This window comes from Pristis pectinata, chromosome 8, assembly GCF_009764475.1.
Source record: "Pristis pectinata isolate sPriPec2 chromosome 8, sPriPec2.1.pri, whole genome shotgun sequence".
In the NCBI taxonomy this organism is placed as follows: Eukaryota; Metazoa; Chordata; class Chondrichthyes; order Rhinopristiformes; family Pristidae; genus Pristis; species Pristis pectinata.
The window spans coordinates 92,423,252-92,567,430 of record NC_067412.1 but is presented as its reverse complement, the minus strand read 5'-3'; the positions used below and the strand labels follow the sequence as shown (position 1 = coordinate 92,567,430).

The 144,179-nt window shown below is 42.2% G+C and overlaps 1 protein-coding gene across 1 annotated transcript; it reads right to left on the bottom strand.

Annotated features, from left to right (window-relative positions):
* Window positions 1–33,073: 33,073 nt before the first annotated feature.
* On the bottom strand, window positions 33,074–143,973 carry LOC127573823 (melatonin receptor type 1B-like). Its single transcript, XM_052022332.1, has 2 exons — window positions 143,793–143,973; window positions 33,074–33,936 (listed from the first exon to the last, which is right to left on the bottom strand). Exons 1-2 carry the CDS (start codon window positions 143,971–143,973, stop codon window positions 33,074–33,076), a joined length of 1,044 nt encoding a protein of 347 aa, XP_051878292.1.
* Between the last annotated feature and the right edge of the window lie 206 nt (window positions 143,974–144,179).

Below are 144,179 nucleotides of genomic sequence, written 5' to 3'. Positions count from 1 at the left end.
TTGGAAGCACATTCTCTCTACACCTCAGTAACAAAAAGGTTCATAAACCAGTCTTCAAAAAGGGCCAATGTCACCAAACCATTTTGTTGGACTTCCAGATGACTGGAAGAGATGCCTTCCAAATTTCTCTAAGAGTCCAATCTGCCTTGGACAGATAAATTAGCAATAGTTTAAGCTTGCAATCTCCCACAGCATTTCCACCAAGCAATAGAGTCAATCTCTCTTTTGCTGGTTTATACCCTGGAGCAGTCTTTTCCTCCCTTGCAATATAAGTACATTCAGGCAAACGTTTCCAATATAATTCAGTCTCATCCACATTGGCATAATAAACCCCTCCTCCCCAATTATCTGAACCAAAGCTTCAGCAAATACACCCACTGCATGGTCAGCACCTGCTGCTTCCCCTTGTATTTTAATGTGACATAAATTAGCCCTTGCTTTAAACCTGTTAAATCACCCTATACTAACAACAAATCTCTCACTTTCATTACCATGCCTTTTCTTCAGATCTTTGAACAACCATATCACCAACAGTTTTTCCATCTCAATCGTCAAACCACTTTGCTCTGGGAGCCTGCATTGGGGCCAATCCTTTAATTTGCTCAAGAATAACCACTTCACTGCTCTGTAATGATGGTAGCCTACAGTGGGACTGATCTAACGTGCTCAAGAATGCACACTTTGTCCTTTCTGACAGCACTGACTGTTGAATGACCAAAACCCAACAATCTGCCAATTTTTTATGGCATTTCTCCCTTTGCTTAATTATATCCATTTTAACTCCCATTGCGATGGTTTTCATTTTCTTAGATGCACTGTCATCACAGGTATCCTTTTTGCTTTTGGGAGAATAATGTAAGATTTATACAGCAGTGTTTATAAAGAATCGCTGCTATCCAGTATGGTGCTCTAAAGGTATTCGTGTGGGAGACTCAAGCTGCATTGCCATCCTGGGTTATCATTCACCCAGCGTGTGAAGGAACCTGGTTCGTAGGAGCGAATGTATGTACATACATAGGACTTCTAAATTTATGGGAGGTCGTTCATTTGTGCGGGTATCCATTGGTCGGCCATTCATAACCCGTGGATGGCCTGTATTCACAATTAATCATTGTTCTCTATCCCTTAGACATTTTTTTTGTCCCTGTAATCACATAGATATATTTTGCCCAGAGTTTTCTGAAATAAAATCTGTAAAGGTCACAGTTTAATAGTAAAGCATATGGCCCAGGGTGTAATTCATGGTAAATCCTTTTATTGATTATTGTTCTTCTAAGGCAGAGCTATATTTAATCTAGTTTCATTCCATAAGAGAATGAAAGGTGGAGGAATAACAAAGCCAAAATTTAATGCTCTTTCTTACTTGCTCCTGAGAAAGTGGTGCTGGCTGCCTTCTCAAACCACTGCACTCTCCCAGGATACAGTCCTAGTGACTTTGAAGGAGCTTTGCTGCATTTCGAAGCAAAGAAATGAGTAATGTAAAATGGTAAATTGGTGAATTGGTTTATTATTGTCACATGTACCAAGGTACAGTGAAAACCTTTGTTTTGCATGCAGTCCATGCAGATCATTCTATCACATCAAGGCATTGAGGTAGTACAAGAGAAAACAATAACAGAATGCAGGATAAAGTGTTACAGTTACAGGGAAAGTGCAGTGCAGGTAGACAATGAGGTGCAAGCCAATAACAAGGTGGATTGTGAGGTTAAGAGTCCATTTTATCGTACTAGGGGACCATTCAATAATCTTATAACAATGGGATAGAAGCTGTCCTTGAGCCTGGTGGTGTGTGCTTTCAGGCTTTTGTATCTTCTGCCTGATGGGAGGGGGGAGAAGAGAGAATGTCCGGGGTTGGTGGCATCTCTGATTATGTTGGCTGCTTTACTGAGGCAGCGGGAAGTGTAGACAGAGTCCATGGAGGGGAGGCTCTGGGTGAGTCCATTCACATCTGATTATTTGCTGGAAGGGTTTCCATTGTGGTGGTCCATCATCAACACCCTTCATAATAGGGATAGATAAAGAATGAAGAAGGCACTATCACAGAGGCCAAGCGATTCAGATGCTCCACAAAAAAGCAAAGTGTTCATATTCTTCAACCAGAGTTTATAGGGTCTGGTGTTTAATTTCCAATAGTTCATCAGAGCCAGGACCCAGGAGGCTTTATGTCACCTGTTGAGTCCTGGGGTAGAATTGAACTGACTTTCAGTGTAGATTTCAGCCAACAGAAGGAATATTAATAGCACTCAAATGGAAATGAACGTAAATATTTATTTATCCCGGCTTCATTCCAAGAGCTGCTGGTAAGTTCTGCCAAGCTGGGCAACGTGCAGCGTACTGCTACATTAAGCAGATGACAGCTGTGAACGAGTGGGCGATCAATATGTCAGAAGGAAAATCCTGCTGGCTGAATGGGTTCGATAGCTCTTTGCATAGTTGTATAGTTCTCTACAGTACTGCTCCAGCAAAAGACCCAGAGAGGATAGAGAGTCCGAGCCTACTCCTTTGAGGCTTCTCAAGCTTACCAACTGTCAAACTTATCAGGACAATTGAATGTTATATTTAAATTTCCAACATTCAAACACTAATGTTAAAGATGCATCTTTTTTGAATTATCAAATAAATGCTGAAGAAAACCTGAAAAAAATTAAGAACAATGAGATACATTTAAATTAACTCAATTAAATTTGAAGGAAAGAAACCAAGTTGTAACGTTCATGGCTTCTGCCTCTTCTAATAAAATGAATGGACAACTGTATTTTCTTCAGGCTCAACAGTCAGTTCTCGTAGCCTAACCCCTGTAGCCCACTGCTCCACTGTACTCCACTAGGAGTCCCAAGATTGTTGATCTGTTGTGTGGAAGCTTGTGATTATCCTAACATCCACTATCAGCTCATCCTTCATTTCTGACACGCCAGCGGCTCTACTTCATTGGGAGTTTGAGGAGATTCGGTACGTCACTAAATACTCTTACAAATTTCTACAGATGTATGGTGGCGAGCATTCTGACTGGTTGCATCACAGTTTAGTATGGATCCTCCAGTGTACAGGATTGCAAGAGGCTACGGAGGGTTGTAGACTCAGCCAGCTCCATCAAGGGTACAACCCACCCCACCACTGAGGACGTTTTCAAGATGTGGTGTCTCAAGAAAGCGGTATCCATTATTAAGGACCCTCACCACCCGGGACATGCCCTCTTCTCGTTACTACCATCTGGGAGGAGGTACAGGAGCCTGAAGACCCACACTCAACGATTCAGGAACAGCTTCTTCCCCTCCACCCTCAGATTTCTGAACAATCCATGAACCCAAGAACACTACCTCATTATTCCTTTCTTTTGTGAGCTATTTGTTAACTTCTGTTATTTGTAGATTTTTATGTACTGCTGCCGCAAAACAACAAATTTCGTACATATATCAGTGACAATAAATCTGATTCTGATTGTGATACATGTAGAATCCCACCTGCTCATATTTATATGTCTTTATTTTCTCTCTATTCTTGTATCATCTTTGTGAATCTGCCTTGCACATTCTTCGGTTTCTCTGTACACTTTATATAATGTGGAGAGCAGAATCGTGCACAGGACTGCAAGCATAGTCATCAAAGTTAGCCAAAAACAAACTGCTGGAGGAAATCAGTGGGTCGAACAGCATCTGTTGGGGGGAGAGGAATTGGTGACATTTCTGGTTGAGAACCTTCGTCAGGACTGAGAGGAGGGAGGGGAAATAGCAAGTATAAAGAGGAGATGGGGTGGGTGATACAGGGGCTAGTAGGTGACAGGTGAACTGAGGAGGGGTGAAGGATAATGGACAGATGGAGACATGTGAGGGTCAAGTGAGGAGTGGAGTTGGGAGACAGGGGCAAGTGGGTAATTGGTGGAAGCAAAGAAAAAGGTGGGAGAAGGGGAGGGTGAAGGTGGAGACAGAGGCTGGAAGGTGATAGGCAGGGAAACAAAAGCTATCAGTGCTGGAAACGCCAATGAAACATTGACAATTCCTTTCACCACCACAGATGCTGCCTGACCTGCTGAGTTCCTCCAGCAGTTTCTTTGTTGCTCCAGATTACGGCATCTGTAGTCTCTTGTGTCTCTGGTAATAAAAGTTGACTGTTTCTCTGTTTTTCAAAACCATCCCTCTACATCAAACCCAAATGATTGGTTTACTTTTTAATGATCATAATATCCCTCATTTTAATCATGTGTATTCCTGAACTCCTAAATTTCTTGCTCCTTTACATTATGTTATTGAGTGCTTTTTGAAAATCCGGATATATTAAATCTACAACATTATTATTTTTGGTGCATCTTCTCGAAATTCATTATGCACTCTGGTTTTGGACTCCCCTATCATGGGGAAAAGACTATGGGTATACACCTTATCTATGCCAGAGCTGTACAAAAATGTAATATTTTGATTGTTCTATATAAATCTTTATAAATTTAATGCCTGCCATAATCGGAAGCCATGCAAACATTATTTAAAGCACACTTCAGTCATTTTAGTTTATTGCTGATGAAGCTAATTAAGATTATAGCCTTTCAACTGAATCTTAAATGTTGAATACCAGATAGTCCTTGTATAATGGAAGTAGCTTAATAATCTTGAAAGGTGAGTTGAACTATCTTATCTATCTATTAAGTATCTTGTAGATACAATTAAAAAAGACAGGATAAGATGCAAGAGTGTTAAAAAAGTAGGTAAGAACGTTGTATATAGCCTGATTGTGGTCTTCCAAAATCCTGTTGACTTGGGATCATTTCCTTAGACTGGAAAAATGTGCGTGGTATTTCTGAAAGGTGAAAGAGGGAAACCGGGGTATTCTGTGTGATTAAGCCTAATTTATAGAACATAGAACATAGAACATTACAGTACAGTACAGGCCCTTTGGCCCACAATGTTGTGCCGACATTTTATCCTGCTCTAAGATCTAGCTAACCCTTCCCTCCCACATAGTCCCATTTCTCTATCATTCATGTGTCTATCTAAGAGTCTCTTAAATGTCCCGAATGTATCTGCGCCCACAACATCTGCCGGCAGCGCGTTCCACGCACCCACCGCTCTCTGTGTAAAAAACTTACCCCTGACATCCCCCTTATATCTTCCTCCAATTATGTCCCCTCGTGTTAGCCATTGTCGCCCTGGGAAAAAGTCTCTGACTGTCCACTCGATCTAGGCCTCTTATCATCTTGTACACCTCTATCAAGTCACCTCTCATCCTCCTTCTCTCCAAAGAGAAAAGCCCCAGCTCACTCAACCTATCCTCATAAGATATGCTCTCCAATCCAAGCAGCATCCTGATAAATATCCTCTGCACCCTCTTTAAAGCTTCCAGATCCTTCCTATAATGAGGTGACCAGAACTGAACACAATACTCCAAGTGTGGCCTAACCAGAGTTCTATAGAGCTGCAACATTACCATGCGGCTCTTGAACTCAACACCCTGACTAATGAAGGCCAACACTGCATACACCTTCTTAACAACCCTATCGACCTGCACGACAACCTTGAGGGATCTATGGACGTGCATCCCAAGATCCCTCTGTTCCTCCATACTGCTGAGTCCTGCCATTAACCTTGTAGTCTGCCTACAGATTTGATCTCCCAAAGTGTATCTCTTCACACTTTTGTTGAACTCCATCTGCCACTTCTCAGCCCACCTCTGTGTTCTATCAATATCCTGTCATAATCTACAGCAACCTTCTACACTATCCACAACACCACCAACCTTTGTATCATCAGCAGACTTACTAACTCACCCTTCCACATCCTCATCCAAGTCATTTATAAAAATCACAAAGAGCAGGGGTCCCAGAACAGACCCCTGCGGAACACCACTGGTCACTGATATGTTATCATATATTATCAGTAATATATTACTGATATTATTGATATATTACTGATATATTATCAGTAAGTCACTTGTGTTCCATTATGTAACTAAACACCTTGAAAATGTTCAGCTGTTCAGAAGAAGCCTCATAGATTTCTGATGGGTCAGTTATCCCCAATGAATACGGTTTAATTTTTTAAAAGGGTGGCTGTGTAAAGGCACTGTAGTGTAGCGGTTAGTATAACGTTTTACAGCACTAGCGACCTGGGTTCAATTCCCACCCCTGTCTGTAAGGAGTTTGTACGTTCTCTCTGTGCCTGCGTGGGTTTCCTCTGGGTACTCCGGTTTCCTCCCACGTACAGGTTAGGAAGTTGTGGGCATGCTATGTTGGCACCGGAAGTGTGGCAAAAGATGTATTTCACTGTGTGTTTCGATGTACATGTGACTAATAAAGATATCTTATCTAAGCAGTTGACAGGGAAATGTTTATAGATGTTACATAAATGGCTTCTCACAAGGTACCTAATAAATGTTCTCACTGGGGACTATTAGTTAAAAGATTCTAAGGTTTGCCAGTAATGAGAGGTTCCGAACAAAGTTCATCTTCTAACCCCATATCTCTGAGATTATCACCTTTTGAAAGGTATTTATATGCAGTGTCTGTTGATTCTATTGTGGTGCTGCTTGCCTGAGTAAATTACAGAGCTGGAGCTATAAACAGAATGTCTTTTACTGCAGGTAGTTACTCAACTGACAGCAGTATCTGGTACAAGTCACTCTGTTCTTAAAAGTATAATTACATTTATTTACACCACAATGTAAAAGTACTTTTTGCAAACTATGTATAATGTATTAGCTTCTACAAAAATAATGACATTATTCTAAAATATGTATTTATATCTGATAGGAAGTCAGCGGCATCACATGAAAAGAATCACATCAGTAGATACAATGCCAGGCATGAAAATGACACCAAAACATGACACATAACAAAACTAATCCTATGCAAATGTGCTTAATTTAAGCTTTAGGACAGAGAGTGGCTGAAATTTCTTCACTCAGAGGATAGAGAATCTTTAGAATTTTCTTATCTGTATAACTCTGGATGCTCAGTGGTTAAGTATATTCAAAACAAAAACCAATAGATTTTTGGGCCCTATGTATCAGAAGATTTGGTCAAAGTCAAAGTCCAAAAGTCAAAGTAGAGTGTATTGTCACATGCAAGTCCATGTGTGCACAGGTGCAATGAAAAACTTACTTGCAGCAACATCACAGGCACATAGCATCAGATACACAACATTCACAAGGAAAACATAAAGTATACATAAATTATACAAAAATTATAAAGAAGGAATACGATTTGAAGAAAAAAAAGTCCATTGTAGTGCAAACTGGTAAAAGTGGGCATAGTGTTGTGATACTGAGGTAGTGATTAGTGTTGTGCCGGTTGGTTCAAGAACTGAATGATTGACGGGAAGTAACTGTTCTTGAACCTGGTGGTGTGGGACTTCAGGCTTCTGTACCTCCTGCCCAATGGTAGCTGCGAGAAGATGGCATGGCCCGGATGGTGGGGATCTTTGATGATAGATGTTGCCTTCTTGAGGCAGTACCTCCTGTCGATACTACCGATGGTGGGGAGGGATGTTCCCGTGATGTATTGGTCTGAGTTCACTGCTCTCTTCAGCTTCTTACATTCCTGCGGATTTGAATTGCCGTACCAGACCATGATGCAGTCAGTCAGGATACTTTCAACAGTACATCTGCAGAAGTTTGTTAGAGTGTTCGGTGACAAGCCGAACCTTCTTAACCTTCTAAGAAAGTAAAGATGCTAACGCACCTTCCTTGTAATGGAACAGGAAAGTGGATTTGAGGCATAAGATCTATTGAATAATGGTGTGAGCTTGAAGGGGGTTCTATAGCCCATACCTGCTCCTATAATTCCTATTATTATGTTCTTAACAAATTATACTCTGCATTAAATGTTCGGAGAGTAATGGATACTGGTTGTTATTAGTACTACAACCAATTGGACATCAAGATAATATCCAATTCTGTGATAATCTATGTGTGGGAAGCACAACCAAAATGTTTTCTTCTCCTTTGTGGAATGATTTTGAGAAGTAATTGATGTGGCAAGTCAGCCCACTATTCATTTCAGACCCGTGGGGAGAAGTTCACCACTGCCCTTAACAATCCAGTTAACATTGACATTCAATAGTTTTATTTTAGTGTTTGTTTGGCTCAGTTGTTAGTATCTTTAAGTCACTAGGTTTCAAGCCCTACTATTGCCTAAATCATTCAACATACGCGATCATTATTGGCAGAATACTGTGTTTGGATAAGTTACCAAAACAATGCCTCATCGTCTAGCTCAAGAAATAGATCCAACATCATGACCTGAAGTAGAGCAGAGAGTTTTGTTTGCCAACATTTCTATCTTTGGTTGTCAGTACCAATCGTATGTACAAATATTAGTTTCCACTTATACCCAACTCCAAATATGTTTCTTCTCTTTAACCTCTCCTTCATTTGGCATCTTCTCACAACTGGGTCTGTTGCCTTGACATATGCAGTCAGAACACCATATTTCTCCAGAAATTCCTCCAATTAGCCACTGTAACTTCTGCAGGAAATTGGAGGAATGATGCTAATTAAGAAACCCCTGTGGAGTTTAAATATAACTGGCCACACATCAGAGTAACCCATGGGCTTTGGTAAGTGCCAGGAATCTGAAGAGGTGCAATGAAAGGCTTCTGATTTCCTTCTCTGTGCATCATTCATAGCTCTAGTTAGCTGTAATTGGCATTAATTGACATCCAGTTTCCCTCTGAAGGAATGTAAAGTTGGTATATAGAAAATGGAAACCTTTTGTTCTTCCAGGAATGGCACTGGGATTCTTTGCCAGAATTAAAGGAATGTTACTGTGGGTCTGTTGTTAACACGGGCTTTGATAATCAGAACAGCAATGTAGTTGCAGCATGGAAGGAGGCCCATTGGTTTATATTAGCTCCATGTAAGAGCAATCTAGCTCATCCCACTCCCCTTCCCTCTCTGTGTGCAAAAATTCTTTCAGATCCTTATGCAGCTCCCTTTTGAGTGCTATGATTGAATCAGCCTCCAGTCCTGGCAGTGCATTCTGGACCCTCACCACATGCCGCATAAAGAAGTTTTCTCAGGTCACTTCTGTTTTATTTTTGCCAACTGCCTTCATTCCATCACATACAAAATGCTGGAGGGACTCAGCAGGTCAGGCAGCATTTATAGAGGGAAATAAACAGTCGACATTTCAGGTCAAGATCCTTCATCAGGACTGAAAGGAAGAGGGCAGAGTTCCTCCAGCATTTTGTGTGTGTTGCTCCAGATTCCAGCATCTGCAGAATCTCTTGTGCCTTCATTCCATGGTCCTCTTCCTGTTTCTGTTCTTGTTCTGTTCCTGTTTAACAGGTTAAAGATTGATTTGTACTGGTATTGGTATTGGTTTATTATTGTCACTTGTACCAAGGTACAGTGAAAAGCTTGTCTTACAAACCGACCGTACAGGTCAATTCATTATACAGTGCAGTTACATTGAGTTAGTACACAGTGCATTGATGTAGTACAGGTATAAACAATAACAGTACAGAGTAAAGTGTCACAGCTACAGAGAAAGTGCAGTGCAATAAGGTGCAAGGTCACAGCAAGTTAGATCGTGAGGTCATAGTGCATCTCACAGTGGAGTAGAAGCTGTCCTTAAGTCTGGTGGTAGGTACCCTCAGGCTCCTGTATCTTCTACCTGATGGAAGAGGAGAGAAGAGAGAATGTCCCAGGTGGGTCGCGTCTTTGATTATGCTGGCTGCTACACCATGACAATGAAAGGTAAAAACAGAGTCCAAGGAGGGGAGGCTGGTGTCCATAATGCGCTGGGCTGTGTCCACAACTCTCTGCAGTTTCATGACAATTGTTATCATGACAGAGGTAGAGCAGTTGGATATGAAGTAAAATTCCTGTGTTTTGTTAATTGGTCTGTTCCATTTGTGACAGAATGTTTGTCTCACCACTGTACAATGTGGATTTATATTATGGTGATCCAAGGACTCAGCAACAGACTCACAACACATTTAGCTGGATATTAATTTGGAACTCAATCTTAACACGAGGAATTTATCTTTGTTTATTGATAGAAGCAGAGCAGCAGAAAGCTAATTAAAACAAAAATCTATTTGAGTACTAGTGTGGTAAAAGAAAGCTCCAGTTCAAGTAAGTTGTTCAACTTCTCTATGTGTATAGTTTTCCGACAGCCACTCAAATGATCAGGAATATCAGTGTCCTTTTCTTTTCACTGAGGGAAGAATTTGAACCTGTGCAGTGGGATAAGTGTTGGTCAAACAATTTATTGCCCTAAATCCTACACTCAGTTGAATGCCCTGGGTGTGAACCTCAGTCTTTTAATATAAAACAAGTGATAGCAAATTAGTTACTCATGAATCCACTCAGTTTTTGTATTTTTGAAATCAAGAAGTATGAAATCAGACCCTGATTCAATCTCTACAATCCCACAACATTATGGTTTAAGGTAAAATATTACAGATGGTGGAAATCTGAAATAAAACAAAAGAAAGTGCTGGTGATCATTACAAGTCAAGCAGCACCTGTGGAGAAAGAACTGGAAAGTTAATTTCAGTGGCAGTCAATGGAATTTGTGAAAAGTAGTTTGCAGTTGATGGATTACCTGATTCCCACACTCAATGGGGTCCTCATGCTGTTACATTCAAAGCAACTATATGTCATAAAGGATCATTTGTCACTGATGGTGTGGGCAACATATTTAACAAATCTTCTATCCGTGCCAATACATTATCCCCAAACCCAATGTTCCCTTAGAAAGAAAGAAATGCAAACTTTTTGCAGATGGAAAAATGCCTCAATGAACCATTTGTTCCATAAAATAGCTGTAAGCTGCTGCACATGAATATATCATGTGCTTGAGTCATCAAGAGAAAAACATCTTACTTCTTCGAACAGTCAAAATGGATTACATGCATACAATGTGAATTGACTAGATGGTATGTGATGAGCAATGCCTTACGGAACCTGACTGATCCATTGCATCATGAAGAAGAATGTGTTTTTTAAATATACACAAGGCAAAATGTAAGGGGTTCTTTCATTGAAAATTGAATGAAAGTGCAGGTTCATGCCAATTAGCCAATCTTCCATAAAATATTATTGAAACTAACAAACTATATCAGCCCCTTGTTGTTGCTCTTGGATGACGTGCTGTCAATTCACTCCACAACAGTGGATCCACTGGGTGTGGATAATTCTTGCTGGGACCAAGATTCATGTGACTGCTGAGACTCTGCTTCTGGTCTTCCCAACCTTCTCCACCTCAGGCAATTCCTGCTCTTCCAATTCAGAGAATTGACTGGGCTCATAGGTCTGCCACTCATAATCCATGGGAATAGGTTGGTAGCTGGACAGGACCAATTCAATTTGATAAACTAAGGAACACGAGATGAGCGAGAATAGGCAGGGTTGAAGAATTGAGGCTATAATCAGAACCGTGATGATTTTATTGAGTGATGGAGCAGGTTCAAAGGACTGAATATCCCACCCCTGCTCCTAATTTACATATTTCTATTGTTTGTATGAGCCAGTCAAGGTAAGGATGACTGATTTCATAGAACATAGAACATAGAACACTACAGCACAGTACAAGCCCTTCGGCCCACAATGTTGTGCCGACATTTTATCCTGCTCTAAGACCTATCTAACCCTTCCCTCCCACATAGCCTCCTATTTTTCTATCATTCATGTGTCTATCTAAGAGTCTCTTAAATGTCCCTAATATACCTGACCCCACAACCTCTGCCGGCAGTGTGTTTCACGCACCCACCACTCTCTGTGTAAAAACTTACCCCTGACATCCCCCGTATACCTTCCTCCAATCACCTTAAAAGTATGTCCCCTTGTGTTAGCCATTGTCACCCTGGGAAAAAGTCTCTGACTGTCCACTCGATCTATGCCTCTAATCATCTTGTACACCTCTATCAAGTCACCTCTCATCCTCCTTCTTTCCAAAGAGAAAAGCCCCAGCTCGCTCAACCTATTTCATAAGACATTCTCTCCAATCCGGGCAACATCCTGGTAAATCTCCTCTGCACCCTCTCTAAAGCTTCCACATCCTTTCTATAATGAGGCGACCAGAACGGAACACAATACTCCACAATTTCCTTCCCTAAAGGGCATTAGTGAACATAGAACATCAAACAGTATAGCACAGGGACAAGCCCTGTGACCCATTATGTCTGTGCCAACCTAATGCCAAATTAAACATAGAACATAGAACAGTACAGCACAGGAACAGGCCCCTTGGCCCACAATGTTATGCCAAACTAATTAAGCTTTTGATGCCTAATAATTAAACTAATCACTTCTGCCTACTCAATGTCCATATCCCTTCATTTCCTGCACATTCATGTACCTATCTAAGAGCCTCTTGAACACCTCTATCGTACCTGCCTCCACCACCACCCCTGGTAGCACATTCCAGGCACCCACCTCTCTGTGTGTAAAAAAACTTGCCCTGCACATCTCCTTTGAACTTTCCCCCTCTCACCTTAAATGCATGCCCTCTAGTATTAGACATTTTGACCCGAGATAAAGGTACCAGCTGTCTATCTATGCTTCTCATAAATTTAAAAACTTCTATCAAGTCTTCTCTCAACCAGTTAGTCAGGGGTCTTACCAGTTAGTCAGGGGTCTACCAGTTGGTCAGGGGTCTCACGGAATGGAACTGAGTTCAGTTAAGATTACTAGAGAGAAGGTGCTAGGAAAACTAAATGGGCTAAAGACTGATAAGTCTCCTGGACCTGATGAGGTGTATCCCCGGGTTCTGAAGGAGGTGGCTTTAGAGATAGCGGAGGCATTGGTGATAATTTTTCAGGAAGCGATAGACTCCGGCATGGTTCCAGAGGACTGGAGGGTCGCAAATGTAGTTCCGCTGTATAAGAAAGGTGGGAGGCAGCATAAAGGAAATTACAGACCTATTAGTCTGATGTCAGTGGTGGGAAAGTTATTGGAATTGATCCTCAAGGATGAGGTTATGGAATACCTAGAGGTGCAAGGCAAGATAGGTCCTAGCCAACATGGTTTTGTAAAGGGAAGATCCTGCCTGACCAACCTATTAGAGTTTTTTGAAGAAATCACAAGTAGGGTGGATAAGGGAGAGGCGGTAGATGTTGTGTATTTAGACTTTCAAAAGGCCTTCGACAATGTACCACATAAGAGACTGATTAATAAGGTGAGAGGTCATGGAAGTACAGGTAGGATAATAGAATGGGTGGAGCATTGGCTGGTTGGCAGAAAGCAAAGGGTGGGAATAAAAGGATCTCGTTTTGGTTGGCTACCAGTTACTAGTGGTGTTCCGCAGGGGTCGGTGTTGGGGCCGCTTCTTTTTACCTTGTACATTAATGATTTGGATGATGGAGTAAATGGTTTTGTGACTAAGTTTGCGGATGACACTAAGATAGGTGGAGGAGTAAGAGAGTATTGACGAGATGGGAAGGTTGCAGAGAGACCTAGATAGTTTAGGAGAATGGACAAGGAAATGACAGATGAGATTCAAGGTTGAGAAATGTGCAGTTGTACAGTTTGGAAACAGAAATAAACGGGCAGGTTATTATCTGGAAGGAGAGAAAATTCAAAGTACAGAAGTACAAAGGGACTTGGGGGTACTCGTGCAGGATACCTTAAAGGTTAACCACCAGGTCGGATCGGTGGTAAAGAAAGCGAATGCTATGTTGGCATTCATTTCGAGAGGTATAGTGTATAAAAGTAAGGAAGTGTTGATGAGGCTCTACGGGGCACTAGTGAGGCCTCATTTCGAATACTGTGCACAGTTTTGGGCCCCATATCTTAGGAAAGATGTGCTGATGTTGGAGAGGGTTCAGAGGAGATTTACAAGGATGATTCCCGGAATGAAAGGGCTTACGTATGATGAGCATTTGTCGGCTCTTGGACTGTACTCACTGGAGTACAGAAGAATGAGAGGGAACCTCATAGAGACATTTTAAATGTTGAAAGGACTGGACAGAGTAGATGTGGCTAGGCTGTTTCCCTTGGTGGGTGAGTCCAGGACCAGAGGGCACAATCTTAGAATTAGAGGGTACAGGTTTAAAACAGAGATGAGGAGAAATTTCTTTAGCCAGAGGGTGGTGAATTTGTGGAATTCCTTGCCAGGTACAGCAGTGGAGGCCAGATCATTGGAGGCATTTAAGGAAGAGATAGATAGATATCTAAATAGTCGGGGTATCAAGGGATGTGGGGATAAGGCCAGAAATTGGGGTTAGAATAGTGTGTTTTTTGTTGCCCCCCCGCAACTTCTCATTTCTTTTTCTTTTTTCCCTTTTCTTTGGAGCAGACTTGACGGGCCGAATGGCCTACTTCTGCTCCCTTGTCTTGTGATCTTGTGATCCTCCACCACTCCAGAGAAAATAACCCTAGTTTGCTCAACCTTTCCTTATTGCACATGCCCTCTAATCCAGGCAGCATCCTGGTAAACCTCTTCTGCACCCTCTCCAAAGCCTTCACATCCTTCCTATAATGGGGTGACCAGAATAGAATGCAATACTCTAGATGTGGGCTAAGCAGGGTTTTGTAAACTGCAACGTAACTTCCTGACTCTTGAACTCAGAGCCTCAACAAATAAAGGCAAGCATGCCATACACTTTCTTTACAACCCTATCAACTTGTGCTGCCACTTTAGGACAGCTATGGACTTGGACTCCAATCTTGGACCCCAAACTAATCCCATCTGTCTGCACATGGTCTATAACTATCCAGCTGTGACCAGCATAGGAACTAACTGACCTGTCCCACAGTGTAACCTGCAAGCCTTAGGGTGGGGGGAGGGGGGAAGTGGGTGGTTGTTAAACATATATTCAACTGGGCAAGTAAATGAAATGGCACTAGAGGTTTTAAAAGAACAATTACCTCATTGTATAGAGCAGTTCAGATATAATTTTCAACCCATAACAAAACACCTGGTACCATTGATAAAATGAATTATTCACCGACAAAGGCATTATTACATCCTAACGTGAGATAAAAATAGAAACTAAGGAGGAGATCACTCAAGTGATTCAGCCTGGTGGGATTTCAGGATGAATATTGAAATCCAACCATGAATTAGAACCCAGTCACATATTCTGTTCACGGCACCACTGCTCATTACTTGTGGGTCATTTATTGAAGCCTATTTCTGGTGTTGAAAATACAGATGGAGAAATCTGGGCAAAAAGGAAGGCTGGAGATCAAAAGAAGCGTTATAATCAGAATCAGAATCAGAATCAGGTTTATGATCACTGACTTGTATGTCATGAAATTTGTCGTTTTGCGGCAGCAGTACACTGCAAGACATAAAGGCATAAAAATTACTATAAGTTACAAAAATAAATAAATAGAGCAAAAGAGGAATAACGAGGTAGAGTTCATGGGTTCATGGACCGTTCAGAAATCTGATGGCAGAGGGGAAGAAGCTGTTCCTGCAACGTTGAATGTGGGTCTTCAGGCTCCTGTACCTCCTCCCCAATGGTAGCAACATGAAGAGGGCATGTCCCGGGTGGTGAGTGTCCTTAGTGATGGATGTCACCTTCATGAGGCACTGCCTCTTGAAGGTGTCATTGATGGTGGGGAGGGTTATGCCTGTGATGGAGCTGGCTGAGTCTACAACCTTCTGCAGTCTCTTTTGTCCTGCGCATTGGAGCCTCCATACCAGGCAGTGATACAACCAGTCAGAATGTCCTCTACTGGACATCTGTAGAAATTTGCAAGAGTCTTTGGTGTCATACCAAATTTCCTCACTGTCATGCCTTCTTCATGATTGCATCATTGTGTTGGGGCCAAGATAGATCATCTAAGATGTTGACACCCAGGGACTTGAATCTGCTCACCCTTTCCACTGCTGACCCCTCAATAAGGACTGGTGTGTGTTCTCCTGACTTCCCTGTCCTGAAGTCCACGATCAGTTCCTTGGTCTTGCTGATGTTGAGTGTGAGGTTGTTGTTGCGACACCACTCAACCAGCCGATCTATCTCACTCCTGTACGCCTCCTCGTTGCCATCTGAGATTCTGCCAACAACAGTGGTATCATTGGCAAATTTATAGTTGGCATTTGAGCTGTGCCTAGCCACACAGTCATGTGTGTAGAGAGAGTAGAGCAGTGGGCTAAGCCCACATCCTTGAGGTGCACCTGTGTTGATTGTCAGTGAGGAGACGTTCCTACCGATCAGCACTGACTGTGGTCTCCCGATAAAGAAGTCAAAGATCCAGTTGCAGAGGGTGGTACAGAGGCCCAGGTTTTGAAGCTTGTTGATTAGTACTGAGGGAATGATCATGTTGAATACTGAGCTGTAATTGATAAACAGCAGAGAAACAAAGGACTGCAGATGCTGGAATCTAGACGAAAAACACAATGATGCTGGAGGAACTCAGCAGGCCAGGCAGCATCCATGAAGAAAAGTAGTCGGTCAACGTTTCGGGTCAACAGCCTGATGCATGTTTTGCTGTTGTCTAGGTGCTCCAAAGCCGAGTGGAAACCAGTGAGTGGTTTGCTGAGACTCAAGAAGGAAGGTTAGACCATGAGGTATTGGCTGAACAAGAGAAGGAGAAGGTAGATTAAAAGTGACTAGTTCTCTGAGATTGGGACTCGAGTCACTGAAGGCTGGAGTCCTATAGCCAAATCTGTGGAAAGTATATGTTTAACAAGCCAAGATTAAAGGGCCAGGCAGGTATACAGTAAGGAAGTTTTGTGGCCCACACACACGCAGGGATCGACCAACCTATGTAGTGACAAAATGAGGGGTTCAGCAATGAACTTCTAAAAGACAAGTCAAGAGCTGAAGGAAATGTGGGGGTATGTTGTTACTTACACATATAGCTGACCTGCGGAGTGTTTCCAGCATTTTCTGTTTGTATTGCGTATCAGTTGAAGATTAGCTATCTATTTTCCAGTCTGAACCCCTGTGGTTTGGTTATCTCTGAGATTCAAAAATTCATAGAAATATAACAGCTTTAGCTCCAGTAAGTCTGGCTTCATCCTCAAAGGCCTTTCAAAATGTTACCGCTGAGGTTGTTGCTGGAATGAAAACTATTCATCAACCTTTCAAAATACTGATAAATCCATGTTTGTACCAGCCATATTATCTGTAGCCAATCTTCTTACAGAATGGTATTTCCTTTATTAAGATTATATTATTATAACTGTAAGAATGGTATAGCTCTATGACTCTATAATATTAGAGCTATACTCTATAATGAAGAGTATAGCTCTATAACTCTATAATATTATAATCTTTATTAATATACAGCATGGAAACAGGCCCTTCGGCCTAACTCATCCATGCTGACCAAGTTACTTAACTGAGCTAGTCCCATTTGACGCATATCTCTCTAAACCTTTCCTAGCTATGAACCTATCCAATTGCTTTTTAAATACTGTAATTGTACCCACCTCTACCACTTCCTCTGGCAGCTCGTTCCATATACCCATTGCCCTCTGTGTGAAAAAAAGTTGCCCCTCAGGTCCCTTTTAAATTTTTCCACCCTCACATTAAATCTATGCCCTCTAGTTTTGGAATCCCCTACCCTGGGAAAAAGACTTTGGCTATTCACCTTATCTATGCTGCTCATGATTTTATAAACCTCTATAAGGTCACCGCTTGGTCTCCAGTGCTCCAGGGAAAAAAATACTAGCCTCTCCAGCCTCTCATAGCTCAAACCCTCTAGTCCTAGTAACATCCTTGTAAACCTTTTTGTACCCTCTCCAGTCAGATGTGATATAGTTTAAGCTGAATTCTTGCATGCCCAAGGCCGGGTGGTCTGCTACGGAGATACAAAAAATTCTGCAGACGTTGGAATCTGGAGCAATACACAAAAAGTGCTGGAGGAACTCAGCAGGTCAGGCAGCATCCATGGAGGGAAATAAATAGTCGACGTTTCGGGCCAAGACCCTTCATCAGGACTGAATGAGATTAGCAACCTACAGCCTAAAGGCAGGGTGAGGTCATGCAAAGTTTAGCTGAAGAACAAGGGGGAAGCACAGAGATGTCTAGTAACAGCCAGCAGGGTTTGGCCTTAAAAGAACAGCCACTCAAATAGGAAAGCACTGTAATCAGGGAGGGTTGACCAGGTCAGTTGCCAGATGTCGGCAGGTTGTCCGGGGAGACAGAAACTGCAGTCAGGAAGGAATGATTTAGTCAGTCACCAGAAGACATAGATCACCAGATCATTGGCAGATTGGCCTCTAACATGGTGTTGAGTATGCAGGGTTAGTCTGGTATCTCAGCGACAGAGGGCATTGGAGGTTGTAGACATATGTTATTGTTATCTCTCAGCTCAAATATAGGTAAATCATTGCAGAATATGAAATTCTGACTTGCTGCTGTTAATTAAATCCTTGGGTTGGACTGTTGAACAGCTGGTTGTAGGTCTGATCCTCCCCATCATACATGCAGATAGGCTTAGTGTTAACAATTCTGCTGCACACTACCTGACTCAGTCCTTGCCTTATCACATCCAACGCTGAAACTTCTATTTGTTTCAAATGCCCAACAACTCCATCCTGCTTCCCCTTCCACCCACCAACCCTGGGTGAAGTTTACCAGTAACCAATTAACCGACCAACCAATTAAGAGTTGCCTTTGTCATTAAAGGTATATGCCTTAATTCTGTCACTTAGTAGTTCATTTTATCTGAAATTTCCCCATAGAACAACCAGGAATGGATGGATTCATCTTGTGGTCTAAAGGGAGCAATGGAGAAAACAGTTTAGGCACCAAGAACAGTTGTTCTGTGGTTGAATAGATTTGTAAGCAATCTTATCTCCAGAGAGCTATCACTTTCTCTATTAATGAACTGATATTATTGCATGGGCTGTACTGAATTACTAAGAAGAATACAAGCAAAATGTTGTTTCTATCTGAAACATTATTCACAAGCAATATCCTCAAAACAAATGCTACACTTATCCACAAAGAAATGGATCAACTTGTAGCAAAGGCAATGCAGGTTGGCTTTACATTGTGAGCTGCTTGTCACAAAAGCATGTGAAACAATTGTGAATGGACTTTCACTGTTGCAATTGAACAACCTCTTATTTGGCAGCTTTGGAACAGATGGCATTCACCATGATAATAACCAAGAGTCAGATTAGTAAAAGAGTGTTTTAGTTACATCTGAATTTACTGGAGACATAGATATCAAGTAGATATAAAACTCTCCTGTCCATTCTTCCTATCAATTCAAAAGACATTAGTTCAGAGCATCTCTGAACTCTCAGCGTGTTCTGGAACACTGCACATAAGCACCCAATCAAATTATATTTGTGCATACCAGCTTTAGTTCTGTTGGTTGCACTCTGAGTCTGAATGTTCAAGACAGATTTCAGAGGACTGAGGACAGGAACTCCCAGAGGGAATACTGCACTGTCAGAGATGTTGTCTTTCTCATGAAAATTTGTACTGAGGCCCTCAGGTGGAGGTGAGAGATTCTATTTTTCAAAGAAAAGGCAGGGAAACTCTTATACCAAACTGTCCAATCATCCTTTAATCCCTGAACTCACCTCAGTAAAATCTGCACGGTGCAGATATCATCACATTGCTGTCTATTGCAAAAAATGTAAAATAAATGTAAATCTGCCTCTCTTTTCTTTGTGATTGTAAAATAGTTATTATTTTGTAAAATATAAATTATTTCATAAAATATAAATTATTTCATCTTTGCAATTTCTTTCATAAGTTTCCGTACATCTCCACCTCCTTCTCCTCTTGCTACAACCTCTCCAACTTTCTGACGAAAATACTGAAAATACTCAGCAGGTCAGACAGCATCTGTGCAGAGAGAAACTGAGTTTCTTCAAGCCACTAAACCTTCATCAGAACTGGAACGGTGAAAGAAACAAGCATGTTTTAAGTTGCAGAGACAGGGAGCAGGGAAGAGAACAGAGGGAGCATCTATAATAGGGCAGAGACCAAGGTTATCCAGGTGATACAATGCTTTTGGAGCCATCTAGTTAATAGATGAGAAACAAAGGACTGCAAATGTTCTGTCCCTGGTCAAGAAGGAAGTGGAGGGCGGTGAGGCCGTCGTGATGGGGAACGGGGTATATAGGTGGGCAGGCACGGTAGTGTAGCGGTTAGCATAACGCTTTACAGCGCCAGTGACCCGGGTTCAATTCCCGCCGCTGTTAGTAAGGAGTTTGTACGTTCTCCCCATGTGTCTGCGTGGGTTTCCTCCGGGCGCTCCGGTTTCCTCCCACATTCCAAAGACGTCCAAGTTAGGAAGTTGTGGGCATGCTATATTGGCGCCGGAAGCGTGGCGACACCTGCAGGCTGCCCCCAGAACACTATGCAAAAAAGATGCATTTCACTGTGTGTTTCGATGTACATGTGACTAATAAAGATAGCTTACCTTATATCTTATTATAGAGACTGGACGTCCATGGTGAAGATGAGGTTGTGCGTGCCAGAGAACTTAAAGCTATGGAAGAGTTGGAGAGCATGTGATGTGTCATGGACGTAGGTGGGAAGGGATTGGACCAGGGTGGACAGGATAGTGTCCAGGTACAAGGATATGAGCTCCGTGGGGCAAGACCATGCGGAGACAATAGATGCATGAGGGCAGTTAAAAAGCAAGGAAAAAAGAAGAGATGAAGAATGGAGATGAAGAATGGAGGAATTTGCTGGAAATCCAGAATGAAAGAGAATGATAGAAATACTTAGTAGATAGTACAGCACTGGACAGGCCATTTGGCCCATGATGTTGTTCTGACCTAGATGCCAATTTATACTAAATATCCTCATATTTATCATCCACATCCCTCCATTCCTTTCATATTCATGTGTCCATCTAAAAGATATAAGATATCTTTTATTTGTCACATGTACATCGAAACACACAGTGAAATACATCTTTTTGCGTAGAATGTTCTGGGGGCAGCCCACAATTACACTTAAACTCCACCAAACTGCCTGCTTCCACTACTACCCCTGGTAACCCTTTCCAGGCATCTACCACTCTCTGCATAAAGCACTTGCCCATCACGTCACCTTTAAAATTCCTGCCTCTCACCTTTAAAGTATGCCCTCTGGTGTTTGACATTTCGACCCTGGGGAACAGATTCTGACTGTCTACCCTATCTATGCTTCTCATAATTTTAAAATCAGGTTTCCCCTCAGCCTCTGACACTCTAGGGAGAACAACCTAAGTTTTTCCAACCTTTCCTTACAGCTCATACCCTCAAGCAGATCAGGCAACATCTATGGAGAGATAGAAAGAGAATTAAGGTTACAGTCAAATGACCCTACAACAAAACTGGCCAGTTCTGATGCAAATGGGAAAAGCTATTTATCTGAAATCATGGAATTCAGTATTCAGTACAGGTAGTTCTGTTGCAACATGCATTTCCATATCGCAAATTTGATGGATGGATTAGGGATGGAACACCATTTGCAATACGTGGGCTGCATCGATTATGGCGTGATCCTGATTGCGAAAATCTGTTTAAATCTGTGCTTTGAAGGCAACTACTTCTGCTATAACATGACTTTCTATAATGTGTGGTTTCTTAGGAATGTAACCGTTGCGTTACAGCAGAACTACCTGTACATAAGGTTGCAATGGGCAGATGATCAATTTCTGTTCCTCGTGCTGTCTTCGGACAGTGAAGAAGGTCAAAGGCAGAAAGTGGGAGTGGAATAGAGAATTAAAGTGACAGGTTACTAGAAGCTGAGGGTGATCTTTGCAGACTGAACCAATATGCATTTGGGTGCTCCAGTGTAGGCAAGCTGACATCGTGAGCATCAAATCCAAGACTAAACTGGAAGAAGGACAATTGGATTTCTGCTTCTGTTTGGGTCCCTGAGTTGTGCAAAGGGAAAAGATACAAGAGCATCTCCTGTGGTTGAAAAGGTGCTGTGAGAAAGAGAGTGGATGGTGGGGATGATAGAGTACACCAGGGAGTCACAAAGGGAATGGTCCCTTCAGGGTGCTGAAGGGGGAGGAGAGGGGAAGATATCACAGATTTCACATCCTCCACTCCCTCCCCATTCTCCATTCCAAAGAGACCGTGCCCTTTGTGACTTCCTGGGTTACCCTACCATATCCACTGCCTTCCTCCAACTCAAGATGCTTTCCTATGCACCCAACAATAAATTACTGCACCTAAATAGGTGCAAAATTCTGTAAAATCTTTTGACATCTTAGCGTGAAAGGCACGACAAATGGAAATATTACAATTTCTAATTTTGGTAAAATTGACAGAAACCCAAACGATGGTCTGAAATCTATTTTGGGGATTTATTTATCAATTTATTTCTAGGAGAACAAGGAACTAAAATGGAAAGCAATTCAGCTGGTCCATGTTTCACCTTTTTTCACAGGGCTCACCATGCATTATTGCATTAAAGAGCCTTTAACAAATTGAAATGTGAATTTGGTATGACCACAGACTATCAGACATTTCAGCATGAACGCTGTGATGTTAAATTCAGTGAACAAGAAATAGAATAGCATCTGTTTAGATGCATTAATGACTTAATGCAGGGTGGGCCAATGAACTAAGTTTGAATATTCACCATTTCAAAATCCAAGGCATTGAGTGCGGCTGAGTTGACCATGTTCTCTGAAAGGTCTTTTCATTGCCAAGTGCAGAGTGGTAAACAGCTGAGTTCAAATCCACATTGGGTTGAAGAGGTGTTGGGGAGGAGCAAATGGCTTCATGAGTGAGAACGTTGTTAGAGTGATGTGTCACGTCAGAGTCGGGCTGGAAGGTTGGTTGGATGGTTGTGTCAAGGGCTGCTGCCGTCATCGTGTAGTGAAGGTTTTTGAATGTTTAAGATGGCAGGAGGCATGCCCAATCCAAAAGCAGCTTTATCCTGAACACTGGCAACATTCCGCAGTCTTGCTGGAGCTGCACTTATCCAGAAAACTAGGTATTATTGCATCCCACTACTGATTCAATTTCAAAACGGTAATCAGCCTCTGATCTGCTCTTGTAGCCACGTTATTTATGTGTTTGGTCTGGTTAAGTTTCTAGTGAATGGTATCGGCTGACAAGTGATGCTGAGGGATTTGGTGATTGTAATGCTGTGTAAAAGTTAGTTTTTCTGTTCTAGGAGAATGTCCTCGCTTGTCACAAGTGTGTCGTAGATGTCATTTCCCACTTATTAATCTAAGCCTGATCATTGCCCAGGTCTAGTCCAAACTGGCCATGGACTGCCTCATTATCAGAGGCATTGCAAATTGAACTGAATATCAGAAGGCATGGTAGTGTAGCGGTTAGCGTAACGCTTTACAGCACCAGCGACCCGGGTTCAAATCTGGCTGCTGTCTGTAAGGAGTTTGTACGTTCTCCCCGTGTCTGCGTGGGTTTCCTCTGGGTGCTCCGGTTTCCTCCCACATTCCAAAGACATATGGGTAAGGAAGCTGTGGGCATGCTATGTTGGCACCAGAAGCGTGGCGACACTTGCGGGCTGCCCCCAGAACACTCTACGCAAAAGATGCATTTCACTGTGTGTTTCAATGTACATGTGACTAATAAAGAAATCTTATATCTTATAAAAAGACATTCTTCAACAAATATCCCCGCCTCTGAGTGGTGAAGCAGTGAAAATGGTTCTGCCTAGTTCATTGCTCTGAGATCCTACTGCAGCAAAGCCCTAGGGCTAAAGTTGTGCCTCTTACATCAGCCATCTTCTCTTGTACCAGGTATGACCAGCCAATGGAGAGCTTTTCACTTGATTCCCAGCCTTACTTGGATTCTTTGATTCCATGTTTGGCCAAGTGCTGCTTTGATATCAAGGGCAGTCACTTCTGTCTTACCTCTGAGAGTCAACTCAGCTGTCCATGTTTGCACCACCAAGGCTGTGATGAAATCTGGAGTCAAGTGGTCCTTGTACTCATCAGTGGGCAGGTTAATGATGAGGGAGAGCTGCCTGATAACACCATCGATAACATTTTCCCTGACTTTGCTGATAAGTAAGTATGGACCATAAGACCATAAGACATAGGAGCAGAATTAGGCCATTCAGCCCATCGAGTCTGCTCCATCATTCAATCATGGCTAATTTATTTTTCACTCTCAATTCCATTCTCCTGCCTTCTCCCTGTAATCTTTGACACCCTTACTAATCATGAACTTATCAACTTATGTCCCCTTTGACACTCACCACCTTTTATCGATGCACCATAGAAAGCATCCTATCTGGATGCATCACAGCTTGGTAGGCAACTGTTCTGCCCAGGACTGCAAGAAACTGCAGAGAGTTGTGGACACAGCCCAGCATGTCACGGAAACCAGCCTCCCCTCCTTGGACTCTTGCTGCCTTGGTGAAGCAGCCAGCATAATCAAAGACCCCACCCACCTGGGTCATTCTCTCTTCTGTCCACTGCCATCAGGCAGAAGATACAGGAGCCTGAGGGCACATACCGCCAGGCTTAAGGACAGCTTCTATCCCACTGTGATAAGACTATTGAACGGTTCCCTTATACAATGAGATGGATTCTGACCTCACAATCTACCTTGTTGTGACCTTGCACTTTATTGCACTGCACTTTCTCTGTAGCTGTGACAATTTACTCTGTACTGGTATGCCAGACAAGTTTTTCACTGTACCTTGGTACAAGTGACAATAGTAAACCAATACCAATACCAATATAAACATTTTTTTCAAACTTTATTTATACAGCACGGTAACAGGCCCAACGAGCCAACGCCGCCCAATTACACCCATGTTAACCTACTGACCCATACATCTTTGGAATGTGGGAGGAAACCGGAGCACCCGGAGTAAACTCACGCAGTCACGGGCAGAACGTATGAACTCCTTACAGACAGTGGTGGGAGTTGAACCCTGATGGCTGGCGCTGTAATAGTGTTACACGAACCGCTACACTACCGTGCCGCCCAATGACTTGGCCTCCACAGCTCTCTGTGGCAATGAATTCTACAGATTCACTGCCCTCTGGCTGAAGAAATTCCTCCTCATCTCTGTTCTAAAGGGACATCCTTTGATTCTGAGGCTGCGCCCTCTGCTCCCAGACTCCCACTGCTGGAACCATCCTCTCCAATTCCACTCTATCCAGGCCTTTCAATACTCGGTCGGTAAAAAGTCAGTATGAACTAATGGAGCAGAAATAGGATAAGATTGGTTTTGTTCTGTTTTTTACATACCTAGCTTATCTGATCAATTTTCCACTCTGCCTGGTAGATGGCAGTCTTAAAGATTGGCTAGAGATATGGTTAGTTCCAGATCCTGAGTCTTCAGCAGTACTGCCAGGATATTTCTTGATATCATGGGCAGTGAATCAAATTAGCTGAAGAGTGGTTTCTACAATCGTTTGGATCTCAGGAGAGGCTGAGATGGACTATTTACTTCTGGCTGAGCATAGTTGTGAATGTTTCAGCCTTGTCTAATGCACTCATATACTGGGCTCCACAGTTGTTGAGAATGGTATTGTTCTTGGATCCTGACCCCTGTCAGTTGTTTAATTGACCACCATCATTCTCTGTTACATATGGCAGGATTACAGAACTGGTGATGCATTGGCTGTGGAATTATTTACCTTTGCCTGTGCTTCTACTGTTCTGTAGGTGTATTTAGCTTGGCCAGATTGGGCATCCTGGATGATGATGAAAGAGTCAATAATGATGACTGAAAGGTATGATTGTTTGAATATCAAATGTTACTTGACTCCCTATGGAGTCCCAATTTTAGCAAATTCTTGCATGTTAATAAGATGACTTTGTAGGAATGACAGGGTGTGCATTCTTAGATCAATGTCAGGTGGGTTTTACCTTAATATTGCTTCATGTCACAGTACGATACAGCAGAGTAACCCTGATAAGCCATTTGCAGCTGCCCACACTTTAGTTAAGCAACGTTGAGTCAAACTGAGCACAGCTTGGCCTGCTGCCCAGACTTGGCTCCTACGCACTCCCCATACTAGGACTAACCTGGTACAGATGTTTAGGTTGACCCTTTCTTGACCTTCCAATCCCAGAACTAGGGAGTTAGGCTGTATCGAGGCCTCAGTGATGACTCACTTCAGAGAGTGTTCTTTTGAGGCTTCACCTCAGGCAGCTGTCAAAGACAGTTAACTATTTTTTTAAATGTCTCCAGACAGGTAGAACCATCGAGACACAATTCAAATTGATTTAAATAATTTTTTTAAAAACAATATTCAGGAAAATAGATAAATGTCATTGAAATGCATTAAAATGTGTGATTTAGAATAGGAAAGTAACTAGGCACTTATCTGCATTTAACAAGCGTCAGTGACTCCATTCAAGTGAACTACAGTCAAGCAGCCCTCCCAGGCACGAAGCTGAGGGGCTGCACAATCTGCACCTGGATCCTCTCTCCAGCACACTGATGCTCTGCCGCTGAGCTCAATGGTGAGTCCAGTGGTGGAGCAGATGGTTAGAGGTCCCAGCATCTGACTTCCAGCTCTTCTTGGACTTCTGTGTTTCAATGCACTCGCTCTGAACTGTTGCACACTGTGTGGCTGACAACCAGCCTCCCCCTGTGGAGCTGCCAGCTGGCCTTAAAGATGACTTAGCCAATGGTTATTTTCAAAGAGTCAGCCAGCTTTCCAGGCACCTCCATCAGCATTCAAACACAACTAGAAGTGAAGTACCAACCTTGGGAAACTACAATATGGATTCAAATGTAAAGGGAAAGTACACCGTTAATGACAGGACCCTTAACACGTTGATGTACAAAGGGACCTTGGAGTCCAAGTCCATAGCTCCCTGGAAGTGGCCACACAAGTTGATAGGTTGGTAAAGAAGGCATTTGGCATGTTTGCTTTTATTAGTCAAGGAAATGAGTTCAAGAGTCAGGAAGTTATGCTGTAGCTTTATAAAACTAGTTAGGCCACATTAGGAATATTGCATTCAATTCTGGTTGCCCCATTATAGGAAGGATGTGGAGGGTTAGGAGAGGGTGCAGAGGAGGTTACCAGGATGCTACCTGGATTAGAGGGCATGTGCTATAAGGAGAGGTTGGACAAACTTTGGTTGTTTTCTCTGGAGCGGCAGAGGCTGAGGGGAGACCTGACAGAAGTTTATAAAATTTGAAGAGGCATAGGTTGAGGGGACAGCCTGTTTCTTTTTCCCAGGATCAAAATGTTTAATACCAGAAGGCATGCATTTAAGGTGAGAGGGGGTAAGTTCAAAGGAGATGTGCAGGACATGTTTTGTACACAGAGAGTGGTGGGTGCCTGGAATGCGCTACCAGGGGTGGTGGTGGAGGCAGATATGATAGAGTCATTTAAGATGCTCTTAGATGGGAATGTGGATGTGTAGAAAACGGAGGGATATGGACCACATTCAGGCAGAAGGTGTCATTGGCTTAATTAGTTCAGCACAACATCGTGGGCCGAAGGGCCTGTTCCTGTGCTGCACTGTTCTGTGTTATATGTTCTATGCTAAGCAACAAAAGCATCATGGTGGTATTGTTTGAAGTCACTTGGAAGGCAGATTTCCTTTCCGAAAGGAGAATAATGAGCCAGAATTTTTATTAGATGACCATCAGGCAGTTTGTTCATCATGACAATACTAGCCCTTTATTGCAGGTTTACTTAATTAATGTTAACTAAATATCCAGTTGCCACAGTGAGATTTCATTTTTCATTTTCCCAGGCCTGTGTCTAGCCCTTTCACAGAACCATTGTGCCTGAACTCACAAGCCATGGAAGCCCCCATTTCTTTCCTTTCTTACCCCTTAATTTGATCATATCAGTCCTTCCTGGCTGGTCTCACACCATGCACTCTCTGTACCTTGAGCCCAGCCAAATTTTTACCAACTTTAACTGAAAACAAAAACCAGCAGATGTTGGAACTTTGAAATAAAAACAAAAAGTGCTTGAAATATTCAATAGATCGGGTAAGTTCTTAGAGAGAGAAAAACAATCTTTTAAATAAATGATCCTTCATCATAAATGAATCATTGACCTGAAGCATTGTCCCGTTTCTCTCTCCACAGAAACTGCCTGACCTGCTGAGTGTCTCCAGCATTTGGTTTTCATCCTGACCACCGGCATCCTGTTTCCTGTGTTTTGGCTGTCACCAAGTGGCCTGACCCATGACCTATGACCCACACTAGCTTCTGCTGCATTCTCATCCATGGCTTGAAGTAGCCCTTTGCCTTGCCCTTTCCTACCTCTGGAACCTCTTCCAGCTCAGCAACCGTCTATGACCCTGCTAAACTCTTGCAGCTCCCAACTTTAATTCATAACTAGCGACCACCTCTTCAGCTGGGATTTCCCTTCTTAAAACATTATCTCTCTTTCCACCTTTAAGACTCTCGCTAAAACTTACTTCTTTGAGCAAGCTTTCAATTTATTAACATGGTTCAGTGTCAGATTTTGCTTCATAAAACTCCTGTAAAGTACCTAGATATATTCAGCAGGATTAAAGAGATTCTTGCCCTTGATAGTCCAGATTTGTATTTTAACTCCAGAGCAACACATCAGATTAAAAAGAAACATGCTTTGTTTTACCAACAATATTTTAAGAGGTACTAATTTTGAAAAGGAAAATGCAAAGCCAATAAATTGAGCAAACACTTCAGACAAGAAAAATTAGTGGGCGTTGGTTTCTTTGACATTTATTGATATTTAAAAAAAAATTCTACATGCTGTTGTGGTTATAATCATTCATCATGGTATTAATGCAGTTCCTGCTTCAGACTGAATTCATTTCTGTAAACACAAGCTTAGATTAAATATTGAGGCAATAAATGCTGTAATTATGAAAGATTTTGGTATTTTACAATCCAAGCATAGAAATCAATGTGAGTACTCATGTGAGATTTAAGGAATGACAAGGCCATATATAGCCTTAGCCATGGAGGAGAGCCTAAATAGATCTAAATAGAGCCTTTCACTGAAACTGGCTGTTACTCCAATTTGTGGTTATTTCAACGCTGTGGTCAGGAGCCAGCTGAAACTTGGCACTTGCTTGCAGTCAGAAAGTAGGGATTTGTGTGGTCAGTTTGAAGTGGCAGCAAGGGAGGCTGATGGAATCTAAGCCAAACTGGAACCCCATCCCCAGAAACACCCATCCCATTTTACAAAGCACCTGGGAGAATACTGATTCTCTGGTACATACTGAGAGGTGGGAAGTGGGATTAGGCTCAATGGTTCTTTTCTCACCAGCAATGGTACAGTGGGCAATGGTTCCATAAAGCTTATCGGTGGTTTAAGGGTAACAATCCAAGGTCATTCTTTCAACAACAGCTAACCTTCTGCCTCTGTCCTGAAGTGCACCACCCTGAGGCACCAAAGGTTTGCACCTGGGTTTATCCTCCCCACACATCATGACCTCCCAGTAGAAACACACCACCTGCTCCTTCAGAGGAGCCTTCAATCCCAAACACCACCCAAGCAATTGCTGAACTCCACTTTCAGTAGACAATTCTTATACCAGGCGGCCACTCCAAAACTGGCTGGGGATAGGGATTGGGGGACTGTTCATACATTGTTCCTGTTTCGCTTGATTTAGATTTGTTAGCTTCCATTTATTCCAGCTGGAGACTCCCCATTCACTTCTAATCCAGCCCAGGGAAAGAGCCATCTACTGCAAATGGGATAGGTTATTGGAAGACGTGGTAATTTGAACCTCCGCCTTGCTAACAGTACAAAATACCCAGGAACTGTTGAACACAGGGCAAGTTGGCCTCTCTTTAACCTTGAACAGAGAAGGTTGCAGGGAATTCACACTAGTTTCCTTTACAATTTAATTTCTGATTTTAAAAGCATTTGTTAACTCGTGCAGCTGCATGGCATTTAATTTGAAAACATCCTTATCCCCATATAATTTAATTGTCAACTTGTAACTCAGAACAGAGCTCCGTTTTGAAATGGGCAACAGTCTCCCTATGTCAAAACCAAAAAGAAACAAAAATACCATCAGCTTTTATTTATTCCAACTACAGTAAAAGGTGGCCAACTGTGACACAGATTCCAATTGTTTACTTTGTTTAGAGATAGCAATGTCAATGTTATTTATGACAGCTGGCAAACCTCCCTTTTATTACACAGTACTGATAGTCACTTGCATAGCTATGACACTTCTCATAAATGCATCTTATAGGTCAACAGAATTCAATGAGCATGAAAACAATGCAAGATCAAGTCAGGCAATGGGTTCCCAACAAACAGGAGCAGGAAAGGAAGAAACATCTGTAAATGTCTGTTCCATCATACAGTGAGATTATAGCTCGACCGATACTTAGCTGCATTTACTTACTTTGTCCTAGTTTTCCTAAATAATATTGAACGTCGAACCGATATATCTCACATTTTAGGATGTGGCAAACAAAATAAATTTGTGAGCAAATAATGTGGATGGAAATCATGGAGGAAGCCACATACTCTGCCTCAACACACAAAAAGCTGGAGGAACTCAGCGGGTCAGGCAGCGTCTATGGAGGGAAATGGACTGTCAACATTTCGGGTCGAGACCCTGTCTCTGGACTGTTGAAGGGGACTCCGGATGAAGGGTCACAACCTGAATTGCCGGCTGTCCATCTCCCTCCACAGATGCTGCCTGACTTGCTGAGTTCCTCCAGCTTTTTGTGTGTTGCTTCAGATTCCAGCATCTGCAGTCTCTTGTATCTCCATCCTCCATCTGCCTGCCAGGGCAAGGGAAAACAGAAGGGCATAAGAAAATAAAAGCAAGAGGAGACCACTTGACCCCTCATGCCCAGTCTATCATCCAATACGATTGTAGCTAATGCTTTTCTTCAACATTTTATCTGGGCACCAACTGCAAATCCCTTGATTTCCTAAATATTTAAACATTTTCCAATTTCTGTGTTAAACATACTAAATGACTAAAGCTCCACAACCCTCTTACCCAGTAAATTCCAAAGATTCACTATCCTCTCAGTAAAGACATTTCTTCTTATCTCTGTCCTGAATGGACACCCCTTATTTTAGACAATGAACCTTGGTCATAGATATGACTCTGCATCTTCCCTGTCAAGCCCCTTACGAATTTTGTATGTTTCAGTGAGATCACGTCTTATTCTTCTAATCTTTAGATGCTACAGGCTTAATCTCTTAATCTGCTTCATCCCTCCTCATATGACACACTTGGGATCCCAGGACTGAGGACTTGCTTCTATTCCAGTTCTGTAGGCTCTGTGGTGGGATATATGTGGGACCTGTAGACTCTGCCACAGATGGTTCAGAAGTGCTTGCTCGGGCAGGTATGTGGGTTGTTCACCGTCTACCATTTTCTCTTAGCTTCCACATGCACTCAACAAAGAAACTCACAATCCTCAGGGCCTTCCTGGAGATGCATCTCTTCCATTTTGAGCAGTTATGGGCCAGGGATTCTCATGAATCAGTGAAGATATTATATTTTATCTTTGAAAGAGGCTTTAAGGCATCCTTGGAATGTTACCTCTGCCCTATTGGAAGCCCAGAGTGGAGTGACTGGATGAAAAACACTATGATGCTGGAGGAACTCAGCAGGCCAGGTAGCATCCGTGGGGAACAGCAGGCGGTCAATGTTTTGGGTCAGGACCCTTCTTCAGGACTGAAGATAGGAAAACAGGAAGCCCAATACATAGGAGGGAAAAGCAGAGCAGTGATCAGTGGACAAAAGAGGGGAGGCAGGGTGGGCACAAGGTGGTGATAGGTAGATGCAGGTAAGAGATAGTGATAGGCAGGTGCGGGGGAGGAGAAGAGTCTACTGTTGAATATTTTGAAAATGTAGTCCACTGATCACACCCGATAAAGTGTACTTAGAAGCTCAATGCTTGAGATGATGGCCAGAGGGAGCACATTGATGGTGGATTGCCTTTCCTGTCAGTAGACGTGGAGGACTTTGTGGAGAGTGGAACGAAACGAGAGATTAGCCTGGATGAGATGGCTGGTCCTTTAGTCTAATCTTTTTTCTTCTTTCATCTCATTACCACATTCTTCCATTATCACCTCTTTTGAAATTTAACCTTTAATCGGACAGATTTCAGGCCGTTGCTTTTTAAGCAGCAATAGCCAGGATTAATCCATTTAAAATAAATGAATTTCACTCTGAAATGATAATCATCGCTAAACATAGAATCAGAATCATTTTGGTAAAGAAGGAGGCTGTTCAGCCCATTGACTACATGCTGGCCCCTTGCAGACAAATCAATCTCATTCCCCCACCCTTTCTTCGTGGTCCTGTGAAGTAAGTCCATACCCAACTCCCTCTCTAAACTGATTTTTACATCGCTCTATTAGACAATGAGTTCCAGATCGGAATCACCCTCTGCCTAAAAAGACTTATCCTCTTAAAGTCTATCTCATAATAGTCATATCCCAGCAAATAAGCATGATGGGATACTTTTGGCACTCAACATACAGGTCTTTCAATTTAGGAGGTGGATTTAACCCCCATCTATATAAACGGAATTCAGAGACACAAGAGACTGCAGATGCTGGAGTCTAGAGCAACAAACAAAATGCTGGAGGAACTCAGTGGGTCAGGCAGCATCTGTGGAGGGAAATGGACAGTCGACGTTTTGGGTTGAGATGCTTCATCTGGACTGAAAGGTAGTGGGGAGATAGCCGGTATAAAAATGTGGAGGGAAGGGGTGGAGCAAGAGCTGGCAAGCAATTGGAAAAGAAATTCACTTAAGGTCACTTCAGTTCAGTTACTTGAAATCCTCGTATACAGTTCTTACACTAATTCCTAAAATATATATCTCATTTATCCAGTTTGTATGGATATCCTCTAATTTGACATTTAAGAAATGGCTATAGTATAGCTGATATCTTTAACCAGTTTTGGAGAGGCAGTTATGTTGCATTTGGACTCACATATGCAGAATCTGGGTTCTGAATAAACAACATGCCGGGGTTTGACATCTTTGTGGATTTGAGGTAAAATGAAACAAGACAGAATTGTGATAAAGTTATTCCTTTACCATAAAAGCACACTTGAGTGGACAAGAAAAGATCTAAGCTGTCATTCATGAAGAGCATCATGCAGGTATGTTTGGAATGTCATACATCAAGCCAAACATTTTTACAGAAACATTTCCAATTATTTCTTATATACGATTAAAATTTGGAACATTTGAGATTATAGGCATATGGTAAGTAAAGTAAATGATATTGCTTTAATAGATCAAGCAAAATATGCATGGCACATTGACAATCTCATGATATAGATCAAAATGAGCAGACAGTACTTTCAAATGTTATCTTACACATTTACTTCTGCTACATTGTTATTGGTTGGTGCTGGAGAAGGCTTGCTCTTCATTGCCTCTGTTCCAATTTTTGACAGATCACTAAAGAACATCCTCGGAGACCACAGTGACAGCAGTATTCTCTTGTATTCATTTCTAAAGTTCTGATTGAGAAGTCCATAGATGACAGCATTAAGGCAGCTGTTGAAGTATGCCATGAAGTAGCTCGTGATGAACAGCCATTCTGGGATTTTGTGCGCGACTGCTGGAGGGTTAATGGCCACGGCTAAGCCGATGAAGTTCAGAGGCCCCCAGCAAACTGCGAACAACACGAAGACCACAAACATGGTGAGGAAATTTCTGAAGTCGCTGGACTTCAACTTTGGTTCATCGGGTCTGACTCGTCGTTTTACCTGGATGACCAAGACCCAGATTCTCAGATAGCAGTAGGTCACCACACCGATAGGGACTAGGAAGTGAACAACCACCACAGCGATTGTATAATAAGAGCTTACTGTTTGTGTAAACGTGCACGAGAACACTCGAGGGTCGTACTTCAAAGATCCCACAAAAAAGTTTGGTACGATCGCGACAACTGTTAAGACCCAAGTCAGACATAGGTAGCAGATCGTGTTCTTGTAGCTGTAGAGCTTATCGTATTTGAAGCTGTGGCAGATGTAACAATACCTGTTGATCGCGATTGCTGTAATGTTGAAAACCGATCCGATTACACTTAAACCCATCAGGAATCCACTAACCTGGCAGTGAATATCACCCAGTGTCCATCCATGTTGGAAGATGGCAAATAAAATCAGAGGGTAGGGATAAACTGCCACAATCAAGTCAGCAACTGAAAGGCTGATGACAAAGATGTTACCTGCAAAGAAAAATGGGCAATTTACAGAAACAATTTAAATCATCAACTTAATTCATCACTCTAACTATATATTTTCCATCTAGGAGTAGTTAAAGATAATTGTTGCTTCTAATGGGCTTTGCTGATGTCTAAATACTGAGCGATAGGAAGCTTCCATTGTTTCAGTGCCTGGAGGCAAAAGGATTTTGACTACTATTATCATTTCTTGTTGTAAATTTTGCTTCTGTGTGTTTTTGGAACAATCACAATAGGTCACTTTCTCGCATCAGCCTATGTCCTCAAAATACAAAGGCATTTATTCAATGGAAGTGTTTGAATAACACAAAGGTGGCAAAACTTCCAACAACAAAATAATAATCTTTTTGATCCTTTCACCTCCGTGACCAGATTGAACCAGCAGAAGCCTCCAAACTCTTTGCTTTCTCTCAGTGCTCTGTGCTAAATTGGTTTGCCTCTCACCAGCTACAATGGTTACAGAACCACCACTTACTCAAGGATAACTAGACATGGACATAAATAGTGACAGTGATGCCAACATACCCAGACATCGAAAGTCTACTGTCACACTCAGAGAACCATGAGGGCACTGATGGTAGAAACACTAGTACTCACATTGATGCAATGAGATGCTTCTCTGCAGGTGGGACTTAGAAAAGAACATTAGCAGAACAAAGAATTTTACTCTCTAACACTCTTAATACCTGATAAGTGCAAATTAATAAATATCAAATCACAGTCGCTTGTAACTTACAGATAGTATTCTGCACTGGAGATGCCTTGAGTAGTTCCCCCCACTCACCTTAAATGCATCCCTCTGGTATTAGGGTTGAAATGTCTAATGCCAGAGGGCATGCATTTAAGGTGAGAGGGGGTAAGTTCAAAGGAGATGCGCAGGGCAAGTTTTTTACACAGAGAGTGGTGGGTGCCTGGAATGCGCTGCCGGGGTGGTGGAGGAGGCAAATACAATAGAGGCATTCAAGGGGCTCTTAGATAGGCACATGGATGTGCAGAGAATGGAGGGATATGGACATTGAGTAGGCTGAAAGGATTAGTTTAGTTGGACACTTGATTACTAATTTAATTAGTTCAGCACAACATCATGGGCTGAAGGACCTGTTCCTGTGCTGTACTGTTCTTTCTTTCTTTCCTTTTTCAATCTTTTTATTAGTTTTCAAATTAATACAGATTAATATATAGCATCAATGTTTGTACATGTAATACAAAGAGATCAGGAGAACAAACATGGCATAGATAATCATAAAGGACAATAAGATTAAAAAATCTGTAGATCCAACGATCTCTTAGTAAATGAATATAATATAAAAGAAAGGAAAGAAAAGAAAAAGATTTATTATATAAATTTTAAAAAGAAAGAGAAAAAAACAACCAAATCAATAAGAAAAATTATAAACAATATAAACTAAACTAAACAGAAAAATTTCAAAAAAAAACAAACAAAAAAAAAGAAAAAGAAAGACTGGACTAAAATTTCTCAGTAGAAACAGAGCAATATTATGTTGTCAACTCCGTTCCTCCAAGTTGGAAAGTTATTGAAAGGGGATCTACATCATGTGAAAATATTGAATAAATGGACTCCAAATATCTTCAAATTTAAGCGAAGGATCAACAGTACCACACCTAATTTTTTCCAAGTTTAAACATGATATAGTTTGAGAGAACCATTGAAGAGTAGTAGGGGGTATTGGATCCTTCCATTTAAGCAAAATGGATCTTTTGGCCATTAATGTAACAAAAGCAATCATACGATTAGAGGAAGCAGATAAATGGTGTGTACTGTTCTATGTTGTATGTTGTATGTTCTACGTTCCCTTCATTCACAGACATTTCACATTCATTCACTTCCGATGAATGATTTAAGAATCTATTGATTAAATGCAGTTACTGTCACAGGCACCAAATGATACCTGGAAGTCTGGCCAACTGATAGAAAAGAAATAAGGATAATAAAGGGGAAAAAAATTTGGAAAATTACAAAGGTAAGCAAAATCCATACAGTAGTAATAAAGGGGGACTTCAAACATCCAAATATGGACAGGTATAGCAAAGATGAGGAACGAGTTTCTTAAGTATATTCAGGAGAACTTTCTTGACCAACACAATTTTGGCTCAATGAGGAAGGCAACACTGCTAGACATAGTTCTAATAAATGAACCAGGCAGGTGGAGCAGGTATTCATGGGGGGGAGTTATTATTGATGGGGACAAAGGTCTGTATGGACGTAGTGGGCCAAACAGGCTGTTTCTGTACTCTGTTGGTCTATGACTCTATAACTTCTGGGAAACAGTGATCATTGTACAGCAAAATTTATTATAGCCTTGGAAAAGAATATAAATCATTCTAAGGTAAAAAAAAGTCAGTTGTGGAAGGGCCAGTTCCAATGGGATGAGAACAAGTCTAGGTTGGGTAAATTGGAATCAAAGTTTGGATGGTAAAACTGTAATTGAACATGAGAAGGCTTTCAGGGGTAGTCCAGATAATTCTTTAACAAAGGCTTTAGGATGCAGGAGATATCTATTTAATGATCCCTGGGATGGGGAGCGTTAGTTACGCAGATAGGCTGAAGAAGCTGGGGTTGTTCTTAGAACTGAGGAGTTTGCTAGGAGATCTGAAAGAGGTATTTAAAATCATCAAGGATATAAATAGACAGAGACAAATTGTTCCCATTGGTAGAAGTGACAAGAAGCAGGGGCATAGAATGAAGGTGACTGGTAAAACCAAGAGGGATGCAAGAAAATTATGTTCTCCGCAACAAGTGTTAGGGACCTGGAATGCACTGCCAGGAGTAGTAACAGAGACAGATTCAATTAAAGCATTTGAAAGGGAGCTGGTTATGTGTCTGAGAGGGAAGAAAATGGCAGGGCTATGGAGAGAGGGCATGAGAATGGGACTAGTTGGAATGCTGGTACAGATTCAATGGGCCAAATGGCTTCATTCTATGTTGTAATCATTCTGTGATTGTGCGTCGATTGGAGCTGATTTATTTGGAACTGGTTACTGGATGTCTCGGAAATGTTCCAAAGTGCTCAACACAATGACACAATGAATTGCTTTTAAGCTCAGTCCAGTTGTTATGCAAACCAACTGGTTTTATACTGCCTCTTCCATGCTACCATTTCCACCATTAATGCCCTGCCTCTGGCATACATCCATAAAGAAAGACTTGTACTTAATTGCTGCTTGTTATCACCACAGCAAATCACACACAGCTTCACACCAATGAAGTATTGTTGAAGTACAGTCACTGCTGTACAGTATTAAACACGGGGACTTTATGTGGAGTCTTAAAAAAGAGAGTGAGTGTAAGTGTCTACAGAGAGGAGAGGTGAGGTCTCATAGCTGTGTTTTATGCTACACTGATCAGAGTAACTGTTTTTATTTAAAGTGAACCTGGATAATGGCCTGGATGCTAAGGATAACTCCTCTGCTCGTTTTCAAGGAGTGGCATGAAATCTCTTACATCTGCCTGAGAGAGAAGATGGGCCTTCAGTTTGAAGTTCACCCAAAAGACACATTCAATAACGTCGTGCTCCCTTGGTATTGCACTGAGATTGACAGCTTTGGTTGTGCACACTCATCACTGGCCTGAGATTTTGAATCCATGACCTTCTCCCACTGCTTCTATGGTTTTGAGGCGACCAATGAATCAGGCTGAAAAGAAGATCCAAGCACAGAACACAAGCAGGTTAGCTTAAGATCTGTGTGAGGGGAAGAGTTAATTCAAGATGAAAATAAGTATGGGGATGATGAAGAAATAATTGGAAGCTGACAAGACATTCAAAAATAGTGACAAAGTTGACGATGTTCTTTGAGAAACGATTAGATTGCTGACTGCATCCCATCAGTGAACACCTAATTTTAATCACAGATCAAGGTCCATTAGCTAGAAGGTGTGTCAGAGAGTTACATTTCTCTTGTATCTTCATCCATCCTTCTTCACTGGATAATTGTTCATCAGTGGGTGTTACCCACTGTCACTGGCAAGTCAGGAATGTGACTACTGCTGAGAACATCTCCTAAAATCAAAGAGTGGGTGTTAACATAACATATACCAGGTGTGAAACTCAATCCTCAGGAGTGCAAATATCAGAAATATAGCTTTTTGAATGAAACATCAGGAGGAATTTCACAATTTAGTGATGATGTGCAGCATGACCTGAGAAGTAATATTCAATAAAACTTTCCTCATAAACACACTGATCCTCATCATATTATAATTGGCTGCATTGAAGGATAAATTGTGATGAGAAAATTGAACCTGAGTGTAATATTTCATTCCTAGCAGAAGCAAGGAAGCAACAACTAAAGCATCATTGAAGCAAAATGAGGAATGAAATTTGAATTTGAAAGTGGCCTTTTGAAATGCTGTTTTCACAAAGCCCACTATATTTTAAAGATGAACTTCCTTGAGTCTGCTGGGCATCTCGGTTCTGCAGACAGAGGCCTGGTGAAACCTCAGTGTTTTCTTTATAATTGATCAATTGTTTAGCAGCCATCAATTTCCAACTTCTTCCCAATCATATTCTCAAAAAAACTATTTACCCTCCCCATCGTTTAAAAGAATTATATCAGTATACAAACAATTACAATTCAGAAATGGGCCATCAGCTAACCAAACCACACAGGTGTTTATATTTCACATGGAAAAATAATCTTAGTAATCTTAATGGTCTATAATTTATGTTTAATTTATGTTTTACTTGTGAATGCTGCTTCTCTGATGTTATGTGCTTGTGATGCTGCTGCAAGTAAGTTTTTCATTGCACCTATGCACACATGGACTTGTGCATGTGATAGTAAACACAACTTTAAGACCTTAGAAATAGTGGTTAAGGTGGGCACATGAGCAACATTTAAAAGCCATCTAGATAAGTATATGGATAGGAGAGGTTCAGAGGGCTATGGGCCAAATGCAGGCACATAGGACTAGCTCGCTGGGCAACACAGTTGGCATGTTTGAGTTGGGCTGAAGGAATCAGAATCAAAATGATAGAGGTATATAAAATACTGAGAGGAATAGAGTAGACAGTCAGCGCCTCCTTCCCAGGGCACCAATGCTCAAGACGAGAGGGCATGGCTTTAAGTTTATGGGTGGGAGGTTCAGGGGAGATGTCAGGGGGAGGTTTTTCACCCAGAGAGTGGTTGGTGCATGGAATGCCCTGCCTGGGGTGGTGGTGGAGGCAGATACATTGAACAGGTTCAAGAGCTTGTTGGATAGGCATATGGAGGAGTGTGGGATGGGGGGGATATGCGGGAGGAAGGGGTTAGGTAGTGTGAGGGTGGTTTGATAGACGGCACAACATGGTGGGCCGAAGGGCCTGTTTTGTGCTCTATGGTTCTATGGTTCAAAATCAGGTTTATTATCTCTGACATATGTTGTGAAATTTGTTGTTTTGCAGCAGCAGTACACTGCAAGACATAAAGACATAAAAATTACTATAAGTTACAAAAATAAATAAATAGTGCAAAAGAGGAATAACGAGGCAGTGTTCATGGGTTCATGGACCGTTCAGAAAACTGATGTCGGAGGGGAAGAAGCTGTTCCTGAAACATTGAGTGTGGGTCTTCGGCTCCTGTACCTCCTCCCCGATGGTAGTAACGAGAAGAGGGCATGTCCCGGACAATGACGGCCCTTAATGATGGATGCCGCCTTCTTGAGGCATCACTTCTTGAAGACGTCCTCGATGGTGGGGAGGGTTGTGAACGTGATGAAGCTAGCTGAGTCTATAACCTTCTTGCGATCCTGCGCACTGGAGCCTCCATACCAGGCAGTGATGCAACCAGTCAGAATGCTCTCCACTGTACATCTGTAGAAATTTGCAAGAATCTTTGGTGACGTAACAAATCTCCTCAAACGCTTAATGAAGTAGAGCCACTGGTGTGCCTTCTTCATGATTGCATCAATGTATTGGACCCAAGGTAGATCCTCTGAGATGTTGACGCCCAGGAACTTGAAGCTGCTCAACCTTTCCACCGCTGACCCCTCAATAAATACTGGTGCGAGTTCTCCCAACTTCCCCTTCCTGGTCCACAATCAATTCCTTGGTCTTGCTGGTGTTGAGTGCAAGGTTGTTGTTGTGACACCACTCAACCAGCCGATCCATCTCACTCCTGTACACCTCCTCATTGCCATCTGAGATTCTGCCAACAACAGTAGTGTCATGGGTGAATTTATAGATGGCGGTTAAGCTGTGCCCAGCCACACAGTCATTAGCGTAGAGAAAGCAGAACAGTGTGCTAAGCACGCATCCTTGAGGTGCGCCTGTGTTGATTGTCAGTGAGGAGGAGACGTTACTACCAATCCGCACTGACTGTGGTCTCCCAATAAGGAAGCTGAGGATCCATTTACAGAGGCCCAGGTTTTGAAGCTTATTGATTAGTACTGAGGGGATGATGGCATTGAATGCCGGGCTGTAATCGATAAACAGCTGCCCGACATATGTTTTGTTGTTGTCTCAGTGCTCCAAAGCCAGCTGGAGAGCCAGTGAGATTGTGTCTGCTGCAGACCTGTTGAGGTGGTAGGCAAATTGCAGCCTGTTTCCATGCTCTATGACTCTATGACTTCAAGACTTTAATCAAATTTAATTTAATTTTGTTCCACCTCCAATCTTTCTTCACCTTTGAACATTGAATTCTCCCACTTTGAGTAATCCCCACAAATTTTACTGCAGCACAGAACAAGGCCATTCAGCTCACACTGTTGCTATCAGCACCATTCCTCTTCCTTGTACCCCTGTAATTTATTCCTTTTGACATACCCATGAAGTCCCCTTTCACTCCTTTTGCCACTAACCTATACTGTCAGATAATTTACAGTAACCAATTAACTTTGGGAGGAGACCAGAGCATCCAGTGAAACCCACACAGTCGCAGGGAGAATGAGCACCTGAAGTCAGGATTGAACCTGGGACTCTGGAGCTGTGAGGCAGCAGTGTTACCTGCTGCACTGTCTTCTTCCACTGAACAGTGGACCTTTTCTCTAGTCTTCAGAATTTCCGATCCAGCTGTGTGCTCTCCCCTAGCATCTTACCCTGTCTGGGTCTTTTTATCACAAGCCATCAGCGTGACATTCACTGTCTCAATTTTTCACTCCACTCATTCACTCCAGTCCAGCCCTCTCTGAAACTGCAGCACTCTGCTCATTAGGGACCAACCCCAATATTGTCATTAAATCTGCTGATAAAGGGGTGCTGAAAACAAACTACTGGAGGAACTCAAACGGGAGGGTAAGGGGATGCTGTTGTTTGCCTACCCAATCTCTACTTTGAAAAGCAGGAGCAACAGAAATGTACAGCACTGCAATCTGTAAACTCATGGCTTCACATATCCCTCACTCCACTATCACAATCAAGGACAACATCGACGCTGGTTGCAGAATACACAAAAACATGCTGGGTGCAGAAACAGGTGTATCTGAAAATGAGGTGCCAACCTGGTGAAGTTGTAATGCAGGACTCTGTGCATGCTAAGCAGCAAAATAGACAGAGCTAATGAGTCTCCCAACTGACTGACCAGATCAAAGCTCTGTTGTCCCCACATATCCACTTGTGAAAAGTGGTGTACAAGTTAACATCTTGCTCCAAGAAGCTCCAAAAACATCCACAACTATAATAGGAGCATGACAATCACTCCAGCCCCAGGACCATCACTGCAGGAGTTCCTCAGGAAAGTGTCCTTCGCCCAACCATCTTCTGCTGATTCATCAATGACCTTCTTCCCAACGTGCGATCAGAAGTGACGAAGTTTGTGGTGATTGCACAATGTTCAGTTCCATTCACAACTCCTCTGTGCCTGCATACAGCTAGTCAACATTCAGGCATGGGCTCTTAAGTGATGAGTTATATTTACACCACAGAGGTACCAGGCAATGATCATCTACAAGAAGGAGCCACTAGCTTTGACATTCATGACAATAACTATTGCTTGTGCATTACCAATGGCCAGAAACTCATCTGGTCCAGCCACATAAATTCAGTGGTTCCTTGTTCAGATCAGAAGCTGGGTGACCTTTAGCAAGTCATCGATTCATACAGCCTGGAAAGAGACCCATTGGCCTAACCCGTCCATGCCAACCAAGATACCCATCTAAGCTAGTCCAATTTGCTCATATTTGGCCCATATCCCTCTGAACTTTTCCTATCCATGTACCTGTCCAAACGTCTTTTCAATGATATTTATGAGATAAGATATTTATTTATTAGTCTCATGTACATCGAAACACACAGTATTTGCGTCTTTCTTTGCATTACTGAGGATGTTCTGGGGGCAGCCCGCAAGTGTCACCACGCTTCTGGCACCAACATAGCATGCCCACAACTTCCTAACCTGTACATCTTTGGAATGTGGGAGGAAACCGGAGCACCCAGAGGAAACCCACGCAGACACACAGGGAGAAGGTGTACAAACTCCTTACAGACAGCAGCGGGAATTGAACCTGGGTCGCTGGCACTGTAATAGCGTTACACTAACCGCTACACTACCGTGCCACCAATGTTGTTATTGTATCTGCTTTATCCACTTCCTCTGGCAGTTCATTCCATATATGCACCACCCTCTGCGTGAAGTAGTTGCTTCTCAGGTCCCTTTTAAATCTTTCCCCTCTCACCTTAAACCTATGCCTAGTTTCTGATTCCTTTTCCCTGGGAAAAGGTCTGTGTGCATTCCCCCTATCCATGCCCCTCCCTAAGGTCACCCCTCCATCTCTTACATTCCAAGGAATAAATTCTTAGCCTGCCCAACCTCTCCCTATAAATCAGGTCCTCAAGTCCTGGCAACATTCTCAGAAATCTTCTTTGCACTCTTTCCAGTTTAATGACATCTTTCCTATAACGGGGTAACCAAAACTATACTCAATACTTTAGGTGCAGCCTCACTACTGTCTTGTACAACTGCAACATAACATCCCATCTCCTATACTGAATGTCCTAAATGACAAAGGCCAGTCTACCAAATGCCTTCTTCACCACCTTGTCTACCGGTGATGACAGGCAGTTCTATAAAACTCTGGTTAGACCACACTTGGAGTATTGTGTTCAGTTCTGGTTGCCTCATTATAGAAAGGATATGGAAGCTTCAGAGAGGATGGAGAGGAGATTTACCAGGATGCTGCCTGGATTGGAGAGCTGTCTTATGAGGATAGGTTGAGCGAGCTCGGCCTTTTCTCTTTGGAGAGAAGGAGGATGAGACGTGACTTGATAGAGGTGTACAAGACGATAAGAATCACAGATCGAGTGGACAGTCAGAGACTTTTTCCCAGGGCAAAAATGGCTGACAGGAGGGGGCATAATTTTAAGGTGAATGGAGGAAGGTAAAGGGGGGAATTTCAGAGGTAATTTTTTTGCACAGAAGAGTGGTGGGTGCTTGGAATTCACTGCCAGCAGAGGTGGTGGAGGCAGATACATTAGGGACATTTAAGAGACTCTTAGCCACATGAATAGAGGGTTATGTGGGAGGGAAAGGTTAGATAGGTCTTAGAGCAGGATAAAATGTCAGCACAACATTGTGGGCCGAAGGGCCTGTACTGTGCTGTAATGTTCTATGTTCACACCAGTGCCTTTTCACCATTCTCATGTCATGTCAGGGATATGGTAGAATACTCTCCACTTGCACAGATGAATGTAGCTCCGACAACATTCAAGAAGCTTCACAACATAAAAGACATAGCAACCCACTTCATGAGCATCCTATTTGCAACCCCAAACAATCATTTCAATGGAAAATGTGCCAGTAATAAGCACGTTGAGAAAACATTGTAAAGGAAAGGCCACTGTAAATGAGATTCTTCACATTAAAATAGTTTTATTGAAAGAGACTTCAGTGTTGAAATGAATACAGTTTAAATTAAATGGGTCATCATCACTTGCAAGGTTTCAGTTTCACAAAGTCACAAATAACACAGACCATGCCAAATTTATTTATTAGTCACATGTACATCGAAACACACAGTGAAATGTGTCTTTTTGCATTACTGAGAATGCGCTGGGGGCAGCCCGCAAGTGTTGCCACTCTTCCGGCCCACCATATCATGCCCACAGCTCCTAACCTGTACATCTTTGGAATGTGAGAGGAAACCAGAGCACCCAGAGGAAACCCACGCAGACACGGGGAGAACATACAAACTCCTTACAGATGGTGGCGGGAATTGAACCTGGGTCACTGGCGCAGTTAGTAAGAACAGCGATCAGTGCAATGGTGAGAAATGATCTTGATTGAGCACATCAGGATGTAGAATTAGAATCAATTTGTGTCCCAATACAAAGAGCAAAGAGCAGAAAATATCAGTAGCAATTATTTGTAGACCAACCGAAGTTATAATAATGGGCATGGCATAAATGAGGAAATCACAGATATATGTAATAGGTAATACCGTAACTATAAGATAAGATAAGATTATTAGTCACACGTACATCGAAACACACAGTGAAATGCAACTATTGGGGGAATTAACCAATAAATAGACTGGACATTCAAATTAGCAGTATTAAGGAGGCGGACAGATTCACAGAATGTTTCTGAGGTGACCATCTAGATCAATATGTTGAGGAGCCAACTAAAGACTAGACTATTTTAAATCTCATTTTGTGCAGTGGGAAAGGATTAATTAAGGATATTGTTGTGCAGGGTCCTTTTGGGAAGAGTGACCATAATGTGACTGAATTCTTCATTAAGATGCAAACTAAATTAGTTCAGTCTACAACTAAGGAATGAGGAATAAGTTAACTCAGATAGAATGGGGAGCTTCACTGAAATGTAGGACAGTGGAGCGGCAGTAGGTAATACTTAAGGTATGAATGCAGGAACTGCAATAGTAATACAAAAGCACAATAGGAAAGTGATCCAGGGCACTGCCATTAATTTCCAACTGCGTGGACTGAGGTTGATGCCACAGTTCATAATTAAGGATAGTAGTAGATACCAATTAGAGATCGTATGGTTGCCAGGAAAAAACAGTTAAGACTGAGGATTGGGCATAATTTAGAAGTTAGCAAAAAGATAACTTATTTATTTATTCGTCGCATGTACATCGAAAGACACAGTGAAATGCATCTTTTGCGTACAGTGTTCTGGGGGGCAGCCCGCAAGTGTCACCACGCTTCCGGCGCCAACATAGCACGCCCACAACTTCCTAACCCGTACGTCTTTGGAATGTGGTAGGAAACTTGGAGCACCCGGAGAAAATCCACGCAGAACAGGGAGAACGTACAAACTCCTTACAGACAGCGGCGGGAACTGAACCCAGGGTCACTGGCGCTGTAACAGCGTTTTGCCAACCGCTACGCCACCAGCCTGCCTAAGGACCAAGTAATTACTTAAAGAGCAAATATAGTGCATGAGAGTAACTTTCAGGGAACATAAGAATGGACTGTAAAGTTTCTCCAGCTGCATAAGTAGAAAAGACGTGTAGACTTCTCTTGGTGTCAAAAACTGGAGAATTTCAAAATGGGGAACAAAATGACAGCAGAGCATTTAAAACAGATACGTTGTCTGTCTTCTCAGAAGAGAACACAAATGGCTCATGCCAAAGAACAAAAGAATCTGGTGAAAAAGGGAATTAGTATATTTTTAAAAATTATGCTGGAGAAATTAATGGGACTGAAAGCTGATAAATCACCAGGACCTGATAATCTGCATCCAGAGTATTAAAAGAGATAGCTCTGTCAGTGATTGGTCCCCAGCTTTTTACAATATATATCAATGACTGGAATGAAGAATCTGAATGTAGCAGTTAGTGTAACACTATTACAGCGTCAGTAACCTGGGTTCATTTCCGGTCGCTATCTGTAAGGAGCTTGTACGTTCTCCCCGTGTCTGCATGGGTTTCCTCCGGGTGCTCCGGTTTCCTCCCACATTCCAAAGATGTACGGGTTAGGAAGTTGTGGGCATGCTACGTTGGTGCCAGAAGCGTGGCAGCACTTGACGGCTGCCCCCAGAACACTGTACGCAAAAGATGCATTTCACTGTGTGTTTCGATGTACATGTGACTAATAAAGAAATCTTATCTTATTTTAATATTTCTAAATTTGCCAATGACACAAAACTGGGTGGGATTGTGAGTTGTGAAAAGGTGCAAGGAGGCTTCAAGGCAACTGAAACAATTTGAGTGAGGGGCCCTATTAACATTAATAACCATGTTGGGTTATTAATAATCCACTTTGCTAGGAGAAACAGAAAGCTAGAGCATTGGGAAAAATGTTGATGTACACAGGTCACCGAAGGCAAAGAAGAATTATGAAGATAAATGGTATTTTGGCCTACAATGCAAGATATTTTGGGTACAGGGGTTTATTTTGGTAATGCAGAACCTTGATAAGACCACATCTGCTGTATTGTGTTCATTTTATGTCTCTTTTCCCCAAGGAAAGAGAAGCTTGCCATAGAAGGAATGCAAAGTTCACTGGACTGATTCATGAGATAGTGGGACAGTCACATGGGGAGAGACTGGAGTGACAGGCCAGCATTCACTAAAGTTTGAATGGCTGAGAGGAAATCTCACTGAAACACACAAACTTCTCACAGGACTCGGCAGGCTGGATGCAGGAAGGAAGGGTCCCCTGACTGTGGGTTTGAAGGGAAGGTGGTCTGGAACCAGGGGTCGTAATCTCAGGATGGAGTAAACATTTGGGGCTGCAATGAGAAGAATTCCCTTCACTCAGAAGTAAACTTGTGGAATTCCCTACCACAGAGTGGTGTGGAGGACAAATCACTGTGTACATATTTAAAAGACGGATAGATTTCGAGACACAAAAGGCACCAAGGGGTATGGGAAGAGATATCAGCCATGATGGTACTGTAAGACAGAGCAGATCTGAAGGATGGAATGGTTTACTCCTGCTTCTGTGTTTCTAAGAAAGCAACACTCATTTCACACCTGTTGTGACTGCCAAACTGGAATAGGTGTTTTCTGAATTTATCGCCATAATATTTACTGATTGGTTAACAGTTGTACTGATCAGAACCCAGATCACTGCAAAAGCCAAGCTTGTCAAACAAACTTTCAGTTCATCCTTACTTTGGACAGGACATCTACATCAGCAATGTGTTTGCCTTTCACTTAGAAATCCTCTGGTTAATACTTCCAACGGGTACCTATCTGCTTTTTATTTTCTTCCACTTTCATTCTAGTATTTCCAATATGATTGATATTCATGTGTTAAAGTTAGTTATAAGATTGGCTGTCAAAGTAACAGTTCACTGCAGGAGCTATTCATTAAACCTGCCTGTTTATCTGCCCACTGGGACTGACAGCAGGAATAAATTCTATTTTCCAGTGCTGATGGTTTACAAGATTAAATAATCATTTTCCAGTTTCAATTTTACTATTCTGGTGCAAGTTTACTGAAAACTTTATTTAACACGGAGTCTGTGAGATAACTACGTGGAAAGGAATTTTGAAAGGTTTACTCTAAAGTTCTAAAACTGGCATTGCATGGAATATTTTTACTAACTCACTTATGGTGATCATTGTGGAATTCTTTGAAAACACTTTAGTTCTATCATGAACAATAAATATTTTTCTTTCATATGTATGTCTTCTTTTAATTTACAACCAGAACACTAGCACACAGCTTCATACCTAAACCAGAGTTTGAACTGAGAACTAATCAACGTCACAGTGGACTCCATGCAGAGATAGGGGTGGAATAAAGAGAGCCTGCAGTCTCCTCAAACAGATGGCTTGACACAAGGTCCGATTATGTTTTTTGAGGCTGGGGCATTCCAGTCAATCAGGTAAGGAAATTAAATGTTATGTCATCCAGGGGCACTAAGTCTATGAAGTAATATAGAATAATTCTTTCTATTAAAGGGGGAAACAACCATGGTATTCAGGAACTATATAAAGTCTGCAGCACAGGGACTAGTTCCAAAAATAATGATTAGCTCCTTAAGAAAAAGCAAGGAAATCTCTTTTGCTGGAGGTTACACATAGGTTTGACATTGCAAGCCTTTAACTCTCAGCACCGAATTCTGTTGAATTTTAGCAGTAGCCTTTGAAGGTTGGGGACACAGCCAGATTATCTTTACTCAGTCGACAAGGAACTTGCATCTATACAGCATTTTTATTGATCACAGAATGTTCCAAAGTAATGAAAGATGCTGTTGGAAGTGCAATCAATATGACCACTGAAAATGACCATGAACTGCAATGTGATAAAGTCTGGTCAGTCTGTTTTACTGTTCTCTTAAAAGAAAAAAGTGTTGTCTTGATCACAGAAAAACTTTTCTGTTCCTCATCCGAATATTATCCAGAGAGGGCAGACAGGACTTTGGTATAAAATCGCATCTACCATGATGTCAACCCAATTTTAAAGTTTATTTCTCACCCATTCTCTGATTGAGGTGTGCTTTTAAAGGAGTCATAATGGATTGAGAGAGTTTTATTTATGAGTCAGTGGACTGTGTGACAAGATTCCCTGAAAGTGTTCTGTTGGGCTAACAATATACTGCATCTAAGAACATGGCTTTGGCTTCAGTGGAAATACATATTCTCCTCAGCTGGTCTGCCAAAGGATATCCTTATGGGTCAAGGCAAGCCAGTTCTGGAAATGTCAGAGGGATTTGAGTTATATATGAGTAGGATAAATGATGCACACTGTTGTTTGTCAGCTGCAGATAGTTTAATCAAGCAATTCAATAAAACTTTAAAGCAAATAATTGGAATGTTTGCACAACAGGGCAGTAGACACTAGGATAACCTGTTACTGTGCTTGTATAAATTATGAGAGTGCACTAATTTATTTGCTTCTAAATGACTGAACAGTCATTGGTCCATAAATAAGTTTAGGGTATAAAATAGCTTACATGTAAATTATTGGAAAGTAGAGATTTATCTGTAAATTAAAGATGACTTTTGGGACCTTGCTCCATGCAAATCTGCAGCTGCATTTTCCTTCATTACAACACAACAGTAATTCATTGGTACACCCAAATACAGGAAGTCCAAAATTAATTGCTATGATTAATTCTCATAATTATTACCCATTTTTAACTGAATAAACAGCAACACAAAGAGCAACTTGCTCCTTTCAACCATCCCTGGCATTTCACGAGAACGTAATTGGAAATTACTTGACCCAGAGACAAGGAGCCAAAGAACTGGTGACTGTGCCATACCAGTTTATAGTTATGTAAATAAGTCATGGTCAGAGGATACAGTAATATAATCACAAGTCTGTATGATACAAGCACTGTATTCCTTAAGAGTTAGAATAAACACAGAAGAAAAGAGCTGGTCATTGACTTCAGGAAGGGGGTGGTGCACATACACCAGTCTACATCAATGGTGCTGAGGTCAAGAGGGTTGAGAACTTCAAGTTCCTAGCAATGAAAATCACCATTAGCCTGTCCTGGTCCAACCACGTAGATGCCACGGCCAAGAAAGCTCACCAGTGCCTCCACTTCCTCGGGAGGCTAAAGAAATTCGGCATGTCCCCATTAACCCTCACCAGTTTTTATAGATGCATCATAGAAAGCCATATGAGTGGCAATGGTGCTATGGTTTTAAAAAAATAAGTTAACACTATTGAATGTAATGATCATGAAAGTAAAACTGTTGCTCTGTTTCTTCTTTAGTATATATTTTTCATTATGAATAAAGTTTATTTTTGAAATATATGAAAAAACATCGAAAGTATCCTATCCAAATGCATCATGGCTTGGTATGACAAATGCAACAAGATGAAGTCAGGCTGCATAGCTAACAACAGCGCATCCCTTCCAGATGAACTTAATGCATTCTATGCACGTTTTGAACAGAAGGGAAGTGGATTGTCGCCATCCACCCTGACAGCCACCAATGCATTTGAACCTGTGATCACAATGGAGAACGTAAGAGCAGTCTTCCAGAGAGTGAACATGAGGAAAGCACCTGGCCCAGATGGTGTCCCTGGCCATGTGCTCAGATCTCGTGCTGATCAGCTGGCAGAAGTATTTGCGGACATACCCAACCTCACCCTGCTTCAATCTCAGGTTCCCACCTGTTTTAAGAAGACCACTATCATCCCGGTTCCGAAGAAAAGCAAGGTAACATGCCTCAATGACTACCGACCAGTGGCTCTGACATCCACCATCATGAAGTGCTTTGAGAGGTTGGTCATGGCACGCATCAACTCCAGGCTACCAGACAACCTGGACCCAATGCAATTCACCTATCGCCAAAACAGGTCTAAAGCAGATGCCATCTCCCTGGCCCTACACTCAGCTCTGGAGCATCTGGACAGTAAAGACACTTACGTTAGACTATTGTTTATTGACTACGGGTCTGCCTTCAATACAGTAATCCCAAGTAAGCTTGTTACCAAGCTCTGAGAACTAGGACTCAACATCTCCCTCTGTAACTGGATCCCTGACTTTCTAACAAACAGCCTTGCAGTTGCTGAAGGATGTGAACCAGCATGTCACCTCCCACTACCCACCTTGATTGAGACAGTCAAGTCAATGTTATTTATTAAATATTTATTCATCAGTTTTTTCATGATCAAACATCAGCTGTGTATCTTGGAGACTGGCCCATTTTTATTAGGGCCATACTGTGCTTATATCAATTGGAACAGATTTTCTAGTGGACGTGAAGAGTTTGTGCAGAAGGATCACAGGTTATCACAGAATCGGTAAACTTTCAGAATACTGATTGTGTAGATTTTCTGCATAAAATCTATTCTTCTGAATTTAATGTTCTCCTGTGTAGATTCAATTGATAACAAAATGTACCTTGTGATAAAAACACAAATAGACTTAAGGGTTGAACCATAGAACCATAGAACAAAACAGCACAATACAGGTCCTTCAGCCCACCATGTTGTGCTGACCTTCAAACCACACCTAAGACTATTTAACCCCTTCCTCCCACATATCCCTCTATCATAAATTCCTCCATATGCTTATCTAACACCCTCTTGAACTTGACCAACGTATCAGCCTCTACCACCACCCCAGGCAGTGCATTCCATGCACCAACCACTCTCTGGGTGAAAAACCTCCCTCCGACATCTCCCTTGAACTTCCCACCCATTACCTTAAAGTCATGCCCTCTTGTAATGAGCATTGGTGCCCTGGGAAAGAGGCGCTGGCTGTCCACTCTATCTATTCCTCTTAATATTTTGTATACGTCTATCATGTCTCCCCTCATCTTCCTTCTCTCCAATGAGTAAAGCCCTAGCTCCTTTAGTCTCTCCTCATAATCCATACTCTCTAATCCAGGCAGCATCCTGGTAAATCTCCTCTGCACCCTTTCCAATGCCTCCACATCCTTCCTATAATAAGGAGACCAGAACTGGACACAATACTCTAAGTGTGGTCTAACCAGAGATTAGTAAAGCTGCATCATTACTTCGTGGCTCTTAAACTCGATCCCATGACTTATAAAAGCTAACATCCATTCTTAACTATCCTATCCACCTGTGAGGCAACTTTCAGTGATCTGTGGATATGAACCCCCAGATCCCTCTGCTCCTCCACACTGCCCAGAATCCTGCCATTTACCTTGTACTCCGCCTTGGAGTTTGTCCTTTGAAAAGTTTGTCCTTGAGTAGTTCGTTTATTATAGATCTGGACTACCAATAGATTGTCTATAGCAAGCTTGTCACCAAACTCCGAGAACAAGGATTCAACACGTCCCTCCGTAAATGGATCCTTGACTTTCTAACAAACAGACCGCAATCAGTGAGGATAGGCAGCAATACCTCCGGCACAATTATTCTCAACGCTGGTGCCCCACAAGGCTGTGTCCTCAGTCCTCTACTCCCCATACACCCATGACTGTGTGTCTAGATTCTGCTCTAACTCCATCTACAAGTTTACAGATGATACCACCATTGTAAACAGCGATGAGTCGGAGTACAGGAAGGAGATAGGGAGCTTAGTGGAATGGTGTCATGACAACAACCTTTCCCTCAATGTCAACAAAACAAAAGAGCTGGTCATTGACTTCACAAGATCACAAGATAAGGGAGCAGAAGCAGGCCATTCGGCCCATCGAGTCTGCTCCAAGGAAAAGGGAAAAAATGGGGTGGGAAAAAAAAGAAGAAAAAAAAAACTATTCTAATCCCATTTGCCAGCCTTATCCCCATATCCCTTGATACCCTGACTATTTAGATATCTGTCTATCTCCTCCTTGAATACCCCCACTGATCTGGCCTCCACTGCTGTGCGTGGCAAGGAGTTCCACAATTTCACCACCCTCTGGGTAAAGAAACTTCTCCTCATCTCTGTCTTGAAACTGTACCCTCTAATTCTAAGATTGTGCCCTCTGGTCCTGGACACGCCCACCAAGGGAAACAGCCTAGCCACATCTACTCTATCCTTACCTGTCAACATTTTAAATGTCGCTACGAGGTCCCCTCTCATCCTTCTGTACTCCAGCGAGTACAGTCCAAGAGCCGACAAACGCTCATCATACTTAAGCCCTTTCATTCCTGGAATCATTCTCGTAAATCTCCTCTGAACCCTCTCCAACGTCAGCACATCCTTCCTAAGATGTGGGGCCCAAAACTGTGCACAGTATTCGAACCATAGCACTCTAATGGCAATATGGTCTTCCCAATGCAGCATTGCAATTGGATAGCTACCTAATTGTGTGCCCAAAAACATTTCTTTCTCAAACAATAACAGAAAATAGTAGAAACATTCAGCAGGTCAGACACCATCTGTGGAAGGAGAAACAGTTAGTGTTTCTAGTCGAGGACTCTTCAGCAGAACAGTTTGACAAAGGGGTCCCAGACTCAAAATGTTAACTGCATTGATACTGGTTTATTACTGTCACTTGTACCAAGGTACTGTGAAAAACTTGTCTTGCATACCGATCGTACAGGTCAATTCATTACACAGTGCAATTACATTGAGTTAGTACAGAGTGCATTGAGGTAGTACGGGTAAAAACAATAACAGTACAGAGTAAAGTGTCACAGCTACAGAGAAAGTGCAGTGCAGATAGACATTCCAAATACTCTTTGCATGAAGAAGGGTTAGGGTTGTGCAGGTTGTGTGGTGTTGTGTTGTTAGGACTATGATTAGGATTAGGAATAGGTTGTGATCACACCCTAATCACAACCTGAGAATAAACATGAAAACTCGTATCAGAAGATGCAATACACAGTACCCTGTGAAATAGAATACAAGATGATAAACTGAAGTGTAGCCTGAAATGTGACATCAGTACAGTAAAAATGACCTTCTCGCAGGATGTCACTGAAGGGAAACTGACACAGAAATTAACTTGTACAGCATCCATAGTACAAACAACTGTGGTGTGATACAACAAGACTATAAAGTCATGGCCCTGATTGACTAAGAGATGCAGATTGACACAATGTCAGACTGTTCCACCAATGGAAGATCATATACCACAGGCAATTTAACCATCTATCCTTAGCCAAAAACAAAGTCAGTCAAGACTTACTCAGGACAAATTGGGAACTCCCTGAAAACAGGCAATAACCAGCTTTGTTTCTTGAAGCCTTAGGTCCCACTTTCAGTAGCTGGTGGCTTAAAGGGAGCTAGGTGCCTGTTTCAGACTTTTTTTTTGTATCTTAACCTCCGACGTGACCCCAGTGCAGCCACTTACCTTAAGATTCAACCTTAAGTGCTTACATCCTTTCCTGCAATGTCATTCTGATTAGTACAAATCACCATCATCCCTCCTTCCTTCACTGTTTTTCACACAGGATAACTTGCAATAGACAATTACGAAGCCAAGAGAAACAAAGGGCTGCAGATGCTGGAATCTATATGAAAAACACGATCATGCTCTGTACTTTGAACTCAATTCAATATTGAGTCCAGGAGGCTGCAACATTCCCATTGATGGGGAGCTGTTCCTCAAGCTTGTGATAGCCACTTCAGCAACAACAGTACAAAGGCAGTCCTGTAGAAGGGTCCTGACCCAAAACGTGGACCACCTGCTTTTCTCCACGGTTGCTGCCTGGCCTGCTGAGTTTCTCCAGCATCATAGTGTTTTTCAATTACCTATCCAACCTTGGTTGCAGCTTAATTTCCATAATCTCTGTGTTTCCTCATTTCTGGACCCTGCCTTCAACTCCCATGTTCAGTTACAATCACATAAGCAGCTCACGCTACTCACAGTGTTCACTGTGCATCAGCCTCAGTTACACACCTGGAAATCAATAGCCAATGTCCTGGGACATTGGTTTGAAGTACTGGTGATAGAAGCACTGAATGCCCACTCCTGAATACACCATAACCTAATTGCCAAAGAATTAAGCTACATTAAAGATATTCAAACAAATATTCATATATTCTGTTTTGGTTTCAAGAGAATTAACCTTAACTTAAAGAAATATATTGAGGTGGAGAATTCCTCGGAAGCAATATGCTTTCATGCCAAGGATTTGGCTTCAACTATGATGAGATCTGACACTACCAGATGACAGGGCAGAGTTTGTGCGTCTTTAATGCCACTGAATGCCCTCATTGGACTGAGATAAATCCACCTCAGCCTTAATTCCTCATTCATTTCCATTAGCGGCACAAAAATGCCCTCAGGTTGCATCCTAACCTATAAATAGTAGTTACATCCCTTTGATAAAATCAAAATTGAGAATTCCTAATGTGGGAGACTGCTTTCCCTTCCACCATCCCAACCCCATAAAGTGTTGTTAATGGGTACATGTTCCACAACGCTCTGTGCATGCTTTATGGTAGGCTTGCCAGTGCACCAGGTGTTTAATTAGGCACATTTCATTGGCCTCCATTGTAGTCCTGATTGGAGTTCTCTGCAGAAGAACTTGTGTGGAACTACCCACTCCTGGCAGCTGATACCTGGGCTACTCAACCTCCTTGCCCTAACTGGTAGCCACTCAAGTCCAGCTTTTGCACATGCACAGATCCCAGTGCGAAGCTACCACCTGCATCCAATGTCAGATGGAGTGACGCAATGCCTTCTTCAATACTTCCTTGTTGTTGCATTGCTATTGAGCCAAGCTGAAATTCTCAGCTATGGAAAAGAACTACAGCATAAGGGTAAGGTTATGATGAGGGGAGTTGAGGTGGGAAATAAATGGGAAAGTAATGGTGAATCTGCAACTTACAAATCAGAAGAGAGTGTGGGCTGAGAGGAAGTGGGGAGTGAGAAGCATCAAACTGAAGATACAGTCATGCATAATGAGATACAGATAGACATAAAGACCATAGTCGGGGGAGAGGGGGGGGTGGGTGTACTTGAGAGGCAAGGGGGCGGGGGCAGTAGGTGGTTGAACACATCAGCCACGTGTGTCCCCCATCAGTTTATTCCTTCTGGGGCCAGTTATATGCCTCTATTACCTGGAAGACCAAAGGAAGTGGGTTAACATTGTGTACTGTATTCATGGGAGTATATCTGGCAGGACTGAACAGATGGAAGGGTGTGCAATGTAAGTGTAAGGCTTGGAGTAGAGCCAAAAAAGGGTGGCACAGTAGTGTAGCGGTTAGCATAACGCTTTACAGCGCCAGCGACCCGGGTTCAATTCCAGTCACTGTCTGTGAGGAGTTTGTACGTTCTCCCCGTGTTTCCTCCGGGTGCTCCGGTTTCCTCCCACATTCCAAAGATGTACAGGTTAGGAGTCGTGGGCATGCTATGTTGGTGCCAGAAGAGTGACAATGCTTGCAGGCTGCCCCCAGAACATTATCAAGTAACACAAAAAGACGTATTTCACTATGTATTTTGATGTACATGTGACTAATAAATAAATATCCTAAATATCTTAAGTACGAGCGAACACCAGCTACCTTAAAATGGTGCTCACTGCTCATGAAGCAGGGCCTGTTTTTACAAACAAGGCAATCAACAGCTTATTATCATGATAATACACAGGAAGATTCCAACACTCAGGGAAATGATCGCAAATAGGAATCATTGTACAGACCTGGTTATGTAATTGTTAATAGGATACACATACTCTAGAGGCACACAGATGAGAAAATAATGGTTTAAAGTAGATCATTTATTGATTTCAACTCAAAATGATCCTTTCATTTCCTTAATTAATGTATTTTGAATATCAGTCATCAATGAAAACATTGCCCAGTTGTTACGGACTCAGTGAAAGTCCCTTTAAGATAGAGAGTGTGTGTGTATGTGTGTGTGGGGCGTGCTTACGTCAATAGAAGATAAAGGACGTAATGACGTTGTTGAAGAAGAAGAAGAAGAGAGAGAGAGAAGGGAGAGAGACACCAGCCTGCTTGTTTTTCTCTATCGATGGATGAGAAACAATAACTGTGTTTACCACTGAAATCCATGTATGGAAGTTGGAAGTAATCCGGTGGAGTTCACTTTGTTGCTGACCTGTAGAAGGAAACAGGTATTTGTATGTGGACGACCACGGTTCGGATGCTTTTCGGGGTGAGGAAGTCACTACCGAGTAAACACTGAAGTGTCGTTTGGGTTCCATCGTGGAACATTTGGATTTCGTATGTACTCTCTCTATGTTTTTCTACATCTACATCTTATCTTCAGACAACGGTGGTTGTTGAAGAAGCCCTTGCTCATATTTCACCTTATGGCTTGCGGAACTGAACTTTAAGAACATTCAGGAACTGGGAGTTTTGGACTTTGTCACACACACACACGAAGAGTTTAGTTTGTGGGGTTAACGTTCGAGGTTTAACATTCTTGAATTCTAACATACTAACATTTTTACTTTTATTTTACATATTATCATAAGTAGTGATTAATAAAATAGTTTTTAACACTGAATCATGCTCAGTGTGTTTCTTTTGTTGCTGGTTTGTGACACCAGTGTTTTGCTGTACCTCACTTGGCACTGGCCTTGCAAGCCAAGTAGGTTACAGTTTTGAGGAAATTATATACTCACGAATTTCATACTGTTAGTTTATTGTTAAAGGTTTTGGTTTTCAATGAGTTATGCTAAAAACTGCACTAAAATAAGAGGAAAATGCTGAACTCAAAATGTCACTTCAAATGGAGGATTTCCAACGGGCTGAATGGCCTCCTTCATTATAAATGGCACCCTTCTCGTATTTGACTGAAGTAATCAGAGCTTCAATTTTCCTCTTTAGATTTGGTACTTAAATTTACCCTGCAAGGAAAAATGTTATTCGGAATTTCTTGTTTTTCCAGACTTTCTTTCAAGCTCTGGTCCTTCAAATGGATATTCATCATTTACACAACGCAGAAATTGAGGAGATTTACTATAAGGTGGACTAAGTTTCAGCTTAATGTCACCTCTATTTCAATTAATCACATTATTGTCTCTGAGTCAGAAGGTTGTGGGTTCAAGTCTCAATATCACAATGAATGTTTATGAGGGTTTGCTGTACACTGTGTTTACTCCATTACAACTGTGACCCCAAGTCCAAAGATTTTCATTGGTTCCAATGCACTTCATGATGTCCTGGAGTCAAGAATGGCTAAATAGTGGCAAAGATTCCACTTTTTTTAATGTGAAGCTTGGTGTTGCAGCTAATTTTTAAATCCCTTCCAAAATTGATTCCATGTCTTAAAGCCCAGTATAGGCAAGTGACTGCAAGTAATAACCCTCCCCAAGCCTGGGAAGTGACTCAGCATATTTTCATTGCAGCAATATTTTAAACTTAGCTGCCAAACTTGTATTTTATAGTACATTTGCTTGTTTTACTGGCCAGTAAAAGAGTCCTAACAACATGGGAGCAAACCGCAATTTCTGGTCCTAGAGTAAAGATTTACATAAGAACACATAACTGGAACTTAAGAAATTGGAATTCTTTAAAAAAAATCAGTATTAGAGAAATTAATGGGTTATTGCCTTGAAGCTGATGACCTGTATTCTAGGATTTTGCAAAAGGAAGCCAAGAAGATAGTGGATGCACTGGTTGTCATCTTCGCAAAATTCCATAGATTGTAGAATGATTCCTACAGATTGGAAGGTGGAAAATATAACACATCCCTCTTGACCCTCACCAATTTTTATAAATGCACCATAGAAAGCATCATGGCTCAATATGGCAAATGCTCTGCCCAAGACTGCAAGAAACTGCAGAGAGATGTGGACCCAGCTCAACACATCATGGAAACCAGCCTTCCCTCCATGGACTCTGTCTACACTTCTCGCTGCCTTGGAAAAGTAGCCAACATAATCAAAGACCCCACCCACCTTAGTCATTCGCTCTTCTTCCCCTTCCCATCAGGCAGAAGGTATGAAAGCCTGAAAGCACGTACCACCAGGCTCAAGGACAGCTTCTATTCTGCTGTTATAAGACTTTTGAATGGTCCTCTTGTACAGTAAGATGGACTCTTGACCTCAAAATCTGCCTCGTCGTGGCCTTGCACCTTATTGTCTTCCTGCAATGCACTTTCTCTGTAACTGTAACACTTTATTCTGCATTCTGTTATTGCCTTTCCCTTGTACTACCTCAATGCACTGATGTGGTGAAGTGATCTGTGTGGATAACAGGCAAAACAAAATTTTTCACTGTACCTCGGTACATGTGACAATAGCAAACCAACTTACTAATTTACCATCTCTATAAGAAAAGAAGATAAACCAGGGAACTATAGACCAGCTAGCCTGACATCAATAAAAATGCGGGAATCTAAGCATTAATGGGGCATTTGGAAAATGATAATAGGATTGGGCAGAGCTAATATGGATTTATGAAAGGGAAATCATGTTTGATCGATCTCTTAAAATGTTTCAAAGGCTGTCAACTAATAGAGTAGATAAAGGTGAATGTGTTGATGTAGTGTATTTGGACTTACAGAGGGCCTTATTAAAGGTACCACACAAGAAATTAAACGAGATTAGATAAAATGGCATGAAAAAATTATTTCCGAGTTAGGTGGCTGCGACTAGTCACAGGGATTGGTGCTGAGACTTAACTGTTCATAATCAATATCGATGTTTTGGATGATGTGACCCAGTGTAACAGGTCCAAGCTTGCTGTTGATACAAACCCAGAGGGCAGTGTGGACAATTGGAAGGATGCAGAAATGCTTCAGGGGAATGTAAACAGGATAAATGAATAGGCAAGTTCATGTCACATGGAATATAATGTGGAAAAATATGAGGTCATCCACTTCAGTAAAAAATAGAGCAGAGGAATTTTATTTTAAATGGTAAGAGATTGAAAGATTTTGATGTTCAGGGAGACCTGGATGTCCTTGTACATGAATCACTAAAATTTAGCATTTAGCTACAGCAAGAAATTAAGAAGGTAATTAGTAAGTTAGTCTTTATTGCAAGAGGACTTGAGTACAAGACCAGAGACATCTTGCTTTAAACATATAATCCTGGTGAGACCTTATCTGGACTATTGTGTATAGTCCTTGTGTCACAGAGAGAGAGGATGTCATTGAGAATCATGCAGATACTTGTCCCACCACATTCATACCAACCATTGGGCACCTACCTGTATTAGTCCCATTGTCCAGCACGAGGCCCATAGGCCTCTATGTCTGGATGATTCAAGTGCTCATCTAGATACTCCGTAAATACTGTCAGTGACTCTGCTTCCACCAATTTCTCCAGCTGTGCATTCCAGGTACTTATCGCTTTCTAGATGAAAAAGACCCCACTCAGATTCCCTCTAAATCTCCTACCCTAAATCTATAATCTCTCCTGTATCTACCTCTGATGTAGGGAAAAGTTTCCTGCAGCCTACCCCTCATAACTTTATCTACCTCAATTATATTCCCTCTTAACTTCTTCCATTCCTGTGAGAACAGGCCCAGCCTCTCCAGTCTCTCCTCATAACTGAAACGCTCCATCCCAGGCAACATCCTGTCACATCTCCTCTTCACCCTCTACAGAGTTACCACATCTGTCCCATTTTGTGGTGACCAGAAATGCACACAGTACTTCAGCTGAGGTCTGACCAATGTTTTATAATGTTGTAGAATAACCTCCCTGCTCTTGTGTTCAATGCCCCAACTAATGAAGGCCAGTATCCCATATACCTTCTGAACCACATTAACTACCTGTGCTGCCACCTTCAAGGATTTTTGGACTTGTACACCAAGTTCCCTCTGTCCCTCAATGATCCCAAGGACCCTACCATTCATTATGTGTATCCTAGCCTCATGAGTACTCCAAAAATGCATCACTTCACATTTATTAGGATTAAACTCCAACTGCCATTTCTCAGCCCATTTCACCAACACATCACTATTATAAGAACATAAGAAATAGAAGCAGGAGTAAGCCTAACATTACCCTATCACAACTCCACCAATTTGTGTCATCTGTGAACTTACTGCTTGTGCCTCCTACATCCACACCCCAAATCATTCACATATATTTCAAACAGCAAGGGTCCCAGCATCAATCCCTATGGAACACCATTTGTCACAGGCATCCAATCACATAAAAAAAACATTCTACCATCACCCTCTGTCTCCATTGCCAACCAATTTCGGATCCAATTTACCAGGTTGTGCTGGATTCCATGGGCCCTAACCTTTTGGAGCAATCTCCCATATCAGACCTAAGGAGGGCAGCCTACCTAAAGAAGAATATATCAGTGGTAGGGGGAATTTGCCAGATTGAGATGGTGGATTTGTCATTTGAGGAGAGATTAAGCAGCCTGGGACAGTACTCACTTGAGATTAGAAGAATTATCTCATTGAAAAATACCAAATTCATACAAGGTTTGACAGGGTGGATGCAGTGACGGTTTCCTTTGTCTGGGATATCTACACAATCTCAAAATAAGGGGTCTGCCATTCAGGACTGGAAAAAATTCCTTCAACCAGGGCATTGTGAGCCTTTGGAATTCTCAGCGCAAGAGGGTTGTGGAGATTTAGTTGTTGAGTGTACTCAAGAGAGAGATTGAGATATTTTGGGATATTAATGGAATCAAGGTGTATGGAGTTAGTGCAGGAGACTGAGGTAAAAGACCAGGCACAATCTTATTGAATGGCAGACCAAGCAAAAGGATCCAAATGGCCTATTCCAGCTTTTATTTTGTATGTTCTTATGTAAGTGTCTGAATGATTTTCTTCATCAATTTTAATGTGCAGGAACCATGTTATCTAATTTTGTTTTAAACATTCTTTTTTCAAGCCAACCTTCAGTTTATGTGAAAACAAACAGAAGGTCCTGACTGGTTTTGCAAAAACAACTTAAGAAAAGAAAGCAGGATTAGTTCACCAGACTCCTTGACCCAGCTCCACCATCCAATGTCGTGTCTGGTTTCCTACTCTCTCTCATTTCTATCCCATCCCTTCATTCCTTTGGTAACCAAATAAATCTAATGAACTCAGCCTCGAATATACTCAACAATTCAACTTCCAAAGCCTTCAGAGGTTGAGAATCCCAAAGATTTACCATCTTGGCCTCAGTCAGTGACCACACAGGCATACTTCCAGTGCAAGATAATGGATTGGGAGCAGGAAACCTACAAATTTTACCCCTGGCTAATCCACTCCAAAATATTTTAGTGCATTATTTTCAAATGCTCAGTCATTCATCAGAGTTAATTTTACCATCCCTTCTTTCACCCCAGTCTGTAAGGATCAGAATCAGATTTATTATCACCAACTTATACATTGTGAATGTTACAAGTCAGGTTGCTATTTGGTGAATGTCCCTTTAAGGAACCTGGACAGTAGGGTAGTAGTGTGTGTGTGTGTGTGTGTGTGTGGTGTCATCAAGACAGCAAGATAACAATGTGCTGGCTGTTTTGCTCAGTGAGTCGAAGTGAGTCAAGGAGAGGGAGAGGGAAAGAGAGAGAGAGAGACACACACACACTGACTGCTGGTCTCTGTAACAATGGATGAAGAACAATAGCTGTGTCTGTCACTACAATCCACGTATGGATTTTTGGAGCAAACAAGTGGAGACCACTTTGTCGTTAACCTGTAGTGGGAAACAGGTATTTGTGTGGGCGGCCACGTATCGAATGCCTTCGGGGTGGCAGATACTTTGGAACAAAGCAATGGAGGTCATCAGTGATTGAGGTGTCATATGGGTTCCATCGTGGAACATGTGGATTTTGTATTTTCTCTCTACATTCCCTCTAAGTTTTGTCATCAGTCAACGGTGGTTTTGCAAAATCCTTTGCTCACGTTTCACCTGATGACTTGCTGAACTGAACTTTAAGAACTATTCCTAGACTTGGGGTTTGGGAACTTGCCACACACACTTCGAGTTTAGTTTTGGGGTTAGTGTTTAATATCTAATGTTTTTACTTTTCTTATTATCATAAGTAGTTACTAACAGTATTTTTTACACTTGTACATGACTCGGTGTGTTTCTATTGTTGCTGGTACATAACATGAAATTTGTTTTGCAGCAGCAGTACAGTGCAAAGACATAAAATTATTGCAAATTACAAAATAAATAAATAGTGCAAAAAAAAGGAATAACAAAGTAGTGTTCATAGGTTCATGGACCGTTCAGAAATCTGATGGCGGAGGGGAAGAAGCTGTTCCTAAATCACTGATTGTGTGTCTGCAGGCTCCTGTACCTCCTATCCAATGGTAGTAATGAGAAGAGGGGCAAGCCCGGATGATGAGGGTCCTTGGTGATCAATGATTCACTACATCAAGAAGCAACTTGGACACACTTAAACCAAACTCAGAGTGTCATCCAATAAATAGTCTTCTTGAGTGCCAGCTTCAACAAGGACACCTGACAGACAAGGATCACATGAGGAATAAAGTCACACAGATATTTTGTTTGGTCTGCAACTTAAACAAAGACTTTATTATATACTGCCAGTCATGCAGTAACCTTTTTACTTAATGAATGACAGCACTTCTGTTAAATGAAAGATGGTTTCTTGTTAGACTTCCTAATTAAAATTATACCGTGCCCTGAAGAGATGCAGAAGAACTTGACACAGTCAATTATTCAAATTGATAAGTGCTTCTGCAACAGTACTTTGCTAACATTGTTTGATGCCTGCAAAGCAGTGCAATCATGTCGGCTAGCAAGTAGTTTCATTTTTTAAAGCAACCTTGGAAAAATAAATAAACAGCCCATAATTTGACACTCCTAAATATTTTAGTGCATTATTTTCAAATGCTGAATAGTTCGTCAGTCAGCCTCTACATAGATATCCATATATATAATTAGCTAATATCTTCTGGTGTTCATCTATATATTTTTCCAGTATCAACTTTGCTTTAAAAGATACTTGACCTATTAAGATTCTCCGTAAATCCTTTGACACTTCAGCACATCACAGAAACCAGACTCCCCTCCATGAACTCTGTCTATACTTCTCACTGCCTTGGTAAAACAGCCAGCATAATCAAAGACCCCAACCACCCCAGGACGTTCTCTCTTCTCCCTCCTCTCATCAGGCAGAAGATACAAAAGCCTGAAAACATGTGCCACCAGGCTCAAGGACAGTCTCTATCCAGCTGTTGTAAGACTACTGAATGGTTCACTAGTACGATACAAAGGACCCTTGACCTCACAATCTACCTCGTTATGACCTTGCACCTTATAGTCTACTTGCAATGCATGTTCTCTGTAGCTGTCATACTTTATTTTTAATTCTGTTATTGTTTAACCTTGTGCTACCTCAACGTACTGTGTAATGAAATTATCTGTATGAACAGTATGCAAGACAAGTTTTTCACTGTACTTCGGTACATGTGACAATAATAAACCAGTTCCAATTCGGATATGACAAGCAGCAAATGTGTTCTACACTGTTTTGAGACGGTAGTGAAATCTGACAAAGGTTATCAAAATACTGCAATTATGGGTAACTCCACTAGATTAAAATATCCCTTTGTGCTTAAGTTTGGCATTGATAAACAAAATCTAACTACTTTCTTCTGGGAAGATATGAGCCATATATTTCTGTTGACAAGGCTTATGCCAGAAAAAATTAAAGAATGAATGGGTTGGAAACTTGCAAGCCCATAAAAATTGTAAATTAAAGAAGTGATGGTCCTACTCACTGAACACATCACTTTAGACCTCTGTTCTATTCCCTTACTTGTGGTGCACATACTCACAAATGCGATGCAAATTGTTCAATGTGTGAAATTGAAGGGAGGAGCCGTGTGAATTTACTGTTTATCTGCTGTGTCAGCGGTCACTCATCTTGCCCATCTCACATGACAGAGCCAGGTTTTCACACTATCCATAATTAATGCCTTTAACCCGTGTGTTCGTCATTTCCTTCTCACACTAAGTGCCTGTTAATCATGGGACGAGTTCCTACTATTACGCCCCTCACTTTAAACAAGCAGCCTAAAATCGGTGGTATGGTGGGCAATGAAGAAGTTATCAAAAATTACAGGGGGTTCTTGATCAGCAGAGTAAGTGGGCCGAGAAATGGCAAATGGAGTTTTAATGCGGATAAATGCAAGATCTTGCATTTTGGGAAGTCAAATCCAGCAAGCCTTTCACCAGTGAACGGCAGGACCCTGGGGAGTGTTGTAGAACAGCAGGACCTTGGAGTAAAAGTATATGGTTCCCTGAAAGTGGAGTTACAGGTAGACAGGATGGTGAAAAAGGCTTTTTGTATGCTGGCCTTTCAAAGTCAGAGCATTGAGTATAAAAGTTGGGAGGTTGTGGTGCAGTTTTTCAGGACACTGGTGAGTCTGCACTTGGAGTATTGTGTTCAGTTTTGGTCACCCTACTATAGGAAAGATGTTATTAAACTGAAAAGATTTACAAGGATGTTGCCAAGACTTGAGTCATAGGGAGAGGTTGGACAAACAAGGACTTTATTCCTTCAAGCGTAGGAGACAGAGAGGTGATCTCATAGATGTGTTATAAAATCATGAAGGGCATAGATAGGGTGAATGCAGGGCATAGATAGGGTCTTCTTCCCAGGGTTGGGGAATCAAGAACTAGAGGCCATAGATTTAAGGTGAGAAGGCAACTTCTTTACACAAGGGGTGGTATGTATTTGGAATGAGCTGCCAGAGGAAGTGATTGAGGCAGGTACAATAGCAACTTTGAAAAGACAGTTGGACAGGTACATGGATCTAAAAGGTTTAGAAGGTTCTGGGTCAGACACTGACAAATGGGACTAGCTTGGATGGGGCATCTTGGTCAGCATGGACCAGTGGGGTTGTAGGCCTGCTTCCGTGCTGTATAACTGTGACTGTATGACAACAACTAAACATCGAATCTATGGAGTAAAATCCTTATTATTTATAAGAGGTAAGCTTTAATGTTATGATCAAAAAATATACATTTGCTGGAAATCTGAAATGAAAACAGAAAATGCTGGAAACACTCAGCAGGTCAGGCAGCATCTGTGGAAAGAGGAACAGTTAACATTTCAGGTCAAAGATCTTTCATCAGAATTGATAAAGCGTCTTCGACCCAAAGCGTTAATTGTTTCTCAAGCTTTAGAGTTAACAAGATAAGATATTTATTTATTAGTCACATGTACATCGAAACACACAGTGAAATGCATCTTTTGCGTCACTGAGAATGTGCTGGGGGCAGTCCGCAAGTGTCGCCACTCTTCCGGCACCAACATAACATGCCCACAGCTCCCAACCTGTATGCTTTTTTGGAATGTGGGAGAAAACTGGAGCCCCCGGAGGAAACCCACGCAGACACAGGGAGAACGTACAAACTCCTTACAGACAGCGGCGGGAATTGAACCTGAATCATTGGCGCTGTAATAGCGTTATGCTAACTGCTACAATAATTAATACAGCTTTATGAATTGCTAGATCTAATAAAATAAATAATGTATTTCATCCACAGGGAATATCATTTTAAACAGATGAGTTTTGATCTGATATTATCATAAACTATCATGCCCAGCCTCACAAGACAGTCTTGAGTAGAAATTGAGAGATTCTATTATGGTCTCGATGTTTTGTTGCTCAGATGCAGGATAACGAGAAGGCTACAACAAGTAGACCCATGCTGTAACCCAATGGCACAGAAATCCTGCCCTTTAATTATCTCTTCAACTCAGCTGTCATCCTGCAGATTTATTCAGTGGGTCCATCACTAACACACCCACAGAAGGTGACAGACAAATCAACTTTCTTCCCTCCTTTGACACCTTCCGGTTTTGGGCCAAAATGAAAATTGTATTCAGTGAACAGTTTGATTTTTGATATCAATTTGGGGAGAGGTAAATAAGTGGAAAACAAGGCTAATTTGTATTGCTTCTGTCGGATCTCGGAAATTTTATAAAGTGCTGCACTGTCGGTGAAGAGCCAGCGGAATGAGACAGGGATGTGTGCAGCTGAGTCCTTGAGTAGAAAAAGAGGGAACTAGAAAGATTCAGAAAATTATAGAACTAATGTAGCAAAGGAATAAAATTGTTTCAGCACAGGTCAAAAAATCATTGGTTGAACTTAATTGATGTCTTATATTATGACAGCAATAATATTGTCACGAGCTGCAAAGTACAATTCAGAGAGAAGCCAAATTGATAATTAGTTCAGCAATGCGACCATTGAGATTAATGGTGTTTTATGACTGAGTTCTACCACACCAAGCTCCATGGCAACATTAGAGGAAGGTCATGTGACAGACAGGACTTATTTTGAAAGGTGTCTTCTTAATGACAGTGCCAGAACTTACTTCAGGGACACACTGGCATTGTATGCAAAGTAAATGTCCTGAAAGGTAATTGGTGTCTCATGAGGTCAAAGCATCCCAAAGCACTTCACTTAATTACTGATTTGATATGTGCAATGATTGTTATATGGGCAAACTTTGTAAGCTCAGATGCATCCTTCAACAATAAGAATTTATTGTTTTCACTCAAGCAATGCAGGTATTTCCAGCAAGGCCATTATTTGTTGCTTATAGCTAATTTCCCTTGGGTAGCTAGTGATGTGTGGTAATCTAATTATACAATTATTCTCATGTTGGCTAATATTGCAGTGTACGCAAAACCACAGACAATTTGCACACAACAAACCAGAATGTGATAATAACCAGATCTTTCAATTCAGAGGTCAGAACACCAGGGAAAACTCACCTTTTCTTCTTTAAAATGGTGGGTTTTTTAGGACAACATAGAACAGTATCGCACAGGAGCAGGCCCTTCAGCCCATGATATTGTGCCAATATAATTAAGCTAATGATACTAATGAGTCAGCACGTGATCATATGCATATCCATATCCCTCCTGTCTAAGAGCCTCTTAAATGCCTCTATCGTATCTGCCTCCACCACCACCTCATTCCAAGCACCCACCACTCTCAGTGTAAAAAACTTGCCCCGCACATCTCCTTTCAACTTTCCCCCTCTCAGTTTAAATGCATGTTCTCTAGCATTACACATTTTGACCCTGGGAAAAATCTATCTATGGCTCTCATAATTTTACAAAATTCTATCAAGGTCTCCATTCAGCCTCTGCCACTCCAGAGAAAACAACTCTTTGAGTTTTACATCCATTCCAGACAGAGGACTCATTTGATGAAATCGAATGTCTCATCCAAAGCATGAAGGCATAGAAATTCAATCCTGTAGGTCATGCTTTGTACATTGTGCAATGTAAACTCAACTGCTGAATACAACTGGGATTCTATAGCGTACATGGAGCATAATGCAACATTTGACCACGTAGTTCTGTACACCTGCCACATAAACACACTGGGACGCATCTGACTCATGTTAACGCAACTGCACACGGTCTGGACCGCACACAAGAAAGCAGCTCTGAAAGAGAAACGAAACATACCCTTGAAAGGACTATTAACTCAAAAGTCAAAGTCGAGTTTACTGTCATATGCACAATTACATGTATGCACAGGTAACTTGGTACATGTGACCAATTCTCCAATTTACCAATTTACTCATCTAACACTACCATAAACAGTTTATCTGGCCATTGGTTCATTTTCAGTTTGTAGGCTCTTGCTGTGAATAGATTGGTTGCTACACTTGTCTCTTTTGGGACGACCCAAATTCACGATAAAGTGCTTTGTACATTCACTGAAGAAATTTTCCATTTCTACATTTCATCACTGAAGGCAATGCAACTCCATTGTTATTTTGCAGAGAAAAGTTGGCTTAAAAAAGAACTTTGAACAGATGCTTTACTGAAGGATTCAATTCGCATACAGCTACTCTTCTGCACTTCTCTTAAAACCCACTCAGAAATTCCAAAATAGATCAGAGCATTTTTAAAAAAAAATTTTTTAATTTTACTTACAGCATGGTAACAGGCCCTTCTGGCCCAACAAGTCTATGCCGTCCATTTTAAACCCAAATTAACCTACCCATACGTCTTTGCAATGTGGGGGGAAACCGGAGCACCCGGAGGAAACCCACACAGACGCGGGAGAACGTACAAACTCCTTACAGACAGCGACGGGAATCGAACCCCAATCGCTGGCGCTGTAATAGCTTCGCGCTAACTGCTACGCTACTGTGCCACCCATAGGCCACAGGCTTTGGAGACAGATACCATCTGTCCAATGAGTTGGCTGCATTTTCAAGATCATGGTTCTGTGGTTTAACTCCCACTCCAGAGAAATTCCAGGCTAAGACTTCAGTGCTGTTCTGAGCAATGTGGCATCAGTTGTCAGCTGAGAAATGTACTTGTGCATGAAAACATGCACCAGGATGGTGCTGTGTGGACATCTGATGTGTGCCACCAGGCTCAGAGTGTAAGGATGTGAGTTAAAAGAGCAGGTATTGACTATCCAGCTCCTTGCGCCTGCTCTGCCATCCAACAAGATCATGACTGATTTGCCCTTAGCTCCATTTTCCTGCCCAATAACTCTCAATTCCCCTAGAAATGGTGTGAGATTTTGTTGTTAACATCTTGAGTACCTGGGAGGCACCCATTTGATATTTTCCCATTGGTGCATGTTAATCTAGAGTAACTTCAGTAGCTGAACTGATGTCTTAACTCAGGTCACACCGGTATCAGCCCACACTTTACTGCTCATGATGAGTTGGGATTATCCAAAGTTGGACAAGGGAGCTTCACCTATGTGCTGTTTGCAATACTTTCAGATTTTTACTGTTCCATAATTTAAGGCAGCTGAGCTCAACAAACACAGTTCCAATCAACACCCATCGGGTAGAAGATACAGGTGCTTGAGGGCACGTACCACCGGACTTAAGGACAGCTTCTACCCCACTGTGATAAGATTATTGAACGGTTCCTTTATACAGTGAGATGGACTATGACCTCACAATCTACCTTGTGACCTTGCACCTTATTGCACTGCACTTTCTCTGTAGCTGTGACACTTTACTCTGTACTGTTACTGTTTTTACCTGTACTACATCAATGCACTTTGTACTAACTCAATGTAACTGCACTGTGTAATGAATTGACCTGTACGATCGGTTTGTAAGACAAGCTTTTTCACTGTACCTCGGTACAAGTGACAATAATAAACCAATACCAATACAACCACCACTTCCCCACCCTGCTGTTATGTGTCTGTGATGCTTCCAGACTCTGCCTACCACTGCCTGGTGTATCTCCCTGTGAAACATGATGCTCTAACTTAAACTGCTCATCCCTTGTGATGCCAGGGCACAATGACGCACTACTCCTCCTCATCATTGTTCGCGTCCTCCTCCTCACCCTCCGTGTTGACTCCCACTCTTCCTGCTTCTCCAGCTTCACATCTCCTTTTTCTGGAGAGTGGAGAACAGACGGACTATCACAATACAGCGCAAGTACTAAACAGAGTATTGTTGCGCTTGTAAGCTGTAGCAGAAGAACCTTTACGATGGTGCAGCAGCACAGGCAGTAAGAAGATGATCAAATCAGTGTGGTTATAGAGATTAAACTGGAACTCTGAGTGTAAAGGTACCCAATTCTGGTCTCACACTTGCAGTTGGGTGGTCTGAGGCATGGTGGATCTCTTCCCCCTTGAGCGCAGGGTTCCTTTGGTCCCACTGCACTTGTGAGGAGCTGCCTCCTGTGCAGCTGGACTCCCTCCTAATCTCCGCTGCCTTAGACCAAGATAAAGAACATTGAGCAAATTGTCATCAATGCCCCTTTGGAGGTTCGACCGCTTGCAGGAAGGAAGGGTGTAGAATGTAAATAGTGGGGTTGGGGGGAGTGTAGGAGAGGCCATGTGTGGGGTTGTGGATGGAGTAACAGCAGTGTGCATGTGTGTGTTGTCCACGTGTGTTAGCACGAAAGAGTAGCAATATTTCAGTTGGTCTACTTTGACGTATCTTATAAAGTCAGGAAATTTCTTACAGCTCCATTCCATAGTTCTGGAACTCTCAGTCCAGGTCAACACTAGCCTAGCCCCCTCCTGACAGGCTCATCTAATGGTGCCTTAGTGGGTATTCTAGATATCAACACCCCCATTCGCCCACTGCTGGTGTATAGTACATCCATTCTGGCCTCATCTTTGACCAGCACTCTATTATGTCCTGTTGTGTGAAACCCAGAGCTCCCTCCCTCTTCCGTGGCTTCCTTCTCTCTCTGCTATGGCAACCACAGTGTGTAATGGAGACACGAGACACTGCAGATCTGATGTAACACACAAGATGCTGGAGGTACTCAGCAGGTCAGGCAGCATCTGTGGAGGGACATAGACAGTCGATGTTTCAGGTTGAGACCCTTCATCTGGACAGTGTGTGTTGCTGCTGCCTGACCTGCAGACTGAGTGTGCCTTCAATGGCTAACATCATGGCCTTTCATTCATATGAGGCATATTATCAGCAGCTGCGCAAACCTGTGCAAGTCCCATTTTAGCAGATGTTTCTGGGTGCAAACTACTCTTTCAGGGGTACTTTGAGCCAATCATGATTTAGTGGGAGACCCAAATGTGTGTTATGTAAAACATACCCATGATTCAGAGGCACCAAAATGGGTGAAATCCAATTCTTAAATGTCAAGAATGATGATTTGATTGATTTTCTTTTTTTTTGCATTTTCCCTTTGGATATTATATCCTTTCAGCACAATATTTTTCTATCTTTAATTGGGACACCATTATTTTTTCAACGTTCCATCTGGGTTTCACAGTTATCTCTTTGTATCTTTCTAAATGAAAAAAGGATTTGTTTGCTGGATGTCAAATTGTGGTTCATAATGCAGCTTTGTGCAAAATTATCATATGATATTCCCTCACATCAGCTGCAGTCAACACATAACTGCCTTAAAGTGAGACCATTCTAAAAAGATCCCTATGCTTATTGTGGAAACATGTGTTTCCAATGGCGCTTTATTGAACTTTTTCCTTTCGACCGTAAGATTTTGGAGCCCAAGATTAAATTAAATACTCACATCAAACAATGCAAACACTTGGAATATATATTTTTATCCTGACACATCTGTCACAAAACCATACTAGAATTAGTATAGAAAGAAAGAACAAAAAGTAAGGGAACTAAAGCAAAGAGAGAAAGAAAGCATGAGAAGATCAAGAAACTGCAAACGCTAGGAATCAGAAATTAAAACAGAAAACTCTGGAAGTACTCAGCAGGTCAGGCAGCATCTATGGAAGGAGAAACTTTGCACCTTATTGCACAGCACTTTCTCTGTAGCTGTGACACTTTACTCTGTACTGTTATTGTTTTTACCTGTACTACCTCGATGCACTCTGCACTAACTCAATGTAACTGCACTGTGTAATGAATTGACCTGTACGATCGGTATGCAAGACAAGTTTTTCACTGTACCTAGGTACAAGTGACAGTAATAAATCAATTCCAATACAGTTAACATCTTGAGTCTGGGACCCCTTTGTCAAACTGTTCTGCTGAAGAGTCCTCGACTAGAAACACTAACTGTTTCTCCTTCCACAGATGGTGTCTGACCTGCTGAATGTTTCTGCTATTTTCTGTTTTTATTTGAGAAAGAAATGTTCTTGGGCACACAATTAGGCAGCTATCCAAGAGCAATGCTGCATTGGGAAGACCATATTGCCATTAGAGTGCTATGGTCCAATGGGTAATCAGCAGACTCTGCCATATATAGGACAAGCAGAGGGTGAGTGAGTTACTTGTATTGATGCACACCTACTGCTGTTTGCGTTTTGCCTCCATGTGCTCTGATTATCGAGACTCAAAGTGCTCGTTGCCTTCCTGGACACTTCCCTGCCAGTTTGAGTGGTCACAGGCCGGGGATTCCCATAGGTCGGTGAGAATGTTACATTTCTCAAAGCAAGCTTTGAGGTCGTCCTTGGAAAATTTTCTCTGTCCTCCTGGAAACCTCTTGCTTGTAATAGCCTGCTTGAGTCGAGAGTTTGGTGCCGGGCATGCAAACTAGGTGGCCCAGCCACCGAAGCTGGTTGAGCATGATCAGTGCCTCAACACGGGGGGGGTGGGGGGGTGATGGGTATTGACCTGGGAAAGGGACTAACATTGGTTCTCCTCTTCTGCCAGGGTATTTAGAGGATTTTGTGAAGTTAGCTTTGATGGTACCGCTACAATGCTTTTGGGTGGCAATTGTATCCTCCAATACATACAGGACAGTAAGGATTACTGCTGCTAAGTAGACTTGGAGGCAGGTTTGAGGTTTGGATTTCAGGTGTTTTATTTGCAGATGAAGCCAAAGGCTGTGTTAGTGCTGTGGAGGGAGCAGTGGAAAAGGCCGTCATCATGTTCCATTCTAGGAAAACAAAAGTCTTTGTTGCATAAAGCAGCACTCTGCAAACAAATATCCAGTTTACCCAGAGAAACTACAAAGTGCAATGTGACACAGCATCAAACAACAACAGCAATCCAAAAATGATTTATCCAAAAGAGTTATCTGGGTCTTCGTTTTTTTTGGCTGGTTACATATGGTGCAGGTTTCACCATATTTACTGACCTTGCTCAGTCAACAATCCCAACCAAGCAAATATCCTAAATCTAGTTGCAAATACAGTATAAATAAGGTAAACAAACTCACTGAAAATTTTCACAGCACCTAACTAGTTGAAACATATTGAGCCACAGGTCATAAAAATTGATTATCAACATGCACACCCACAACTGACAATTCTAAAACTGCCAGACACCTGTTAAGGGATTAAATAACAATGCATTTCAAATTATATTACACGACAGATAGAGCCATACAAATTACACAGATTTTCACTGCTTAATGTCTTTTCATTTCATGCATATTGCTCTTCTTACAAAAAAATGACCTTTAGTTGAATGAGCACCTGGAAAATAAGAAATTGGTATGATCATGTTTTCACAGAACCTGCAAGTTTGATAAACATTGCATTGAATGCTAATTTGTTTCACAGCAACATTTGAAAGGGTCTTTTAGCAATGCTAGTTTCTCATTTCTGATTTAAATTAGAGTAAATAAGTTGTTCTCATTCAGTCATTTAAAACCTGAATGTCTACCTTGCTCTTCTTTTGCTTAAGACCATACTCTTCATTCAGTTTAACTTCAAAGCACAGTAATTATATTAATTCATTATACATTATTTAGTTCTCTGATATGGCCTTTCTCTAACATTTGGTATATTACTGATGATTTATGCACATGACATTTTTGGGTTCTTGGCAAACTAATGCACCTTAATATTCAATTTGTGTCATTATTTGGCAGACATCTCTTATAGACTGCACTCCAACAAATTCCAAATTATTCTCAAACCCCCTCATACGAAATAATCACTCACCAACAAGACATCACTCGGCAAAGAGAGGCTGAGCTAGAATTGTGAGATCTTAACATTTCTTGGAATACAGATTTTGAGAGAGTGGATAATTAAGTGGTGTTAGTGTTCTGGACCAGTCAGATACACATCTGCAGCCTATTCTTTCTGTATATTCTGTAATAGTCTGATATTATTGTGCAATTATATTTCATGACTAACCATAAGCAAAACCATGGCCTAATTACTAGCTTCACCTATTACTATTTTTGGGTATCTCCTATCAATCATCAAGTGATTAAAAGCCTGTCTGATTAATGATTAATAGAGGAGAGAGTAAGTATTCATATCCAGAAGTTTGCTCATGCAAATGGTAGGGGGGGGGGGGCGGTGGGTGCGGTGGGGGGAAGTGTTAATAGGCCATCTGTATTCTGTCCAGGTTTCCCTTCACCACCATCCAACTTCTTAGCTCCCCCACTCCCTGCAGCAGCCTCCATCTTGTCTTGTTAACAGCCCTCTCCTTGCTCTCCATAGGAGTCTCACCTGCTCCACTGGGTTTCCAACAGACTTCCAGTCACCTCATTGTTTTCCATTTACAAATTCCAGGCACTCCCACTAACAACACTCAGTGCCCAGCAAGAACCCTTCACCTCAGTCCCATCTTCAGCTCAGTCCTGTAAGTCATCTTCAACTGATGATGTCATTTGGCAGGCATCACCCTATCAGCCTTGATTTAGCAGGTTGGATTCTTGCCTTTGAACCAGAACGTTGTGGGTTCAAGTGAAGCTGTGTTGGCACTTCACCAGGGTGCTGATGGAGTACCATCTCGCCATACACATCTGATACCTGTCAGCCCACAATTTGGGTGACTGCTTTGCCTACCACCTCTGTTCAGTTTGCAAGTAGGATCCCAGCTTCCAAATGCACATCATCTTAAGTCTCCATCCCCCTCCCATTCTGACCTCTGAGACATTGATTTCCAACATTGCTCGAATGAAGTTCGAAGGATAGCACCTCTTCTTCTGCTGGACTCAAAACTCTTGAAGAATTTCAGACCATAAACCCCTTCTCCCACATTTTCTTCAGCATTATTTGGTAATGATTCTGCCAATGCCACTTACACCTCCTCTAAATCTGACTTATATTCTTTTACTTGCCCCATTACCCCCTCCTGTTGTCTTTCAATCTTTTATCACTTATTCTCTCCAATCACAGACCTTAACTTTTGTGTGTTCATCCCTCCCCAACCTTTCCTGCCTTTATACTTGCTTAAAGTTTGTTTTATCCCAAACCCTTTCAGGTTACGATGGAAGGTATCAACCTGAAACATTAAGATATCTTTATCTTTATTAGTCACATGTACATTGAAACACACAGTGAAATGCATGTTTTGCGTAGAGTGTTCTGGGGGCAGCCCGCAGGATTTAGTGTGAATGATCTGCCAAGAATTTTCTTGTAAACTGTTATGTGAGCTGGGCGGACGTTGCAGAGGTGTTACTGAAAGGATTCTGGCTGAAGTGGGGTTCTGACACAAGAATCAGTGCTAGAGATAAGGGCCTGAGTCATGGGTGTTGAAGACTGTTGGAGGATGTTGGAGAGTCCGGCATTTGGAGTCATCAGAGGTTGGGGATCTGGAGTATTGGAGGGTTGGGACCTGGGTCTCATGAGATCAGGAGTGACAGTAAGGGGTAGGGAGATTCACTTTGAGGGAGTCCAGAGTCTACTTTGAGGTGTCGCAATCCAGTGCAATTGTACTATAACCCAGTTGCCCTGGGAAAGGTTGGTCCAGGTAAAATTTGGTCTAATTTCTCCCACAGTGCTGCAAAAGGAGTGTGGCATGGGGTATCATGTCATCCTGCACACAAGCGACTCAAGGGAATTTGTTTCAGGTGTGCAAGGGTAAATAACTCTTGGAATCACCCTGTCAAATTCCTGGAGTAGCAAAAGTACAATCTGTAAATAGTTTTATTAAGTTTCATTCCAGGTAAATTCAATTTTTTTTGCAATTGCAAAAGCAGCAGTGTGCCACTGAATTGCCAGGACATGAGTTATAGCTTCTAAAAGATATGTGAAAAATTATCCGGGACTGAGGTCGCTGGTGTGGGTGAATACTTGTTGGATGTAGATATGATGGTTTCAACAATAGTGGGTTAGAGTTAGGCAATGTTATGGAGAGGGAAGCAGTGAAGATTTTAATCTGTCCAAAATTAGCCATGCCAAAAAGTGATGGAGCTGGCATACTTGGAACGACTATGTCAAAACAAAAAGAAAAGCAAAACACTGAGATTCAAAGTACATTGTAGTCATTCCTTTAGACCCTTTAAATATGCTTCCATAAACAGTACTCCCTAATGTTACAGGATGCGTACTCAGCTGGTGTAAAAGACAGAAAGTTGGGCAGATTCTTAAAAAGGGTACAATTTAGTTTTAGTTACATTGTTTATAAAATTATGAAAGACATAGATAGAGTAGACAGCCAGTATCTTTTTCCCAGGGTCAAGATGTCTAATACTAAAGGCATGCATTGAAGGTGAGAAGAGGTAAGTTCAAAGGAGATGTGCGGGGCAAATGTTGTACACAGAGTGTGGTGGGTGCCTGGAATGTGCTGCCAGGGGCGGTGGTGGAGGCAAGTACAATACAGGTGCTTAAGAGGCTCTTAGATAGGTAGATAAGTATGGAGAGAATAAAGAGAAAAGGACCATGTGCATGCACAATGGATTAGGTGTCATTGGCTTAAGTAGTTCGGCACAACATCGTGGGCTGAAGGGCCTGTTCCTGCGCTGTACTGTTCTACGTTCTACTTACTGCAAAATGGCACAGACTCCTGTAACCACAAGGCATGACTTGAAAGTTCGGTGCTGCTCTGACCCATTGCATCGTTTTTACCATCTCGGTGATTCAGACATTATCATAGCCTTGGTCCAAACATGGAAACAGATGCTCTCTGGTAAATGCACTGCAGTAATGTGGAGGATGTTTAGGGATCACTTACATGGGGTTCTGGATAGGTTTGTCCTGCTGAGACAAGGAAAGGATGGTAGAGTGAAGGAACCATTGTTAATAAGAGAGGTGGAAGGTTTAGTTGAGGAAGGAAGCATAGTTAAGCTTTAGGAAGCAAAAATCAGTCAGGGCTCTTGAGAGTTATAAGGTAGCCAGGCAGAAGCTTAAGAAGGGACTTAGGAGAGCTAGAAGGGGACATGAGAAGGCCTTGGCAAGTAGGGTTAAGGAAAACCCTAAGGTGTTCTACACATATGTGAGGAACAAGAGGATGACTAGAGTGAGGGTAGGACTGCTCAGGGATAAGGGTGGAAAGTGTGTCTGGAGGCAAAGGAGGTAGGGGAGATCCTGAATGAATATTTTGCTTCAGTGTTCACCAGGGAGAGGGACTTAGATGAATGTGAAGTTAGTGTAGAACAGGCAAATGTGTTGGAGCATGTTGAGGTTAAGAGAGAAGCAGTACTGGAACTACTAAAAAAAATTACAAATGTTAAGTCCCCGGGTCGGACAGGATATACCCCAGGTTACTATGGGAAGCAAGGGAAGAGATTGCAGGAGCATTAACGATGATCTTTGACTCCTCCCTGGCCACAGGAGTGGTACCAGAGGATTGGAGAATGGTAAATGTTGTTCCATTGTTCAAGAAAGGTAAAAGGGATAATCCCGAGAATTATAGACAGTGATGTCTTATATCAGTGGTGGGCAAACTATTGGAGAGGATTCTTAGGGACAGGATTTAAGAGCATTTGAAGAAGCATAGTATTATTAGGGATAGTCAACATGGCTTTGTGAAGGGCAGGTCATATCTCATGAGTTTAATAAAGTTTTTTGTGGAAGTGACAAGACAAATTGATGAGGGTAGTGCGGTGGATGTGGTATATATGGATTTTAGCAAGATGTTTGACAAGGTTCCCCATAGTAGGCTCATTCAGAAAGTCATGGGGTATGGGATCCATGGAAAATTGGTTGTGTGGATTCGAAACTGGCTTGCCCACAGAAGGCAGAGGGCAGTTGTAGAAGGGGAGTATTTGACTTGGAAGTCGGTGACTAGCGGTGTTTCGCAGGGAGCTGTTCTGGGACCACTGCTCTTTGTGATTTTTATAATTGACTTGGATGAAGAAGTGGAGAGGTAGGTTGGTAAGTCTGCAGATGACACAAGGGTTATTGGTGTAGTAGATAGTGCAGAAGGTTGTCGTAGGTTGCAATGGGATTTAGACAGGAAGCAGAGCTGGGTGGAGAAGTGGCAGATGGAGTTCAACCCGGAGAAGTGTGAAGTGATACACTTTGGAAGGTCAAACTTGAATTCAGAGTACATTGTTAATGGAAGGATTCTTTGCAGTGTAGAGGAACAGAGAGATCTTGAGGTCCAAGACATAGATGCCTCAAATTTGCCTCACAAGTGGATAGGGCGGTTAAGAAGGCACATGGTGTGCTGACCTTCATTAGCCGGGAGACTGAGTTCAAGAGCCAAGAGGTAATGTTGCAGCTCTATAAGACTCAGGTGAGACCACACTTGGAATATTGTGTTCAGTTCTGGTCACCACGTTATAGGAAGAATGTGGAAGCTTTGGAGAGGGTGCAGAGGAGCTTTACAAGGATGCTGCCTGGATTAGAGAACATGTCTTATGAAGAAAGGTTGAGCGAGTTAGGGCTTTTCTCTTTGGAGCAACGGAGGATGAGAGGTGACTTGATAGAGGTATATAAGATTATGAGAGGCATAGATAGAGTGGACACCCATCATCTTTTCCCCAGGGTGGTAATGGCCAATTCTAGAGGTCACCTGTCTGGCCAATACTAGAGGTCACCCATTCAAGGTGCATGCAGGAAAGTTCAGGGGAAATGTCAGAGGTAGGTTTTTTTTACACAGAGAGTGGTGTGTGTCTGGAATGCACTGCCAGGGGTGGTGGTAGGGGCTGATATGATAGGGTTATTTAAGAGACTATTAGACAGGTACATGGATGAAAGAAAATGGAGGGTTATGGAAGGTGAAGTAGAGGAGGTGTAGTTTGAATGTGGATAAGGTTTATATAGGTCAGCACAACATGGTGGGCCGAAGGGCCCGTTCTGTGCTGTACTGTTCGATGTTCTATGTTCTATAAACCAAGGAGCTGAATTTGAGAGGTGAAGTGAGAGTGGCTGTCCTTGACATTGGCAGCTTTTCACTGGGCGTGGCATCAAGGAGCCCCAGTAAAAATGAAGTCAATGGACATTAAAAGGAAAACTCTGCAGTGATGGGAAGCATATCTCACACACATAGAGATAGTTGCGCCTGCTGAAGATCAAGCACTGCAGCCCCAGGAGTTGTCCAGGGCGGTGTTCTACTTCCTACCATCTTCAACTAATCTCAGTGACCTTCCTTCCATCATAAAGTCAGAAGTCGAGATGTTCACCGATGATTCCACAATATTCAATTCCATTCACTACTCCTCAGCAAATGAAGTAGCCCACACGTAGACAACATTCAGCCATGGGCTGAGAAGTGACAAGTAACATTCACACTACTAAAGTGCCAGGCAATGACCATCTCCAACAAGACAGTTCAACCATCTACTTTTGACATTCAATGGCATCACCATCACCGAGTCCACCACCATCAACTTCCTGAGGGGTCACCATTGACCAGAAATTCGGCTGAACCAGCCATATAAATACGATGGTAAAACAACAGGGCTGAGACCAGGTGTCCTGTGATGAGCTACTCACCTACTGACGTCCCAAAGCATTTCCACCAACAATTGGTATTGGTAATTAGTTTGTTATTGTCACATGTACCGAGATACAGTGAAAAGCTTTTGTGCCATCCAGGCAGATCGTTCTACGTCAAGTACATCGAGGTAGTAAAGAGGAAAACAGAATGCCAGCCACTTCAATTCCACATCTCACTCCCATACTGACATGTCTGTCCACGGCCTCCTCTACTGCCACGTTGAGGCCAGATGCAGGTTGGAGGAACAACACCTCATATTCCGCCTTGGGAGTCTCCAACCTGATGGCCTCAACATTGATTTCTCCAACTTCCGGTAACCTCTCCCCTCTTCCCCACCTTTTTTCCCCTCCTCTATCCTCCCCTTTGTTTTCCCTCATTCTCATGGCTCCCTCAGCCCTTCTCTTTCCCCTCCCCTGCCCTCATCCATTCCCCACCTCCTTCCCTTTATTCCATGGTCTACTTCCCTCTCCTACCAGATTCCTTCTTCTTCAGCTCTTTGTCTCTTCTGCCTATCATCTCTCAGCTTCTTACATCACTCCCTTTCATCCCCCTCTCCCCCACCCACCTTCCTTCCCCCCTCACCTGGACTCACATATCACCTGTCAGCCTGTGCTCCTCCCCCTCCCCCAACCTTCTTATTCCGGCTTCTGCCCTCTTCCTTTCCAGTCCTGATGAAGGGTCTCGACCCGAAACATTGACTGTTTATTTCCTTCCATAGGTGCTGCCTGACCTGCTGAGTTCCTCCAGCGTTTTGTGTGTGTTGCTCCAGATTCCAGCATCTGAAGAATCTCTTGTGTCATAGTGTTACAGTTATAGAGAAAGCGCAGTGCAGGTAGACAAATAAAGAGCAAGGGCCACGACGAGGTGAATTGAGGAGTCAAGAGTTCATCTATTTAGCGTATGAGAGATCCATTCAAGGGTCTGATAGCAGTGGGATAGAAGCTGTCCTTGAGTCTGGTGGGACATGCTATTAATCTTTTGTATCTTCTGCCCGAGGGGTGGGGGGGAGAGAGATGTCCGGGGTGGGAGGGGTCCTTGATTATCTTGGCTGCTTTCCAAAGCAGTGGGAAGTGTAGATGGAGTCAGTGGAGGGAAGGTTGGTTTGTCAGGAGTATATGGAGTATGCTCCTCTTTACTGGATCAGTGCAACTTCAACAACACTCAGGAAGCTCAAGATGATCCGAGACAATGAAGTCCATCCAACACTCTAAACATTAATTCGCTCCATCACCAGCACATCAAGACTGCAGTGTGTGACAGCCACAAAATTCACCACAGTTACTCCTAAGGCTACTTGGATAACACTTCACAAATCCACAACCTCCACTAGCAAAAATGTCAAGGACAGAAAGTGGATAAAGACACCATCACAAGCAGGTTCCTCTCCAAGTTGCACACCATTTAATTTGGAAATGCATATCCCTGGAATATCCTACTCAACACTAGACTGACTATAGCACCTGAAGAAAGTGGCAAACCACAAGCTACTCGAGGGCAATGAGTTATAGGCAATAAATACTGGTCTTGCCAGTGATGACCACGTAATAAAAAATGGATAAGTAAAATATTTGAGACACAAGACACTGCAGATGCTGGAAGCCAAAGGAACAAACAAACTGCTGGAGCAACTCAGCAGGTCAGGCAGCATTTGTGAGGGGAGGGGGAAGAATTGTCAATGTTTCGGGTCGAAACCCTGCATCAGGATGGTTCCAGTACCCCACAGATGCTGCTCGACCATCTGAGTTCCTCTAGCAGATTGTTTGTTGCTAGGTCTAAAAACTATTAGCAGTACAAAAAGACACTCTCACAAGCATTTAAATTTAAAATTACTGATTATATAACCTAGAAAAAGCTTTATCTTGTGGGAGATCCTTGGTTGAGAAGTGAATGAGAACAATTTCTTTTATGGACATTCCTTCTTTGCCTCAGAAGCAGCGTTTTTGATGCCCAATTTTTAAAATCGCTGTATTGAGGAAAAAATCTTGTTTTTTGAACATGGAAAACTTACTCCTTTAAGGTGAACTTTTGCAGTGCAGAAACTTCAGATCATAAATGCTTCAGACAGACTAATTATGTTGGGAATGAAAAGGGAGCCCACAATAAGAAATGTGCTGTATTGTATTTTCTTGTAATTTTAAATTAAAAGCAGATGGTCTACTTGAAAATCTGCCAGTTGGATAAAAATCAAGTCAGCAATAGAAACTGCTGAAATAAAGATAAATCTACTTGTATTTCCAACTTTTAATTCAATTAGGTTGTCAGAAATTCACTGGAAAGTAACGTACTTTCTAATTTAGCTCTTTGTGGTGGAACCTTTTTCATTGTTTGAGAAGGCAGTAAGGAAAGGGATTATCTAATTTAAGCTTGAAAGGAAATTGTATTTACTTATAACAACGTGGAATTTAGCCAAGTGTTACTTATTTACCTTTTGATCTTCTATAAATTTCCCTAATATTTTAAACTTAAAAGAAAGTATGATGAAGTACTCTTCTGCTATCTGTTTAAGATCTTATAAAGGTTTAAGCTAAGTCTTGCATTTTTTTTACATACGTACTTGTTATGATTATAGAAGGGCTTGCCACCAATCATCTGCTATTTCTTATTCTGGGAAAAGTTTACTCAGATCTTACAGCAAGAATCAGTGTTTAGCAAAAGTACAGGGTCAGGAAGATGAGAATTATCTCAGATACCAGAAGTAGGAATAACTTGGGACAGCAATATTAAGAGCAAATACCCACAAAAAAAGTAAGTCAAAAGAAAGACTTCGTGGCGACTCACCGTTTAGTCGGTCGAACCGGCTCGGCAGTCGGGTCGAGCGGCGTCGGAGCGACGAGGCCCAAGATGGTGGCGGGCCTCGTCTTTCCCGAGCGACAGGAAGAACCCACACGCGGGAAAGTCTTGATGACGTAGTACTTACGTCATTGCCGGTTGGATTGGGCGGGAACAGTCTCCCTTAAAGGGCCCGCGCAAGGCGGGAAAATAAACCAGTTCTTGTTCGACAATCCTCCGACTAGCGTCTTGTTTTATTTCGCGGTAGCAACCGCTACAACTTGCACTTATATGGTGCCTTTCATATTCCTTTCAGGATCTTATCTGAATGGTGTTAGATTGGGCAAGGAGGAGGTACAATGAGATCTGGGAGTTACAGAGCATAGACCAATACAGCACAGGAACAGGCCCTTCTGCCCACGATGTTGTGCCAAACTAATTAAGCTAATTAGTGGCTGGTGGCCTTGTGTAATTGCAACAGGTGATGAAGAAGGCAAATGGCATATTGGCCTTCTTGGTGAGAGGATCTGAGCGCAGGAGCACAGATGTTGTGTTCGGCACAGACATTGTGGGCAGAAGGGCTTGTTCCTGTGCTGTACTGTTCTAAGTTCTATGCCCCATTACAGGAAGGATGTGGAGGCTTTGGAAAGGATACAGAAGAAGTTTACCAGGATGCTGCCTGGATTAGAGGATATATACTATGAGGAGAAGTTGGACAAACTTGGGTTGTTCTCTCTTAAGTGTCAGAGGCTGAGGGGAGGCCAGACAGAAGTTTATAAAATTATGAGAGGCATAGATAGGGTTAACACTCAGAATCTTTTTCCCAGGGTAGAAATGTCAAGTACTAGAGATGATACTACTAGATGAGAGGGGGAAAGTTTAAAGGAGATGTGCAAGGCAAGTATTTTACACAGAGAGTGATTGGTAGGTGGAACAGGTTGCCAGGAGTAATTGTGGAAGCAGATATGACAGTGGGATTTACGAATATGCAGGGAAGGGAGGAATATGGATCATGTGCAGGCAGAAGAGATTTAGTTTAATTCAGCATCATTTTTGGCACAGACCATTGGACCAAAGTGCCTGATCCTGGGCTGTACTGTTCTATGTTCTATGTTTTACTGCAATTGTACAGGGCATGGAGGGAGTGCAGTAAATATTTACCAGAGTGTGTCCTGTGATGGAAGGACTGACATATGAAGGGAGATTGGACAACTCAGTTATATTCACTGGCGTTGAGAAGAATGAGAAGGGATCTCATAGAAACCTATAATATTCTGATAGACTAGATGCAGGTAGGATTTTCCTGGTGTCAGGGGAGTTCAGGACCAGGGTTGCAGTCTAAGGATAAAGGGGAAGCTATTTAGGACTAAGATATGGAGGAATTTCTTCTTTCAGATAGAGATGAACCTACGGAATTCTCTACAATAGAAAACAGTTGAAGCCAAATCATTAAATTTATTCAAGAAGACTTGATAAAGTCCTTAGGGCTAAAGGGATCAATGTATGGGGACAAAGTATGAGCAGGATACTGAATTTGGATGATCAGCCATGATCATATTGGTTGGAAAGTTGAATGGCCTACTCTTGTTCCTATTTTAAGATAAGATATCTTTATTAGTCACATGTACATCAAAACACACAGTGAAATGCATCTTTTGCTCCCACAGTGTTCTGGGGGCAGCCCGCAAGTGTCGCCATGCTTCCGGAGCCAACAGAGCATGCCCACAACTTCCTAACCCGTACGTCTTTGGAATATGGGAGGAAACCGGAGCACCCGGACGAAACCCATGCAGACACGGGGAGAATGTACAAACTCCTTACAGACAGCGGCCGGAATTGAACCTGGGTCACAGGCCCTGTAAAAGCGTTACGCTAACTGCTACGCTACCATGCCTGCCCAATAATGGTAACAATAACAGAATACAGAGTAAAGTGTCACAGCTACAGGGAAGTGCATTGCAGGTAGACAATAAGGTGCAAGGTCATAACAAGGTAGATTGTGAGGTCAAGAGTCCATCTCATTGTATAAGGGAACCGTTCAATAGTCTTATCACCATGTGATAGAAGCTGTCCTTGAGCCTGGTTGTATGTGCCCTCAGGCTCCTGTATCTTCCGCTGATGGGAGAGGAGAGAAGAGATACAGAATGGTTGGCCAAACAGCCCACTGTGGACATGCCAGCTCTCTCCCAGAACAACATTTTAGTTCCATTCACTAACCCTTTCTCTGTAGCTTTGCAAATTTTTCTCCACTATGTATTTATCCAATTTGGAGGCCACAATGGAAACAGCCTCCGCCACGTAAGAATTCCAAACTCCCAACCACACATTGTGTAAAAACGCTTTTCCTCATGTTACTCTTAATTCTCTTCTCTGTTAATTTATATCCATGACCTCCAGTCCTCAACACCTCTACAAAAAGAAGCAGCCTCCCCCTGTCCATTCTTATATATTTCTATCAAGTCTCAACAGTCTCTTCTCCAAAAAAAACACTCCCAGCCTCACTATCCTTGCAAGTGTGGTCCATCATCTCAGGAACCCGTCTTGTTAATCTTTTCTGGACCCTCTCACATGCCTTGTCATCCTTCATTAAAATGAAGTGGCCAATGTTGAGCACAATACTCCAGCTGAAATCAGGCTTGTGTTTTATAAAAGTTCAGCATGATTTCTCTGCTCTCATACTCTATGGCTCTATTGATAATGACCAGAATTGTGTTAACCTTATGAACCACTTTCTCGACCAGCCTGCCACTTTTAATCTGTACACATGCTCTCAAGTTCCTCTCCTCCTGTACCCCTTTTAGAACAGTATCTTTTATTCTTGTCTCTGTTCATTCTACCAAAATGCATAACCTTATATTTCTCTGTATTAAATTTCATCTGCCACGCGCCTGCCCATTCCTCCAGCCGGTTTGTACCCCACTCCAATTTATCGCTATCTTCTTCACAGTTCACAATACTGCCAAGTTTTGTGTTGTCCCAAGTCTAGGTCATTAATAAAGATCTAAAGAGAACAGTTGACTTCAACAATGATCTTGGCCAATGCCACATCTTCCTCATTAACTCATTATCCTCAAGAATTCTGTCTGTTACCTCATCAAAAAAAAAATCAATTTGGTCAAACATGATTTGTCTTGAACAAAATCCGTGCTCGCTTGCCTTAATCCATTTTTTGTTTAGATGAATTGGTAAATTGGCTTGTTATTGTTACATGTTCTGAGATACAGTGAAAAACGTGTCCTGCATACCATCCATACAGATCAAAAACACGATGATGCTGGAGGAACTCAGCAGACCAGGCAGCATCCGTGGAGAAAAGCAGGCGGTCAATATTTCAGGCCAGGACCCTTCTTCAGGACTGAAGATGGGAAAAGGGGAAGCCTGATTTATAGGAGGGAAAAGCAGAGCAGTGATAGGTGGACAAACGAGGAGAGATGCGGTGGCACAAGATGGCGATAGGTGGATGCAGGTAAGAGATAGTGATAGGCAGGTGCACACAGCATCATATAAGCAGCATTCACAAGAAAAACATGTTAAACATAAATTATACACAATTTTTACAAAAAAAGTTAAAAACAAGAATAAGCAAAGTCCATTTTTGTGCACAGTGATCCAAGTGGTCATGTTGTTGCTATACTGAGGGATTGATTAGGGTTGGGCCGGTTGGTTCAAGAACTGAATGGTTGAAGGGAAATAGATGTTCTTGAAGCTGCTGGTGTGGGACTTCAGGCTTCTTGTACCTCCTGCCCAATGGAGAAGATGGCATGGCCCAAACTGTCGGGGTCTTTGATGATAGATGTTGTCTTGTGCCATTGGGCACAAGATACAAAAGCCTGAAAGCACGTACCACCAGGCTCAAGGACAGCTTCTATCCCACTGTTACAAGACTACTGAACAGTCCCCTAGTACAATAAGATGGATTCTTGACCTCACACTCTACCTCGTTATGGCCTTGCACCTTATTGTCCGCCTGCACTGCATTCTGTTATTGCTTTTCCTTGTACTACCTCAATGCACTGTTGTAATAAAATGATCTGTGTGGATGACATGCAAAACAAAGTTTTTCACTATATCTCGGTACATGTGACAATAATAAACCAATTCAATTCAATTCTTGAGGCAGCGCCTCCTGTAGATAATACTAATTTTCACTTCTCTTCTGATTCTTTTGTAATCTGACTGATTCTCACTGGTATTTAGAATCCTACACTCATCACACGCAGATAATCTGGTTTAGAAGTATTAAATGAGGGGGATAAATGTTAAAATAAAAAAAATGCAGATGCTGGAAATCAGAAATAAAAGCAGAGAACTGGAAGCAGTCATCAGGTCAAGCAACATCTGTGGAAAGAGATAAAGAGTTAAACTTTCAGACTGAAGACCATTCATCATCGACAGCACGGTAGCATAGTGGTTAGCACAATGCTTTACAGCGCTAGCGACCCGGGTTCAAATCTGGCCACTGTCTGTAAGGAGTTTGTACATTCTCCCTGTGTCTGTGTGGGTTTCCTCCGGGTGCTCCGGTTTCCTCCCACATTCCAAAGACGTACAGGTTAGGAAGTTATGGGCATGCTACATTGGTGCCAGAAGCATGGTGACACTTGCGGGCTGCCCCCCAAAATCACTACGCAAAAGATGCATTTCACTGTGTGTTTCGATGTACATGTGACTAATAAAGATCTTATCTTATCAGAAATGGAGTAAATTCTGGCCAGGACACCAGAGATGACCCCCTTCCTCTGCCTCAGTTCACCTGAAGGATCAGACGTGGCCTTAATGTCTCATCTAACAGATGAGAAAACAGTTCATTAAAAATTTGATTTCACTTCTTGCTTCAACTTTCAAACTAAAATCTGTATGAATGTTACTTTACACAAAATAACATTTGAATTGGTTTCTAACCACGTAAAATTTTTAAATGATCTATCATTTTTAATTTTTATTGCTGTGGATTTGTCTGAAAAATAGCTCAAGGACAGAATAACTAACATGAAAACCACAAAGCAGTGTTCATAAGCATTCTGCAGTGCATTGTGTACTATAGTAAATTAAAATGATTGTGAAAAGGTTACACATTGCCTGAGAAGTGTTATCCCAAACAACAACCTTTCTTAGGTTCATTGCTAACTCAGGCCTTTCGTCAGTCTATTGTTCAAAGTCAAAGTCAAGCTTATTGTCATATGAACAAGTACACGTATGCACAGGTGCAATGAAAAACTTACTTGCAGCAGCATCACAGGCACACAGTGTCATACAGCAGCATTCACAAGAAAAACATAAACATAAATTGTACACAATTTTTACAAGAAAAAAACACAATTAGAAAAACAAGTACATTTTCATGCAAAGTGATCAGAGTGGTCACAGTGTTACTCAACTGTAGTGGTGATTAGGATTTTGCAGTTTGGTTCAGGAACCGAATGGTTGAGAGAAGTAGCTGTTCTTGAACCTCACTTCTGCCTCACAAAGTTTTCTGTTGATTAAAGGAATTTGCTCACTGTCAGATATTGCCAAACTCCACAACAGGCACGACATCTTCAAGGCCCCGGTGGCACCGCTCGTAGTTTATTCATGCCCCATTTGTTTAATTAGGTGCTTCATTTGAATAATAATAAGGAAGGAATAGATCTCATGTAATCAAGCTCCTCGGAGATGGAGAAGATCCCTGCCGAGGGACCTGATTCACTAAAGCTGCTGCCAAATTTGGATTCACAGATGTCAGCTCCTCAAGATATTTAGCATGCAAAAAATGCCAATAATACTGAATCGTAATCAAACCTTTTGTGAACTGAATATACCCAATGCAACTTAAATGTAATCTCTCACAAAGCTGCACAAAGCTTGGATGGAATCATAGAAATTTATGGCATAAAAGGACATTTAGCCCATCATGTCCTTTCTGGTCACAAATGGACCATCCAGGTTAAACCCACTTCCTTTTCACTTTTATCAGTCAAGGCATTGAGTTCAAGAGTCAGGAAATTATGTTACCACTTTATAAAACTCTGATTGGGTCACATCTGGAGTATTGCATCCAATTCTGCTTGCCCCATTATTGGGCAGGCATGGTAGCGTAGCAGTTAGCGTAATGCTATTGCAGTGCCAGTGACCTGGGTTCAATTCCGGTCGCTGTCTATAAGGAGTTTGTACGTTCTCCCCGTGACGGTGTGGGTTTCCTCCGGATGCTCTGGTTTCCTCCCACATTCCAAAAGATGTACGGGTGAGGAAGTTGTGGGCATGCTATATTGGCGCCGGAAGAGTGGCGACACTTGCGGGCTGCCCCCAGAACACTCTACGCAAAAGATGCATTTCACTGTGTGTTTTGATGTAAATGAGACTAATAAAGAAATCTTATCTTATCCTACCTCTGAATTCATGGCCTTGTAGATTATATCTTTTTAAGAGGTCATTGCCTCAATTTCCCTCAAATCCTTTTACCAATTAACTAAAATGTATGTCCAAAATTTTTAACCCCTCTGCTTAAAAAAATAGGTCCTTCCTTTTCACCTTTATTAGTCAAGGCATTGAGTTCAAGAGTCAGGAAGTTATATTACAGCTTCATAAAACTCTGGTTGGGCCACATCTGGAGTATTGCGTCCAATTCTGGTCACCCCATTATTGGAAGGATGTGGAGGCCTTGGCGAGGGTGCAGAAGAGGTTTGCCAGGACGCTGCCTGGATTATAATGAAAGGTTGGACAAACTGGGGTTGTTTTCTCTGGAGCAGTGGAGGCTGAGAGGAGACTTGATAGAATTATGAGAGGCACAGACAGAGTAAACAGCCAGTATCTTTTTCCCAGGTTTAAAATGTCTAATACTAGAGAGCATGCATTTAAGGTGAGAGGGGGGAAAGTTTAAAGGAGACGTGCAGGACAAGTATTTTACACAGGGAGTGGTGGGTGCCTGGAATGCACTGCCTGGGGTAGCGATGGAAGGAGATACGATAGAGGCAATTAAGAGTCTCTTAGATAGGCGTGTGAATATGCAGAAAATGAAGGTTGTGGATCATGTGCTGGCAGAAGGGATTAGGTGTCATTAGCTTAAATAGTTCAGCATAACACTGTGGGCCAAAGGGCCTGTTCCTGTGCTGTACTGTTCTATGTTCTATGTTATTTAGTGCTCTTACTCTACACACTTCAATTAATTCTCCCCTCAGTCTTCTTCATTTCAAAGAAAAAAATGATACCCTCATCAATCTCTCCTTATAAATTTAATCCTCCATCCCTACCAACTTCCTTGTACACCTCCGCTACACACTCTGCTCACACTGTCTCCTAAATGTTGCTATTTCTAACATTGGCAGACATTGCCCTGTAATAGTTGTTGCGAGAACAAAGTTAGTGCCCACATTCAATAACCCTTCATCAGTAGCTGGCTGACCTGCTGAGTATTCCAGGCATTTTCCATTTTTATCTCAGATTTCACAGTGTTCTCAATATGTGTGTGTCCACAGGACACTCATCAGTTCTGCTCGTACAGAATGTCCACAGTTGCTAAATAATAAGAATAAATGGATGTTAATTTAAAGAAAACACTAACAGCTTCCTAAATATCTTCAGGCTTTTTCCATAACAGCTGCCTTGAATTCTTTTTACTGCCACAAAATAGCATAAGGGTTCTATCCCATTGTTATCAGGCTCTTGAATGGGCTTCTCAAACACTAAAAGATGAACTCTCATTGAGAAGTTCTTGTCGTGGCCCTTACACTTTAGTTTTCTACCTGCACTGCATTTTCTCTGTCATTGTGACACTATATTCGGCATTCTGTTTTCCCTTTTACTACCTCGATGTACTTATGCATGGAATGATCTGTCTGGATGGCATGCAAACAGAAGCTTTTCACCGTACTTCTGTACATGTGACAACAATAAATCAATTCCAATTCTAATTCCAGTGGAAAAGTAGTTGACTAGCAATCCTGAGACCTAAGTTAATTACGTGGGGATATGAGTTCAATAAATGCCTAGCTTAATAACCATGATCAAGAAAGTAGGATAAATTACTAGCTTAGTATTGAGGATTATAAAGCTAAAGCAACAAACAAATTGCTGGAGGAACTCAGCGGATCAGGCAGCATCTGTAGAGGAAAATGGACAGACAACGTTTCGGGTCTCGACCTGAAACATCGACTGTCCATTTCATACAATATAGAACATAGAACAGTACAGCACAGTATGGGCCCTTCGGCCCATGATTTTGAGCCGACCTATATAAACCTACTCCAAAATCAATCTAACCCTTCCCTCCTACGCAGCCTATAACCCTCCATTTTTCTTACATCCGTGTGCCTATCTAAGAATCTCTTATATGTCCCTGTTTTATCAGCCTCTACCACCACCCCCAGCAGTGCGTTTCAGGCACCCACCACTCTCTGTGTAAAAAAACCTACTTCTGACATCTCCCCTGAACTTTCCTCCACTCACCTTAAACGGATGTCTATGGCGCCGGAGTGTGGCAACTCGTTGCAAGCTGCTCTCTGCAGATCAGCTCATTACTTCTACTATAATCAATACCAATGTCCTCTGGTATTGGCCATTGCCACCCTGGGGAAAAGGTGGTGGCTGTCCACTCTATCTATCCCTCTCATAATCTTATCCACCTCTATCAAGTCGCCTCTCATCCTCCTTCGCTCCAAAGAAAAAATCTCTAGCTCGCTCAACCTTTCCTCATAAGACATGTTCTCTAATCCAAGCAGCATCCTGGTAAATCTCCTCTGCACCCTCTCTAAAGCTTCCACATCTTTCCAATAATGAGGTGACCAGAACTGAACACCATACCCAAGTGTGGTCTAACCAGAGTGCTATAGAGCTGCAACATCACCTCGCGGCTCTTGAACTCAATCCCCTGACTAATGAAGGCCGGCACAACATACACCTTCTTAACCACCCCATCAACTTGCATGGCAACTTTGAAAGATCTATGGACTTGGACGCCAAGATCCCTCTTTTCCTCCACACTGCTAAGAATCCTGCAATTAACCTTGTACTCCGCCTTCAAGTCCAATCTTCCAAAGTGTATCACTTCACACTTTTCCGGCTTGAACTCCACCTGCCACTTCTCTGCCCAACCTGCATCCTGTCTATATCCCATTGTAACCTACGACAACCTTCTACACTATCCACAATACCTCCAATCTTCGTGTCATCTGCAAACTTACTAACCGATCACCTCATTTCCTCATCCAAGTCATTTATAAAAATCATAAAGAGCATGGGTCCCAGAACAGATCCCTGCAGAACACCACTAGTCACCAACCTCCAGGCAGAATACAGTCCATCTGCTACCACAGTCTGCCTTCTGTGGGCAAGCCAATTCCAAATCCACGCAGCTGAGTTTCCATGGATCCCATCCTTATGACTTTCTGGATGAGCCTACCATAGGGAACCTTGACAAATGCCTTACTAAAATCCATATACACCACATTTACTGTTCTACCTTCATCAACTTGTTTTGTCACCTCCTCAAAAAACTCAATTAGGCTGGTGAGGCATGACCCGCCCCTCACAAAGCCATGCTGACTATCCCTAATAAGACTATGCTTCTCTAAGTGCTCGCAAGCCCTGTCCCTAAGAATCCTCTCCAATAGTTTGCCCACCACTGACATAAGACTCACTGGTCTATAATTCCCATGATTATCCCTACTACCTTTCATGAACAACAGAACAACATTTACCATCCTCCAATCTTCTGGTACCACTCCTGTGGCCAGGGAGGAAGCAAAGATCATCATCAATGTCCCAGCAATCTCTTTCCTTGCTTCCCATAGTAACATGGGGTATATCCCATCCGGCGCCAGGGAATTATCTATCCTAATGTGTTTCAGAAGCTCCAGCACTGCCTCTTTATTAACCTCGACATGCTCAAGCACAATAGCCTGTTCTATGCTGACCTCACATTCATCAAAGTCCCTCTCCCTGGTGAACAATGAAGCAAAGTATCCATTAAGGACCCTTCCTACATCCTCCAGGCACATGGTTCCCCCTTTATCCCTGAGCGGTTCTACCCTCACTCTAGTCATCCTCCTGTTCTTCAGATACATGTAGAATGTCTTGGGGTGTTCCTTAATCCTATTCACCAAGGCCTTCTCATGTCCCCTTCCAGCTCTCCTAAGTCCCTTCTGGCTCCTTCCTGGCTACCTTATAACTCTCAAGAGCCCTGTCTGATTTTTGCTTCCTAAACCTTAAGTATGCTTCCTTCTTCCTCTTGACTAAATGTTCCACCTCTCTTGTCAACTATGGTTCCTTCACCCTACCATCCTTTCCCTGTCTCAGTGGGACAAACCTATCCAGAACCCCATGCAAGTGTTCCCTAAACAACCTTCACATTTCTGCTCTGCACTGAGGAGGTGCCCATCAATATTAAGGAAGTTGAAGTCACCCATGACAACAACCCTTTCCCTCCACAGATGCTGCCTATCCTGATGACTTCTTCCAGCATTTTATTTGTTGCTCCAGATTCCAGCATCTGCAGTCTCTTGGGTCTCCAAGATTATAAAACCATTGGATTAATTCACTAATGCTCCTGAGAAAGCAAATCTGCCTTCCTTATCTTCCCTGGACAGTATGTGATTCTAGTCCCGCACTGGTGTAGTTCACTCTTAGATGCCTTCTGAAATGTCCCAGCAAACTGCTCAGGAAGGTAACTCACTACTGCAGTTAGGAACATGCAATAAATGGCAGGGACTATCACTTCCCACGAATGAATAAAAAGAAATGATTTCTCTACTTCAAAGCAAGCGATTACCAGGACAATACCAGTAACAGCAGACAGTACCAGACATCCTCAATCAATAGATAGAGTTGTGGACAATTTATTGGAGGTTTAATACATGCTGACGCTGAAATGCATGAAGACCATGTTGGTGGTGGGGTGGAAATAGTGAGGTGAACTTTAAATGGATGCTGTCATTTAACGGGAAGTATAACAGGAATTCTTGCAATTTTAGGGAGCAAGACTAAACACATTGCTATCTCTGTAGTCTCTTTCCTCCCTCTGTAATCTCTTCCAGCACCACATCTGCATCCTCTTACTCTGACAGCTTGCTCACCCCCAGCCGAACTACTCTGTCAGTCGTATCCACACCATCAGCTGTTAGGGGACCTGATTTCTACACTAAAATGTTACTCCAGATTCTCTGGATAAAACACAGCACATAGCTGATGATTAGTCATTACTCGGGGATGATTCTTCCGAAATTTAAGTTTATTGTCAGAGGCACATATACCCAGGATATAAATGCCATGAAAGTTAGCTTTTTACAGCAGAAGCACAGTACATTACAAACATGACAAACATAGGTTAACACAGACTTAAATTAATATAACATAATAAGCATCCAATCGTGGTGTAGTATCAGATGTTTAGGGAGGGAATTCCCGGGGTTAACTGATAGGACACCTACCAATGATGAAGCAATCAGTTTGGAGGGAGCAGGAGGACTGAAATACAACTATCCTAGAGTATAGGACTGGGAAAGACCACAGAGAGAAGGGAGAGAGGACAATGAGAGGGAAGAGTTAACAATGTACTTGCCTTGCTCCCTAAAATGGCAAGAATTTCTGTTACCTTATTCTAACATTTCCTTTCAATTGACAAGATCCATTTAAAATTCATCTACACCACAATTTTCAATTCACTGCCAGCATGGTCCCAACACTTGCCTACATCTAGACTGGAGCTATGGATAATTATTATAATCTGAACACAGTAAGTTGCATCCCACACCACCAGCTTCAAGAACAGCTACTTCCCTTCAACTATTCAGTTCTTGGACCAACCGGCAAAACCCTAATCACTACAGTTTAGCAACACTATGACAACTTTGATCACTTTGCACTAAAATGGACTTTATTTTTGTTCTAATTGTGTTCTTTCTTGTAAAAATTGTGGATAATTTATGTTTAATTTATGTTTTTCTTGTGAATGCTGCTTAAATGATGCTATGTGCCTGTGATGCTGCTGCAAGTAAGTTTTTCATTGAACCTGTGCATACATGTACTTGTGCATATGGCAATAAACTTGACTTTGACTTCGACTTCAAGCAGCACAATTTATTTTAGATGTAACCATCATGAGCTTTCAGGAGTTAATATCTTCCCCATTCCAATCAATGGAAAAATATTACCCACCCTTGGGCCCACTCTGTACCAAACACATTCCTCCCGCATTCCAAAGACATACAGGTTAGGAAGTTGTGGGCATGCTATGTTGGCACTGGAAGTATGGCGACACTTGCGGGCTGCCTCCAGCACATTCTTAGTAACGCAAAAAGACATATTTCACTGTGTGTTTTGATGTACATGTGACTAATAAATAAATATCTTATAAAATGTTGACCAAGACATAGCATGTGTGAGATGGAATGTTAATATTTGAAAGAATGACAAGACAGATCAATATTTTAACAATGATAACAATTGCTGCCTGCTACCAGCAAGTGGAATTTATGGCTGCTTATAGATGCATTTACTTGAAAGTGATGAAGGCAATCCAATTGCTTGCACATTGTGGTCCATCGATTGTATTGCCTGTGTATCAAAGCAGTTTCAAATGTACACTGACACCACTCAAAGTAGCTTGTAATGTACCTGCCTCATAAATGCAACTTAAAGGCATAATGTGCACTGTAATTGGTCATTGATAATTGGTTTATTACTGTCACATGTACTGAGATACAGTGAAAAACTTTTGTTTGCAGACAGATCATGCCACACATAATTACATTGAGGTAGTACAAAAGAACAAGACAGAATGCAGAATATAGTGTTACAGATACAGAGAAAGTGCATTGCAGGTACACAAATAAAGCGCAAGGGCCACGATGAGGTAGATTGAGTTCATCTTTCTCATATAAGACCCGTACAAAACCAAGTGACAGTTAGTAGATAGTTGTTTCATACTTCACTGAAGAATCCAAGAGCAGAGCCTCCGTAAAGAGCAATACTGACTGTTCTCTATAGCTTGGATTGAATGAAAATTAAAATAAAAACTACAGGAAATCTGAAATTGAAATGGAAAATGCTGGAAACACTCAACCTGAAGCAATAACTGTTCCTCTTTCCCCAGATGCAGCCTGACCTGCTGAGTGTATCCAGGATTTTCTGCTTTTATTTCTATTCCTTGTGTCTGCTGCCCTGGGAAAAATCCACCAGGTATGGGACTAGTAGCCATTATGAGAGCATCTTCTTCTCTGACCAAATTCAGGTTATGTTCAAGCATTTACTGTGGGTATCCCATTAATCTGACAGTCATTGTTCTGTGGAGTTCATTAAATCCTTTACAGATTAACCACAAGATATTTTGATTTCCTTGCACTGCTTCCCCCATAAAGACATTGACCAGATTACTAGGGTGTTTAAAAAAAGAAAATACGCTCTTCCCTCATTATTACCAAGACAGACAACAAGCTATCAAACTATATCTAAGAGATTATGGGTTATGCTACAAACCATCCCAAATAACGCAAATTGAGAAAAGTCAGGATGAGTTTGCATGTCTTTGTTACAGTTATACTTCACTGATGTGTTCCCTAATTAGAAATGAAATTCAAGTCTCAAAGGTTCTCCATCCATCCCCATTCCAGCTGTTCTCTTATTCTCCATTGCATGAGCTGCATTTCATTGAGCCATCTGCCCAACTCTTAGGAAGGGCTCCAGGAGTGATCTGCGGAAGCCTTCCCACCCACTTTGTACCTGGAACAGAAAATTCACTTCCTAATCGTTGTTCATGTAAACCACGAGATCATGGCGGTGTACACAAACTAAAGTAAGTGACCTCATCCATTTGTGGCCTTTACTTCTAAAATTATTTGGCACAAGAGAAGGCAATTTGCATCTTTGTGAAATAACTCCTTCCTCATAGCCCTATAAACATTACCTTTTCAAATCCCATTAATAAGTTACTATTAATACTGACCTTGCCACACCTTAAGTTGGTACCTGATTTCAACAAAGACCATCCACCATTTGACAGACGAGAGAAGGTGTGGCAATGGCAGTCAGGCCATGCTTCTTGGTAATGGTGTGGGAGAGGAGACCAATTAGTGCAAATCCACCCATGTGGACCCCAGATCTACCAATCCGATAGGACTCTCTCTGCTTCCTGGCTCATTTATGGGCCTCAGCCTGAGCTGTGTAATCGCTCTCGCCAGGGAAGGCACCAGCCTTGCCACAGCTTCTCCAGACCAAGGTTCCTCTTGCTGCCTGTGCTAGTATTGACTTTCTCAGACTACCCAGGTGGAATATAAGGTGTTTCTCCTCCAGTTTGTGTTGGGCTTCATCCTGGCAATAGAGAAGGCCAAGGATGAACAGGTCAGTGTGGGAATGGGAAAGGAAGTTGAAATGGTCTGTAACTGGGAGCTCACAATAATGCTTCCCATTCTCACCTCCTTTACTTATCCGAATCCAGCTCCGGCAATGCTTTGTGTTCCTGCTTATCCCCCACCAGCAGCTGTATCCTATCTCCACACTCCCCTCCCCCCACCTCGCTCCATCTGTTGTGTGTTTCTTTTCCCTCTCTCTCTCTCTCTCTCTCTGTCTGCCTCCATCTGTCATCCACCTGCCACTGTCTCCCAACTCCTGCCCCGCTCACCTCCCCTACCCAGCACTACCCGCCCGTCATCTCACACCCCTCCTCAGTCCACCAATCACCTCGGAATCCTTCCTTGCCGCTCCCCCTCACCTCTTTATCTCGCCTCTCCATTCTCAGTCCTGATGCAGGGTTTCGACCCGAAACGTCGACAATTCCTTCTCTCCCACAGATGCTGCTCAACCCCGTGAGTTCCTCCAGCAGATTGTTTGTTGCTCAAGATGACAGGCAGGTGGTGCCAGGTAGTGGACAGGAGCAGAGGCGGAGTTGGGAGACAGTGGCAGGTGGATGATAGATGGAGGCAGACAGAGAGAGAGAGAGAGAGAGAGAGAGAGAGAGCGACAGAGACAGAGACAGAGAGAGACAGAGACAGAGAGAGACAGAGGAAAAAAGGAAAAAGGGAAAAAAAACAGAAGGTGGGGAGAGGGCTGTGTGAAGGTTGGAGACAGCTGCTGGAGGGAGATACAAGGAACACAAAGGTTACCAAAGACACAAAAAATTCTGCAGATGCTGGAAGCTGGAGCAATACACAAAAAATGCTGGAGGAACTTAGCAGGTCAGGCAGCATCCATGGAGGGAAATAAACAGTTGACGTTTCGGGCTGAGAAAGGAAGAGGGCAGAAGCCAGAATAAGAAGGTAGGGGGAGAGGGAGCAGCACACACAGGCAGGTAACAGGTGATAGGTGAATCCAGGTGAGGGGGGGAGGTAGGTGGGTGGGGAGGGGGAGGAGATGTAATATTTGAGGGGTGACAGGTAGGAGAGGCAAAGGGCTGACAAAGGAATCTGGTAGGAGAGGGCAGTGGACCATGGAATAAAGGATGGGGGAAGGGAGGAGAGGAGATGGGCAGGTCATTGTGGGGGAAGGGAGCCACAGGAATAAGGGAAGACAATGACCTCACGATCTACCTTGTTGTGACCTTGCACCTTACTTCACTTTCTCTGTAGCTGTGACACTTTACTCTGTACTGTTATTGTTTTTACCTGTACTACCTCAATGCACTCTGTACTAACTCAATGTAACTACTGTGTAATGAATTGATCTGTACGATCGGTATGCAAGACAAGTTTTTCACTGTACCTCGGTACAAGTGACAGTAATAAACCAATACCAATACCAGTTAACATTTTGAGTCTGGGACCCCTTTGTCAAGCTGTTCTGCTGAAGAGTCCTCGACCAGAAACACTAATAACAATAACTGACAATAATAAACCAATACAGATACCAAGACAAAAGGGGAGGGAGGGAGGAAGAAAAAGAAGGGGTGGGGTTCCTGGGAGTTAGAGACCGATGGGCCGAATGGCCTACTTCTGCTCCCTTGTCTTGTGAAATCAATGTTGAGGCCATCAGGTTGGAGACTCCCAAGGCGGAATATGAGGTGTTGTTCCCCCAACCTGCATTACCAGTGGTGGATTCTGATAAGTAAAGGAGGTTGGAACGCAAACCATTAGGGGAATGGAAGCTGGAACCAGACCCAGACGTGGTGGCCAGGGAAATGGCAGTGTCTTGAGTCTCTTTAGTATCTTTTCCTTTTAATTCCAGATTTGCAGTCGACACAAAGGCTGGTGGAGTTGTGGACAGTGCAGAGGGCTGTCAAAGGATGCAGCAGGATACAAATCAGTTGCAGATATGGGCAGAGGAGTTTAATCTGAGCAAGTGCGAGGTGTTGAACTTTGGGAGGTTAAACACAAGGGGAAAGTATACAGTTAGTGGCAGGATCCTTAACAGTGTTAATGTACAGAGGAATCTCAGGGTCTAAGCCCATAGCTTCCTGAACGTGGCCACACAAATAGATGGAGTGGTAAAGAAGGCGTATTTGCATGCTTGTTTTCATTGGTCAGGGCACTGAGTATTAGTATTGGTATTGGTTTATTATTGTCACTTGTACCAAGGTACAGTGAAAAGTTTGTCTTACAAACCGATCGTACAGGTCGAGTATAAGATAAGGAAGTCATGTTGCAGCTACATGTATCTTCGGTTAGGCCGCACTTGGAGTATTGTGTGCAGTTCTGGCTGCCCCATTACAGGAAGGATTTGGAGGTTTTGGAGACGGTGAAGAAGAGGTTCACCAGGATGCTGCCTGGATTAGAGGGTTTGAGCTACAAGGAGAAGTTGGACAAACTTGGGTTGTTTTCTCTGGAGTGTCAGAGGTTGAGGGGAGACCTGAATCATGTTTCCAGGGTAGAAAAGTCAAGTCCTAGAGGATATGCATTTGGGGTGAGAGGGGCAAAGTTTAAAGGAGATGTGTGGGGGATATTTTTTACACACAGAGTGGTGGGTGCCTGGAATGTACTTCCAGGGGTGGTGGTGGAAGCAGATACAATAGTGGCACTTAAAAGGCTGTTAGACAGACACATGAATATATAGGGAGTGGAGGGATATGGATCATATGCAGGCAGAAGAGATTCAGTTTAATTCAGCATCACGTTCAACTCAGACATTGTGGGTCGAAGGGCCTGTTCCTGCGCTCTACCTATGTTCTGTGTTCTATTTATTTAATTACTTGAATTTAAATTCCCCAGCTGCCAAGGAGGTATGTTATTATGTAGTTATAATAAAGAACTACAGTTCCCAGTAGGCAATGCAAGGGGTCACATATAGAACAGGAAGTGTGGCTGTAAAAAGAGAGGGAAAAGCAAGCTGTCTGTTGCTGTTGGTTAATAATAAACGTTCAGATGTTAAACCCACGCAAAGTTTGTCTCTTGATGAAGAACAACCATAACATGGTGTCAGAAGTTGGTGTGAGGTCTGAACAGGGAGACAATTAAGAAAGAGACTCAGTGAGTACAAAAGAAAAGCTGTAATGAGACGGAGAAAAGGCTGGCCGGCGTGGCGAGGGAGCACATTGTTCCTGAAGTTCAGCAGTCACCGGATTTGCCAAGAGAGACTCAGGCAAGAGGCGGAGAGTTCCCGTTATGGATAAGCTAAGTCCTCCCACGCCTGTGCAGTTTACTGGCAATCTAGCCGATAATTGGAAACGCTTCAAACAGCAATTCAACATATATTCAGATGCTCGTGGAGCAGCAAGGAATGATGTCTATTTTTCTGCACGTGATTGGCGAAGGTGCTTTGGACATCTATAACAGCTTTCAACCTGATGAGACAGCTTTTGAGTTGGGCACTTTGATGGAAAAATTTAAGGAGTATTTTATCCCAAGTAAAAACATCACATTTGAGAGATATAATTTTTTTTCCTGTGACCAGAAACAAGGCGTTAGCTTCGACCAATACTTAGCTGAGCTTCAAACACTGAGTAAGTCTTGTGAATTTGGAGATTTGAGAAACTCACTAGTTAAAGACAGAATAGTTTGTGGAATTCCAGATAATGGACTCAGAGAAAGACTGTTGCATGAAAAAGAATTGACTCTGGAAAAGGCAGTGAATATGTGTAGGTCAGCAGAAACCACACGAGCACAAGCTAAGGAGCTGCTCAGGGCAGACACAACAGTGCATGCTGTGAAAACAGAGAGGCATTTCCGAAAGCAACAGCAAAGCAAAGAGGAAGGCTCAAACAGCAAATGCAGCAGATGTGGAGGTAGACACATTCCAAAGATGTGTCCTGCTTATGGGAAGTCCTGCAATAGCTGTGGGAAGAAGAATCACTTTGCAAGGTGCTGCAAAGCTGGGGCTAACAAGAGAAAGGTGCACACAATTGATGAGGAAATGGAGGAATTCTTTGTGGATTCTGTGCAGACTGTGGCTGCTGGTAAAACAGAATGGATTGTTCCAGTAACTGTGAATGAGGCAGTAATTCCATTCAAGCTTGACACCGGAGCTCAGGTGAATCTGCTATCCATGGATGATTATAAGACTCTCACAGTAAAGAGTAAGATTTACCCTGTGAAGTTAAAAGTGACAGGCTACAATGGAGAGAAAGTTCCAGTAAAAGGGGGCTGTATGGTGACCTTTAAGCACAAGGGGCAGCACTTAAAATCACAGCTACTGATTGCAGAAAAGAGAGTACAGCCAATATTAGGTCTGAGTGCATGTGAAAAGCTCAACCTAGTGAAAAGAGTTTTCATAGTAGCTTCACATACCAAAGATGACCACACAACACTCATGGAAGTTCAAAGAGTGCGGAAGGCAGCCAGTGACTTGCAATGTGAGAAAGAGAACTTGGTGACTGCCATCCAATCCAGTGAAGCTGGGCTTAATATAAGTACCGACAAGCAAAAATGTCTTCAGGAGGAGCTGGAGGCATTGCAGGAATGGAAGCAGAAAGCTTTAGAAGATGTTGCTACCTTAGAAACTCAGAAAGAAGGTAGCCAGGTGGAACTACATTCCTTTCAGGGCTCTGTGCGTGAATTGCAAAACCACGTTGAGACACTGGAAGGAGAATGAAGGCATTGAAAGATGCAGCTGAAAATGCAAAGCATTTGCAAAGGCAGCTTCAGCAGGAATTGGAGCAAGCCCACTCTGAAAAGACTGTTCTGCAGAATTAGGTGGAGCATCTACAGAATACAGCAGCTGAGCTGAATAAAGGGAAAATTTATCTGCAGGGCAAGTTGAAGCAGTGGGAGAGTCCATCTGCAGATAAGGAGATGCTCCAGAAGATACACGAAGGGCATCTTGGGGAGGAAAAACGTAAAAGTAGAGCACGTGAAGTGATGTACTGGCCAAGAATGAACCAAGACATCAGCCAGACCACTGCTTCATGTGAAATATGCCTTAGCTACAGACCAAAGCAGCAAGCAGAACAACACACCTGCGAAAACAAGTATCAGACCAAAAAGGACCATAAAACCACCTCAGAGACTGATTGAAAGCTGCTGAGTGGACAAGGGTTCTTGGCAGGTTTATAAGGACAAAGTATTGTGTTTGTTTTTCTTTAAAGGGGGAAGATGTGTTATGTAGTTATAATAAAGAACTACAGTTCCCAGTAGGCAATGCAAGGGGTCACATGGGGGACAGGAAGTGGCTGTAAAAAGAGAGGGAAAAGCAAGCTGTTTGGTATTGGTATTGGCTTATTATTGTCACTTGTACCAAGGTACAGTGAAAAGCTTGTCTTGCAAACCGATCGTACAGGTCAATTCATCATACAGTGCAGTTATATTGAGTTAGTACAGAGTGCATTGAAGTAGTGCAGGTAAAAACAATAACAGTACAGAGTAAAGTGTCACAGCCACAGAGAAAGTGCAGTGCAATAAGATGCAAGGTCACAACAAGATAGATCGTGAGGTCATAGGTCGTGAGGAAAAGCAGCCTGTCTGTTGCTGGCTGTTGGTTAATAATAAATGTTCAGATGTTAAACCCATGCAAAGTTTGTCTCTTGATGAAGAACAAACATAGCAGATGGGATTTGAATTCATGTCCCTGATTCAATGTTCTAGTAACTTAAACACAATGCCAATGCTTTTGTAGGTCAATGTAACCAGGAGATGTATCCATCAAAATTCAGTGAAAAATGACCACATCAACAAGTACATTCAAGGTTGATATTATACACTTCAGTGTGAGGTAATGCGAAAGCCCTTGGTCTTAAAGAAATAAAATGTTACCAGGCAAAGCTTTAAATGAACAAAATGCACAATATTTTGGTTCAGTGCGAATTGTCAGAAATTCCTATTTTAAAAGAATTCACTCATTATAAATGATGGAACCAAATATTTCTTAGATGCAATCTGCTTTCCTGAGTCAAAGTGATTCTAAAGAAGGTTTCAATAGAAAAAATATTTGTTATCAGTGTTTTATTTAAAAAATAAAAGGTTTTCAAAGCATTTCTGAGATATAATTTTTAAATCAATGCCCTCACCCTGGATTTTAATGTGTTTCATTTTAATTTTAGATCTACCAAATCGGACAACTGCAACTTTAATTCCAGATTCATGATGTTGTTATAGCACGGAATTTTAATTTTCACAACAATCATAGATTTACTTTGATACATAAACTTTCAGAGGGAATAGACAGCAGGTTTATTGAAATGTAATGCTCTGCTTTGCTGAGTTCAAAAACACTTGCACGCACTTCGTTCCTTTACAAATCCAAGCTCCAAAATCACACCAGATGTTTCAGTTTTAGAACAAAAGAATAGGAAAAGAGAGAGCCTGTTATTTCAGGCGGGAGCTTTCATCAGAGAGAGATCCAACATAAAGACTTACGATATATTGAACCCGGTGAGCCAAATGTTCCATTTTTCCAACATATTTTGATTGCCAGGTTTATTTTGTTATGTATTAACTTGTTATTTTCTCTTACATAAAAATTGTTTCCATTGGTATTTCAGCTTTCTTTTGCTACATGAAACTGAGCATTTCACTTAAGAAAAGTTGTTAAAAATGCTGCAATGTTTGACCCATGCTTTACTATGGCACCATCCAGTGTAAATATTCACTCCCTCCACCACCAGCACATTGTGCTGCAGTATGCACCATTGGCAAAATGCAATACAGCAGCTCACCAAGTCTCCTCCATGAGCACCATCCAAACCTGCGACCTTCAGCAGCTAGAAGAACAAGGGTGAGGTGTCTGTAAGCTCTTCAGTTTTGCTACTTACAACAGTGATAGATCCTTTATTGAAGGCAGTAACTAATGGCAGTGCCTAGTACAACAATATATCCAAAAGACATAACACGTGGTGCACTGAGTTCAAAGGTATACTTGCACTACAGAAAGTAACAGGCACAGGTGAACAGGCGAACACCACCACAGTGAAGTTCCTTGTATCATATCTGGATGCATCATGATTTGGTATGGAAACTGCTCTGCCTGGGATTGCAAAAAAACTGCAGAGAGTTGTGGACACAGCTCAGCACATCATAGAAACCAGCCTCCCCTCCATCTACACTTCTTGCTGCTTTGGTAAAGCAGCCAGCTTAGGCAAAGAACCCACCCAACCCAGACATTCTCTCTTCTCCCCCCCTTCATCGGGCAGAAGATACAAACACCTGAAAGCACGTACCACCAGGCTCAAGGACAGCTTCTATCCCACTGTTACAAGACTATTGAACAGTTCCCTAGTACAATAAGATGGATTCTTGATCTCACAATCTAGCTCGTTATGGCCTCGTGCCTTATTGTTTGCCTGCACGGCACTTTCTCTACAACTGTAACACTTTATTCTGCATTCTGTTATTGTTTTCCCTTGTACTGTCTCAATGCACTGATGCAATAAAATGATCTGTATGGATGGTATGCAATACAAAGTTTTTCACTGTATCTCAGTACATGTGACAATAATAAACCAATTTTACTAATTTTATCAATTTTTACCGATCTTACTTGGAAATAAATTGTTGATTCTTCATCAACACTGGATCATTATCCTGGAACCTCTACCCTATGCACTTTGGAAGCACCTTCACCAAAAGACCACAATCATTCAAGTGGGTCACTCATTGCACCTCCCAAAGGCAATGATGGATCGGCAATAAATGCTGTCTCTGGCAAAGGTACCCACATCCCATCAATAAGTAAAAAATTGGCACAAAATTCACTGCAATAACTCACAGATAGAAATCAAAACACTGCAGATGCTAGAAATCTGGAATAAAACAGAAAATGCTGGAAACACTCAGTAGAAGGGGTCAGGCAGCATCTGTGGAAAGAGAAAGAGTTAACATTTTATTGTCAAAGACCCTTTGTCACGACTCTGGCTCAGTTGTGATGAAGGGTCTTTGATGTAAAACTTTAACCCGGTTTCTCTTTCCACACTTGCTATCTGCCCTGCTGAGTGTTTCCAGCATTTTCTGTTTTCTTTTTAGTTTGGAGTCCAGAGTCACTTGATCAGGTGATAAAGATATTCTTAAACAACCTCCTCTAGAATTCTGAGCATTGACTATCCGATTAAGTCCATCACACATTCAATCAATCTTCCCCTGGGAACCGTCAGACAGATAGAATAGATGACTACCACCTTTCCCACTCCTCCCTTCCCAATACGACTTCCTAACCAGCGTCATCGCCCCTACATGGCCCACCCACTCCACTTGGCCGATCCATTGCCATAGCAACAATAAGCTCCCACATGAAGAATCAGAAAGGTTATCAATTTGATTTTAAATACACTTGTGTGAAATTAGGTTTCTTTTACTGCATTCATATCCTTGCAATTCTGAAAAATATGTTTAATGCCTGAATTTCCAAAGGTATTTTAAAAGAAGCATGGTTTCTGTTAAGAAAGAATCTATACTGGTACAATTACAAAACAAGGGAAGTAGTCTCACTTACAGCATACATGAGAGCCAGCAAAAAGCGGGGATGGTGTATAAAGAAGGAGGTGTGGACAGAGAGTTATCAACAGAGTGTATCATATGGTCAGTGACTTCAACCAACTCAAAAGGTTGGGTAACAGCAACAATACAGTTTGCATTTACATAGCACCTTTACCAGTGAAACGAGCTATAGCTCCTCACAGACACCATCAGACAGAAACTGAGTCTGGGCCAAAGGAGATCTTTGGAGAGATGACTAAAAGCTTGGTCATGGAGAAAGCTTCAAAGGAATATCTTAAAGGTGGAAAAGAGATAAGATTAAGATATCGAATCACAGAGTGAAATGCATCTATTGCATAGAGTGTTCTGGGGGCAGCCTGCAAGTGTCACCACGTTTCCGGCGCCAACAGAGCATGCCCACAACTTCCTAACCCGTACGTCTTTGGAATGTGGGAGGAAACCAGAGCACCCGGAGGAAACCCAAGCAAACATGGGGAGAACGTACAAACTCCAAGGACCCATCTATCCATGTCCCAATAGCCTTCCCCCAATGATCAACCTCCCAGTTCCCCCATTCCTCCAGACATCCATCTCACAACAACCTCCCCCAACTACTGATCTCCTGACTCCCCCTCTTCCAATTACTAATCTACTGACTCCCCCAACTTCCAGTTTACTGGCCACCTCCCTATCTATCAATCTACTGACTCCCCCCTCCCCAATTATCAAATGACTGACTTCCCCTCCTCTAACTAGTCACCTACTAACTACCCCTCCACAGGTAGCATCTCCCCATCCTGAAAATACCAATCTACTCACAGGACCTTCTTGAAAACTATTGATCCATTGACCCTACCACTCCAACTAACAATCTCCTTGCAGCCCCACTATTGATCTGCTGAGCCATCCTCCCTAAATCTCCTGCTGCTCCCTCACCCCACACCCCCCAAAAAAGACTGCCAGCCCGATCCCTCACCCTTTTGACAGCTCTACACTGACTGATGTTCTGGTCTGACCCCCTTCCCCAATATCTGACCTGCCAACGTTAAAAATCTCCCAAGCACCTCTCCATCATTTTCCCTATCTCCAAATAGTTCACAAAAATCAAACAAAACTTTTCAAAGATAATTTTTGAAAAAAGACCATTTTTTAAGGTGCCAAGGTTTCTCCCCTTGTTTTGCTCTGTGGCAGTATCAGGGTGACTAATCCGTGGCTGTGGAAAATCCAGCAGTGCACTGTAGTGACCCTCGATCACACTTGCTTTCAATATGAGCAAAGAACACAAGAAAATAAGAGCAGGAGTGGGCCACAAGCCTGCCCCACCACTCAATATAAACTCCACAACTCTCTAGGGTAGAGGATTCTAGACATTGCCAATGGCTGCACCTTCTTAGTTTTAAGTGACCAGCCACTTATCTTGAAACTGTCCCTGCGTTTGAGTTCTCTTCCATTAGTGAAATCATCTCGACCTCTACCCACCATGCCCCCTTGGAATCTAATATTTCTCATATATCTTATATGCTTGTGTTGCTTACCTGATGCCATGTACCTGTGATGCTGCTGCAAGTAAGTTTTTCATTGCACCTGTGCATAAGTGTACTTGTGCATATGACAATCAACTCTACTTTGACTTATCTTTTCAAAAGGATCACCCCTCATTCTTCTGAATTCCAAAGAATTCCAAAGACCCAACCTGCTATGCTGGCTCTCTCCCCTCTTTCTTTCAGTCCAGATGAAGGGTCTCGACCCGAAACGTCGACTGTCCATTTCCCTCCCTAGATGCTGCCTGACCCTCTGAGTTCCTCCAGCACTTTGTGTGTGTTGCGCCAGATTCCAGCACCTGCAGTCTCTTGCATCTCCAAGCCTCTCTCGATAGTCCATTCCAGAAATTAGCCTGTTGAATCTCTTTTGGACTGCCTCCAATGCCACGATATACTTACTTAGCTAAGGGGACAAAACTGTGCACCGTACTCCAGGTGTGACCACCCAACACCCTGTACAATTGTAGTAAAAAAGGGGTGCAGGTTCCTCCATCATATCAAGTACTGCTGCTCAATGAGAAAAGGTGACTCTTCTGATTATTACAACTGAGCCTATGTGGAGAGAACATCCCAGATCTGGGACCAGGTTCGTTTAATTTAAATATACTTAGGTTTCTTTTACTACATTCATGTCCTTGCAATTCTGAAAAATATGTGTCCTACATGAATTTTCAATGGTATTTTAAAATGAGCGTGGTTTCTATTAACAAAGAACCAATACTGGTACAGTTACAAAACAAGGGAAATGCTCTCACTTACAGTGTACATAAGAGCCAGCAAAAAGTGGAGATAGTATATAATGAAGCAGGTGTGGACAGGATTACCAACAGGATGTGTCACATTGTAAGTGACCTCAACCAACCCAAAAGGCTGGGTAACAGCAACAACATAGATTGCATTTACATTGCATCTTTAGCAGTGAAACCTGAGCTAAAGTAAAAACCTACACAAAGTGGAAAATATTTCACCAAAAAGAGTACCAGAAGCTATGTTGGCAGCACCTTGTGGCAGGATTTAAGAACTGCAGTGGTATTTTCTCTCAAATCTGCATCAGTAATAGATGAAGTTCCACTGGTGAGTTTTCAACAAAATGATACCAATACTAGATTGTTCAGGGTGAATCTCTGCCCTCTGCTTTCTGATGACCTGATATAGGTTTTTTTAAAATATTAACAGTACGGATGTTGGGAGGAAGTTTCCACCCACAAATAAGGCCAGAAATATAAATTTAAGAGAGTCACTGATAAATCCAGTTAGGAGAACCTCTTTACTCAGGCAGTAGTTTTGCAACCACATAATGAAGATGAGGTGATAACATTGAGAGATTTTGAATGCAACTAATTAAACTCATAAGGGAATAAGGAAATGAGAGATTTGTTGATCCATTTATGAGAAGTAAGCAAAGCCTCAACACACAGTAGCACAGCTGGTAGAGCCTGCCTCATAGCTTCACTGACCGGAGTTCAATCCGGATCCCTGGCGCCATCTGTATAGTTTGCACATTCTCCCTGTGACCCTGTGGATTGTGGTTTTCCCCCACATTCCAAAGACATGCAGATTAATTTGCCATTGTGAGTTGTCCTGGGGTGAGTGATTAAATGTGAGGGAGTTGAGGGGAATGTGCAGAGAATAAAATAGAATTAATTAGGTTCAGTATAAATGAGTGCTTGATGGTTGGCATGGACTCAGTGGGTCGAATGTCCTGCTTCCATGCTGTATGATTCTATGACTCTAGCTAATTGCCCTTGAGTAAGTGATGATGAGTTGCCTCCTTAAACTGCTGTAGTCTTTTTGGTGAAGGCATCCCTTCACTGCTGTTGAGGACAGAGTTCTAGGATTTCGACCCAATGCTGATAAAGGAACAGCAAAATATTTCCAAGTTGCGATAGTCCGCGACTTGGAGGAAAACATGTTTCTCTGCACCTGCTGCCTTGATGCTTCTTGGTGGCAGAGGTTGGCATTTTGGGAGGTTCTGTCAGAGAAACCGAGGGAAGTAACTGCAGTGCGTTTTGTAGGTTGAGGATGCAATGCGCCAATGGTGGAGAAAGCAAATATTTAGGATGGTAGATGGGATGCCAAAATGTAGGAGGCTTGAATGGAACAGAAACACCAGCATAGACACTTTGGATCAAATGACCCAATTCTGTGTATCATTTTTTGTTCTTCATGGACTAGACATTTATGGTCAAATTGGAATTTATTGTCCGTTCCAGTCTAACCCCTAAACTGATTAACTGGCTGGGCTATTTCAGACAGCAGTAAAGAGTCATCCATACCGGGAGATGAAATCCAAAAGACTGTAGATGCTGAAAATCTGAAATAAACTGGGAAAATGATGAAAGCACTCAACAGGTCAGGCAGCATCTGTGGAAAGGGAAACAGTTCAGAACCAGAACCCTTCATCAGAACTGCGTAACGGAGAATGCATTTTAGTTTTAGGTAGCAGAGAATGATCGGGAATGGATGGCTAGAATATCTGTGATAGGGTGAGACCAGGAGACTTAATGTGGTGGTTAAGTAACAATTAACATCATATCCACATTGGTAGGGTTGGAATCGCATATCAGATCTGGCAAGAATGGCAGACTTTATTCCCTGAGTGATATTAGGGACTCTGTTGGGTTTTCACAACAATCCAACACTTTCATGATCATCACTACCTTTTAGTTAAGATTTCCTTAATTGCTTGAGTTTGAATCCTACAATTACCATGATGGGATTCAAACTCCATGCCAATAGATCGGCTCCGCAGATAATATTCTGGGAGCAATATTCCACAACTATAATTGTAACACAGTTTCCTTTCAACATAACTTTCTGAAAATTGTCTGCTTTGAACATATTTAAAGTAACTTTACAGTCCTTCATTTGCCCAGATATACCGAACAATGTCATCTTTTACGCTTGGAATTTCCACCATGGGCAAGGTCTGAATGAACAATCCAATAAATGCAACAAGACCGATATCAATTTTTGTATCCGAAGATCTCCCAATCACCTCCCAACCTCGACACTTTAGTATCTTGTCACTTTAGTTTTTGTTTTGCACTATTTCAGATTGCAATGCAATCTTCTCACCATGCTGCTGTTTTGCGTTTGTCGTTGTGTTTATTGTTGAATTTATTATTACCACATATACTGTTTATTCTGTGAGCTTCACGCAAACAAGGAATTTCATTACACCCTGATGTATATGACAATAAACTAATCTAATCTAAAAAATGCAAATATAAGATAGTCTTAACTGGACATAAAACAGGGTAAACAATCAGACCATAGGGAAATGCTGAGTTCACACCAGAATACCTTTCAGATTTTTAAAATTTAAGATTTAATTTATTTATTCTTATTGAATTGTTACTGCGCAAAAAGGGGGCCATTCAGCCCATTGAGCCTGCTTCTGGTTTTTGGAGAGCAGTTCAGCTAACCCCATCATCTGGAGCCCCGCATAATATTTTCCTGTGAGTAGTTATATAATTCCCTTTCGAAAGCCATGACTGAAGCTGTTTCCTCTAAGCAGTCAAGCAGTACATTCCTGATCATAGTTACTCACAGTGCAAACAAATGTTAAATATCATTCACACTCATCACCCAAGGTTAAGAACCTGCAATCAAGAAACGATTCAATTTTCAACATGTCATTTCCTCGTATCAAGACAGTTCATTGCACTTCTCAATGAGGGTTCTTTTTTTTAAAAAAATCCAATTAAAAGGGAGAAGTGATTCATACAGGCAACCTCTGCATAGTAGAGCAAGGCAGTCACTGGAAGGAACCTGACAAAATCCTTCAGTGCAGATATATGCAGATAACCAGAGAAATCATGGAGTCTCTGTCAATGATTTCTCCACAGTTACGCTGTTACAACCTTCTCCACTGTAATCAGCATCAATAAATGGGTAAGTGCCTGAAAAATGGATCACACTGCTTCACATTTTTGACGTACACAGGGGCATCAATGACCAAGGAAAAATAATTGCAAACTGGAAGCTTCATGTGGTTTATATTTTTATTTCATACTCTTGGTACATTTGACATGCACCATGGGGTGCAGCAGTGTGTAGCCCTTGCTGAGAGGCCATCTCTGTAATGAATGGGAGGTGGGTGGGCTGTGTCCCATTCATTACAGAGATGGGCTCTCAGCAAGGGGTCATACAAAGGCAGGCTTTTACACAGCAGCTAAGGGGCCCGCCCTTTATCATCACTTACAGGGACTCCTGATGGCTGAATCTATCCTCAGCCGGAGCTCAGAACATGACAGGTGGAGACACGAGAGACTGCCGATGCTGGAATCTGCAGCAACACACAAAACGCGGGAGGAACTCAGCGGATCAGGCAGCATCTGAGGAGGGGAATGGACAGTCGACGTTTTGTGTCGAGACCCCTCATCTGGACTGAAAGATAGAGGGGAGATAGCCGGTATAAAAAGGTGGAGGGAGGGGAGGGTGGGGCAAGAGCTAGCAGGTGATAGGTGGATCCAGGTGAGGAGGGATGAGAGACAGATGAGGGAGAGGGGACAGTGGGAATGGTGTCAGAAGCTGGGAGGCGATAGGCAGAAGGGCTGAAAATGATGGAATTTGATAGGAGAGGAAGGTGGAGCATGGAATAAAAGGACAGAGGTGGGGAGGGGAAGCAGTGGGAGGAGTGTGTAGGCGATGGGGAGATGGAGAGGGTGGGGTGGTGAGTCCCCTTTAAGGGCGGTATTTACATGATTCCCCCTACACTGGAGACCCCTGACCTCAGAATTACAATCATCACCCAAGGCACCTACCTGCCTCCTCCCATTCTGCCAAGCCATCCACTGCCCACTGACCACTTGTCACTGCTCCCTGTTCCCAAGGCCTCCCGTCACAAGCCTCCCAGCCAAGTACTACCCAACCCAGGTTACATTCCCCACCTTCAGGCCTTTGTCCGCCACCACCGACCATCCCCCCACCACCCCCCCCCCCCCCCACGCCTCCCAAAACAACTCCCCAATCCAGCCCCAGACTGAATCATCTGTTGTCTCTTTACAGGCACTAACCATTTTCAACATCATGTTCTTCAACATCTAACAAAGCTCCATAAAAATCCCTGAGAATATTGAATGAAAAGTCACTGAGTTTTTACTCCATAGTTACTACTTTAAAAAAAACTGCCCTATAACAAATGTTCCTGTGTAGTCATTGGTTGTTCAAGTTTCTGACAAGCACTGCACACTGCCCATCTCTTCTGGAGGGCTTGCAAGGGGCCAGTTAAGACTCAAACACATTCCCCTAGGTCTAGAGTCATATTTTGATGCCCAGTACATGAAATAGCTTTTCCTGTAGAACATTACTGAACCAAGTTGGATTTTACAACAACCCAGTAGTTTGGCAATTACTAGAACTGACCTTTTATCCCAAGTTATTCAATAAACTGAATTTAAATACCACCACTTCAGTGGTGAAATTTGAACTTGTGGCTTCTGATTACAAGTTCAGTAACATAATCATTATTGTAGGCTGCCCCTTTTACTTATACATCTGAGGCCCCAGTTTCCTCCAACATTCCAAAGACATACGGGTTAGGAAGTTGTGGGCATGCTATTTTGGCACCGGAAGCGTGGCGACACTTGTGGGCTGCCCCCGGAACACTCTATGCAAAGATGCATTTCACTGTGTGTTTCAATGTACATGTGACTAATAAAGATATCTTATTAAGCTGTCATTTTTTTATATCATCAATACCAATGTCCCATGCCTGCCTGATTGAATGTTTGGGGTCAAGACCTTAAAGCCAGCACAAAGCTCGTCGGGTACTGATTAGCTCTGATCTCTGCCCTCCTATACACTGCTGAACATGGATTGCCTACAACAGACATCTCGAAGTAGTGGAGATATACTGCTAATGTTGTGTCTGCAAAATCATCTAAATTCACCGAAAGGAGTAGTGAACTAACATCAGCATCCTCTTCCAGGCCAATACGTCCAGCGTTGAGATGCTAATTACACTCAGTTGGCTCAGCTAAATAAGCCACATGGTCTGCGTGCCTGACAACAGACTCCCAAGATGGAGGCTCAATACGGAGCATTATCATGGCTTCAGATTACCAGCTGGTCAGAGGAAATGATTCAAGGATGTTCTTAAAGCTTCCTTGAAGAAGCATAACATCCCCATTGATGCCTGGGAATCTGTGGCCCGTGACCACTCAAAGTGGAGAAGAAACATTCAGGGATGGTATTGAGAACCTCCAGTCCATGCATCAGGAGCACACAGTAGCCCATCATAAATGGCAGGAGGAACACACCAACTTCTGAACCATCCAATCTCACAGAATGGAAGTAGAAGGAAGTGTCTTTGATTTCAAGGGATTGTCAAAGGAGAAGAAGAAGACGTTTGTCTCTCCAGATTAGGTCAAAGCTCAATTGTCCATGCAGTACACACTTTAATCCTGTCCAGCCCATTTTGACTGAAGAACATTGCAATACTGCTGCTGCTAACAGCTTCTGTTTGGTATTTAGAATTATACAGCAGGGAAAGCAGGCCCTTTGGCCCAACTTGTCCATGCTGACCAAGGTGTCTTCCTGAGCTAGTCCTCTTCGCCCACATGTGGAACATATCCCTCTAAACCTTTCCTGTTCATGTACCTGTCCAGTTTTAGACTCCCTTATCCTTGGAAAAAGACTGTGTCCATTCACCTTATCTATACCCCTCATGATTTTATAAACCTCTATCAGGTCACCCCTCAGCCTCCTACATTCCAGGGAAAACAGTCCCAGCCTATCTAGTCTCTTCTCATAACTCAAGCCCTCCAGTCACATCAACATCCTTGTGAAACTTTTCTGCACCGTCTCCAGCTTAATCACATCCTTCCTATAGTATGGTGACCAGAACTGCACCCAATATTCCAGGTACGGTCTTACCTAGGTCCTTATGGAGTATCTATTGAATGCAAAGGCCAGTTCCCTAACCTGATTCTTGGCCACCCAAGTCAACAACAGAAGAATTCGATATATGGGTGCCTGGATACAGGCACAAAGCTCAGGTTCCCAGCCAACTCATTTTTAACAACAGAGGAACCAGCAAAATCCATTTACAAAAATGGAAAAAAGTATGATCTTGCTTTTTAATGGTGCCTTTCCCAACCTCAGAATGTCTCAAAGCTCTCCACACCAAAAAACTACTTTTGAAGTCAATGTAGGAAATGCAGCAGCCAACTTGTGCTCATTCTGTCCAGTTAACCTCTCTGTAGGTGCTATTTGAGGGATAAATATCAGTCAGAACATGAGGGATGCACCTTTGGGTGTGCAATAACCAACTGTTGAATGGTGCCAGCTTTATAATTCAACCAAAGGACAGCAATTCTGACAGAGAAGCACTCTGTTGGTGCTGCTCTGGAGTTGTAAGACTGGATTTTGTGTTCAGTCTCTGGAACGGGTCTTTAAGCAACGACATTCTTATTTGGAGGGGAGGCTACTACCAACAGGAGAGAGCTGTAAAGAGCGCAATGTTCTCAGGCTGTGTAGTGGACATCAGGACACTTTTATAAAGCACACTGTTGCAATGCACTTAAGTTATACTAAACCTAACACAAAGTTAGACTAACATCAGTCCATTTCTGGCAGGGCTTAGTGTTTAGGCTTAGTGCAGACTCAGTAGAGACTTGTCCTCCATCTTAAATTGTTCTGCCAGTTTTGTCCTGAAATGATCTTAGATTGATTAGTATTTCAGCGCCCCAAATGTACGTTACTTTATCTTTGAGATTTGTGACATGAATCATTTATGTTATTACTTAACCCATAAACATTTAGTGTTTGTTAATCAATGATAAGCACATTGCCATCTAAGTTTGTTGCATTACTTTCAGGAATCTTTCACCCAGATTCATTTGGATCCATCTAGAACACTGTCAACATCACTCTCAGTTCCTGCCCTTCACAAGTGCTCACTCACACGGTCTGCTCGCTAAGGACAGAGCGATTATTTTGTCAAGCAGCAGTAATAAAATTGTTACAATGTTCATCAGAAGTGACTAATCCTTGATGACTTCCAAATCACACCAGCCACAAGGCAGATCCCAATGAAGAAGAGATAGTGATTAGTGGGTACGTTTAAATTTCCTCCTGCTAACAACATGAATTCCCTAATGGAAATCAACAGAAGGCTGATAGCAATGGAATACATTAAGTGGGAGATCAATGCATCAGTCAGGAGAGCTAAAAGACCTATGACTCTGCCTTAATGTTTTTCTGAAAATCAGACCAAGGTGGCACTGAAATTAAAGGTCTTGGAGACGGACTTTCTACTTTGTGATCAAAGGGCATGGGCTGACTAGATCATGTTGACATCTGAATTTCTCAAGGTACATCAAGACCGTTTGGAGTCTGAGGTGATTTGAAAGAAAGGGAACAATAAGGTGACTTTATTTAAAAAGCCCAAGGCACTCTGCTGACTCCCCATAACCCTCTTATTAGATTAAATTGTCTTCTTTGTCTGACATTTTGGCCAGGTTTTTCTCAGATGTCTTCTTTGCTCAACTTTTATCTGATATTGCTCCGATGTAGTACCTTGGGGCATCTTATTTCATTATGGGGGCTATATGTGCAAGTTATGGTTGTTATGTTGCTGAACTCATAGATCTTGAAATTAAGCAGCAAAATATTATTTGTGTCTTCAATCCCTCTGCTGGCTTCAGTGCATCCCTTTCAATCCAAGCTAAACACATCATTGCCACAATTGAAGCAATGCATAGGAATTTCATATTACTCTAATCTATTCAAACCATTACATCCCAATTTAATTTCTAAACTTTAATACATTAGAGAATACTTAAGCTATAGAATACACTAATGACTGATGGTGTATGAAGCAACTGCAAATTAAATGGTACTGTTCTTCTAATCTGTTGCTTCTGCCACCACCCAGCCACCCCCACTTCTTATTCTCCCGGGCCCACAACAAACTGTTCATCAGCTGCTGTTGTGAACACAGGCAGTTTGCCGTTCTCAGGCAATGATACTCCAAGCAGAGACACTAGGTGGTGACAGAGAATCATAGCTTAGGCCAGGTTCTTCTCCTGCTTCCGAGGATCTCAACCCGGGAGCCCCTTCCCAAGAGGCTGACTGAGGCCACCGGTTCTCGTTTGTCAGGTCTGTTCCAATAGATCCAGTGTTAAAATAAATCACACGACAGAAAGGCAGAGAGAGAAAGAGAGAGAAGGAGAGAGAGAGTGTGTGTGAGAAAAAAAGAGGGGAAAACAGGAAGGGGGGAAGGAGGGAGGGAGGAAAGGAAGGAGGGAGGGAGAGAAGAATGATGGAAGAAAAAAGAGGGAGCATAAAAAGGAAAAGAAACAAGAGAAAGAGAGAGAAAGAGAGAGAGAGAAAGAGCGATAGAAAGAGAGAAAGAGGGAGAGAAAGAGACAGAAAAGGAGAGAGTGAGAGAGAGAAAGAGAGAAAGAAGTTTTCCTTTACGTTGGCCCTGCAACAACTACAGGACATCCACAAATGATATCACCATGTTAAACAGTGAACGGAGTACACAGAGAACACCATGTTTGCAATCAGATGTCCGTAAGCTGCAGCAGTCAGACAAATTTGCAGTCTATCTAGTTCACAGACAGAGCCTGTCCACTTGCACCAACTATGTCAAACAGTGGGAGGTACATGCTCTGCTTCTGAAATGTAGTCCCATTGACTTCTGTGAAATGAGTTTCTGAAGCAGAGCAGAAGCTGCAGCCGATGTACATTCAGCTCAACTACTGAACCTGAAGGTCTGCACCAGCGATTCAGTAAAATAGCAAAACAATTCCTTGAGCCCTAAAAATCCCGATGACACATAATCTATTGGGATGGAATTTCTTGAAGAGCAGAAAGGGAAATTATAACCACAAATTACAACTACAAATGCTTTCATTTTGCAAATGGCATGTTACATCTAACTTCCAGTATGAATATCATGCACCTGAACGTAAAATTTGCTCAGCATTCATGGCTCAAGGACAACTCCAAGCTGGAAAGTACATAGTGTTCTTTAAGCCATCCAGCCATGATTCATGCACATTAGGGTTGGCATTTTTAACAAAGTGCGGTTGTGGAACCATTCCAGTTTTTAATGTGACTAACACTGATCCATAGAATCTGTAGAAACAAAAGAAAGGCTGCATAGGTATCAGTCAGGACATGAAAACAAAAATTAACTCACTTATCACCACAAAACATTTTAAAAAATGATTTTGTTTCCTGCTGCAGCTTCAAGTTCCTGGGTGTCAACATCTCAGAGGATCTATCTTGGGCCCAACACATTGATGCAATCATGAAGAAGGCACGCCAGCAGCTCTACTTCATTGGGAGTTTGAAGAGATTTGGCAAGTACAGGGGAGAGCATTCTGACTGGTTGCATCACCGCCTGGTATGGAGGCTCCAATGTGCGTGATCGAAAGAGGCTGCAGAGGGTTGTAGACTCAGCCAGCTCCATCACGGACACAACCCTCCCCACCATCAAGGACAGTGCCTCAAGAAGCATCCATCATTAAGGACCCTCACCACCCGGGACATGCCCCCCTCACGTTACTACCATCGGGGAGGAGGTACAGGACCCTGAAAACCCACACTGAACATTTCAGGGACAGCTTTGTCCCCTCCGTCATCAGATTTCTGAATGGTCCATAAACCCATGAACACTACCTCGTTATTCCTCTTTTGCACTATTGATTTATTTTTGTAACTTATAGTAATTTTAAGTCTTTATGTCTTGCAGTGTACTGCTGCTGCAAAACAACAAATTTCATGACGTGTCAGTGATAATAAACCTGATTCTGATTCTGAAATATTGAGAGCAAACTTGGACCCTTTTACGAAACAGTATGATGGCAGGAGATTTGTGAGCATACCTCCATTGCCCAGGAGAGAGTATTAGAATGAGCTAAGGTGCATTCGGGATGTCAGAGATTATAGAGTGTAAAAGTTCAGGTGTAGTGTAACTCTAGTTAAGTTGGATTAAAGTGATGCACATTAAAATTGTTTTAAAAATAATTAAATACAAAAAAAACATTCAATTAAAACAATGAATTAGGGAAAATAAACAAGAGAACAACCAAACTTCTAGATGACAACAGTTGGACAATCCTTCATAAGCAAGAGGGTGAAAAGTTACCACAGGTAGACGGAATGCAGAGTTGAGTTACCATCATCTTAGCCACAATCCTATTGAGTGGCAGAGCAGATCTGAGTAGCCATGTGGCTACTACTGCTTATAATTTGTATGTTCACACTATGGTCATAAATCACTTTTCCAAAAGAGCTCCATGACCTTCAAATGAAGGGGGTCACTGTTTGCTGTTCTGCAGCCATTCCTGGCTCAATATGAGTCCAGTGCCAGAGCAGGAGGTTCGACACACTGGCAGGTAATCTCCAGCACATCTCTGACTTCCACTTTGCAGTACATTGACGCAGAATCAAAGATGTACTGAACAGCAAACAGCAGATAAGCAGCAGGTTCCAGCAAAACCACCATCCACGACAGAGCATGATCAGCCCATTATATTTGCATGAAGGTTGTAGTTTATAATGTGATGGGATCCACGATGAAATAGGGTGAAATGTTACCATATGGTAATATTTACAATGCAAAATGACAGCTATTTGCTGAAATCAGATCAAGATCCCCAGCTATGCATTTCTAAGTATAAATTGTCCATGAACACAGGAAGAATGCAGGAATAGAAGGCTAAGGGGAGAATTTGAGACAAGTGGACAAAATCATTCCTGGTTTAGAGAAGGTAACGAGAGGGAAATTGCTCTCATTAGTGGATGGGACAAAGACAAGGGTACAGGTATAAAATATGGGGCAAAAAGTCAATATGAGAAAAGCTTTTTTTTACACTAGTTGTGTTCTGAAATTCGCTGTCCATAGAGGGTGGAAACGGAGTCAATCAGTGACTTCAAAAAGGAATTGGATTAGTACCTGAATGAGAATAATTTGAGAAAATCTGTGCTTTGAAATGCATCTTGATTTGGTCCTCATGTCAGAGGGTCATACAGCATGGAAACAGGCCCTTCAGCCCATTGAGTCCAGGCAACCATCAATCACCCATTTACACTCATCCGAAATAAATCCCATTTTAGTTTTATTTTCTCTTCTCCACATCGCCATCAACTCCTGCCAGGTTTTGCCGCTAACCAACACACCAGGGGAAGTTTACAGTGACTTGAGAATCTTGCTTGTCTCAGGGAGATTAGCTGTCAGTCTTCTGAATGTCTGTGAGCAAAACCCAATATTTCCAATAAAATTCAAATGATGTAAGTGTATCCTCTGCTGTGTTTGGCATCTTGGTGCCACATCAGTACTAGATACACAGGATATCTGGTGCGTTCCAGTATCTATACTACCACGACTTGTGCGAGGGCCATATATCATGCCACCAAGTTCTGAAATAGCAATTTCTGAGTAATTGATTGCATAGACATAATGTTAGAAAAGAATTTCAATGTATATACCATCCAGGGTATTTCAAAGTACCTCAGAGTCAAAGAAGTCCTTTGAAAGTGGAGACACAGCCACCAATTTATGCAAGCAAGCTCCCACAAACAGCAACAATGGGCAAATAATTGATTTTATTTCAGGTATTGTCTGGGAAATAAAGATTGGCCAGGCCGCTGAAGGTAATTCTTGTGTTCTTTTGCAAAGTGGATGATATATGTTCACCTGACTGGGCTGATGTAGCCTTGGTTTAACTTCTCATCCAAAAGGCGACCCCTCTGACACTGCAGTACTCTCCAGCTATGTTACTAGTCAGCCAGGTTAGATTGTGTGTTTGTATCTCTGGAGTAAGACTGAAGGCAAACACAAAGCGAATACAAAGCATAATCAAAGACCCCACCCACGCGGGTCATTCTCTCTCCTCTCCCATCAAGTAGAAGATACAGGAGCCTGAGGGCATGTACCACCAGACTCAAGGACAGCTTCTATCCCACGGTGATAAGACTACTGAACGGTTCCCTTATACGATGAGATGAACTCTGACCTCACAATCTACCTTGTTGCAACCTTGCACCATATTGTCTAACTGCACTGCACTTCCTCTGTAGCTATTACACTTTACTCTGTACTGTTATTGTTTTTACCTGCACTATCTCAATGCACTCTGTACTAACTCAATGTAGCTGCACTGTGTAATGAATTGACCTGTACAATCGGTATGCAAGACAAGTTTTTCCACTGTACCTCGGTACAAGTGACAATAATAAACAAATACCAGTAACAATACCAAATTGCACTTAACATTTTATGCCCTGCTACCAATCTCCAACCCCATCTCAGATACAAACTAAACCACTGCCATTGCTCAAAAAGAAGCAAGAACACAAGAAAATAGGAGGAGTCGTTCACCTGCCTCTCAAAGCTGCCGCAACAATCATGATCCATGCTGGTCTCAACTCCTCTTCTGTGCCACTTCCAATGTCACTCAATGCTTCAATCTTACAAATACTTATCTATCTCCACCTTAAATATATTGCATGATCTGACCTCCACCACCCTCTTGAGGCAGAGAATTCCAGAGATTCTCCACCCTCTGAGACAAGAATCTGGACTGACGAAGGGACTCGACCCAAAATGTCGACTACCCATTTCTTTCCGTAGATGTTGCCTGAGCCGCTGAGTTCCTCCAGCATCCTGTGCGTTGATCAAGGATTAATCCTTGCGATAAAGAAACGTATGAGGGGTCCACGTCCATAGATCCCTCAAGGTTGCCATGTAGGTCGATAGGGTTGTTAAGAAGCCGTATGGTGTGTTGGCCTTCAGTCGGGGTATTGAGTTCAAGAGCCGCAAGGTAATGTTGCAGCTCCGTAGAACTCTGGTTAGACCACACTTGGAGTATTGTGTTCAGTTCTGGTCACCTCATTATAGGAAGGACATGGAAGCTTTAGAGAGGGTGCAGAGGAGATTTACCAGGATGCTGCCTGGATTGGAGAGCTTGTCTTATGATGATAGGTTGAGCAAGCTAGAGCTTTTCTCTTTGGAGAGAAGGAGGATGAGAGGTGACTTGATAGAGGTGTACAAGATGATAAGAGGCATAGATCGAGTGGACAGTCAGAGACTTTTTCCCAGGGCGCAAATGGCTAACACGAGGGGGCATAATTTTAAGGAGGAAGGTATAGGGGGATGTCAGAGGTAAGTTTTTTTTACAGAGAGTGGTGGGTGCATGGAACTCACTGCTGACAGAGGAGGTAGAGGCAGATACATTAGGGACATTTAAGACGCTCATAGATAGGCACATGAATGATAAAGAAATGGAGGGCTGTGTGGGAGGGAAGGGTTAGATAGATCTTAGAGCAGGATAAAATGTCGGCACAACATCGTGGGCCGAAGGGCCTGTACTGTGCTGTAATGTTCCATGTTCTGTGATGCTTTATGGCAGGAATAATGAGGACAGGCAATTTAAATGAAATGGCACAATATCAGAGCAAGTGCTAGAATAGGGAGACCAGGACTACACATCAAATTATTGAAGGTGGCAAGACAAGATGTTTTGAGTGTCAAAAACATGCAGAGGATTCGTGGTTTTGGATGGTGACACTGAGTGTTAAAGCAAGAACTTTCTGCCAAACTGATATCACTGGTTAGGTTCTGGACCCAGTGCTCTGACCTGTTCCAGGAACTACATGGCTACATGTCAGGTTGCTCACCAGGAAAAGGATGCAAAAAAGATTACCTAAAATGGGACCAGGAATGCGGAACTTCAGAAGAACTGAGATTGTTCTCCTTAGAACAGAGAAGAGGGACAATTTGATAGAAGTGTGGAAAAAATGAGGGGTTTAGATTGCGAGACCCTGCTTCCACTGGCAGAGAGAAGTAGCAAAAGAGCAAAGGGCCAAATGAGAAAAATTTTGGTCATGGTTCAGAATGCACTGCCTGAAGATAGGGACGGGTGGGCAAAATGCATTGGGTGATCAGGGGCAGCTTTAACAAAGGAGAACTGGATTATATAGTAGAAGATGGCAGGTTCATCAGAAAAGAGCAGGGGAGTGGAACTAACTGGATCTTTCAAAGAGCCAGGATAAGCACAATGACTTCCTTCTTGCTGTGGAATTTGATGATACTATGCAAGCCAAAGGAGCATCTTGGTCCCGTGAAAGCAGAATCTTTCTTTATCAAATTCTTTTGACATCTGGCACCAATGACGGTTATCAACTTTTTCCACAGCTAAATTTCCCTTTGATGAATCCAGGCCATTGGAACAATTCCTTCATCATGCACACATTGCTGAGTTGTAACATAAGAGGCTGTTTTATATTTGGAATCTACGGCAAAGGAGAAGAAGTAACATTGCAGAATAAATACAAAGCAGCCCATGTCATTAAATTGGAAATGCTTTGCCCTACATTTGACAACATTACATTTAAATCACTAAAAGTTGACTGCTGGTCATGAGGCAAGCAACCCACCTTTCTGCATTGCTAATTTGATTTATATTTGCAAGGCAATTTAAGGTAGTAGTTCAAACTTAGGACTCATTTGTGCTTAAAACCATTTGACATTCTAATTTGGGTTATGATGTTATGTAACTTTGAATATGGATGTCAATATAATTCATTTTGCTGTATGAACTTAGTCATCCAAGTACTCCTCCACCGCTTAAATGTAGATGAGACAAATGTTTCCTTGCAATAGAAGAAAGCCATTTGGCCCATTGAATCTATGCCAGCTCTCAAAGAGTTACCATCCCCCCAGTAATTTGCCTTGCAATCCATTCTCTCCATTTTCCCGTCAACATCCCACCTTCCCAACTTCAGATTCCAACACTGACCTACACACTAGGGGCAATTTACAGTATCCAATTAACCTACCAATTGGCATATATTTTGGATGTGGGAGGAAATCAGAACACTTTGGAGCACTCTGAAAGTCACATGAAAGGTTTGATTTTTGTTTATTCCATCGCAGGATGTGGACTTAGCTGACAATTCCAACATTTATTGCCCATCCCTAATTGCCCCAGAACAGAGGAGGCAGGTAAGAATCAACTTCGTTGGTGGGTCTGGACTGGGTAAGGTCAACAAGTGTCCTTCCATGAAGGACATGATGCATTCAAGTGGGCGTTTTACATTAGTCCAATCGCTACATGAACACTATTACTAGGAATAGTTTTCTTTTAATTCTTAATTTATTTGACAACTTAACTTTGAATTCCCCAACTGCTGTTTTCAAGATTTATTTATTGGTATTGGTTTATTATTGTCACTTGTACCGAGGTACAGTGAAAAACTTGTCTTGCATACCGATCGTACAGGTCGATTCATTACACAGTGCAGTTACATTAGGTTAGTACAGAGTGCATTGATGTAGTGCAGGTAAAAATAATAACAGTACAGAGTAAAGTGTCACAGCTACAGAGAAAGTGCAATGCAATAAGGTGCAAGGTCACAACAAGGTAGATCATGTGGTCATAGTCCAGCTTATCCTATAAGGAAACCATTCAATAATCTTATCACAGTGGGATAGAAACTGTCCTTAAGTCTGGTGGTACGTGCCTTCAGGCTCATGTATCTTCTACCTGATAGAAGAGGAGAGAAGAGAGAATGTCCCAGGTGGGTGGGGTCTTTGATTATGCTGGCTGCTTCACCAAGACAGTGAAAGGTAAAGACAGAGTCCAAGGAGGGGAGGCTGGTGTCCATGATGCATTGGGCTGTGTCCACAACTCTCTGCAGTTTCTTGCGGTCCTGGGCAGAGCAGTTGCCGTACCAAGCCGTGATGCATCCAGATAGGATGCCTTCTATCGATAAATGTTGCTGAGAGTCAAAGGGGACAAACTGAATTTCTTTAGCCTCCTGAGGAAGTAGAGGTGCTTGTGAGCTTTCTTGGCCATGGCATCTACGTGATTTGACCAGGACAGGCTGTTGGTGATGTTCACTCCCAGGAACTTGAAGCTCTCAACCCTCTCGACCTCAGCACCGTTGATGTAGACAGGTGCATGTACACTGCCCCCTTTCCTGAAGTCAATGACCAGCTCTTTTGTTTTTGAATTTAGGTACTTAAATTTAAGTTCCCAGCAGCTAGGGTAAGATTCAAACTCATGTCTCTGGATCAAAGAGTCAGAACTCTGGCTGCTAGTCCCACAACATAACTACTAAGCTACCCATCCCTTAATGCAGGTCTGTCTTCTATGTTTGTACTCCTTGGGCTATGGAATGGGCAGAATTGTTAAATGTGGCCTATTTGTGACATGATATTAATTTATGGTGATGTCTCACTGCTCAGATCCCGCAGAAGATTGCATGCCCTGTTTGATGAATAAGACGCACATTCTCCTGATGTCCAGCTTAAAATTCAGCCTTCAGCCAACAAAACCAAACCCAGCTGGCTCGTTCTTCATCTCAGCATTTTATCAGGAATTTAATGTTTGCAAATTGATTGCCAAACTGCCTGTAAAGTAACTGTGACTGCAAATTCAACAGTAATTAATTGGTTTTGCACATTTTTCTGAGCAGCTATATAAATGCAAGTCCTGTTTTCTACGTTTTGCATTAGAGCTTTGTAATTGACTGAAGTATCATGTGATATATTCAACTTATCTTGTCCTTGGAAATTTTTCTCACAATAAAATCCCTGAAACCCATAGTGCCAGTAACCATTATATCAAAAGCATTTAGTACAGTACGGCACATGGTCAGTTTTCATCGTTCAAAGGTCAAAGTCTATACTATAGCAATAAAATATTCCTGCTGGTCTATCATGAATCAAGTGTGTCTCTGTGCAAAATCCTTCAAACCACAAACTTCTTGTTTATTGAGAACCACTCTGACAATGACACATTTGCAACATTGTTATGAAGATGCAATCACCCTGCAATCCTGCACAAAGATACCAATAATTGTAGTTGATATGTTTTGGCAACTCCTCCCAATACTGTCCAGCTAATTGTATTTCTGTGATGAACCAATATATCCTCCAAAAAGTTATCACTTACAAATAAAGTTAATGGGGGAGAAATGTGAACCAAAGCAACAAACTGCTAGAGGAAATCAGTGGGTCAGGCAGCATCTGTGGAGGGAAATACAAAAGAGTAGAGGGGAGATAGCCTTTATAAAGAGGGGAGGGGAAGGGTTAGAGCAAGAACTGGCAAGTGACAAGTGGATCCAGGTGAGGAGGGGAGATAGGCAGATGGAGGAGGGAAGAGTGCAAATAGCGACAGAGGCTGGGAGGTGAGAGGGCTGCAGATGAGTTGGAGGGATTGGGTGGTTGAGTGCTTGAGACAACATGCTGGTGCAGCAATTATTTCACGTCATAAGACAGTGATAATAAATCTGACTCGGATTCTGATTCAGTTAGTGTTGCCTCCTCTCAGCTCCAGGCACCCGGGTTTGATCCTGACCATGAGTGCTGTCTGTGTGGAATTTGCACGCTTTGCCGTTGACTGCATGGGTTTCCTCTGGTTGCTCCAGTTTTCTCCTACATCGAAAAAATGTGCTGGTAGGTTAATTGACTACTGTATGTTATCCTTAATGGTGGTAAAGACAAAAGAATCAAGAAGAGGAAGTTGGTGGGCATGTAAGAAAAAGTTATCGAGCTATGGAGGATAAGATGCAGGGGAATTGGACTGATAGGATTCCTCTCCTCGGAACTGGCATGGACTCAAGGGCTGAATGGCCTTCTTCTACGTTATAATCAATGTAAGGATGTAAAAATGTTCTCAAGAGAAGGCCACTATAATATTTTATTGAGTTTGCATGCATATATTTTAACACAAGTTTTACTTCAGCACCATTGTTGTTTTGTGCCTGTAGCTGTATTTGTTGTTGTATTTATTATTACCGTGTACACTCTTTACTCTGTGAGCTTCACGTGAATAAGGAATGTCATTCCACCCTGATGTACGACAATAAACTAATCTGAATCTGAATCTGAGCCTAAATCTGGCCAGCAAATCTTCTCCGTCCTTGGGAAACCTGGCAGCTGAAGGGAAGCACAATCAATGAGATCCAGAAGGTAAATGTCTTCCCAGGACCAGCTGAGTGCCAGGTGGAGCAGGGATTCTGAGATCAGACATTCAGAGGATTCTGAGATCAGACGGAGAGGTGAACTGTACATTGCATGTCAGTATATCAGGCAGATCTGCACTTGAACCTGGCAACTCACGAATTACCAACTGTCTGCACACCCACACTTCAAGCTTCATGTTCCACAATCCACACTCTACACCCTGTACTCCATAAACCCCATCCTCCTTAGCTCACGTCCTACACCTAATTGCCCCATTTCCCTCACACCCTTCTTACTGTTGTATTATTTTGCAGTTTACAAATCCAAGTCATCCTTTGGCCAATTGAAACCAGAATTCGTTATTTATTCGCTTGCTGTTTGCAGGACTTTGCTGCAAGAATATTGGCTACTGTTAATTTTCAGGGGACACATTGGTGCAGTGGGTGGTGCTGCTGCCTCACAGCCCCAGTGGCCCTAGTTTAATCCTGACCTCTGGTGTTGCCTGCGTGGAGTTTGCACATTCTCATTGCATGGGTTTCCTCCAGGTGCTCCAATTTCCTCCCAAAGACATTGTGGTTAGTAGGTTAATTGGCTACTGGAAAATACCCTTAATGTAGGTGGGTGGTAGGGTGGAGCTTATGGGCATGTGAGAGAGAAGGGGTGACAGTGAATGGGATTGATGTGATTGAGAGCCAGCACAGACCTAATGAGCTGAATGGATTCCTTTTACGTCATAAGAAAATATATGACAAATGTTACATTACAGGCATGGTAGTGTAGCAGTTAGCGTAACGCTTTACAGCGCCAGCGACCCGTGTTCAAATCCAGCTACTGTCCGTAAGGAGTTTGTACGTTCTCCCCATGTCTGCATGGGTTTCCTCCGGGTGCTCCAGTTTCCTCCCACATTCCAAAGACGTACGGGTTAGGAAGTTGTGGGGATGCTATGTTGGTGCCGGAAGTGTGGCGACACTTGTGGGCTGCCCCCAGAACACTCTACACAAAATGTGCATTTCACTGTGTTGTTTTGATGTCCATGTGACTAATAAAGATATCTTATCTTATTGTATTGGTACTTGAGTGCAAAGTTTAGCTCTGAACCTTTTTGGAATAACCTAAGGATGTGACAGGTTCTATATAAATGTAATTTATTTCTTCCAACTCTATGCCCATACTAACAACAATCAACCAGGTTAATAAAAATTGAGACTCAGACATGGGTATCCAGCTGATGATCTATTGCTGTCAACTGCTTTTCATTAATTGACTTCATACAACTCATTGCCATACATCTGTCTTATGAGGATAGGTTAAGAGAAGGAGAATGAGAGGTGACTTGATAGAGGTGTACAAGATGATAAGAGGCATAGATCGAGTGGACAGTCAGAGACTTTTTCCCAGGGCGACAATGGCTAACATGAGGGGAAATAATTTTAAGGTGATTGGAGGAAGGTATAAGGCGGACGTCAGAGTTAAGTTTTTTTTTTACACAGAGTGGTGGGTGCATGGAACGCACTGCCAGCAGAGGTTGTGGGGGCAGATACATAAGGGGCATTTAAGGGACTCTTAGATAGACATATGAATGATAGAGAAATGGGAGGGCTATGTGGGAGGGAAGGGGTAGATAGATATTAGAGCAGGATAAAATGTCGGCACAACATCATGGGTCGAAGGACCTGTACTGTGCTGTAATGTTCTATATTCTATGTTCTATGTTCATTGCATAAGCCACTTGAACTGCTTTACATCATTTGATTTACTTCATTCAGCAAACTCATGTGTCATGTAACAAAGCCAAATCAAAATAAATGACAGCATTTAATTTGACACCTGTTAGAGGTTGGTAGTTAAGGTACAATAAAGCTGTAATTGCTGAATTGCATGAAGTGAAGTAATTTTACAGCCAATAACAACAGCAATAAAAATACACTCTTTTTACTGTTACTGGGTTGGAGATAAGTATTTAAAATGACGGAAAACAGGGAAGCAATTAATAATACAATGCTAGAGAAATGCCGGTGTTTTTTTTCCCCGATTGTCACTCTATGAAAATATTGCAGTGTTAGTTTATCAAATTGTTAACTAACATTAATAAAGAAACTTGGTTTTGATTACTGATAACTATTGGTGCTAGGTCTCTTTGGATATCGGATTACTTCAATGATAATTGCGACCACGCAGCATCTGGTAGGAATTTTTCTCTGATCATTGGTAATCTTTGCAATTGATGACTAGTGGATAGATCACCAATCAAGCTGAGGCTGTGAGAGGTCTCTATGAACTAACCACCTAGAATGACAGTGACAGATAAACTCAAAGTCAGAGTAGCTTGCACAACCTGATGCTTCAATTTATGCCAGGGTTTATTTTTCATTGACTTATTTCATACTGTGAAGACTTCTGTCTGTGTTCTGATTCTGCAGCCAGTGTGTCATTCTGCAAGTTTATATAAAGAATAATGATGGTATGGAAATGGGACTATGTACACCGGTTGATGCCTGCCATGAGATGTCAAGGCTTTGGTGTGGGTGTGGAGTGGGGACTCTTTTCATTGGAGTAAAGATGGTTAAAGGGATCAGAATTCTAAAGAGTAAATAAGCTATTCTCACAGTTAACCAGTGGAAACAGATACAAAACAATTGGCAAGAGAAGCAGAAGGGTAAGAACTTTTTAATGCACCAAGTTGTTCTGGAATGCACTGCCAGAAAGGGTGGTGGAAGCAGATTTAATAGTGATTATCAGAAATGTACTGTGGAGGAAGGATCTGCTGGGCCAGGGGGCATAAGGATAGGAATGGGACTAATTGGTTTTACTAGAAATTTATCCCCAGTTGCTAGTGCTATTTGTAGCAGGAATGTATTGCATTCTGCTTCTGAAGATTCAGATTTCTGTTTTCAGTGGAATGAATTTCAGAGGAAGAGTACAACAAGCTGACACTGCCAAGTGTCATGTTTAAATCATGGACAGGCAATGAATTCAAATTGCCAACACAGACACAATGGGCTGAATAATCTCTTCCTGTGTATGGGTCTGTGAGAAAATATACAGTCACAAAAAGTGATTGGACATGAGACACAAGAGACTGCAGATGCTGGAATCTGGAACAACACACAACATGCTGGAGGAACTCAGCGGGTCAGGCAGCATCTGTGGAGGGAAATGGACAGTCGATGTTTCGGGTCGAAACCCTTCATCTGGACTGCCAGATGTCATTGATTTCGCAGTCTAGAGGAAGGATCTCAACCCGAAACAGCAACCATCTATTTCCCTCCACAGATGCTGCCTGACCCAGTGAGTTCTATGAACATTTTGTGTGATATTGTTTCTGTAGATGACTGTGACCTTATGTTCCTGGTGTTTCTCTGACTTGATTTGGTTGCCTGCACTGTGCAAGGTGGCTGGTGCCCATGGAATTCCCTATCAACTGCTGGACATTCAGGGGGGCTCAGCTTGTACATGTCAGACAGCATCTGCAGTCAAAGACCATATGTGTTGCTTTGACAGTGCTGTGGGGTTTGCCTTTGGCACAGAATCTCTGCCTTCCTGAAAACCAATTTCACACCTCATGCTGCAAGAGCAAATGGGTACACAATGTGCACTGACTACACATTGCCCTCCAAGCCACATAGTATCCTGACTTGGAAATATATCATTGTCCCTTCACCGCCGCTGGGTCAAAATTGTGGAACTCCCTCCCTAACAGCACTGTGGGTGTACCCACACATCAACGACTGCAGTGGTTCAAGAAAGCAGCTCACCACCACCTTCTCAAGGGCAATAGGGGATTGGCAATTACATTAACATTTACCTCAACGGTGCTGAGCTCGAGAGGGTTGAAAGCTTCAAGTTCCCAGGAGTGAACATCACCAACAGCCTGTCCTGGTCCAACCACGTAGATGCCATGGCCAAGAAATCTAACCAGCACCTCTAATTCCTCAGGAGACTAAAGAAATTTAACACGTCCCTGTCGACCCTCACCAATTTTTATCGATGCACCAGAGAAAGCATCCTATCCAGATGCACCAGGGCTTGGTATGGCAACTGCTCTGCCTGAGACCGCAAAAAAGTGCAGAGAGTTGTGGACACAGGTCGGCACATCATGGAAACCAGCCTCCCCTCCATGGACTCTGTCTACACTTATTGCTGCCTTGGTAAAGCAGCCAACATAATCAAAGACCCCACCCAGCCTGGACATTCTCTGTCCTCACCCCTCCCATCAGGCAGAAGATACAAAAGCCCAAAAGCATCTACCACCAGGCTCAAGGATAGCTTCTATCTCGTCATTGTAAAACTATTGTACGGTCCCCTAGTATGAAAAGATGGACTCTTGACCTCACAATCTGCCTTGTTATGGCCTTGCACCTATTGTCTGCCCACACTGTACTTTTTCTGTAGCTTTAACACTTTATTCTGCATTCTGTTATTGTTTTTCCTTGTACTACCTTAACACACTGCTGTAATGAAATGATCTGTATGGATGGCATGCAAAAAACGTTTTTCACAGTACTTCGGTACATGTGACAATAATAAACCAATTTACCAATTTACATTACAATACTGTCTCGACTTACAAGTCCCACATCCTCTGAATGAACTAAAAAAAGATCTGTTGCAGCATAAAACAGGAATGTAAGAAAAGGAGTTGGCCATTAAAGCATGTCTTACCAGGTAAATATGGCAAAACCTGGTCCTGGAGAAATTGAAACAAATATGTAAGAAAGGGTATACTGGTGTGGTGTTTTATGTGCACAGCTTAGTTGGAGTAGAATTTTAAATTACCAAGAAAAAATAATTGATTGTTTGTCTGGTTTGTCAGATTATACACCAGGCAGCCACTTGCACTCAAAACAAGGCAGATCATCAGTTGCCTCTTCATTTTTAAGATATTTAATATACTTATTTGTTAGTCACATGTAGATTGAAACACACAGTGAAATGCGTCTTTTTGCATTACTGAGAATGTGCTGGGGGCAGCCCGCAAGTGTCGCCACTCTTCCGGCGCCAACATAGCATGCCCACAACTTCCTAACCTGTACGTCTTTGGAATGTGGGAGGAAACCGGAGCACCCAGAGGAAACCCACACAGACATGGGGAGAACGTACAAACTCCTTACAGAGAGTGGTGGGAATTGAACCTGGGTCGCTGGTGCTGTAATAGCATTACGCTAACCGCTACACTACTGTGCCGCCCTATTTGCAGAGAAATGCCCACTCTTATTGAAAATCCATTTGCTCCTACTATAGTGACCACCAGACAAGTGGGAAATCACCATCCTGGCAATTGTCCCACTGGTCCAGAAGTTGCCGTCAGCGATGAACTGAGAGAGTTTGCTGCTACCCTCAAAAAACTTGCAACATAACTTCTCTCTGTGGCAAGAACTCACTCTTTTCTGATGTCAGTTGCTGTTGGATGTCAGTTCCCAAAGATGCCCAGCAGGCGCTATGTAAATGCAAGCCTTTCTCTCCCTCTGCCTTCTTTCCTTACTTTAATTCTGTTACTCTATTGTAATGACACTTCATAACTTGCCATACTTTTGCCTCTCCCTACACCACAGGAATCTTCCTACTTATTTGCCATTATACGGGAAGAGCTGATTTTCCAACATTTCCTCAGCTCCTCCACCAAAGTTACAATGGCTGGAATTTCATCCCGGGATTGTCTGCACAATCAGAGAGGGGCACGAGTGAGGGAATGGGGTGGGGAATGAGGTGTGCTGCACACAGCCTTTCACATTGCTAGCTTGCCCCACCAAAGTCAACCATATAAATGCTCCCCTGCTGTGGTTCTAGTTGGGGTATTGCACAGAAAACATCCTTTACATCCCTACCATGAAAATCACGTCAGGAACAGTTAACGTTCAAATTTTTCGTGTGTGTGAGATGTAACCACCCAGAATGACCATTATTAGATTTCACTCCAAAAAAAATGATTCATTTTCAATAGCATACAGTGAGAAAAAGCAAATGAGTTTCTAGGCAGAGGTAGGGTAAGGAATAATACTTATTGATGTCATCTCCTAGGACACCCCCAGTCAGATCAATGTGATCCTGTGGAGATCAAATGCTCCAATAGCCACAGGCTTTCAGTTCCACATAGCCTGAATCTTCAATCAGAATGAACCTCACTCTTGGGCAACCATCTGCTGGAGGAACTCAACAGGTCGATCAGCATCTGTGGGGGGAGGAAGGAATTGTCGACATTTCGGGTCAAAACCCTGCATTGAGACTATTCCTTTCCTCCCACAGATGCTGCTCAACCCACTGAGTTCCTTCAGCAGATTGTTTGTTGCTTCAGATTGCAGCATCTGCAGTCTCTTGCATCTCACTTTTGAGCATATATTTTCCAATGAAGAATTGTATATGTTTTCCGGCTTGAGTGAATTTCCTCAAATCCCTCCAAAGCAATATTCCTGTAGTTTATAGCCTATCATTATACTCTGGTGGGCCATGAAGCATGGGGATCAGAATGGAACTAATTGGATTTCTAAGAAACTTATCTCAGTTGGAAGAGCTATATAGTAGCAAAAATGAGACTATTGAGCCCAATATTGGTAAAATTTAACTGGAGTGGTTTCCATTTGACTTCCTCATGGTACTCACCTTCAGAGTACCTTATCCCACATGAGCCAAAGCCCAGACTAAAGAGCTCCTGCACTGCCCTACAACTGGGAGGAGGGGATACTTGCCCCCATAAGAGGCAAGTAATGGAGCAGAAAATGTCTATAATTTGATCCTTCACTCCAGGTTGTTGCAGGAGCTGCCAAGAGCAGACCCAAACCCAACATTTTGGATTCAGAAAATGCTGGAAACACTCAGCGGGTCAGGCAGCATCTGTGGAGAGAGAAACAGAGTCAACGTTTCAGGTCAAAAACCCTTCATCAGAAAACTGGGAAAGTGAGAAAACAAGTTAATGAAATAAGTTTGTTATAAGTTAACTGTTCGGCTCTTTTCCCAGTTCTAATGGAGCGTCTTTGAGCTAAAACATTAACACAATTTCTCTTTCCACAGACACCACCTGACCTGCTGAATATTTCCAGCATTTTATGTTTTTATTTCAGATTTCCAGCATTTGAAGCTTTTTTGATTTTCACTTCAGAGAATCCTACAATCCAGTGATCACTCTCTCACACTATTTTAATTATTGTATTGATATGTTAAGATTTTTTTGTTGAGTATTATATGTTGATGAGGACATTTTTGTTAAGTAAGAAACTTAATTGAAGGGCCTTTTATTTTTGGTGCAGAGAAACTTCAAGACTAAATGTAAGGAAGTTAAGTAAATTAGACAATAATATTCAGGTAAAGGGTTAGTAGAGCCTAAAGGTTTGAAGTTTTAAGGGAATGAATAACAATAGATGGTATAATTGACCTTAGTTTTAACCCAGTAGGATGAAGAAAAGATGCTCAGTGACTTAGTTGGAAAAGGAAAAAGGCATTCATATTAACCGGAGATGCATAAGTTGTAATGTAAAGTGACATGTAAAATAAAATTTTACAATAACTCGAGACAAAGGTAAATGAACATAGAATTTTTTTTACATTTAAAATTTCCTGGTTTTAGAATATTGACATCAGTAAACATCATATTAGATAAAGAAAAGATGACAACTGTTAAACGCTGCTAAAAAGATGTTGCAAGCAGTACTTTTTGATGGGCATGTTGCTATCAGAGCAAGGCAGTGGAAGTGGCGGAGATTGTATTACTGGGGCTGAGCCTGCAACAGTGTGAGGAAGTAGGGTATCAGAAAATAGCCCTCACCATTGCTATCTTTCTGGATTCTCTGGAGCAACTGTCTCAGCTCAGCTCTGACAGCTTGGCATCTTTCATCCTGGAGAGTTAGACGAGAGTCTCCGAACAATGAACATCTGGGTTCTTCTTTCAATGATTACTGTCCTCCGTGCAACTAATGCTTTATAGGGAGAGCACAGCTTGTAACTTTCACTCAAAGATGGCCCTCGCCAATACAGTGCCTTTCTTCTCTTATTCTGCCATCAAATTTTAAGTTGAAGAAAAAATTTGATTTCAGACAGCACCTTTCATGGGGCAAAAAGCTTTAATAATCATTCATTTATTTTCCAATTTTCTATGCTGACACTTCCCTGAAACACCCTGGGATTTTTTTAACCATGTTAAAGGTGCTATATAAATGCAAGTTGTAGTACCAACTAGGTAAAGCATGTGAATCAAACTGACTGCAGTCAGAACAGAGTGCAAAAGGGAATTAGCTTAACTCTTTCCTACCATCCTGAATAGAATTAATAGATTTTAGCAGTGATAATGTCAACATTTTTGGTACTTATCCTGCACATGGGGCAGAATACAAGGCATCACAAAAACATATTTTAATTTCAGCCAGACTCATGTGAGTGGCGTGTCACTGCAATGCTATAACATAACCCTTTAAGCTTACTTTACAGATATGTTCAAATGTTGAGTTCCATGGTTAATTATATCCTATATGAGTCAGTGTCTCTCCTGACATGAGATCTGAATGCAATCCCCTGAGGTAGAAATTCATTGTGTCCATTAGACAGCCGAACATGAGCATAGAAAGCAAGTCTGAATGATGAGGTCTGAGGCTCCACAGAAACTGGATACTTGGATTTCATTTCATTAACAGAAGGTAAGCTCCCAGTCCTCTAGCAGTGGCCTTCAGGCAAGTGGTCTGAGGAGGAAAGATGAGTGGGTGGGAGTGAGGTGAGTGGGGGGGGGGGGGGTGGTGCTTTCTGCCAATCCTGTGCCGGCTGTGGCCCTCACAGACGCAATACAGCTCGGGGAGAGAGAGAATGCAAACCTTTTGTTGGCTTATAAAACTAAAAGAAGCCCAGGGATGAGTGCCCCTGATTTACAATATGAAAATGACCTATAATCTCATTAAGCAACACAAGATGCTGGAGGAACACAGCGAGTCAGGCAGCATCTGTGGAGGGAAATGGTGGATGTTTTGGGTCAAGGCCCTTCATCTGGACTGAAGGGTCTCAATCCGAAACTTTGACTGTCCATTTCCCTCCACAGATGCTGCCTGACCCACTGAGTTTTTTATTGTAAACTTCATTTACAGCAGGGTAACAGGCCCTTCCAGCCCAAAAAGTCCACGCCACCCATTTTAAACCCATGTTAACCTATCTGTACATCTTTGGAATGTGGGAGGAAACCGGAGCACCCGGAGGAAACCCACACAGACGTGGGAAGATGTACACTCACAGACAGCAATGGGAATTGAACCCCGATCGCTGGCACTGCAATAGCGTCACACTAACCGCTACACTACTGTGTTGCCCATTCCTCCAGCATCTTGTGTTTTGCTCCCAATTCCAGTATCTGCAGTCTCTTGTATCACCTCCTTAAGACTGCCATCAGGATGCCTGAACAAAATCACTCAACACAATAAGGTACTTCAATTGTATTAAGGTCCCATGTTTTCTACTCATTGGATTAAATGCTCTTAATTTTTTTTAAAAAGGGGTGAACTTAAGGTAGAAACGCAAATGCAAAATATCAGGTATCAAGCAGTGGTTATGGAAGAGGTATATGATCACTGCATGAAGACTGAAAATTACAACTGCTTGGGAGAAGATAAAATGCTAATTTCTTAAATACTTGGTGAAATTATCACATACAATTAACTTTGACCTCACCCTAGCAGAAGAGTTAACATATGCATATTTATTTCAAGGAATTTCCCAAAGCTTTTGCAAACCAGCTATATTCATTGGTCAGTTTCAAATTCTGTGCCTTTTCATTTGTGAGATATAATCATTGATGGTGAATCACACAGAGATATAACACCTTTAGCCCATCAACCATCAAGTGTCCACTTACACCAATTAACTTACTAGAGCACCTGGAGGAAACCCACACAGTCAAGGAAGAATGAGCAAAATCCACACAGACAGCACCAGAGGTCAGGATTGAACCCGGATAACTGGAGCTGTGAGATAAAGCTCCACTAGCTGCACCAATCTGTGACTCCAGCATTTATTAACCAGTCCTAGCTACCCTTGAGGATAGCAGTGGCAAGCCACCTTGGAGTACTGTGAGGAAGGTACTCCAATAGAATTGCTCCAGTACAATCATGAAGACTGCACACCAGCAGCTCTCCTTCATTAGGAGTTTGAGGAGATTTGGTGTATCACCAAAGACTTGCACATTTCTACAAATGTACGGGGGAGAGCATTCTGACTGGTTGCATCACCGCCTGGTATGGAGACTCCAATACACAGAATCGCAAGAGGCTGCAGAGAGTTGTAGACTCAGCCAGCTCCATCACGGGCACAACCTTCCCCACCATTGAGAACATCCTTAAGAGGCAGGGCCTGAAGAAGGCGGCATCCATCATTAGGGACCCTCACCATCTGTGACATGCCCTCTTCTCATAACTACCATGGGGGAGGAGGTAGAGGAGCCTGAAGACTCACATTCAACAATTCAGGAACAGCTTCTTCCTCTCCACCATCAGATTTCTGAATGGTCTACGAATCTTACCTCATAACTGCTTTTTTTCTTGCACTAATTATTTTGTAATTTATAGTAATTTTATGTCTTGCACTGTACTGCTGCTGCAAAACAACAAATTTCACGTTATATAATAGATAATAAACCTGATCCAGTGAAGATGAATAAATAGGAATGTGTTCAAGTCAGGATGGTGTGCAACTTGGAGGGAGTTCCTGACTGGTTGTATTCCCATGCTCTGCTGGCTCTAGACCTTCCAGAAGATTGAGGGTGTAGAAGATACTGCTCATTTAACCTTGCTGAGTTGGTGCAGTGCATTTATGGATGGAATATATTGCAATCACTGTGTGCCAGTATTGGAAGGAGTGAATGGTTCCATTTCAAAATTAAACCTCTGAAGTTCAGGAGACTGTTTCCTTGATTGGCAGAGAGCTAACTTCTGGGAGAATAGAAATATTAATATTTTTTCCATAACCATCTGAAGGTTCATTGCCTGCAGCCTCAAATATATGATGGTCCCACAAATGATTCTGTCAGGACATAACCCAAGTAAGTGGAGCCTGTGACTCCACCCTACAAGGCAAATGATGGCTGGGTTTACGTGGAGGGACAGGAGCCTTGACAACACCTCCATGTTAATCCTGTGTTTCCGCGCAATGTGTGATTCTGGGCGGGCAAGGAGCTTGGAGCTCCAGACGCAAAGGGATACCTGGAGTGATCGTGGCCTAATTGATTCAGTTATTGGAGGCTTGGACAACTCACCAGGACAGGCAAGTGAGCACCAAAAGGGCCAGATACCAGGGGAAATTGGATGCCAGAGATGAAAGTGCCAGAATACGACTTGCTCCTGTTGAACCCCTGCAACATGATGTCCTTCTAATGACTTCACAATATCAGGTGTGGTTGGCAAGTACTGGGACAAACTAAGCATGGTCGCAGTGGTGGTGACTTCATGAAGTTCAGGTCCCACTTCTGCCAATAACCTTTAATCACAGTTTTTAACTCTCAGTTTATCAACTATTGCTGAACATGACATGTAACAGAGACCAGTATGAGATCTCGCAGTAAGCATTCCTAACACAGAGCAATTCAGGCCCTGTAGACATGAACGTTTCACCTCACACATCTGTGAAATTTGAATGAATATATTGTTGCCTGGATAATGAAGTTAGTTAGGATGCCATTCCACATGACTAGACTTTTGACTTTGGTTCTTACATCTGTTCAATCGATCTCAAAAACTCCCTGTAATGTTTCCTGACCAAGAGACTACAGACAGCTCAACATCCCTTCCAGCATACTTCAGTTTTAACAGGGAAACCAGGTCAAGCTCCTAGCGCAGGGCACAACAAATTCAAAGGAGCGAAAGAGGACAAGTCAGGAAGTTGCTAATACCATTACATACAAGTTTGTGCCCATTGTTTTAAACTGAACTAGACTGAGGAAGAAACAACCTGTTCATTGCCAGCAGCACAAGACTGAGTCTCAACTGGAAGTATTCACTGCTGTACATCCAGTTCTACAGATGTCAATAAGCAGCATGACTGGGAGATTAAGCAGAAAGAATGTTGAACAGAGAGGAAGAAGATGTGGAAAGTTCTCATGAAATATCCTTGACCTGAAGAATTAACTCTCTTTCTCTCACCACAGATGCTGCCTGGCCTGCTGAGGATTTTCTGCGTTTAAATCAAAGTGCACGTTTACAAACTATTGACATGACTAACCCCACTTTACAAGCTTAAAAACTCCTCACTTCTGCTTTGATTAGATGTCGGGGCCTTTTCTATTGAAGTCAAATCACAAAAGCAAGATTAGCCCAGTCAAACCTTAAATGCAACTGAATGCATCACAGCTTGGTATGGCAACTCCTCTGCCTAGGACCGCAAGAAACTACAGAGAGTTGTGGACACAGCCCAGCGCGTCATGGAAACCAGCCTCCCCTCCATGTACTCTGTCTATACCTCTCGCTGCCTTGGTGAAGCAGCCAGCATAATCAAAGACCCCACCCACCCAGGTCATTCTCTCTCCTCTCCCATCAGGCAGAAGATACAGGAGCCCCAGGGCGCATACCAACAGGCTCAAGGACAGCTTCTATCCCACCATGATAAGACTATTGAACGGTTCCCTTATACGATGAGATGGACCCTTGACCTCACAATCTACCTTGTTTGACCTTGCACCTTATTGTCCACCTGCACTGCACTTCCCTGTAGCTGTGACACTTGACTCTGTATTCTGTTATTGTTTTTACCCTGTACCACCTCAATGCACTCTGTACTACCTCAATGTACTGTGTAATGAATTAATATGTACAAACAGTATGCAAGTTTTTCACTGTACCTCAGTACAAGTGACAATAATAAACCAATACCAAAAATATTTTCCTTCATTTAATTAGACTAAGACTTGTCTGTATCTCGGTTACATTTACATGTCTTCCAAATTTCACAGCTCTCATTTTCAAATTGTCCCCTTACTCTTGAAGTGACTACCCAGTAGAAATTGTTTATGCCTGTACATCCCCCTGAATGCACTATCAGGCTAAAATCTTACAGGGGACCTTCCCTCCTGAAAAGATTCAAATACCTTGGATTAATTGCAAGCTCATAATTTCAGATGGAGCCATAAAGAGTGGTTCTAAATCAACACAACTTCATCCTCAGATAGTTTTTTTATCCAAACACTTCAATTACTTAGCTTTAAGCTGGAATAAGACCCTGAATTTAATATATTTCATATCTCCAATTTATTCCACCGATGTATTTATTCCCTCGCACCAACAGGTGTTGAAGACTCATGCAACAATCTGTACTTCTCCATAATACAAGCTTAAAAGAGATTGCTTGTATTTTACTTTTAAAAACAAGTTTACAATGTACATTATATAAGAGGCTATTGTCTTGCAACACAAAGTTCCACGGAGTTGGGAATGTGAGTCAAATCTACATTAATCACATTGTATTAAATATTAAAACAGTAAATCCTGATTATGCCTCTCAGGATGACCAAAGATATAACCTATAACTGTGTTTATAGTTCACTTTAATCACAGCACACATTCTTTTCTCATCTTCCCAACATCAGAGTTTACCGTCCAATCTCAGATGCTGTGCATATAAAAGTTATTAAATATAATTAATAATCCTTTTAATCACTGTAATTAGGAGATGGGCATTTAGTAAACTATCAGCTTACAGCTTCTCATGGGTTTGGAGGGCTTCACACAATTTGGACATGCCACCAGTGCAGCTTCCTCCCATGAGTTCCTCCGTGGTCCAGCATTTATCCCCCTTAACAAAGAAGATACAGTCAGTGTGATGCGAGGCTTGGAGGGGAACATGCAGCTGGCGGTGTTCCTTTGGGCCTATTGTCCTGTTCTGTCTCATTGGTAGAGGCCATAGCATTGGGAGGATCTGTCAGAGTAGTTTTGTTAGTTACAGCAGTACACCTTACAGATGGTACACACTGCAACCACAGTTTACCAGTGGTGGAGCGACTGAATGTTTAGGGATTCCAATCAAGTGGGTCACTTTGTCCTGGATTGTGTCAAGCTTCTTGAATGTTATTGGAGCTGCATTCATCCAAGCATGCAGATAGTATTCCATCACATTCCTGACTTGCGGGTGATGGAAAGCCCTTGGGGTGTCAGGAAGGGAGCCACTCGCTGCGGGATGCATGGTCTCTGAGCTGCTCTTGTAGTCCAGTTGAGTTTCTGGTCAATAGTATTCTCCGGGATATTGATGGTTTGAGACCAGGTGATGTTAATGCTATTGAGCATCAAGGGGAGGTGGTTAGACCATCTCTTGTTAGAGATGGCCATTGCCTTGTACTGTCTAAAGGAACAATGTCTTAGGGATGGGATGACCTTTATTAACCTTAATCAACTTCCTTTGTGTAATGTATGACTCTAGCCATTGGAACATTTTCCTTTCAATTTCCCCTTGATACCAATTGACCAGTTTGACCAGGGCACTATGTGTCGGGACTATGAGTTGATCAGTTCTACCAGAGCTGTCATAAGTAGACGATTCTGCAACAGGTAGAGACATCTATTTATAGCACAATCTTTGTGATGGTTCGCTCACTATCTACCAGAGGGTGGTGAATCTGTGAAATTTGTTGCCGCAGAGGGTGGTGGAGGCCAAGTCATTGGGTGATAGGTTTGTGATTGTTAAGGGGGTTATGGGGAGAAGGCAGGAGAATTAGGTTGAAATAACAAAATCAGCCATGATTGAATGGCAGAGCAGACTCAATGGGCCAAATGGCCTAATTCTGCTCCTGTATCTTATGGTTTCAGAGGCCCAATCTGGCAGCAATGTGCTTCAGGACTGAGCCACTTCATCACTGGTGGGCCATTCATGGTGATAGACATTTAAGTTCCCTCACCCAGAATACGTTCAATGCCATTGCTACTTTTAACACTTTATCCAAGTGTCGTTCGACGTGGAGGGGAACCAATTCATCAGTCTGCGGAGGGCAAAGATACAATTGAATGCCTTGTAAGGCCAGTTCAGAGGGTAGGTAAGAGTCAATTACTTAACACTATGCAGAAGAAAATATTTCTCTTGTTCTGTGTGAAATAGGTTTCAAGTACGACAAAGCACTTTCTCAAAATACAAACCCTTGCTCCTTCTGCCTTACAGAAAACATCAAGTCTCCTCCTTTCCGTTACAATCAAATCAATCATGGGCTGTAGATTGCAGAGGCATAAAATACATTATTTGGGGTAAATCTACTAATTTTGGGCTTGACACCATGAAGTTTCTTCTTAACTTTAAAAAAGGAAATCTCAATCCCTTGTGTGTTTCACGTTTATTCTGGAATAGTTTCAGAAAGTTCAGTCCTATACTGGGAAACCAAGATTATACATCTGTCTGTTCCACTTGTTCTTCACCAATATTTCAAGCAATAAGAAAATACTAATTGTTTTTTTTGCATTCTTCAAAATCACCCACAGTTCTGATGAGTGAAATGAACATGCTGTCCAGGTAAAAATCAGCATTTAAGATTTCTTTATGGATATTACAGAAACACTGGTTGGAAGAGACATCAATACAGGAAAAAAACATATCACTTTGGAAAAAAATTTTATAATCATGCAGTATAGTGTTTTTGTTTCATTAATCCATTGAAACTGCAGTTCATATGTACATCAGGAAACTTCGTGTGTACGTCTAAAATATTATTCCTTTTTTTCCCCATTTGAAACGACAAACTGGAATCTTGTAAGTCAAATCATAAACTTCTGATAAAATAACAAGTGTTTGTTAGCAAGGTATGTTCAGATAATCCTCTGAATGGTAGTGATTTGATATTCATATTTATTAAACTTTCATGTAAATTAAGATTTTCATAGATCAAATGACAGTGTGGGAATAATAACCCTGGGATCTATAGATTTATATATTTAATACAACTTGGACATTCAACCCATACACTTGACAATGCTTTATATGACATCCTAATTACAGACTCTTACAGATGTTCAGAGATTGTCAGTAGCTTTAATAAACTTTAAATGTACTCAATTATTTTTTTTAAACTGTAATATCAGAACTAGAGCCCTGTCAACTATTTTGGAAATACAAAATGCTCTTGATAATCGAAGTTTTGACACAGTTTGTATGAAGCTCCACGAAGTAAAATTCCCTGGGACTAAAATGCTGAAGGAGGGTAGTATGCAAACAAATTGGAACATTTTTTTTCTATTGCAGACCAAGGAATTGTACTTGTTTATTTAGAAACCTGCGATTAGTACTGGGACGGTCAGGAACTTTCTGCTGTTGTTTAGAAAAGTTAGAAGACTCTCCTTCATGCTGAATCATTTCATTATCAAAACAAGGAATATAAACATTGAGCTGAAGAATCCGTACTGTTCTTATCCAGGCATTAACGTAATATGTGCAAAATTGAATAAAATAATGCTAAAGGTCGCAGAATTTCAAACTTAATTGTGTTACGCCCATAGCCAATTTACACTTGGATATCAGTAATCTTTTGCTTGGTATGAAAACCAACTCCTGAAATCTCCCCATCCCCAAATCTGGCAGTGATCCTGTCTCAGGATGACAACTTCCTACCAACTGTGCACATTGGATATGATGCCCGCGCATTTAACACAAGAATCACCCATAAACACTCGTCCAGGTTGTTTTACCTACTGCTGTTGCAGAGCTGAAGCCATGTAACTGTACATTACTCTGCCACTATATTTGGTTAGCTAAACAGAGAGTAAACAGCAGTCTATTGAAGTCAATTACAAAGACAAAGCATTAAGTCAGTCACCTTATCTTCCCAGTTTACAAAGTTGAAGTGCGGTTAATTTCTTGGCAATCCCTTCCTACTTGTGATGCTGAAGCACAGACTCTGAGTTACAGGGTATGGATTACTTTTCCCGCCATTCACTTAGGTTGCCAGCTGCCCCAGTGCCCATGCTGAATTACTACCAATCTCTTCCGCAAAACTAACTAGAGCTGAAGGCTATGTATGAATTCCAAATCACGTCCTGACCCACGAGACGCCCTACTCCAAGAAATTCTGGGTTGGTTCTGACCTGCTGCTGTGCCCTTGCAATGTCAACAAATCGATTGTGCAGGAAATATTGACACCAATTCAAAACTCAAAGATCAGGGATACTGTGGGTGAAGTGTCAGAAGCTAATTTTGCCATTCCAGGAAATATTGCCACATCATACTGTAAAGCCTACCGGCAACAACTACTAGTGGTCACAGCCCAGAATGTACAGCATGCAAAGTATTGCAGGAATGTTGCTGCTGACTTCTTTATACTGCCAGTCACATAGCTCTGCACAGATACACTCGCACCAGGTGTCACATAGCTGCTCACTATAAGGAAAGATTCCATTCAACATTATTAGATTTCCTCTGGGACCTTCTGGGGCTTCTCACAGGCTGGAGTTATCCTGTGGCTGGTGAGATTTGCCTTCTCTTGAGGGTTACACACATTGTCTGCCATGTGGCAGACAGTCACATCAGGTTTTAACTCCGAAATTGAACTGCCACATTTGTAACACTATACCATTGAAAGTACTTTACATTGGCAGCTCAACAATACCCTCAAACTTATTTTTGGAGCTTAGTCTACCATTAAGTGTAAATCTTGTAAAGTTTTATTGTTCAGTCCTGCGCCATCTTTAACAGATACATAAGTAACTGTATCAAACCAGATACCTGCTGTTCCTATCAACTGTACACAAGTCAAATACCTTTTCTTAACAGATGGATTATACAATTGCATTCCTTATTTTGTTGTTCACTAAAGCCTTGCTTTAGAGATTTAAATGTTAATCCTTCACATTTTTGATGTTTGAATCTGATTAAAAATCCAAAGACGTCTGCACAATATATTGTTACTTTAAAAATAATTCACTGTCAGATAATTACCAAAAAAAAGGTATGGCAGCTCGAACAAAAGGAAATTATTTCAACCACTTTGGCATCTAACACTTTTTGGAAACTATTTCCAACAAGCCGGTCACTTTTCCTTTCATTGTACTTTAAGATTGTTTCTTGTTATTTTACGTTAGTGTCAACTGTTAGTTTATTACGATACAGATATATGAATATACACTATTGGTTTATGATAAACCCTGAGTTTGTATTTATTGGACAAAACAATCTGGCCTGGAGTATTAGTGAAAATGTGCGTTGTAATTTGTTATAAGATTATACAAACTAATCGGGAATAACGCAATCTGTTATGCTCCGCTGTTTGCATTCTGTCTTTTCAGTTGATCTGTGGTAAAGTCGATTGCATTTCTAAATTCCTAATTTACTTTTACTAAATTATTTTGCGCTTCCTGTAGATAATTCACAACACCGCGGAAAGTGTTTTTTCTTCGCTTACGGGATTGTTCTCTCTAAATGAATCGTCAAACAACAAAATAATCGCTCTCTCTCATCAACGTGTCGATATCCTTCTGGCTGTAAACTACAACACAACATCGAACTACAACATAACTGATCCGCACTTAAACCCTTCACTGGGTTTTGCCAAATACACACGCCACGACTTTCCTTATTTACTTAAGGAGTTTGTAAGGATTAGAGAAACAAAAGGATTGTTTTTTTTAATGCCCATTTCTTGTAACCGATTTCACCTGACACTCAACCCCTTTTGTGCCAATTCGACTGTCACCCAAGTATTTCCAAACTCCACGCCTTACTTCACCGTCCGCGAGTCCCGCACTCATGTGAAGGCATTCACATCGCCAGCGATCACCTGGCGCCCAATGTTTGATAAGACCTCCCAACTTTCACAAGCAAGGCTCTGCCTTACCAGGGTTCCTCAGTTTCCTGTTCCTGAAGACCGAGATGATGACCAGCACATTCCCCAGGATGTCCACCACGATGGTGAAGATCAGGACCGCGGCCAGCGCCGTGGTGACTCCAACCTCGGCCGTTGGAGTCCGCTCGGACGCCCAGGAGACTGACTCCGAGCAGTTCCCATCTTCCGACATCTCCGCTGCTTTGCATTCGACCTCCGACCTTCAGTGGACAAAGCCGGCCCCTTGGGCGCGCCTTGGGTCAAGCTGCCTGACAGTCTCCCCCAGATCACCCCATCGCGCTCGCTCGGTCCATCAAAGTTCACCCGCTTCGAGCATCATCGCGTTGTGCCAAAGTCCTCGCTGCAGACTTATTTTATGTGCTGCCTTGCGTTTGCGCT

Bases quoted from the DNA above. Each gene is read 5' to 3' on its own strand.
- LOC127573823 (XM_052022332.1), bottom strand. From the start codon at position 143,973: ATGTCGGAAGATGGGAACTGCTCGGAGTCAGTCTCCTGGGCGTCCGAG. The intron at 33,937-143,792 runs GTAAGGCAGAGC...TTTTCTTTGCAG, and splicing joins CAGGAAACTGAGGAACCCTG to GTAACATCTTTGTCATCAGC.